This window comes from Ochotona curzoniae, unplaced genomic scaffold (genome assembly GCF_017591425.1).
Source record: "Ochotona curzoniae isolate NIBS_2020 unplaced genomic scaffold, NIBS_Ocur_1.0 contig_1, whole genome shotgun sequence".
In the NCBI taxonomy this organism is placed as follows: Eukaryota; Metazoa; Chordata; class Mammalia; order Lagomorpha; family Ochotonidae; genus Ochotona; species Ochotona curzoniae.
In genome coordinates, this window is record NW_024464918.1 from 23,457,738 (window position 1) to 23,601,916 (window position 144,179).

Here is a 144,179-nt window from a genome sequence, read left to right on the forward strand (position 1 = left end):
GTCTTTGAGATGAATGATTTAGAAACATAAATGTCTGCACAGTTGAAACTGACTTTTGTATCTTGCTTCTTCAGATAGCCTCTTTGCCAGCATGGTGGTCTGTTGTGTGTCTCTTAACATCGTGGATGTTTCTTGCCTGAACTTTTTTTATGTGCCTCGTTTCCTTGATCATGATGTCTCAGCAGAAGTAGAAATCCTCTTGATCAGAGATATCATTGGGAAAGACAGAGGGCATGGCAAAGAATGCAGATGTTCTTGCCAAAGGGATGCAGGTGCTCAACGGGTTGCCTGGGGTGGGGTGAAGGCTAGGGGGCATTGTGAGGAAGCCGTGGCCACTCTGATGGAACACCTGAGAGGAGAATGTTCTGTCATCCTGTGTCATCCTATTCAAATTGAATCTGAGCTGGAGAGGCAGGCCAGACACAGACTGGAGGTCATTTGATGTCTCTTTTTTGTGTGTGTTAGATGCCAAGCTATGCGACATGGGCAGAATCGAATCTGGTTCTGTCAAAAGCAGATGTGCATACCAGGTGGGGTGGGATTCTAGTGCAACCTGCAACAGCCCCCACCCCGCTTCTTCATCCTGGCACATTACTCATTCATACTGCTGATGCAGATAGATTTTTCTTTTTCTTCTTTTTTTCATCTTGTCTTGGAGACCAGACTACAGATATTCCTGTCCTGCTTCTGATGTTCAAGGAATAACATGTGCTCCACAAACTCCACCGAACGGCTTCCATTCCCAGCAGGCTGTTGCTCTCTTCCACATCCTGTTTGGCGCTTGCTCCTCCGAAGAAGGTTCCCAAGGCAGGCTCTGTAAAGGTGAGAAAGTCGCAAATTGATTACATGTGAATACAGCCTAGGAAGAACTTTTAAGTTCCTATAGAGTCTGAAGACTTTTGGGCAGGAATGTGTTTTGTCATTTGCGGGAGAGCTGCTGTGTCCTTCTCATTACTGGTGATGCAGCTTTGGTCTTTTGATTGAGGTAGTTGCCTACCGGGTTTGTACTGTGATGAGTAAGTATCTGGTGAGGAGATATTCTGAAATACGTCAAGCTTTCACTTGCTAGTTTTAACACCCACTGATGACTTTTTGCCTGAACAAGTTATTGCTGTGATGGAAATCAAATATGATGCTTACATTCTGTCATTCCTTCCACACTCGGCAAATAGCACTCTTTTACAAGGAAGAGCTTTTCCTTCTCCATTTATTTGTTTACACTAGTATGGACTCAGAGACTCCTACTTGATTCTATGGGCTAGCATCTATTACTGTCAAAAGCTGATGATCTGAATTGAATAAATATAAGACAAACCCAAATTGAAGGGTATCTTATAAAGTCAATGGGATCACAGTGGCAGTGCAGCAAGTTAAACCTCCAGCTTGTGATCCCAGATATTCCAGATGGAATAATTCACGTTCTGATACAGCTCCTCACCAATGCTCCTGGGACAGCAGGTGAAGCTGGTCTGAGAGACCAGGCCCTATCATGAGGGAGATCCAGTCGGAGTCTGGGTTTCTGGCTTTTCCCAGGTCCAGCCCAAGCCCATGCAGCCATCTGGGATGTGACCCAGCAGAAGGAAGAAATCTTTCTCATTTCTTCTGACTGCAGCTCTTCCTTGCAAATAAATATATATTTATATGTGATCATATATTTATTTGCAAGGATTATACATTTATATATACTTATTTAGAATATTTATATATTTATGTATATATGATCATATGTCATATATATACACATATTTAAAATCAGTGGAATATGTTCTTCAAAATACAAGACTTTGAAAGGAAATGGATCCTGAGAAACTATTCCAGATGAAAGAAAACTGAAGTGATTTCATAAATACATGCAATAAAACTCAACAGAATTCTAGAAAGACTTTTTCTTTTTTAAAGATTTATTTATTTGAAAGGCAGAGCAGAAGGAGACAGACCAACGGAGGAACGGATCTTTTATTTACTGGCTCATCCCTCAAATGACTGCAGTGGCCAGGGATGGTCCAGGCTAAAGGTAGGAGCCTGGAACTCTGACTGGGTCTCCTATACGGGTGGCAAGGACCCAAGTAATTGCACCGTCTTCTGCTGTCTTCTTAGATGCATTAGCAGGGAACTGGATGGGAAGCAGAGCAGCCAGGACTTGAGCTGGTACTTGCATGTGGGATGATGGCTTCACAAATGGGGATCAATCTCTTAAGCCACAACACTGTCCCACCTCCCACTCCGAGGCAAGACTTTGGCCAGTGATTTTCTATAAAGGGAAGTAGTGGGACAGTGGAAGGTACAGTAGGGCAATTGAATAAAGGCCATGGATCAGTAAGTTGTACTATCATTGCTGGTTTATTTGATTGTCTTGTGGTGATGTTAGTTCTTATCTTTAGAAAATGCATCCTGAAAGGTTTAGGGATAACTTAGTGCTTTGTCCTTACCCTAATCTCAAATAACTCAGAAAAACAACATGAACATAATACAGTATTTTGGGAAACTTAATAGAAGGGTTTAATAGAAGGAATTCTTAGTACAATGTTAGCAAACATGTATCTAATCCTGACATTATTTCAAAATTAAGACATGAAAATTCAGGGTTTCCAGAAGCTTTAAAATGTTTTGATTCTTACACCTCACCTGCCACCCTGTGTCCCTGTGTTTGTCATCATTGTCCTCCCTTCTGTCTGTTTCTCCTAGTTGTTTTAGCTTGAGAATACTCATGAGGGAGGTGCAAGCAGACAGCCCCCTGTGGCACTGTGGTCTGAAGGGATGTCGGAGGCAGAGCACCTGCCTGTGGGAAAGGCCAACCTGTCAGGACCTCAGCCACAGCCACTTCGCTTAGCACATCAGTCCTGGTACCAGCAGCTGGGAGAAGGACCCCATCTTGAGACTAGAGGCAAGATTGTCTGAGATGACGGCCTCTGGGTCCCACGGCGGGTACTGGTGGTGGTTTGCTCTTTTAGTTAACCTTTGCCGTTTTATCCCATTTCCAGGCAGGAGTGCAAGGTGGGGAAGCAGTAGGGAAGTAATTGCCCAGATAGGGGTGGCTGGCTGCAGCATGAACCTGACATTCAGGTTGCTCTGATCACGTACAAAGAGCCCTACTCAGAGATGGGGAGCAAGGAAGCAGGTGGTTTGACAGGCATTGAGACTCCCATGGGTAGAGGGAAGTGGCTGGTGTGGTACAGTACTGCATCACAGTTGTTATGACAGCTGTGTTGATGGCCAGGGGTTTTAGGCCTCAGCAAGTAAACATTCTTGGTTTGCTGAGCACTCCGAAGGTCTATTTGAATTAGAAGCAGAAAACCCTGTTGCCCATGGGATAGCTTTTGTGTCCCCTCTTAAATGAGGTGACAAGAGGTAGTAGCCAAGACTGGAGCCGGATGGCTTAGTTCTGGACTCCAAACTCTGTAGACTTATGACTGCCTGTAGCTTATTGATTCTCTCTGGGCCTCAATTTCCTTCCTGGTAGCATGGGCACCGAGACAGTATTTACTCTGTGTAATTGTGATGAGGTTTTCCAATGAGTAAAGCAAGTAAAGCAAATAGAACAGTGTTTGACACTCAGGAGGGTTTTTGGAACGGTTGACTCAAAATTATTATCATAAATCAAGGGACCTCTGGAAGGCTATTTGTTATGCTCCTGCTTCTTTGATCATCACAAACAATGGAAATGCTACAGAGGGAAACATCATTGAGACAGTGGCTCACCACCACAGAAATTACTGGAGATCCTGGGCTTTGAAAGATCGGTTTCCTAAGTCAAAATTTTACATCCTGATCGATTAACTAAGGCTAGTTGTAGCTCAGTGTTTATATGTTGATGTGAGATGGCTTCCATTATTATTTCCATTACATAGATGAGAAAACTGAGATTCAGAAGGGTGAGTTGAATTGTCCCTAGTCGCCCAGCGAGTCACTTCAGGTACAACTTAGGTGTTCCAATTGTATAGCCTGAATTCTAAATTCCTGTACCTAGGGATAGGGGAGAGAAGGAGGGAGTTAGTGAGGGACAGAGTGAGACAGAAAGGGGCAGAGACAAAAAGAGAGAGACTAGCTAGTGGTAATAAGCATTCTCTGAATGAGTGAGTGTGCATGGAAATTCAATAAGTACATCCTGATGATAACAAAGGAGATGACATTTCATGCGTTGCTTTCACAATCCTAAGCAACCACTTTGTTTAAAAATGATGCATAGTCTTTCACTTGCTGCATAGTCATTGCGTTAGAGAGCTGTGAGGTGATTCCCTCAGATCCCCCCAGTCGGGGAGCCCTAGAGCCCGGGCCACGTCCCTTGCTTTGGAGATCGGATTAGGGCTGCCTTTGACCACGCTGCTGGAGGGAGCTACAGGTGTGTTTCCTCTGTGCGCCTCCTGCCTCTTGTCAGTGCACGAGGGTTCACCTGTTCCCCATGTTTTCATGCCATAAATCCTTAGCTTCTGAGATCAGGCACGTTCTGGATGGTATGGCCGTAGATGACAACCCATGCCATAAATCCTTAATGTGTGACCAAACATTTTGATAAGGGGAGGAGTCTGTTTACTGCACCCATCTCATGGGGGTCCCCCTGGGAGTGCTGAGCTTATCCCCACTCTGCCCACCACAGTGTGTGTCCAATCCCTTCTCTACCTGCAGCTCTCACTTCGGATGTTACTTCTCTGGAGAAACCTTCCCCTGCTCACGCCCTCAGCCATTCTTCGCCCTATAGCACGTCATGTGGAAATTCTCCTGGGTGTCCCTTTTCCAAGGACAGAGCTCCTCTGTCTGTATCCCAGTTGCATGAAACAATACCTGGCATCCGACAGCTCTCCATCAACATTTGCTGAATAAAAATGGAATGAATAAATGAAGGAGATGACATTGACCTTCCCCCAGGAAGACAACAGTCTGTGGCTTTAAATGGAGATGGAGTTGAGAAGGACCTTGGTCTGTACCCCATAGGCCACCTAGAGAGTCCAGCAGAGGTTTAGCTAATCAGCATGTGTGTTTTCTGAATTACAAGGCATGCCAGGGACATTTAATTTCTGTTAATTGGCACTGAGGAGGAGGGATTGTTATCAAAATCACTGGCCAGCTGGAAGCAGGTCTGTGTCAGACCTATTAGCAAGCCAGAATGGACATTTCAAAACTGTGTCCACCCTTTGAAACAGCAAATCCCCAGCTGGAATCACCTATGTACTTGCTAGCTACATTTTGTGGTCCCATCTGAGCCTTTAGATTTCAACAGGTGAGGTGGCAAAGTGGTCGCTTTGGAAAAAGACAGATGAGGGTTATGGCATAAAATGCATCTTGAAATGTCGTCTGACCAGTTCAACTATGGTTCTGTTTACCAGCTTGTCTGAGTGGTAAAGAGAGCAAAGGAGAGGGTGTGTAGTGCTTCCACGCCAACCCCACTGTTTCTGAACCGTAACCTAGAGAAGTGATTTATCCCATGAGCTTTACCTGTTTTACACAGCAGACAAGAACACTTAACTCTCAGGGTTGTATGAATGTTAAATGAGAAAATTCATGTGCATGACTATGGTAGCTAACACAACAGTGTTTTCTATGTGTTGTTCACTGTACTGATGACTTTATGCACAAATTTAATCCTCACCAAGCCACACAAGGAAAGCACAGTTACACCTGCTTTTTATAAGTGAGGGAACTAGAATGTGTAGGGGTTCAATGACCTGTCAGTGATGACACCGTGAGAAAATGGCAGAACCTGGATTTGCATTCAAATCACTGCTCTTAATCATCCTGCAGCAGACTGGCTAAGGAGCTGGCATTCGCTCGGTACCTGGCATGTGGCATGTATCTGTGGAGACTCGGTGCCTGTCTGAAGCGTTTCCCCTGCTCACATGCTCTCAAACCCCCATCATGCCTGCAAGCTCCCCCAAGAGTTACCACTTCTGGAGTTCCTCCTGAACACCCACATCCCATTTGTCTCAGTTGATTTTCCCCAAAGCCTTAGACATGTCTAACACTGCTTCCATCTTGCATGCAAGTGAAGAAAGGCTTAGAGAGGTCAGGGAGCACGGAGTGGCAGGCCAAATGTTGAAGCCAGGGTCATGTGACCACAGAGCCTAGGCCCTTTGCTTTCCATGCCATGGCATCCTCAGGGCTACCCAGCTGACTGAGCCTTTTCCCTTGATGAAATGGTTGATACCTGAAATGCTCCTCCCCTTTACTGATTGTTCTCCTCTCCTGTTGGTGCCACACAATCTAGCTTGTTCTGGTGCTTTGTTTCTGAATTGTGCTTGCATCTGCAGCTATTGTTAATAGCTGCTGTTGATGGAATAGTTCTATTCACCCAAGCTGGACTGGCATGATCTCACTTCATATTTCTTTTTGAGACCCTGGGAGGTAGATGTTCTAATCCCCATTTTACAGATGGGAAAACTGAGGTCTGGGGAGGGGGCATGTCTTTTCCAATTTTCTTTAGTTATTTGCCAAAAGAAACATAGCTAGTAAGTAATGAAGCTTGGGAAGAAAATGCCAGGCGGTCTGGTCCACACTCCCACAATTCTGTAATGTCCTGTTGCTTCTGTAGATCCCTCAGTGTCCTCATGCATCAGGAAAGTAGAGGGACAGCAACTCCAGATCCCTGCCGTGTGATGCTGTAAAAGGTAGTCCCCTGTGGGAGACTCCGGTGGAAAGGCCAAAGCAAACTCACCAAGATCTAAAACGTCAAAAAAATTATAAATAGAAGGTGCAGAACAGAATAGTTACAGTGTGGCTCTGATATCTAGAATTAGCCTTCGCCTCAAAACAGTATTCATCACCCCTCCTGATAGATACTTCTGGTCCTTGGCGTGGAAGCTGACATTCTTCTCAGGCTGGGACTAACCCATGTCCTTTATGCAAGGAAGTCTGCTAGTTCCCTTGCCAGACACTGGAAGCATCTCCCAAAGGAATGAGGAGAAGGTGGGGAGAGCAGAATCTTGGTACAGTCCTTCAAAAGCCAATATTTATTTGGATTTCTCTGATCCTCCAGGCTTGTATTATTTCATTTTGTTAAAATTCCTTGGGGCTGGCATTTATAGTACAGCGGATTAAACTACTGCTTATGACACCAGCATCTCATATTAGGGAGCCGGTTTGAGTCTTGGCTGCCCCATGTCTCATCCAGCTCTGTACTAATAAGCCTGAAAAGGCAACAGAAGGGCCCGAGGACTTGGGTCTCAGACACCCACATGAGAGACCAGAATGGAGCTCCTGACTTCCGCCGCTTGTGGAGTGAACCACTGGGTGGACAATCTCTTTGTCTCTCCCTCTCACTGTTACTCTTTATAATCATATATGTATATATATTTAATAAATTTAGATTTATTTTGCTATTTGAGAGGTACAGACAGAAAAGCAGATGAATGTAGAAAGGACTCCAATTCACTGCTTTATGTCCCCATACCTCCAAGCAGCCAGGGCTGAGACAGGCCAAAGACAGGGGTCTCTCCCACGTGACTGGTAACACCCAAGCACTTGAGCCATCACTGTTGCCACACAGGCTCTCCATTGCCAGGAAACTGGAATTGAAAATGGAGCCAAATGTTGAACCCAGGTACTCTGGTATTCAGGAGCCCAAGCGTCACTTTAATCACCCAACCCACTTCAGTCTTGTAACTGTTTCCTTATGTTTTGACACAAGTTTTTCCCCCTATTTGTAGTGCTCTCCTAAATGCAAAGAGCTTTCACAATCCTCCTTGATGGTAAGTGCGATCATTATTTTCATGGGCAGGATATTAGCATGGATCTATCTCCAGGACACGTGTGACCTATAGCAATCACGTCCTGACATTGCAACGGTTTTCATCAAGCTGGTGCGTTACGCTAGCATGGACTCCAAGAGCATTAGCACAAAATGCACACAGTGCACAAAACAGCCACTGCCTTTCATCCCGGGTCTTGGCTGGCATCCTTTTAGTCCTTCCCATGCTCAACTTCTTGTCCATCCAGCAGTGACCCTATTTGCATAATTAGCCTGCATCTGTGGGGTTGTCTTTGACCTTTGGATAAACACCGGTACAGAACACCGGAAGGTGTCAGCTCCCTGAGCCCTCTTGTTCCCCCAGAGGCGATGACAGTGGGGGGGTCATTTTGAAAATCACATCTTCCTTCTTATGGGACACTATCATTTATAGCGAGGACAAGCAAAAGCCAGAAATAATCTCACAAAAACAGAGCGAACCAGGGAATGCAAAATGCTCATGGGTTTTGATGTCAGTGATCCACATTGTGGCTTCGGCTCTTTTTTGAATCGCTTGGCTGTGTCTGGCAGCCCTTGCAGCGGAGGTAGACTTGCCTTCTGCATTTCTGTACATAGAACCTTCATAGTTACCACTTAGACTGTAAGAGCTCACCTTGCTATTCTTTTTTTTTTTTTTTTTCTGGGAGCACCTGACTCTCTGAGTTAAACTTCTCATCCCCATCCCCACCCCACCTCCATCCTGGCTCTCCCAGCAGCACGCACCTCTCTAAACTCAATTCTTTCAGAAGTGTGTTTATAATTGCCATCGAGGAAGAAGGAGGCAGGAGTTAAGCCTAAGCTTTGGTCTTGGACTCTTGGCTTCTAGTCTTAGCTTCCTTGGACAGGCCTCCAGATCTCTGAGCCTCGATTCTAGCCTCTGGGGTGGGATAACAGCAGCACTTCTCTCGCAGCAATGGGAAGAGATGGATAACGTAATGCATGTGGCATGTACAGTGCTTGACACACAGCACACAATAAGCAGTGGCAACTACTGCTGGATGCAGTCAGAGGTGCCATCAATGTTTGGTTTCCATTCCATTTCAAACTAGCTTTGTGATGTGGGATGAGGAATTTGAACATCCAGGGCCTTGGTCTTCTGTAGTCTGGGGACAGAAATAGCTTTCCCCTGCATGGCTCACAAGCTTCCTACGAACATTTACCGATGGCAATAGCAGCAGTGACCTCTCTTTACGTTTCTGAGTTTTAGGAGCTGCTTTTGGTTTCTATAGTCAGCTACCCAGGGATGCCAGGCAAGGCCTAGAGGAGAGCTGCCAAAAGAGTCCTGTTCTTGGAGCATTTGGACATAGTCACAGCTCTTCTTTCCCCATTCAGAAGCAACGAGGTCTTCCCCAAACAGCAATGTTTGGAAGAATTCCCCTAAAACTACCTTCAAGCCTCTCCAAACCTGCCTTGCAGGTACCTCTGAATCTCTTTCCAACAGTAAGAACATGCCTTAGAATCCCAAAGACAGAAGCCAGATGAGAGCTAAAATACCAAGCCAGTGCTATGGCCTAAGGTAGCACTGGCTGCTTTAGTAGTGTTTACCCAGCGCCTCTGTGAGCTGCGCTGAAGATTCCGCAGGGTCCAAGTGTGGGAAAATTACAAGGGGGAAGGATCAGCATGGAATTTACAATAGTGACTGTCAGCAGAATTTGGGAGAAAAGGAAGAAAGGAGTTGGACTGAAAGAGGCACAAAATGGGCGTCAGTTTTTAAAACTTTTCTTTTTAAAGGTTTGTTTTGTTTATTTGCAAGTCAGAGCTACAGAGAGGAGACACAGAGCTCTTCCATTCACTCCCCAAATGGCTGCAATGGTCAGAGCTGGGCCAGGAGCCTTGGAGTATAACCTGTATCTTCCATGTGGGTGGTGAGTGCCCAAACACTTGGGCCATATTCTGCTGCCTTCTCAGGCACATTAGCAGGGAGCTAGTGGAGCTAGTGGACCAGGAGTGGAGCAGCCGGAACCTGAACCAGCACCTGTATGGGATGCTGGAGTTGCAGGCAGAGGCTCTCTGTGCTCTTTGCTTCAGTATTGATGCTTATTACTCTTTTGAAAACTGGATAAGGATAAGTGTTGTGGTAAACAGTGGGAAGCTTATATTCCGTGTCTGAATGCTGTTTTGAGTCTTGGCTGTTCTGCTTTTGATCCAATTTGCTTTTAATGCTTCCTGGGAAAATGGTAGATTTTGGCTCAATTGCTTGGGACCCTGGGACCAGTGTGGGAAACCAGGATGGGATCTGAGATCCTAATTTCAGCCTGTCCCAGCTCTGGCTGTTGTGGGTGTTTGGGGATTCTCTATTTATTGCTCTACCTTTCAAGTAGATAAATAAAATTTACAAAGCTGGATTGTGGTATATGGTTATTGATGATTCCATATAACTACACATTTATATCTGTTCATATGAAACATTTGGTAGTAAAAAAGGAGAAAATAGCACAAAGGAGTCCCAAATCCAGAGAAAAATCAGTAAAAAACAAATGGGGCAGACTGTGTGATATAGTGAGTAAAACTGCTGCCTGAGATGCTGGTATCCCATAAGAGTGCAGGTTCAAGTCCCAGCCTCTCCATTTCTGATCCAGCTCGCTGCTAATATGCTGGAAAAGCAGCAGAGGATGGCCAAACTGCTTGTGCCCCTGTATCCACACGGTAGACCTAGAAGAAACTCCAGGCTCCTAGCTTCAGACCATCCCAGCTCTGGTCTTTGTGGCCATTTGGGGAGTGAACCAGTTGATGGAAGATCTTTTTCTCTTTGTGTCTTCCCCTCTATCTGTGTGTGACTGCCTTTCAAATGAATAAATACATCTTAAAAAGAGAAATATTCCTCAAGGAGGGTTGTATCTATTTTTATCTATTCTGTAAACCACTGCACCCTATTTCGCTCAGAGCCTGATCCACAGTGGTTGATGGGTAAGTACTGAACGATGAATGAATGAATGAATGAATGAATGAATGAAGGGTGGGACCGATCATGCTTCCCCATGCCCCAACCTTGCCCCTGCTGCCTTTGAATTTGAAAGCATCTTTTGGATCTCATCTCTGCTCCTTTCTGTTTGTTAAAGTGTAGATATGTGGGCAGAGGGCCTCCTGGGAACATTTTGTCTTTGTTCTGGTTGAGAACATAATGCTGCCAAACAGACGGCTTGATCATTTAACACTGCTGTATCTCAAGCAAAACGTGCTGGCATGACCTATTCCCAAGGACACCAACCTGCTCTAAGGATGTTTGGAGTTAATTTATCTGGCTTGGTTGTGCCTCCCATACATGTTCCTTAAGGTACTGTCTTTCCTGGTCACCTGAGAGGTTGCTGGGATTACTTTCAGCCTCTTCTTCTAGCCCAAAGGGAAGACTGCGTTCTTATCCTTCAATCTGAGACCACAGGAACATCAGTGGCAGCAGCTGCTGGCTCTGGCCTTGCCCTGGGTCAGCTTGCTAGGCAATGGTTCTCAGCTGGAAAGACTTGAGAGGATCTTGCTAGTCTGCTTTCACAGCTGTTGACTCCTTGAGAAGGCGTGCATAGGTGTGTGGCTGGCCCGAGTGGTCAGAGAGAAAGAGCATGTCTACTTGCTCTTCTAATTCAGACAGGTGATTTCTGTTTGAACTGATGCTAGAGGTGCCACAATGCTCCCAGGTATTGCTATTGGCTAGGAAAGTATTCCCTGAAAGAGTCAGACGAGCAAGTAAGGGCTTGCCCTACCTCCCAGTCAGCTACCGTTCTAGGCCAAGAACACAGCCAAGGTGATTGTCAAAGGCTGGACAGTGGCCAGGATGAGGCTAAGACCCAGATTTGCTAGCCGTGCTCTTAACCTCAGAGTGGCCTCTCCAGGGCTACTCTGTACTGTAGGGCAACAGTTAAGATGTTTAGCAACAAGAGATACTTGCCAATCAAAATAAAATGGGCTTGATTACGAGAGGTTTCAGCTGTGCCCTTGCTCATGCCTTTTAGTTACTGAACAATAGAGTGATGGGGAGAACCTGGGAGAAGGGTCAAGGTGTGGGAGAAGGAGACACCTCAAGAGCTCAGAGTATCTGCTATTGACTCCTGAACAGATCTGTTTCAGTGTGCTACCAATGTACAGCGGCCACATTCCTGCTGAGTGTCAGAGTTGAATGTCAGCTCCGGGCTACACTATGGGACAGGTGGATGAGATCCTCACACTTCACATGCTTCGGAAACCTTTTGGGAGCTTGATTGCCGAACTAGGACTCGGGCCAGGTTCACTGCACTGGCGAGGACTGAGCATCTAGGATCTGCTGACCTCTAAGGATTAAGCTTGGACTGTGGACAGGTTGATGCTGACTCAAGGAGAGATGGAGACCTGCACAAAGCTGCTAGGGGAATGTTGAATTCAGCCACAGCCGTGTGAGTGAAGTCAGTGACGCCACAGCAAAGTGAATGGTGCACATCTGCTTCATTGAAGCCGCCTCGATCCTGCTGCAGCTCCCCAGGGTTGCTGGGGATAGATCCGCTGACTTTGCAGAGACGTGAGAAGCCTGCAAACAGGTACTGAGTCCCTGCACCCCTGTGTCTCACCAGTCCCCGGTGGGGCATTGCTTTACTTTCTTCCTGTTGCAAAGCCTACCTATGGGAGGCATGAAGGGTGGACAAGGTGAGGCTGGTTCCACAGATGGGAAGGAAAGAGACAGGTTCTCAGAGAGAATCCCAGAGTTGCTTGATGGGACCCTTGCTCCACGGTGGTTCTTCAGCCTGTTTGCAGCCTTGGGCCCTTGGTTGTCCCTCTGCTTCCTCTAGTCCAGTGCTACCCTCAGAGCCTTCCCAACAAGCAGGTGCCAGGGTGGGACCAGGGGCACAGCGCAAGCTTTCATAGGGACTACCTGAGTTTTGGCTGAGGCGTGTAGCCCCAGCAGGGTGGAATTCTAGGCCCTGAGGGACAGCCATTCTACTAGGGATATCTGAGCAACTTTGCTAGTTAAAACTTTCTACCTTCGTGAGGTGCTCATCTCCCACGAGCCATTTATGGCTTAGGATATATTGACTTTGAGGCTAAGCCATATGAGGTCTTATTTTTACCACCACGGTCCTGGGAAATTGCAGTGGCCTGTTTTCTTGAAAGCATCCAAGCCTAACAAGTGTCAAATGTTCACTTAATGCTGACATTAAGCAACTCTATACTATTATCTCAGCTAATCCTCACAGTAGCCGAGTGAGGTTGGCACTGTTACCACTCCTGTTTAAGGAAATAAGGTAAGGATCCCAGAGGCTAATTTGTGTGGCATTAGAGGGCCAGAAAACAGTAAATGTGGATTTGAACTTGGTTTGCATGCACTAGATCTTACTGGGTGTTTCATATCTGAAACCAGATTGTACCAAGCATTTGCAACAAAATTGTGCTGTGTTGCTTCCTGGCAGTCTGGAGGCAGTGTGCTGAAGTCAAGAATGGTCTTTTGGTTCATGTGGCACAGTCCTACAGTGGGCTTTGAAGTCAGAGAGCTCGAGTCCACTTCCTGTCTTGGGTAGTATCTGGTGGTTAGCCTCCAAGCCTTGACTTTCTTGGCTCTGGAATGGGGACAGTTACACTTGCTCAATAATATTATGGTTGAAATGATGGGGAAGGCTGTGTCTGTTGTCCTCATTGCTGTGCCTAGCATGCTGGTAGAATAAATGAGTTAAAGGTGCTAGCGAAGTCGGCTTTGACTTGGAGACATCCTTTTCAAACTCTGATAAAAACTCTACATAAATTAGATGTGATGTAGAAAGAAATGAATCTGCTGCTACCCATGAGTGAAGAGGCTGGATGGGCATCAAAGGGTGGGGTGGCAAGTCTTGGATTTATTTACTTTGCTCAGATAGGTTCTCTCAAAGAAAGAGGACGATGGGAAGCCTTTTCAGTGTCATCTGGAAGGCTTGCTTGCTGTCTCCATTACACTCAGCAACCTGTTGTTAGCCAACAAAGTTTAAAAAGGAGCTGGAACCATTGCTACTGAGGTGTATTTCGTTTGCTAATCCTGTCCTTTCTCTGCCACGCTGAGTGTAGACTGCTAAACTCACTCTGAGTGCTTTGTGGGTAAAAAGGCCAAGGTACTCAGATTTTGACAATTCATTCAACGCTTTCCCATAATTGTGACTTTATTCCGTTTTCCATGTGGATTATCCTACTGATATTCATGGGACATGGAGTTGGCCTGGTCAGTTTGGAGGAGTAGAAATGAGCGAGTAATCTTTTAGAAATGCTAGAACAACACGCGTCTGTATTGGCTGTCCCACACCAAAAGTCCGACACATGTGCACTATTCCTCAGCAAGATGATGCTTTTATTAAGGACTAGAAAAGTCTGTGAACAATTCAGTTTGACAAATGTGTGGGTAGGTATGTAAAAAAGATGTGTGTTCCAAATCCCAGCACCTTAACTGTTGAGGGGAAAGACCTAATTAAACTTCGCTGTATTTTTATGAGTCCGCATGCTCTCACTGATGGGCATGCAGTAAATGTTAGATCCCAACAATTAAGTGTAATGAGGATTAATGGGTTGCTTTATAACATGGTCTTGGGTCCCCCGGATGCTTATGTGGCTCTGCCTGGCTGTTTCTGTTCTTGTCCCCTTGGTGCAGTCCTTGTCCTTGTCCTTGCCCTTGTCCTTTGGTTTTGCCCCCATCTCCATTACAGGCCCTGTTTTCTTTTCCCACCTGCCGGGATTGACAAGGTTGTCCCCTCCCAGCCTGCTGCTTTTGCCTTCTTGACTGATGCTTTCTTGAATCCCCTATCTTCCCTCTGATGCTCAGGCCTTTCATAGTTTTTTGTAGTTTTTTTTTCAGTTTCCCTCTTACTTATTTTCTTCTATAACCTTCCTTATCAAGCCTCTTTTATGGCAGCTTCTTCCTTAGGAAGTGCTTTCCCCTGCAGCTTTGGATACTGTTGCCTCATCAGTAAAACAACAGGTATGTCCCTGGTAAGAAGAGGCCAGAGAAAATAATGATGCTGGACAAACAGATCTTAAACTCAAGCCCTAGCCCAGATTGTTTCTAAGCGTGCCCTGTGTGCTAGGGGAAGGGTGAATTCATTGTCTGTAATACCCTCCACAGCCCCTTGCACCTGTAGGAGTCCTGCCTGTTTATTTTGCAGAATGATACATGGGAAAACAGATAGAGAAGTTTGGAGCATGGTTGTTGGTTGATACTTGGTGTGGCCAACCTCTTTTCTGACCTTCTTGTCTAGAGAAACTGGACAAGCTGCCTGTGACAAGTTGCCTGCTTTTAGCTTTAGTTCTTAGAAAGTTCCAGCTATCTACTGTATCCCCAGCCAGGAGATTTTCCTTTGGCGATCAGGATGGTGACTCTGGAGGGAAACAGGGTGATGGTCAGGCCCCGGAAGATGACAGAGGCTGTTCTAATAGGGTGATAAGGTCAAAGTAGCAATGACAACCCTCCTGCCGTGGTCACGCTTCTGGCTGAAATCCCAGTAGGCCGCCACAGCAGCTCTACATAGAGGACAAGGGACAAGAGGCTGCAGAACCAAGTGCTCTCGCTGCTTAGTCTGAGTGCTGAACCTTCTTGAACTAAGTCCTTATGTTTGGAGGGTCAGCTGATCTGCCCTCTCACCAAGGGCAGGAATTCCTGCTGGTACCTTTTCTGTCACAGAGGTGGGAGGATGGGCTGGTAAAAGATGCAGCATAAGGACCATGCCCAAGACCCCAAAGACTGACAGGACACCCCCTGTGGAGGCAGACTGTATTTAAATGCAATTCACCTCTTTGGGGTCTAGGAAAAGGCCACCTGTAGATTTCATTTGCTGGGAAACATGGTCTGCGTGGTTGAGGAAGTGGGCACTGGGGTCACAGCCTTGCCAAATGGTGGCTTTCTCCGGAGGTCTGTCTGTTGGCCTGAGTGGCAGCCGCTTCGATGGGCGAATAGGACGGTCATTTCCGGGCTCGAGGAGGCTGCTTCAAGCTGGGGCCCCTTGAGGGTAGCTGGCTGTTCAGGCTTGCCGGAGGTGGGTTGGGAGGTGTAATGTTTGGTGGGAGGAGGGCTGTAGTTCTGAAATCTCACGGTTTTGACTTGCTGCAAGAGAAAGGACAGCGAAGGAACGCAGGTGAGTTGGGTAGGCAGTGGGGTGGGGGGAAGTGGGCGAGTGTTGTTTCCCATCTGGGACTTGCATGGCACCTTTTCTCCATATGTGTCCCCACTTGAAATGCCACGTTGTGTATTTATTCAGCAAATATTTGTGTCTGGTATGAGTGTCTAGTAAGCATCACATGCTGTGAGGTGCTGTGAATCCAGAGTGAGCAAAGCTGCCCTGACAGTGACTACAAGTGATTGATGGGGGAGAATGCTGGGGACTGTCCAACTCCAGCTGGGGTGGGGAAGTCCAGGGGGCCCTCCTCAAGGAAGAGATACTTAAACTGAGAACTGAGGAATGATGAGCAATTATTCAGGAAACTGGGGAGGAACTGGCCTATGGAGAGAGTAAGACCCTTTCTAGAAAATAAAAATTCATCTCCTCTCTGCCAGCCATGAAGGCTTATCCCAAGTCCTGTGTGTGCATTAAGACCCCCTCCTTTGATTTCATTTAGAGAATTCTCTATTGGCCTTTTAAGTCTTCAGAGCAGTTTGCAGACTGGAAACCAGCTGGCTGAGTGTAGCATACAGAATGCTCAAGGGTTTGTTTTACTTGCCAATGCCTAAAAATTGGGGGTTAACATATGAAAATCAAGGATCTGGCCATGTAGGCCAGTGTCCCATCCTGGCAATGCTGGATGGACAGGAGCCAAGGAATAGACCCTTGCTGAGTGATCATCATCTCTTCTTCCTCTTCCAGCCTGCTGCCTAGAGATGCAGTTCTGTGCTGCCTAAGTGTTTCAGTTAAGCATGGACCAACTACGTGAGCATGGTCCCATAAGCCTGCATGGCTTAGGGAGAGCATCGCTGTCTTACTCTGCATAAATACATGCTCTGGTGTCTGCACAAAGATGAAATCACCTGATGACGTATTTCTCCGAAAGTTCCCCAATTGTTAAGCAATGCATGGCTTCCTGCCTTGGCCAATCCCTGTCTTAGGCCTGAATGAAGTGTTCTGTGACACTGCTGAAGAATGACTATTTTTTCCATAAAGTCAATCCTTGTGTCTCTCACTGAGGATCCACGATTATGCATACATATTCACCCTGCCCATTTCTAGTTAAGGTCTGAGCATTCATTAAGTACTTTAAAAGCTCAAAGAAATGGCAACTGGGGCCTAGAAACCTTTGGTTTGTATATGATATGGACTAAGAATTTCCACATTTGTATAAGTAAGCTAATTTCCAGATGCCTTTTTCTACAGTTTATGGCTTAACAGTATGAGCATGAATTTTTGTATCTGTTCAGGAAATTCATGTATGTCAGCTCAATGGCTTTGGGTGATATTCACTAGAGCCCTGAGCCTCCATCTCCTCATTTTAAAATGAAGAAGAAAATAATGCCAGCATCAGGCATTGTTAGGACTAAACATGGCATGTGAAGTTTTTGGCACAGGGTCTGCCAGGTTGTTATTATTTAGTAAATCCTTATCAAAGAGGAACCCACAGCCCCTGGGTGTTTGTGACTGTGGGATTGTGGTCATGATGCTGGTAGTGGTTTTGTTGGTGATAGTGTTGTTAGTGTGATGATGATAATGGGAGTACTAACAGTGGTGACGGAGGTAACTGTGTGATGGTAGTGATGGTGGTGATGATGGTGGTAGTTGTTGGTGGTAATGGTCCCGCTGCTGGCAGTGGTGGGGCAGGAGCTAGTGGTGTGATGATGGTAATAGTAGTGCTTATGATGGTGGTGATGGTGAAGGTAATCGTGATGTTAGTTATGTTTAATAAACTAAAAGGGGACAATGAGTATCCTCCTTTCCACCATCTCTGCTTCTTCAAGGATATTCAAAGATCTTTGTTCCCAAAAGAGAGCCCTGGGGCCTAGAAGTCTTAGTTGTTTCTTTTATACAATGAATAATTATGTCTCAAACCCTATGTAAGCACTTGATATATCTTTTCATGTAATCTCCACCTCAGTCTTGTGTGTCCATTACTATTCTTAGCCCCATTTAACAAATTAGGCAAAAAAACAGTCTCTGAGGGGTGAAGGGAGCTGGTTGAAGTGGCTCAGGCTGCAAGCAGCTGAGCTGGAATTCAAATCAAGATGTGTCTGATGTGAAAACTATACTTCATGTAATATGCATGGAAAGCATAATGGAGAGTCAGTCATGGGTCTAGGGAGAACGGATGTGTGCATGTGGAGATGCGTGTGAGGGTTCAATTGAGGATGCTGTTTTGATGCTTTTTCCACCAACACTGAAGTCTCTGGGGGCTGGGACATCATGCAGAGTCAGGCGACCGAAACCCCTCCTACCTTCTCGATGCCATTTCTTGAGTTTTCTGGTTTCACCAGGATCGATGGCGGGGCAGATGGCGGGGCGGATGCAGGTGGTTTCGGCAGAGGCTCACTCTTGACGGGGACCTCCTTGCCTTCCATGATGAGGGAGCTAGCTGCTGAGTGAACCCTGCTGTCACTGCCTCTGCTGATGCCCGTGAGGCCAGGCTCCCCGACAGGAGTGGACTTGGGTCCCATCTCTGGCACTGCTGAAGGGGCAGAGGGGACTCCCTGTGGCTGATAGAACTGGAGCTGCTGAGGTTGTACCACCATGGTGGGGCTGCGCCTGAAGGAGCCCACCACAACAGTGGGGACCCCAGACTGAGCAGGCCTCTGTAGGGATCCATCTGGGGGACAAGAGGACAAAGATGTCAGCAGCCGGGCAGCGGACAGAGGTCTGGGCAGGGCTGGCGAAGCAGTGCCCTGGTAGCCCATGAGAGTTCAGTGCTTTCCTAATTTGACTTCAATCACGTTCTCTCGGGATCTTTGAGAGGTGACCTAATTCTATTTTTAGTGCTGTTTGCTGATGCTGGCTGCAAATAACTGGCTAGCTGAATGTTGTGTGGATGGGGGGTGTGGGTATGGCAAGAAGATAATACTGCCTCCTCTCTCTCTTTCTCTCTCTCTCTCTCTCACACACACACACACACATATCCCTATCACTCTTTCAGAGACAGAGTGAAGAAGAGAGACAGCTTTTCAGTAAGAAGCAGAGAGAAAAGAAGCAAAACTCAAGAGAGGAAATGAAAGCCAAAGACAGAAATGGAGAAACATGAGGGCTGGGACAATGAGAGGGAGGAGGGAAAGGGGTGGGCAGGGAGGTTCAGAGCTTCTGCTTGCTGTGGAAAGCTATGATGACAGCTGCAGGCGCGTGCTGATGGCAGAAAGGGAAGACGAGTGGAAGGAGCAGAGAGTAGACATGCTGCACAAACGGGACACCCAGTGGATCATTTGGGAAGTGTATTCCAGTGTTAGGATTGTGTGTCTCATGACACAGGGTCTGCAATCAGATCTCCTCCCCAGGAGCTGGGATGAATATGTCATATCACCACCCCCCACCTCTAATTTGTAAGCTGGTGCTAATGAGAGGTTGTCAGGAGGCTATGGGAAGGATGGCATGCTATGATGTGTATAAGGTGCTGGTACAGTGCCTGGAACATGGTAAGTATCCCTTGCTTGGTCAACTGCTGTCATCATTTCTGGGTCAAGGGCAGCATAGCCTATTCCGAGCTTGATTTGGATCCCTCATGAACTCATCCTTTTGCCTTCTCTTTACCATTGAGATGGATTTCACTTAGCAAAAAGAAACCTTTTCCTTTCCTCAAATTCTCTGGAAGACAGGTGACCGCTGCCCTGCAGGTGACCTGGAGATCCAGGATTTGATTTTGCCCTGGAGGGAGATGCTTCTTGGACACACTGCAGCCCATTTCTCCAAAATGGTCTCCCAGCATGCAGAGAGCCATTGCTGAGGTCCAGGGCTGAGATATTAGTCCTTTCTGATGCTCCAGAGTCATCTGTGCTCAGCGCAGGGGGCCTGAACCAGCCACGTTCTGTACTCTGTGCACTGTGCACTCTCTGCACTGTGACTTTGCTTCGGGCTGGGTGTGAACATAAAGAGCAGTTTACTCTCTAACCACAGTATGCATTCTCAGCTGGCACCAGCAAGCCCACCACCATTTCCACAAAGCTGACCTTTCAGTTTAGACATTTGTTTTTGCACTGACAGCCCTGTGAGGTGTTCATGGTCAGTTCTCCTGTCATTTCTCTTTGCACTGGGGAGAGTCATGGCTGGTTCAGCTTCACCTTGGGAAAAGGTGGAGGAGGAAGCCTCCTTAGGAGGCCACAGCAGCACCAGACAGGCATGTCTTTGAGCTCTGAGGAGTGTGTGAAAAATTGGTTTCATGTCTTACCTATTTATCTTGTGGATTCCTAACTCCCAACACAGTGAATGCTTTCTTATTACAGGTGCTTGCAATGCAAGCCAAGCACCAGACCAATGAAGATTCATGCAAAGGGAGGGATGGAGGGAGTGTATTAAGGAGAGTGTGACAAACGCCAGTGGGAAGAGGTTCTCTGCACTCCTACGTGGTCTAGACTGCGAACATTGTGACTCCCAGGCTCATTCATGGTCTATGTGAACTCTAGATAGGTTTTTTGAGCTATAGTAGCAACGATAATGCTAATGAAACAACACCATCAGAAGAAGCTACTGCTCCTTGAGGGCTTCCCCTGTGCTAGGCACTGCGCCATCAGCCTTTCACAGTATTTGATTAAACCCATGTAGCAATGCGCGGGAAGGGAATGTTGTTTTTAGTTTCGTTTTGCAGATGAAGAAAGCTGAAGACTGAAGGGGTGTGTAAGCTGCCAGAGTGACTGTAGAGGGATATGTTGTAAATTGGAGAGTGATTGGGCAAGCGGAAGAGGGTGCAGCAAGTTGTAGGAGGCAGACAGGTTGGGTAGGAAAAAGGGGCTGGAGTTGTGAGACTGGCAGCCATGCAGATCGTCATAGAAAAACTCCAGGACATGGTGGAGCTATGACATGTTCTTTCTTTTTCTTAATGGTCTATTGTCCCATCTGTTACTCTTCTACAACAGTTAGTCCTCCTGAACTGCCACATCTAAACCTTTATTAAAATTCTAAGAAATTGCAAAGCCCAGTTTATCTCAGTGCATATTGGGTTTGCCTTACTGTCTTGGACAAAGATGTAAAGGTTTATTGTCTCTAGCTGTTCAAGTTGTTAAGAGGTGTAAAAACATGGTGCTTAAGACAAAGGGTCTGTCTGTTGCTGTGGGTGCATTGTGGGTGTCAGAGAGGTGAAGGTCAAAGCAAGCCACCGGATAGTGTAACAACAGGTCTGTGTGTGTTTGTCTTTGGAAGAGGCCTTGGGCTTTGGGGTGAAGGCTGTGAGGGAGACTGGATTTTGTACATTCTGTGCTCTTGCATTGTTACCTAACACTAGGGATCGTCTTTGTTGACAACTCTTAATTTTTATTTTCCACTCACGTCCTGTGCCCTAAAGCTGTCCCTCCTCGCTTCCCTACTTCCCCTGTTTCTCCTGTGGGATTCTATGGAGTGCTGTTTGAGCAGCACAGACTCAGCAAGTACCTTGGCTGCTCTGCTGCAGTGGGAACCGGCCAGGCCGATGAGCCTTGGGTGTGTTCTCAATACCAAGGACACTCGAGACTGTTGTCATCTGTCATTCAGCCTGTATGCAGGGACCCAGGACTACGACTTTGGGGCTGTCTGGCTTCACACAATAAGCCAGCTCATCATTTGGAAATTTGACACCCCCCCACCCTTCCCCTGTAGAGGCCCATGTGTGAAAAGCTCTGTCTGTGCCTGGGGTGGAACCCTCATCACTTATCACTAGGCACATACCTCTTTGCCACCACTTACTCTTTCTCATGCTGCTCCGCCCTTTCCGAAGAGACCCTTGTCCTGAAATCCCTGCGCCTGCTGTGCTCCTTATAGGGCTGACCACAGCGGTGGGCACAAAGACAGACTTGAAGGGTCGGCTCTGCCGGGGGTCACCTTCTGAAACGCTGCCTTGCGAGGGCACAGAAGAGGTGGATAATGTCCATGTGGCGTAGAGACCAGGATTCCGGGAGTCAGGGAAACTAGAGGTCTTGCTGTGTGTTGGACATTGAAAAGCAAAGAAATAGAAAAAGAAAAATGTTAAGAGAAGTACTTTAAGGGGTTGGCATTATGTGATAGTGGGTTTAAGCTGGCACCTGCAGCTCTGGCATCTCATATGGGCACTGGTTTGAATCCCAGTTGCTCTACTTGTGATCCAGCTTTCTGCTAGTGACCTGAGAAAGCAGTGAAGGATGGCCCAAATGCAGGGCCCCCTGCACATCCATGCGGGAGACCTGGCAGCAGTTCCTGGCTCCGCCCTGGCCTAGTCCTAACAATTGTGGCCATCTGGGGGAATGAACCAGTGGATGGAAGATCTCTCTACTTTTTGTTGTCTGCATTTCAAACAAAACAATCTAAAACAAGGAAATCAGCAAACCATAATTTTCCAACCATATCTCAAATGCAATTAATCCTCCCCTTCTTCCACTCATACACACTCTTTTTTTGTCCACTACAGATGTAGGTGGGCCTACATGCCTCCACCCTGGCAAGTGCGCAGGTGTGCTGAGAGCAGAGTGAGGGGCTCACAGTGAGGCCCTGGTAGAGCTAGGGTTGCTTATTGCCATCATTCACTCCTCATACCATGTCCTTTCTGTCCTGCCTTCTGAGCATGAGATCTCAGATGTGCTCGTTTTATCTTGTGGAGGCAATTTCCTGGTCACTCTGAGATGTCCTCACTAGAATCCAAGCTTTGTGGAGGCAGACACATGACTTGCTCTTTTGATGCTCTGTGTTCTGCATGTGCTGTTGATGACTTGATGTTGTATGGCTGCTCTAACACTTTGCAGCACCAATGCTAGTCCTTTTGTCTAATGCATACTAGACACTGTGTGCCCAGCACCAGCCAAGTGCTTTTCCTATTTTATGTTACTTTATCTTCATCACCCTTTTGAGGTGGGTACTTATAATGCCACTGTTTTCTAGGCTAAACTACCGAGTCTTACAGTTGCCACCTAAAGTAGCTACCAGACAGAGTATTTAAACCAGGCTATGCTGGCCCTTTGTTTTTCCCACTGAGCTACCTACATAGTGATCATATTTGGGTATTAGGAAATACTCTTCATTCTGCCCAACACAAAGTGAAACCCTACAAATAAGACCCTAAACCTTCAACCTTGGATTGTGATTTTCAAGAACAGTATTAAGGCTGTATAAAACAACAAACCTTTGGCCGTTGTTCCCAGCCTGCGGTTCCCTGTACTACATGGTGAGTACCTGTCATTCTACATGCTTTTCTTACTGTTTTACCAATCCAACCCCAACATCACATCTCCTACCAAACAGCCCATCAATCACTCTGTCACTCTGTTGATTAAGGAGCCTTTGCTGATTCCCATGGGAGCAGTGAACTCAGCCAAGGTCCTAGCATAGAGATGCCTGTGTTGTTTTTTTCTATCAAAACCTCCAGATATTTCTTTGGATCATCCTTCCTCTTTTGTTCTTTCCATCTTTTGATTAAAAAAGGGGTGGAGAGATGTGCAGTTTAATAATGAGGCAGTCTTGTGTGAAGACAGGTAAAGCCGTTGTAGTACTTCATAGGATTCATGAAAAAAAATGGAACGAAGAGATGTCTATTTGGCACAGAAATTGAAATATAGGGCCAATGTGGTGACATATAGGCTAATCCTTCACTCATGGCCCTGGCCTCCCATATGGGCTCTGGTTTGTGTGCTGGCTGCTCCACTTCTGATCCAGCCCTCTGCTTATGCCCTGGGGAAAGAACTGAGAATGACTCAAGGTGTTGAGCCCCTGGGCTCATGTGGGAGATCCAGAAGAAGCTCCTGGTTTTCAACCAGTTCAACTCTAGCCATAGTGACTGTTTGGGGAGTGAATCACTGGATGGAGGATCTGTTTGTTTCTGTCTCTTCCCCTCTCTCTCTGTAAGTGACTTCAAGTCAAAGAAAAAAATAAATCTTTAAAAATCAATAAAATGTATGCATAGTTTTCTCATGTGTATTTTTCATGAAATTTTCTGAGTCATGTAGTCAGATGCTCTAGGAACGTGCCTGCAGCAAGGGCTCTTCCGTCCTTAGCGGTCCGTCTGCCTCTGGTCCTTGTGCTGGTGCAGTTAGTGAAGAAGAGTGGAAGGCGTGGGTAGTGGAGAAAAATCCCCAGTCCTCCTTTCCCTGGATGGATACAGAGAACTTCCTATCCTTTGAACTGAGGCCTCAGGGTGTTAGATGCCGAAAGAGGATTAGCGGTGGGAAAGACAGGTTATAAAAATAGTTTCCAGTGGTAGCAGTAGCAAGGATAGAATGCAGCTAGTTAGGCCCAAACCAGCCTGATCCTTACGGTCCCTTCTTTGCCTGACTCTAGATTGAGATGGATCTCATTTCTCCGAACCCAACACTGGACTGGAGTCCAGGAACTTGTAAATCGCAACTCCCATGTCTGTTTAACACAGAGCCCCTTTATGTCATTTGGTGAAGGCTCAGCACGTATTTAGTATTTTCTTCCAACATCAAAGTGCTTTGATAACATACATTAGCTAATCCTTGTGACACCCAGATCTGCAGACATTAGGACCCTTTTTTCCAGATGGGGAGCTTGAAAGACACTCTGAGCTTCAGTGAGAATGTTGCTTCTCATTTACTCCACAGTGTAGGTTCCCACAGCCTTTGCTTTATCTGGATTATTAACCCTTAAGAACTTGTCCAGGCTTGTAAGGAACTCAACAAGCAACAGCTCTAGTCTGCTCGCCACTGGCAGTAAACTCCTGCTGAGGAGAAAGTTTGGACCTTGACAGTCTTGACATAGGCTGTGTAGAGTTAATGGCATATGAAGAGAGACCCATTTGTTACTTTTCTCCACCAAAAAGACAGCCATTGTGGGTATATGTGCCACAAAGGCTACAAGAAGGAGCGATATCCTGGATGGTTGGGCAGAAGGGAGTTTGTTGGGAAGACAGGAGGGAGAGGAGAAGGCCCAGGATCCAAGGAGGCTCCAAGAGCTTGGGAAGAGAAGAGCAGAGGATATGGCTGGGACTCTTCTCACGAGAGTGGTCTTCACTCCACCCCCAGCCTCTCTGCACTTGCTCAGGTTTCAGTCATAGAGGAAGTGCAAGATTGGCTGAGCCTGCGGGGATGGAGTTAGCAAGTGAAGGAGGAAGGCAGAAGTGTCTGCCTGCCACCAACAGGACACATCTACCAAGAGACCCAAAAGAATATGGATGCTGTGAAGAAACTGTATGATGGACAGATGGGAACTTAAGAAATGTTTGGTATGACCTGAGCCAGTGAATGCCCTCAGGATCGGAAAAGAGGCATCTTGGGGGCGGAGATTAAGCTGTGGTTAACAGAAGCTGGTCATGTTGGTGTCATTGCTAGCAAGCAGGGCCAGAGCAGGGACTACAGTCTTTGCAGGTAATAGATCACTTGCTGATTCTTAAATCTTAACTTGGTGTTTTCATACATTCTATTCTATGGCTAAATACACTCAGCCGGCATCTGCTGCCTTGGAGTATTGCATAAAAGGGTGCATTATACAACAGGGGACTGGGTGGCAGTGGAGAGCCATTATTGGAAACAGAAAACACTTGGAAGGATAAAAAAAAATCCCAAATACAAAGACTTTAAAAACAAAAGAGGAGTTTGCACATGTAGAACAGTTCACTCTTATATATTCTTACTCGTAACCCTTAATGGTCACAGAAATGGTATATTCTTACACATAACAGAAATGCAGCTCACAAACAGCACTTTTCAACCCTAAGAAACAGGGAGAACTGAGTTTCCCATGATGGAAAAGGAAGTTAAGAACAAGGGCTAGTTTGTGACTGGCATTATGGTTAAGCTACTGCTTCAATTCCTGCAATGCCAGAATCATGTAAGAGTGTAAGTTGGAGTCCCAGGTGCTCTACCTCTGATCCTGCTCTGATTAGCCACTTGCTAATATATCTGGGAAAGTGGTAGAGGGCCCGAGTGATGGGATCCCTGCATGTGAGTAGGAGACTTAGATGGAGCCTAAAGTTCCTTGACATCGACTTGGCCCTGCCATGGCCACTGTGGCTATTTGGGGAGCGAACCGGTATATGAAAGGTCTCTCTCTCTTTCCCTCTCCCCCTCCCCCTTTTCCTATCTACCTTTTCCTCCTCTGTAACTCTGACCTTCAAACAAATAAATCTTAAAAAAAAAAAAAAGAGGAACTAATGTTAGCTTTATCTACATGAACCAGTCTGGCATGATTGCTCACATCCAAGTGGACAGGAACTTTATTTGCGTCAGAGAGATCATCAGAGAGAACACAGCAACACTGAGAAATCACAGACTCTGATCTATCACTTGCAGGAACATACAATGCTCTGACAGGGAGCATAAGTTCCCATACTTAGATGTGTCTCTACATTAGTAGCACTGCAGTACATGGGTGTCTTCAGAGTTCTATGAGCTGGGAGCAAGGGCTCGACTCATTGGGAACTGTGATGCTGACATTCCACCCCAGGTAGGGAGTTGACATGTTCATGACTTGCCCCAGAATGCAGTAGATCTACCCAAGAAAAAAGCCAAAGGGAGAAATCAAAGCAAGGGCCTTGAAATACAAGTATACTTCAAATAGTCTGTGGGAAAATGGGATTGAAAATGTTTCTTTTTCTGCACAAAATTTTGAAATTCATGAAAAGAAGGGATCTTTAAAGGATTCATGGAAAATGTATATAATGAAGGAACTATGCATGGGTTTCCTATTTTTCATTACACAAAGTTTACAAAATAAACTTGTCTTTTAATTTCACCTTTCCTTTTTAAGAGTACCCTACCATAATCCCCCACCACGCTGGAATGGAATTCTATATGTGTTGCTGTTAAAGCGATCACATGTCCTGGTTTCTCTTAGATAGTTTTAGTTCAGTTCACTCCTGGTTTAAAATATGTTAGTTTGATAAAATATATGGTCCGTCTTTATACTAATGGTTCTTTGAAAACCAGGAGTTTGGGCTAAGGTGCAATGTCTAAGCAAACGCCCTACCTGAGAATTCAAGTTGGAGTCTATGGAAGGAGATTCTCGTGAGACCAGATGGGTTCTCTTGCTTCTGTCGCTTCTAGACCTTTCTCTACCTTCTGCAGTACTTCCCAGTTTTGCCCCAGATTGTCAGACTCTAGCTCCCACCACCCCTCCTGACTGTAGTTACCATTTACACACTGGGTCACTCTTCTCATTCCTTGAAGGTTTTAGTTTCTGATAAGTCTATGGATATAACTGATCTTAATAGAAGTGATCTCATCTCTGGGTTTTAAACATCATGTCAAGTTCAGAGCTCTCTCTCAAATGCTGCACCTGTGTGCTTGGATAGTCATGAACTTCTCGACCTAACGACTAAGAGGAATCTCCGACTGACCTGTGGCACCCTCAGCTTTTACTTCCCCTCATACCTCATATGTTCCCCTCTTCTCGGGTCTTTCATAGTCACCATTTCAGTAAAAGGTAGCTCTGTCATTTAGATACTCAAAACAAATCTTGGACTCACCTTGATTTCTCTATTCTTTCCTGTTGTATCTAACCGCAGGCTGTGTCAGAACCTAACACATTCTACCACCATCATAGTTCAGTTCACTGTCACTTCTTCCAAAGATCATTACAATATCCTCTTAACTAGCTTCTCTGTTTCCACCTTTTCTTCCCTAGTTTATGGCTTACACTCAGCCCAACAACTAGAGTAATTCTGGTTAAACTTAAGTTGGATCATGTCACTGTTTAGTGCAAAACTGTCAATCTCATTATGATCTGGGAACATTGGGTAGGATCTGCCCTCAATCCTCTTGATTCTGACGTCATGTATGAATCTCCACTTCATTTGCTATAATCCAAATCTACTGGCCTTCAAGTCAGACACATTCCTACACCAGGGCCTTCACATCGCAGTTCCTTTGCCCTGGGGACAACATTTCCCTCAAGACACTATGTGATTCTTTCTGGATTCTTGGTAATGCCACAGATGACCAGTGTATCTAAAACGTTAACCACTCCATCCAGATTCTATCACCCCTGTCTGATTTTTCTTCCTAGTCCATATCCTTAACACACCATATAGATTACATGAGGCTACTTTACAAAGTTTGTGGAAAACATCATTAAAAAGTGTACTTTGGTATAAAAATTTAATCTTTGCATGTGAGTGGTCTTCAAAAAAAATCATAAAGTACATGAGAAAACTATTTGTGAATTTTTGCATCAAAATATACTGTTCTTAAAAATTTATCTGAAAGGCAGAATTGCAGCGAGTAACAAGCATCTTTCATCTATTGGCACATTCCCCAAAAGCCTGCAATAGCAGGGGCTGGGCCAGGCTGAAGTTTCCAGGAGCCAGGAACACCATTTGGGCCTTCCAAATATGTAACAGGAACTTATGCATGTGGGCCATCCTTTCTACTTTCCCACACGCATTATCAAGGAGCTAGACTGGAAGGTGTAGTAGCTGGGACTTCACTCTGATAAGGGATGCCACTGTGCCAAGACACCCACCCCGATATAAACTTGTCTTTAAATTCCAAGGTTCCATGGAAAGTTTTGAAGTACACCTGTTTATATCTGTACTTCCTGCCATGTGAGGAAATCTTTCTCCACCACTGTGATTCTGTAAGAAACCAGATTCCTAGAAAGGGACTCTACCACCTCACCAGCCATTCTGGCTGGAGATACCTATGGGTTAGAAAATGCAGCGTTTTGTGGAACCCAAACCTTCTGAGCTGTATCTTCGGATACACCCCATTGCCCCTTTCTACAACAGATCTCCTTCCCACTCCACAGGGTCTGTTCCAATGCCTCTCACCCCTGTCTACTTACAGATGAAAAAAAACCCAGTTTCTTAATCATTTCCCAAATTATTTCATTTGTGGTCTCCTTACCATCCTTGCTGCCCTCCTCCGGACACAGTGCCCTGCCTTAATGAGGGGCCCCCAGCGTGGGCGTGTCACAGTCCCTCTCCTTGGAGTTGTGACCCTGGGGTATGTCATAAAGGTAGCTTTTGATGTGTGTTGTAATGGCTCCACTGCCTTGTGGCTCTCCCTGGGCTGATGGGGGTGGATGTGGGTGTGTAGGGTGGCAGGGTAAGCTATGGGTCTTGGAAATTGAATGTCTGTACCACTGACTGAGAGGTGTTGGGAAAAGCTATGAAGGAGGAGAAACTGCAGGTAGCTAGTATTTGATTTTCAGATAAAGGTTGGAGTTCATGGGAACTTTGCTTCTTGGTCTGGCCTCCTGAAAAGTTTGTTTGGTGGTCCAGTGAGGTCACATTTCCCATTGGGCCACTAGACAATGTCAGTGATGTGAAGTTGATTTCTGGGATCTGTGTAGGAGAAAAATCTCTTTCTTGAGTAAATGGCTTAATTATGTCATGTTTCCTTATCTGTAAAGTACTATCTACTATGTAGTAATCTTGGGCAAAGCCAATGAGTTAAAAGACACGACATGCTTACAAACTGTGAAGAACTTGAGAAGAGCAACCCCTTCTGCTACATTTTCTTGACTGGGAAGTGCTGGGGTCAAAGCTGCTGAAAGGGCCATGAGTCCTCCATCAGTTCTACCCCACATGGCTCCTGGCTCAGCATGATCCAACCTCCAGGGCCTGACACAAGCGGAGACACACCTGAAAATAGGAATGACGTAATGGTTGGGGAAGATGCCCACTCGCCCGGTGACCAAGGAGATGCCCCTCAGCCAGCCGTCCTGGTACTTCCCCAGGACCCTGACACCTTCTCCCTTCTGCAGGTCCAGCTCTTCAGGTCCGTGGGCCGAGTATGAGTGCATGGCTACAAACCTGGGGGGAACGAAAGAAGCTAGTGAGGGAAGAAGTGAAGATGCCTGGCAGGAGGAGGTAGACTCTCTGAGCCCAGCAACCCAGTGGTCAGCGACAAAAGCCTGTGCAAAATGGAAGCTTTGTCATGTAGGGCTTGTAACAGTGAAGAATCTGGTTGAAAGAGCAACGGGGGCAGCTAAGGCAGCCACTCCCTATCTTGTTGACCTCCCGTCCACTCCTTGCAGCCAGCCCGACTCAGGTGCAAATCACAAATGTAGGCCACCATGGAAACTCCCAACTAGGAAGAAGCAGAGGCAGGGTTGGGTGTCAGTCCTAGAAAGGATGGCTTTTCTCAGGCTGTTTTTTTTTTTTTTTTTTTTTTTGTCTGTGGCCAGTAAGGTTCAGGGAAAAGCGAAGTCAGCAGAGAACCTTCTGAACCTTCTCTCATGCACTCTCCTGAGAGAGGGACAGGTTGGACGCCCAGGAGTGGCCTAAGCAGCTTGCTCACTACAAGCAATGAAAAGGACATTGAGAAGCAGGAGGCAGCGTAAATTATTATTATTATTATTTTTTTTTTTTTTTGCTGGTGGGGATGTGGGAGGTTGGAGACACACAATGGAATCCGGCTTCACAGTAGCTGGAGCAGAATGGGCTTGCAACATTGCATAAATGTTCTTGGGTTAGCACAGAGCCCTAACTGGACTTATTCTGAATTCTACACCCTGGCATCGGGCAGGTAGGGCCCGGGTCTGCCAGGGTGAAAATAAAAGGGAATAGTGAGGATCTCTATGTGCCTAAAGATATAATGAAATATGCCACTTAAGCTTGCCTTATTGAGAGGTCCCCAGTGCCCGGCCCTCAGGTTAGACATTAGCAGATCCTTCAGCTTGCTAATTGAATGACTCAGTACCAGGCTAGTACTCTCATCTACATGTTCTGTTCTTTCTTACCTAAAACACTGTATTTTTTTTTTCTGATTACTAAAGCAACATCTATTTATGGCCTGGAATTTTGAATGTAAAGGCTGACAATAGAGATCATTCAGCCCTGATCTCCCAGAGATGAAGCAGCTTGAAATTTCCCAGTGTCTTTCTACTTTTGTAAAATGATGAGCTACACTTGTGTGGCCTGCTAATGTGTGTGTTTGTGTGTGTGTGTGTGAGAGAGAGAGAGAGAGAGAGAGAGAGAGAGAGAGAGAGAGAGAGAGAGAGAGAGAGTTAGCATGATTTCTTCCAGTAGAAAAGGAAGGGGAGTTGTCGCCTTGTGCCAGATGGTGTGGTAACGAGGAGGCTCAATGGCATGAGATTGGCAAGGCAGAGCCCTATGCCAGGATGTTGGGGGAAGGGCTGAGTTTTTACTCACAGGTTGGCTGGGAGGTGTTGCTGGGAGCCAGGTTGACCGACCACGGCTGGGGAATGCCCCGGGGAGCCAGGCGTGGACTGGTAAGTGCTGACCTGCACAGACAGACAAAAAAAGACAAGCACAACCAGTGAATGGCACAAGTCAGGCCCATAGTAAGCAGGACTGCTGCAGAAAGGCCTGATACAGCTGAAAATCAAGAGCCACACCCAGCACCACCCACCATGCATCTTCTCTGTGGTGTGTGGCTATGGTCAGAACAGGGCAGTGACAGACTGATGCGTGTCCTGCTGGGGGAGAGTGCCAGAGCTGTGTTCCTACAGGCTGCTTAGGAAGAGCTGTCCAATTTGCAGTCAACAGGGCATTGTTGGTTGGAATGTAAAATGATATAGCTCCTTTGGAAAATAGTCTGCAATTCCTCTAATGATTTGGCACAGGATTTATATAAGATCTAGTAGTTGGATCTATAGTACTCGAATCTATAGTATATACATCAGGAGAATGCAGATGCACATATACACAAAAACTTACAGATGAACATTGACAATGGTGCTATTAATAGCAAAAGGTATAAACAACCCAAATGCCTATCAGCCTATGAATGAATAAAAATCTGGGATATCCTGTACAATGGGATATTATTACCCAGCCATAAGAAGAATGAAATGTTGATATATACAAAAAATCTGATGAACCTTCCATACATTTTACTAAATGAAAGAAACCAGACATAAAACATTATACACTGTTTGATTTTGTTTATGTGAATTGTCTAGAATTGGTTAACACTAGACACAGAAAGAAAATCAGTAGTTGCCATGGTTGAGGGGACAGAGGAATATGGGGATGATATGGCTTTGTTTTGGAACTGATAATTGTCAGAAAATTCCAGTTACAGCTACGTTTACCTGCGTACAAACTAAAACCCATAGAATTGTACCCCTTTGGTGGGTAGATTGTATGGTAGGTGAATTATATCTCAATAAAGCTCTTAAAAATCATTCTAGAATCACCCATCCAAGGTATTATATTTCATTAAGTGTTCTGAGTTAGTAATCAAATGTCATTACCCTGGTTCCTGCAAACAGACATGAAAAGGAGCGGGCTTAGGGCTGAGCTGTACCTTCCTTGAGATTGGGCAGAGTAACCCCTTCTGAACTCAGGAGATGTGCCTGGGAAGCACCTTGTTACACACAACTTATCTTACATTTGGGGAGGCTGCTGTGCTGCTGCTGAGCAGGACCAGTTTCATTTACCAGTCTCCATTTTCCAGTGTTGCTTAAATAAAAAGCACTTCTATGCATAAACACCATTAATCACTTAGGGCACAGCGAAGTGCTGGCATGAAAAGCCAGCTCCCCATGATACCAGACTCTGTCTTTTTACTTCTCTGCACCTTCATTCGGGAAGGGGGGGTGGTCTTTTCTCCCCTGACCCGGGCCAGAACAGAGGTTGGTGGGCTTGTGGTGGAGCCATTTCTAATATGGAATGGGTTTTTAGGCTTTCTTTTTTGATGTATTCTGGAGGAAAAGAGAAGGGAGAACATGCAAACCAGGAGGAAAGAGGCAAAGAAGAGCAGATGGAAGACGACCCTGAGCACAGGTGGAGTCAAACAGGAAAGATGGTCCGGAGTGACAGCAGGAGAAAGGAGAGAGGAGAGAGACACACCCACCCAGGAAATGGGCAAAGGACACCACAAAATCGGCTACACAGAATAGCCAGAAAACACAGGGAAAACACAAGTCCCCATGAGATGCTACCATACATCTCGGAAAATGGCAAAAGTCAAAAACACTACCCATACCACATGTTGGAGAGACTGTGGAGCAACTGGAGTTCTGATACACCTGTGGTTGGGATACAAGATGCTTCAACTACGTTGGAAAGCAGGTTGATGAATTCTTTTGAACAAATATGTAGCACATAACAGTCCAAGAAAACTAGAACCATATGGCCATACAATGACTTGTATGTGGATGTTTGTAGCAACTGTATTCAGTCTTAAGACTGGAAAATGCCAGCCAATTGGCAAGGCAGTACATGGTGATACGACCACAGTGGAATACTCCTCAGGAATGCATGCAATGATAAGAATGAATTTCAATAATATCATCTATAGTAAGTAGACACAAAAGACTATGTACTTTTTACAAGATCATTTATATAAAACTGAACCCTTCCCCAAATCCAAAACTATGGTGGTGTCAAAACAGAGTAAGGATTGCCAAGAACTTGGATGGGGAGAGGATTAACTGCAAAGGGACACAAGAAAACTTTCTGAGGTGGTGTAAATGTCCTCTGACCTGATTTTTAACAGCAAGTACATTCTGTATCTATCTGCCAGGTCAGTGAATCGAATACTTAAAATGGTTAACCTTTATTGTATGTAATTAAACCGCAATAAGTTGTTAAGCAAACAAATGTTATTGCACATCACTTAATTGTCAGGAAACATCCAAATGGAATCCGCTCCAATTTTGGAATGGGTCAGGGAAGGACATGCAAATGGCTCAGCTCAACAGTCGGATTTTCATGGCAAGGAAGCCAGTCAAAAAAGAGACAAACTGGAAGTGCGGGCCTCCAGGCCAGAGAACCAATAAGGAGAAGACAGAATGGATGAAGGCGTGATGAATGACTGGGGAGCAAGGAAAAGAGCAAGCTAAAGACAGAGAGGAAAGAAACTGGGTGGGAAGGAGGGCAGACCAAACGAGACAGGGAAAGCCCCACCCAGTAAATGAGGACACCAGAGGTGGCGAACGTCCGAGGAGGCAAGTTGGCTCCTGTCACTGGATAGGAAACAAGAGGCCCAGCCTTGCTAAGGGCACGGGCCTAGTCAGTGTCCCCTTCCCTGGGGGCCGAGTGTGACCTCAGGTGCCTGCGCCACTGGAGGCTGATGCAGCTGTGCTAAGGTCTGTCCGAGATGGACGCTTCCTGGCACAGGGCTTGGGGTGCTGAGTAAGAACAGGGAGTGGGTTTGGGTGTGAGTCTGGGGTGGAGGTGAGCATTTCTGCTAAAATCTAAACACATTTCCCCCTCCCTTTTGAAGGAAATGACTCATTTGAAATAAGTCTTTATCAGCCACTAAAGAAACCACAGTGGTGTAGTCTCTGGGTGTTTGCCAGGTCTTCAGGTGGTAGAGAAGGAAGTGGGAATGTAGCCTGGTGCAGTTTGCAAAGTTCTGGCAGTTGCTGTTGCTTTTGCCAGCAGTCCCGTCTCGGGAATCTCGGGAGGGGCCCTCTGACCCCGGTACTCAGGCCTGTGGCTTCATCATTTCTCAAAACCAGGGCAGTACTGCTATTGCTCACTCATAGAGTTGTTAGGGGTAAGATAATCTATTTAAATGATTTCACACAGGGCCTGGCCCATTCTAAGTGTCCAGTAAACCTCACTGATTTTGATCTGCTGGTAGATGAATTTCTCTGCCGGGAATTTCTCCATCAGAGGGTGCATGGGGCAGTCCTGTGTGGTGTCAGACTAGGGGCAGGACGCACAAATGCAGTGGGAATGACACAACCTAGGGTCTGCAGCAGGCCTGCTTCTCTCTTCTAGAGGAAAGTCCCCCTGGCTTTCTGGAATGTAAGTTTACTCTTTGTTTCCTAACCCATGCTGTGGCACTGGGCTACGTGTTGCCTCTGGGGACTTGGTGGACATGGGAGGAGGGTGGTTCTCTACTTTGATACTGCCAGGAGCTGAGAAAGGCCTGGATCCCACAGAGTGCTCCCTCAGGGGTGCCAGAATTCCAGAGACAATAAGGTATTTTATGGTGGCTTCTGCATCCACTGATACAGGTTCATCTGCAGTGGATCATCTGACTTACCAAGTTAAAAGCTCCCTCAACTACTGCCTAGAGCGTATAAAAGCCTTCAGTCACACTGAGTAATTGCAACATGTGGACTGTGTTGGGGTCTCGTCACTGTACGAGGCACTGGAGTTAGTGCATTAAGCAAGACACAGCACTGTACGAAGCACTGGAGTTAGTGCATTAAGCAAGACACAGCACGCCCCATTCCCCGTGTTTGTACCAGGAAGGCAGTTAAACCTGTAATTATGTAAGCACAGGGGTGTGGAAGCTCAAGATGCCTGGGGAGCCCCAAGGAGAGGTTTGTAGGGATCTCCATGGGCTGTTTCACTCTCACTTGCTATAAAGGCAATGTTCATTTATATAGAGGCACCATTGTCATTACACCCAATTCACTCAGAAGATACAATTTCCTGGAGGAGGCCAGCACCTGGGGGTCAGGCTGACACCAGGAACAAGAACCTGAAGCTCAAAGCCTTTTCTGGAGAATAGCAAACTTGTGGATTGCATTGTGGCCACCAGGGGCAGATATACCCAGCCGGCCAACTTGACCATTCTGTTGTTTGTGCATTCATGGCTAGGAGGGTCACGGTCTCTGTCAGGCATCCTCTGTGATACAGATTAAGTCCAAGGACAGGTGGAATCTGACCCAGAAGAGATGAGTGCCACCAGCACTGTAACTGCTGCTGCCCAACCGCTTGGTCCTTCTCCACCTATGTCCATCTCAGAGCCAGCCTCACCTGCAAGTCCTGGGTATTTGTCCTGCAAGCCAAAATACTACCTGATGTGGTTGGCAGGTCCCTCTTAAAATAAAAAAAAATAGAATCTCCATGATGGGTAGAGTCCGCAGATTCACTCATGCTCGAATCCTCACGGAGGCCTAACACATCCTCTGTGACCTGGCTGCTGTCTGCTGCTCTCCTCCTTCACTGTCCCCCACAGCCTTTTATTTTCAAGTTAGTTTTAATCTATTTCTTTGAGAGGCAGAAAGAGAGAGATCCCATTAGCTCGTTCACTCCCCCATATGCCTGCAACAGGCGGGACTGATCTGCACTGAAGCCAGGAGCCTTGAGCTCAATCCAGGACTCCCACTTGAGTCATCAGTGCTTTCTGCCCAGGTCTGCCAGGACGCAGAGGAGCCGGTGGAACTGCAAGTGGACCCCGGCACTCGAGGGATGGGTCGGGGGATGTATTAACCGCTCACTTCTTGGCCTGTGAGTAGGCCACTCTGGCTACTTCAGTTGCCCAGACCTTCTCATGGTTTCCTACCTCTTCTTTTTTGTTGCTGTTAAATCTTCACATTATGGGTCCATGAAACATACAAGTATGTATGTCATTTTATGTGACACTTTAAGAATAGTATGATATGGGATACACACCACTCAACTTCAGAAACAGAATCAAAAGCAGCCATTGGCTGCTGCCCTCCTAGGCTCTGCCTGTCTTCCACCATCACATCTCCCAACTCCCAGAGGCAGCACTGCCCTGAAATCTGTGTAAATCATCACAGAGCTTTACTAACTAGTATATCCCACCTTGGCATACCTTCCTAAACAATGTTACTGAGTTTTGCCTGTCTTTGAGCATTTCTGAGCAGACATAACACTGTGTATCTTCTGTGACTGGCATCTTTCACTTGGCAATAAGCTTCTGTGTGAATGTGTGGCTAATTTTTGTTGCAGCGTCAGATTTCGTTGCATGAATACACTACTGTGCAGGCATTCTATTATGTGTTATCTGGGCAGTTTTCAGTGTGGGGCCGTTCTGACCAGCCTTGTACATGTCCCTGGTGTATCTGCTGGGAGTTTCTCCAGGATATGCCTAACAGTGGGATTGATGGACCACAGGGAAAGAGCCTGTGCTGCTTTATTAGGTAGACTGTTTCCCATCATAACATTGTAACTATGTACTCTTGCACCTGCAGCAAATGACAGTCCCTGCTGCCCCACTGTCTTACCTGCATATGGTAGTACATGGCTTTTCAATACTGGTCTGTCTAGTGGGTGTGAAATGCTGCCTTATTGTGGTTTAACAATTATTTTCTTTGAATGGCAAAGAGCCTGAGCTTCTTAAGTGTTCACGGGCCATTCTTGCTGAATGAGATGCTCTTCGTGCCCTGGGTCCTCCCCCGTTCCCCCTCTTCAGGTTGTTTATTTACTTTTCTAAAGTTAAGAGGTTCTAATAGTTTTTGGATATGAGTTATTTGTGTGGTATCTGCGGTGTGTTTTGAAGAAATAAATTCTTGTACATTTTAAAATACATTTCCTTATGGTTCACACTTTAAAAAGAATCTTGAATAAATAAAAGATCCTCCCTCCAACAAGGTCACACCGATATACTTCTATATTGTCTTCTAAGAGCTTTATAGTTTTGCCTTTCACATTTAAGTCTTTAATCCGCCTGGAATTGATTTTTGACAAGGGGGGAATCCAATTTCATCTTGTTCCACATGGATACCCAATTAGTCCAGTGCCGTAGTTCATCCTCTCCATCTGATCTTCAAAGCCTGCTCTGCCATAAAACAGGCTTCTGCACAGTGACTGTTTCTGGGATGTCCAGAATGTTCAATAGAATTTCTGTGCTCGGTTCATACCATCTGAATGACTATAGCTTTAAAATGAAATTGGGTGTCTGAACAGGTAAGTCTCGCTTTCACCCCAGCCAGATTTCATCATCTTTGTTAGAAGGATCTCAGCGCATGACTTTCTGTTCTTCCATTTGAAATTTGAGAGTCACCTTCTGAGTTCCATAAGAGTGAACAAATACTCATGGTTGGAATTCATGGATAAATCTGGGCAGATTCAGCATCTTTATGGTAGCGAGTCTTCCAAGAACATGGTAGAAATCTTCATGTATTTTAGGTGTTTAATGTCCAAAATAGTCAGAGAAGGAAACTCAGACAAGGAGGAAGGCTTGTTTTAGCTTGTAGTCTGGACGTTTACTGCCCGAGAACAGGAGGCCCTGCCTCTGTGGGCATCTGATGGCGGAGGGAGGAAGCAGCGAGAAGGCACAAAGAGCACAAACTCTTCCCCTACCTGCTGTGTGACCTCTCCTGATGCAGCCATTGTGAGTCCACCATGGAGCTCCATGCTGGCAGCCTAGTCCAAAGGATTCAGCTTCAGGCACCCAAGCTGAATCAGGCCTCTTCCCTAATCTATGTTTGGGGCATAACATACCATAGCATAGGCTTATAAATGTATATATTAACGTAACCCCTTAACATAAGCTTTGCAGTTTATATGTATACATGAGTTTGGGAAGCCAAATCCTATTCAAATCATAACAATAGCTTTCGATGGGACCTGGTGCCATAGCCTAGCAGCTGAAGTCCTCACCTTACATGGGATTCCATATGGGTGCTGGTGCTAGTCCTGGCAGCCCCACTTCCCATCCAGCTCCCTGTTTGTGGCCTGGGAAAGCAGTCAAGGCAAGCCTAAACTTTTGGGACCCTGCACAGGGATGGGAGACTCTGAGGAGGCTCTTGGCTCCTGCATTCTGATCAGCTCAGCTTCAGCCATTGCGTCCGCTTGAGGAGTGAATCAGTGGATGGAAGGTTTTCATCTCTGTCTGTCCTCCTTTCTGTATATCTGACTATGCAATAAAATTAAAAAAAAATTTTCAGTAAAGTTTTAACATTTTCTAGATGAAGGTCTTGCATACCTTTTCTTGGATTTATTTCTAGTGATTCAAATTTTTCTAGCTGCTGCTTTAAATTGCATCTTTAAAAAATGTATTTCATTTTTGATGTATAGAAATACAACTGACTTTCTTACATCGATATACATTTGGTAATCTTCATGAGCTTATATTTATCCCAACACATTTTTTTCTAGATTCTTTTGAGTTCTTTGTATAGACAAAAAAATAAAGATGGCCAATTCTGTGGCTTCCTTTTCAATGCTATACCTTCTGCTGCTTTGTCCTGTCTTATTGGGATGCCCCAGTGTGGCACTGAGCAGAGACATGATCCTGGGCATCCTATTGTTTTTTCCAACCTGAAGGGGAAAGGCTTCATTCAGCATTTCATCATTAAGGGGATGATGTTTGCTGCAGATTTTAGAGGAATTTCACTAATCATGCCAAGGAAGTTTGCTTCTTTCCTAGTGCGATAAATTTTCATAAAAATGTATAAAGGATGAATTTTATCATTTTTTCTATGCCTATTGAATATGTCACCTAATTTTCTCTTTTGTTAATATGATACATTATATGAATTAATTGTCTAATGTTAAACTAAGCCTCCAATCTTAGCAAAAATCCAACTTGGCCCTGATGTATTCTATTTCCATCCATTCCTGGGTTTAGCTGTGCACTTCAGGATCTTTGCATCTGTGTTGATGAGTGAGGTGAAACTTCACTTGGCCAGAGATGTCTGTTTCTGCCTTCGAATATGCTGGCCTCATGACAGGAACTGGGGAATGTTTTCTCATCACCCAGCCTTTAGAATAGGTTTGTATAGAAGTTCTAGTATCCTTTTTTTTTTTTTTTTGAAATGTGAAGTAATGTGTTTTTCAATCTATGTGGGTCTCAGATTTTTTTTTTTGAGGGAAGATTTTGAACCACAGAGTACATTTCTCTAATGGTTATTATAGTATTATGAAGGATTATTGAGAGTTGTTGAACTCAGAAATGGTGTCTTTGATGTTTTTTCTATAGGCATTTTTTGTTGAAGATAAACCGAGAGGTGAACTTTTTGAGCTTCTGGGAGGAACATGGGGTAGCCAGGGATATGGGAGCATGGACTTGGGGGCTGTCTGGCATGCACGGGGGTTTTGGCAGTGTAACTGTCTCTGAGCCTCGGTTTCCTCATGCACTAAAGGGGCAATAACAGATACGATGGAGACTCTTGTGAGGATTCAGTCACAACATGAATACAAAGTAATGTCTGGCCCATATAAATTGCTCAAGAAATGGTTCCTGCTGTTCTTGCTATGAGATGGGAGACATGCAAGGCTGCTGTAGGGGGAAGAGGTGGGTGACCAGAGCTTCTCAGAATGAAGAAGGAAGGAGCCATTCTCTAGGGCACAAAGGCCAGTCGCCAAAGCCACAATTCCCTGTGAAGAAGAGTCAGCGGGGGGCTGTGTGTCCCTGTGTGTGGACATGGTTTTAGCAAACTTCCCTTCCCGACACCAGATTGGACTGTCGATTGCCCACGCATGCAGAGGCTTTCAGGGAGAAGAGAGGCCTGGCACTTTTCTGAAGCTGTGCTTTGTATTGGCTTCCTGGGAAAAAGCAGAGATATGATCTACACTGCAGATCATAAACACAAAATCCTCTCCCTTTAAGTTGGGTCCTTTGCTGGGGCTCAAATGCTCCTCCTGCCACTCCCTCCGCCCCTTTCAACCTCATACTTACTGCCTTCACAGCAGGAATTGGGTGTCAAGGCAGTGGCTGGGCTGGTGGTAGTGGTGCTAGTGGTGGCTGTGTTAATGTTTCATGAAATGCCAGGGTACACCAGAACCCTAATTATAATCCTGGGCTTCCTAGTCTGAATGAGCTGTTTGAAGAAGTAACTGCTTGGCCATAATTATAATTGAGCCCCTCACTGGCCTTCATTAAATGTTACAGAAACTCAAACTTCCTTGTAACTTTGCTTTAGGATCCTGAAAGTTATTTATTCATTTCCTAAGTGCCAAGCCAGGTCTGTGCCAGGTCTGGGGGACCAGTCGCAAAGCCAATGGTCTCATGAACACAGTAGATTCTGTGTCGATATGCCTTTCATCCTAAATCGGGACCATTTTTTTTTCCAACAAAAGCATCCCAGAGCTGGGCAGTCTCTGTACATCTAGAAATTTCCACTTCCATGCTGATAGACTGAATGAATTTCAGTCTTTGGAAAGTGGCCTTTATGGCGGAGACTGGTGGTGAAAGGTTGTTCCTGTACTAAGGAAATTGGACCCGCAGGGAGAGCAGGATGGGAACAGGCCAAAAGCAGTCTAGAGACAGCAGAGCCTTGAGAACAAGGGCTCTGCATTCAGCTTGCACAGATGGTGGAGTCCAGCTTTGCTCTTCTTTTGCTGTGAAACCATGAGCAGATCATGGACTTGCATTGAGAAGGAAGGAATTCCTCATTTTGGCACATCCTTGGGTCACATAGATGTTTCTTATGAGTATCTGCAGCTTTGACAGTGAAATACCAAAGCATTCCATCAGTGTTTGGTTCAGTGTCCCAGCGGACTCAGTGGTCCATCTGGGATGGAAGTAAAAAAAGTGTCCATCTTCCAGTGGTCACTTCTGCTGGTGTTAGTGAGGGACATTTTGGGGGCACTCATAATTCCTATTCTTTACTTCTGTTTGATACCCTTTAGCTCAGCTTTCTCCCTAGCCAAAAATTTCCCACAAAACAAGGGTGTCATTCTCTCAGTGACACCAGAGAGTGCTCAGGGACTGATGGTCCTGAGTGTAACATCAAAAGTAAGCTTTGGGGATGTCTGGTCCCCTCCAGATGACAGCTCTGGGTGTTTGAGCTCCCAGTGAGGCAATGTGAAGATGAAAAGAGGTGGCTGAGGAAGCACAGTTGTAATTTCACTGAGATAAGATGGGAAAACCAAAACAGATAGCCATAACCACAACCACCCAAAGCACTAAGTCTACAGAATCCTTGCTAGGGGCCACACATGCCTAAGCACTTGATTATCATATGTCATCATCACGTCAAGCCACAGGACTAAAAGACTATCATCATCATCATCAAGCTAAGAGCATGCCATATTAATTTGCCCAAGGCTACACAGCCAGGGGATAAGCTGAACTAGGATTCAAACAAACCTGAGCAGTGATATCAGAAGCAGCCCCCTTATCCCTCTCTGGAGCATGCAAGGCAGCTTGGGCATGTGGAGGCAGGATCAGGTGGTGCTGCAGGAAGGATGGAGGGAAAGATTTGAGGAGTGTGGGACCCTCAGACAAGAGTCTTCTTCATTTTTGGTGATGAATCTGCAGGGCTGCTGGACCAGGAAACATTTACCAAGTTTTTGCTAAGCCTGTGGAGAGATCTGGGAGGCTTTTCCCAGTCTTTTCTCTATGGGGTTTTTATGGGCACCCTTAAATGGACCACCTGAGGCACAGGATGTGACACTGGGCTGTGGCTCTGAGGGAGAGGACACATTAGGCTCGAGGGCCATTGGCCCAAACTGAGACAACTTTTTTTTTTTACCCTGGTCCCAGCCCCAGTTAAAGGACCAGCCCTCTTATACTCGTCAATTTTTAAAGAATTGTAGTCAGGGAGGAAATGGCTGTGGAAAATCATCGAAGGCTTTGGCAACAGAGTCCAGTTCAGGTCCAGAGCTGACAAGAGGGGATCATGTCCTGGTGGCTGCTTTCCTTGTCTTTCTTTCCAGATCTGTTTCATTTGTTTTAATCCCATCTTTGCTGAGCTTCCTGTGTGTCTGGCTGTGTCCTCACAGAGCTTAGAGTGAGTGAAGGAAGAAGCCAAACAGCACACAGAGTTATAAACAGGGAAAAAGGCGAATAAAATAAGTGCTACAAAAGAAACAGAATAACAAGGGGACCAACGTAGATAGGATGTTTGGATTCCATGCCTTCCTACTCAACTGGTATGATTGTGCCTATGAGGTTGATTCAGTACTAACACATTGGACATCCCTTGCCCTTGGATGGTGTGTCTTGGTGCAGTGCTCAGCTTTTGGCCCAGGTCCTATTCACCTGCAACTGGGGACACCAGGGAAGAGCACACTCTCAGTTCATGGGAGGTGGCAGACTGGTACAGCTGCCAGGCCTTACGCCCAGGGGTACAGGTGGTTCTGCCTTTCCAACAGGGCATGAAAGCACCAAAGCCGGGGCACACCCTCAGCAAGGGAGGGTATCGATTAAGCCTCAAATCCCCAGGGCTGGCGGGTCTTGTGCAAGCGGGGCCAAATGATGAGATCAGCAGAGATGGGCACTGACGCATTTGCTCCAATTTATGTGGTACCTGCTGAGACCCCAGACCCTTCATTCACTTGTCACTCACCCACCCCGGCGATCCTTCCCATCCTTCATTTACTTATGTGATTATTTCTTTATCCAGTCCTCATTCGTACAAGAATTCTGTATACAGTCAATCACATCTTTCACCAAATCTTGCTATACCTTAGTTTTTACATGAATTTATTTGTCAGTCCTTTGTTTAGGTTTATTGACATACCAAGGTACACAGACATCAGTGAGGACTCACTTAGTTCCTCATTCACACAGCCAGCTAATATGTTCACCAAATACCTCTCCACACCAGGCTCAGGGATACTAGTTACCCAGCAATATAGGGTCTGAGGTTAATTCTGAAACAAAGTGGGAAGGGACAGGAGCGCCCCCGCCCCCGGAAGCCTACACAGGTCAGCTGTGAGGAATCAGATGGTGCCTTTCCATGCATCCAGCACAGCATCCTCCCCATAGGGCAGAAAGTGAACAGGTGCACATGTTTCCCCAAAGGCACTGGGAACCTCAGAAGATGCGAGACCCTAGGGTGTTTGGATCTTAAAGGAAGAAGACAGCGATTTAGTTCAGAGGTCTCTACAGTAATTTGGTGAAGGGCCAGACAGTAAGGATTTTAGGCTTTGCATATTGGTTCTGTCACAACTCCCCAGCTCTGCCACTGTAGCAGGAAAGTATAGATAACATGGCAAGAATGGAAGCCAGTGCACCTTTAGACACTGAAAATGGGATCTCATATGATTTCCACTTGTTATAGAGTGTTATTCTTGTGATTTTTTTCCTCCACCTATGAAAACGATTCTTAACTTGATAGCCATATTAAGACAGGCAGTGGGCTGTTTTATGGCCCCTAGGTCATAGTTTGCCAATTACAACTCCCAAAATGGAAGGGCAGTGGATAATTTCAGGCGCCTACAGCACAAACAGTTTGGGGTGGGTAGACTGGATACGGGTGAGTGTGTTCATTATCCAATTTTCTTTATCCAGTCCTCAGTCTTACAAGAATTCTTTATACAGTCATTCACGTCTTTCACCAAATCTCTGCTTACATAGAGAGATGAGGGCCCAGCAAGGGTCAAATTCCAGGTGCAGAGAATAAACTTTGAAAAGCAAGGACCTCACCAGTGTCCTGGTTACTTGACACAAGGTCATCAAAGTAGCAAATGTTCTGTGCCCCTCAGTGCAAGTCTGGTTCAAATCTGTGTGTAGGGCTTGTTCCTTAGTGCACACCCAAGGTCTGGCACATGATAGGGACTCTTATTTGAGCGAATAGACAACTGGCATGTAGCAGGTATATCATGTTTGTGACCGGAGTGTGAAGGCAGTGAGACTTGCTTAGTCACCATCATGCAGGCCATGTCAGAGGTGCTGGGGAAGAGTACAGGAGCCCAGCTGGGCAGCTGGAGCTGAGTTCAGTGAATGCAGACAATTGTTCCCGCTTTTGACTTTGCCCTCTCTGTCCTCCGAGGTGCCCTGTGCGAAGTGTGAGAAAGCTGGGCCTTCTGAGTTCAGGCATCTTGGAGTCAGACAAGCTGGCATTTGTGACATTCTTTGCATATGCTAAGTAGGTTTTATTGCACATCTAGTTGTGAAATTTTCCACCAGAGCTTGGCTGCTTAGGGATGGGAAATAGGAGTCCAATAAAGAAAATGGCCCATTTCCTTGGCATTTTCTTTCTTTTTGTTTTTTAAGAAAGTGTTGCTCACCAAAAATAAGATTACTGGGGCATTAGCAAAGGGCTTTGATAGAGGCTCATGTCTTGCTTTTCCAGGAAGACAATGGGAGAACATAGCCCTTTGATGTCCTCTGTAGAAACTTTCACTTAGGGAGAAGGCCTGATTTTCAGCTTGTGAGTGGAAGAGGCATGCAGCACAGTGGCTGCACCCTGAACTCAGCATAGTCTCCTGAGGATGCCAAGTAGGAGGACACAGAATCACCGAATCAGCTTTACAGGTCTGTGTGGGGATGGTAAATACATAAAATATGTGTCCTTATTTCCTACTTCAGGGTACATGATAGACATTGCTAATCAATCCCATCATTGCTTCCTACTGACCCTGTTTGCTGTCCCATAATACACAGTTTCTATGGATGACTGAGTTAGCCTGGGAGTTGCCCATTACTGCTGCCTTGGGTAGGGAAAGAGGCTGGGTAGGGATAACCATCAGATCTGGATTCTGATCCAAACCCTGATGTGTACTTGCTGAGTAACTTGGAGCTAATAACTTAGCTTCTCTGGACCTCAATTCCTCTGTCTAACATGGCAATGGTAACATCTGTTAAGGTGGAGTGTATGCAAGATGCAGGTTTATGGTCGAATGAGTCCCCTTTGCCTTCAAGTTGAGCAGCAGAGGCAGGTAAACCTGTTTCAGCAGTCTGCTCCGTGCAGATACATGTCCCTTCAGCTTCTCCAGCCCAGGGCATGTTAATCTCTGCTCGCACATATCCAGCAACAGGTGCTGGCAACACATGCTGTCCTGCTGATGGAAAAGTTTCGTGCTTCTAAACCCTTACATTCTTGTGTGTGCTTGGGAAGACTGTTCTACTGTGACTGTTCAGAAGGGGTAACTGTGTACCCAGGCCCTAGCTCCGTGGCCAATCACCTGTACTTGGTATAGGCCACACATTGGCAGTTCACAGGAGAGGCGATGTTGACCCCAGGGAACACTTGGCAAGGTCAGGAGGCATGTCTTATTGCTGTGGTGGGTGCCGGGATCTGCAGGCATCTGGTGGGATAAGGCCAAGGGTGCTGCTGGCATCTTCACGGTGTACCTGGCAGCCTTGCTATGGAGAACTCTCTGGCCTCCCATGTCCTCAGGTGCTGAGTTTGAAAGGCCCTTCCGTGTGGGAATGCCCTAACCACTGACCTAACAGCAGGATATAGAAGATGCTGTGAAGCTTCTTCCCTTTTGAAGATGATGAAAGTGAGGTCTGGCAAGGCTGATCCTCATGCTCAAGGCCACTGGACCATTAAGGTCCATGCAGTGTCCTGTGTCCAGGCTTCTCTCAGGCCGCGGCTGTGTGCGCTCTTCTCATTTGCCTGCCATTATATTTTGTTTTGCTTCTGTGTTTCTCCTTCTCACTGCCTTTCTCCTCCTTTTACTCCTCCTTCTTTCCCTCCTCCTCCTTCTTCTCCTCCTTATTCTCTCTCTCTCTCTCTCTCTCTGTGCATGCATGTATATTGCAGGCTCCCATGGCCCTGGCTGTGAGTGCCCCCTGTCCCTGGCTACTTCCTTATCCATGTTAAATGTATGAGGTGCAGGCAGGCCTGCTCCATCTTTCACCGAGGCAGGGCCGAGTGTCATCTGTGGCTCTACCTCCCAGCATTAATTGGACAGAATGATGATGTCAAGTTTAACCTCTCATTGGAGAAATGCTGAAGCAAGGAGCGAGACCAGGTTAATGACCAAAGCTCTTTCAGTCACCGGAAATCAGAGGACCTCAGGGAGCTCAGGCAGGGCTGTGGATGGGAGGGCCGCAGCTGTCACTGTGTCTAGGAGTGCAGGTGCAGCCCGTAGGACTTCTGGGTGAAGGACACTTGGCTGCACCCACAGGACCTCAGCTTGCCTCCCTTTCTTACCTGTCTGACTTGGGATTTTTCTTACCCTTCATGTCTCCACCTGCAGATTGCTTCCTCCAGGCAGGCTCCTATGATTCCCAGACTACTAGGACTCTCCACCACATGCTCCCTTCACAGTCCATCCTTGTGCCGCATGACGCTTGTCATCTTGTCATCAAGTATTTGTAACATGTTGTTTAGTACTTGCATTCCCTGCCAGGTGTGAGGTTCCACAGTTCATGTGTCTTACTCCCTGTGTGACCTGTGCTCACTCAGTGCCTGGTGCATGTCACACACACATGAACCTGTTCACAGACAGGCTGTGGGGGGCTCTGCAGCTAGGGCTCACTGTAGGCTCTGGGTGCACAGCAGGTGAGGCTAGCACTCACACAAAAAGCTGAAAGGTACGTATCAGAAACAGTGGGCAGACAGCCAGCTCCACCTTTATCCCCACCTCCTTGGACCAAAGTCCTTGTCTCTTCACTTGTGCAGTTGCCCCAGAGGTGCACCTGGCAGCTCTGCCACATGCAAGGCCAAAGTCATACTCCTTCTTTTCTTGCGGAGTTGTCACTGCTCATCTGGGGAAGTGAAGGGGCTTTGGGAAGCCTCTGCATTCCACGGCAGGTCCCGGCAGGTCAGCGCTCCAAGTTCTGTGGCTGATGAGTCTCATTCCTGGGGAGGCCTGTTGGCACAGGTAGGGCATGGAGCAGGGAGGCCAGAGGATGGTTACAGCTTCCTGGCTTGACCCAATCGTAATAACTGAGAGAAGATTTATGGAGCCATTTACCGCTGCTAAACCCAAGGCCATTATCTCAGGTACACGCATTGCCTCGTTTTAGCCTCACAGCAGTCTCATTTTGCAGATATAAAAACTGAGCTTCAGGGAGATTAAGTACTTTGCCCCAAGGTTATTCTGTTTATTGTTGAAGCAATGTCAGTCCCTCCTCAGATCTAGCTGACCCCCAGAACCTATAGTTTTTGCAAAGCTCTGTGCTAAAAAGCTCTCTGCCTTAGAGAGTTGCCTTACATGGCACCTGCTGGGGTGAAGAAAACTTTGCAAAAGTCCGAAAGATGACAGGACTGTGGTGTGTGCACAGCCGGAAGATGGGAGGGCTTCTAACCATAACCTTGATCACAGGACAACTCCCCATCGGGGTTGTCTATCTTCAGAAAGTGCTGTTGACTCTACCGCTTTCCCTAGCGGAGCAGAGAACAGGGAGCAGCAGGCAGAACGTCTTGTCCGGAGCTTCACAGTTAAATGATGAAGCAAACCCTCGCTGCTGTCACCTTGGGACAGTGTGGCTCAGGGCTAGGAATTCATGCACAATGTGGATTGTTAGTTCTGTTCTAAATGGAAATTAATTTATTTAGTTCTACAGCTGTAACCTTGAGTCTCTTCAAAAAGTTCCTTTTGCTGCTAAAAAGTTCCTTTTCTCACATATGAAATAAATTTACTACCTCCTTACCCATGCCATATTTGTTAGTTGTTATGAACAATACAACACAGGAAAAAATTCAGATTATTGGAGTTATCTGGATTATAAAAAACAGTTAGCTCATTTCCTGCTGTAAATCAGGGATTCTCTTTAGCCTCACAAAAGATGACCTATTCTAGAAGCTCTCTTTAGAGAGAAGAAAGGGGGAAAGTGACTAACCAGATAATAACCAAAGAGCTTACTGGATGATTGCTAATCCTTGCAAAGAATCCTGCACGGAAGAATTTATCCTGTTTCGAAGACGGGGACACTGAGGCTTTATGGGGCACACATTTAGTTCAGTGTCAATTAGTCATTAGACACAGGCCATAACAAGAAGCTCACTCAAAATCTTTTGGGGTTAGTACTATGGTGTAGTACGTTAAGCCTCTCTGTGTGGGTCAGCACTCTACATGGGCATTGGTTCAAGTCCTTGCTGTTCCGTTTGCAATTCAGCTTGCTGCTGATGGCCTGTGAAAGCAGGGAAGGACGGCACACGTCATTGAACCCTTGCACCCATGTGGGATACTTGGAAGGAACTCCAGGCTTCAGACTGGTGGCTTCAGATTGACCACACCTCAGCTGTTGCAGCCATTTTGAGGAGTGAACCAGAAGATGGAAGATCATTCTCTATTGCTCTGTCTCTCCTCTGTATTTCTGCCTTTCAAATAGAAATAGCAATAATAAAAATAAAAAAAAAATTTTAAAACCTTTGTAATTACACTAAGATTCCTTCCCTCTATAGGAAAAATAAACAAAATAAAAAATAAAGCAGTAAACATTTCCCACAGCATAGCACTTTCAGAATTTAGGTGTTTTTTTTTTAAATGCTAGCTAAATGCTAATTATTTGTATTTTATTTGAAAGGATAGGGGAAGACAGAGACCTTCCATCCACTGGTTCACTCCCTAAATGCCTACAACAGTCACTTGTACCAGGCTATGACCAGGAATCTAGAACTCTCTCTAGTTTTGTCATGTTGGATGACAGGACCCTAAGATCTTGAGCCATCACCTGCTGACTTCCAGGAGGCCAGACCACTGCTCAGGAGTTGAATTATTTGGGCTATAAGCATCTCAAGTGGTGATTTATGCTGCTAGGCCAGATGCCTACCCCTCAGAACTTAACTGTTTTAACAGTCTTAGTAAAAGAGATTTCTTGTATGTCCCCAAATTCTTTATATTTTGATTTCTGTTCCTTCTTTCTGTTGAGCACAGGAACAGAAAACTAATGCTGCAAACCCAAGCTTGGCAAAACAAATTCACCCCCCATCCTCCCATAGCAGCCCGAGGAGACCTTTCTGCTCCACACTGAACAAACCCAGGCTCCTTTCCTTCTGGTGTCAGTCCAAGTGTAGGAACCAGAGCTCAGGAAGGGCCAGGGAATGAGCGTGTGGCAGAGAGGCCAGGCTGAGGCCAGCCCGAGGGCAGTGATAAGGGTATAAACAAGGAGACTGGCACAGGCAGGCAGGAAAGTTTGGTCCAGCTGGCAGTGACCAGTGGAAAAAGGAATATTAGTTCAGTGATGGCAAACATGCCAGACAGGAGGGTGGTGCTAAATGAGCTCTGTCTTTGAGCTAGGCAAATGCTCATGAACAAACATGAGAGGGAAGGAGGCAAAGTCAGAGAGAGGGGTAGAGAGAGAGAAAGAGAGAGAACTATAGCTATGGACATGAGCTTTGGACTCCTCCGGGCGTGATGTGCAGGTGTGGGGCTCCCGCTGAGACAGTTTTGACAGAGTGCACAATGCAGAGTCTTACACATGACGAACTCTCAGAAAAGAGTGAATATTTTGGAAGGTTTGCAGCTTAAACAACTAGGAGAAATTTTAAATATAAACTGTTAACTTTTAGCCATCCCAAATAAAATAATGCTCAAACCCTTAGGTGAAAGGCCAACGGGAAACTTTACAATGGGTTGGGCAGGCTGATAACGTCTCAGTCTGAATTTTAATGTAAAAAGGGAAGCAATCATGCAAGATAATAAAATAGAGGAAAGAACAGGCTTTTCAATAAATGGTGCTGGGACAATTGCATATCAGCACCAAGACCCATGGCACACAACAGATACAAACATGTAACATCAACCTAAATGTTTATGCCAAAACCATCAACTAAAAACTCTAAAAAGAAAAACGTAGATGTTTAAATGTGGATCAAGCAGTGTTTTTTTTTTTTTTTAAGGTATGAGAAAGCACAAGCACCAAAGAAATGAATAAATAGATTGGACATGATAATAAAAAAGTTTATATTTCAAAGTTTACCATAAAGAAAATGAAATGTCAGCCTACAGAATAGAGGGAAAATTTTGTAAGCCATATACCTCATAAAGGACTTGTTTTGAGAATACAGAATTCTTGAAAGTCAGTAATAAGAAGACAAATAACCCAATTTAAAAATGGGCAAAGGGTAAGAATAGCTCTCTAAAGAGCACATGCCCATTAAGCATGTGAACAGATGTTCAGTATTACCAGGCATCAGGGAAATGCAAATCAAGACCACTATGAGATGCCACTTCACATTCCGTAAGAGGACTAAAATAGAAAAGATAATAGAACGGCTGTTGGTGAAGATACGGACAAATTGGAACAAACAGACTATTGGTGGGAGTATAGAATGGCGTGGTCAGTTTGGAAGATACTTGACAAATTCTCAAACAGTCAGGCATAGAGTTACTTATATGATCTGGTAATTATGCTCCTAGACATATATTCAAATGAAAATATGTTTACACAAAAATTTGTATACACATGTTTGTGGCAACATTATTGATGATAGGCAGTAAGCATACAAACAGCCCTAACAGTCATCCTCTGATAAATGGACAAACAAAATGTGGCTAATTTACAAACGGGAATATTATTTGACCATAAACATGGGTGGAGCACTGATAAATGTAAAACAATGGATGAAATCTTGAAACATTCTACTAAGTGAATGAAGCCAGCCATAAAGGACCAAAACCTACATGCTGCTGTTCATATAACATGTCCAGATCGAGCGAATCTGGACAAGCAGAAAATAGATCAGTAGTTGCTTATGTCGGGTTAGAGGAAAGAGAAGGTTCAGGGAGTAACCACCAAGAGGGTAGAGGGTTCCTTTTGGGATTAATGATGATGTTTAAAATTGATGATGATAATATAGTTTAATGCTGTCAGTAGACCAAGACTAAGTAAGTTGTGTACTTACACACACACACACACACACAAAAATAGAAACAAAAGCAAAAAATAAATACTTAGTACTGTCTGTGAAGTTGACCCAGGGTCTTGTTACTAGGTTATTGAGGGTATATAAGAGAGAGGAATGTGTTAATATTGCAAAGATAAAACTGACAATATTCAGAGTGTGAAAAATGGAATAGAACAAAGGACTTATTTTAAGACATATATACATGGCAAAGACCAAGAGAATGAGCCAGAGTATGAGCCAGATAAGGAAGGAGGAGGAAGAGAGAGAGAGGAGAATTACAAGGAAGAAAATAAATGTATTGGGCATATCAACACAGTATAAGGTGTTTTTACATCTTTCGGATCGTGTTTGAACAAATCAACTGTAAAATATTTTGTAAGGCAAATACTAAAAGTTGAACACTGCATATTAAATGCTTGGAAGAAAAATGTTTATTTTAGGCCCCGAGTGGTACCTAATGGCTAAAGTCCTCGCCTTGCATGTGCCAGGATTCAGAAGAGGTACAGTTTCCATCTGGTTAAACTGCGTTTCCAGGTGGCTTTGTGATTGGTCTTTGTCCAGGGAGCTCTGGCAGGATCGGAGAATGGGGTCTTCTAGCCCTCTCTTTCAGACACCTGCCAGCGAACCTTCTCTGAGGCAATAACTGATCATTTCATAAAATCAGTTTGTGTGTGCCTCACCCAGTTCTTCAAAACTGAACAGATGTCTTTCAAACACATATTGGGCCTCCATAGTAGAACTTTGGGGCAGAAAATGATGCCATGAAACAGAGTGGTGTTGGGGACAGGTGTCCATTTAATGGGGCCTCTTCTCTGGAGACATTAGCCTCTGGAGAAGGATTAGAGAAGAACCTCAAGCATAAGTTTGCTCTCAGAGATTGCTGTGAGGAGAAAAATTAGTAAGTGAAACTGTCTACCATGGCAGTCCAAATACCATCTAGTTGCATGGGGAGACCTCTGTGAAAGGTGAAAACGGCACCCTGGGAAGACCTGACTTGGAACAGTTCAAGCACATTCACCATGCTTGACATGTGGGGCTAGCAAGACCCAGCAAGACCTCAGGATTCTGCCCCTGTATAGGACAGCTCATCCTGTTCGAGCCAGGAGAGGTGCTCAGGCTTGCCACTGTGGTCTCAGCATGGACTGGAAGAGGGAGGGGAGGAAATGATTGCTTACACGGACTTAAGTGAGCTACCTTTCCTCTCTCTGGGTAATCAGAAACAAAACTGGCTTTAGCAACTCGGTATCAACATGAGTAAGAGATCATTCCTGCCCTTAAGATAATTAGAGGCTGGCATTGTGGTTTAGCTGGTTAAACGGTTACCTAACAACGTCCACATCCCATATGGGCACCAGTTTGAGTCCTGGCTGGCTCCTTCACTTTTAATCCAGATTCCTGTTAATGTGCCTGGAAAAGCAGGTGAATATGGCCCAAGTGCTTGGGTTCCTGTACCCACAAGGGAGACTTGGAGGAAGCTCCTGGCTTCGGCCTAGATCCACCCAGGCTGTGGCTACCATTTGAGGGATTGAACCAGCAGTTGGAAGATTCCCTCCCCCCACTCCAATTTTAATATATGTGTTGCCAAACTGAGCATTCTGTTTCTCTCTCTACCTCTGCCTTTCAAATAAAATTTTAAAAGTTTTCAGTCTATCAAACATGGTGGTAAAATATACTTGAGACATTTAAACTACTAAGGTGTTATGTTCAGACATAGATGGTATAACACAGGCATAATCCATATGCTGTGAACACAAGAGAGAAACATGAATTCTGCATGACAGATAGGGGCAGGGGGCCTCCTTGAGGAAGAGGTGTCCACACAGGGCGTTGGGGTATGACTTGGAATGCAACAGGTGTATGTGCGAAACATAAATTCAGCATTTATCCAATAAGCATTTGTTGACTACCTGGAATAGCACAGGCATTGTGTTGGATACAGGGACACAGAGTCAGGAGGTTGCCTAGTATATGTCATGTTGAGGAATGTTGAGTAGAACCACTACAACTTTTGTATGTGTGCATGTGTTTCTGTGCAGATATGTGGCTGGGGAACTAGAAGGTGGATTGTAGCCATATCATAGTGTCTCTAGTGTGCCATATGAAGAATTCATTTAGGGCAGAAAGCACAGGTCTACCATCAGACCCTAGAAGCTTTGAGACTTCGGGTGACTTACCTGATCTTCCTATCTCAGTTTTCCCATTTGGAAAAATAGGCCTACCCAAGCCTATTCTGAACAGTTGGACAGTCAACATTTATAGATCATCTCTTATAGTTTCTGGCTTTCAGGGGCCACTGAATGAACAGCAGGTGTCACTGCTTCTGAGGACTGATGGGGATGCATGGAGGTTTGGGGAAGAGGATAGCTGAAAGGATTTAAGTTATGGAGGTTGTGCTGGGAAGCCTGGATGGGAGGAAAGCATGGGTAATGGGCATGGGTTCTGGGAGGCCTGCCAAGGGGCTGCAACAGTAGTCTAAACAGGAAATGTGGATTAAGACCAAAGCAATGGGAGCAGAGAGAAAGCAGCAGTCACTATTTGGGTGGCAAGAGGAGCCTGCTGACTTGCTCCATGTAGGATGCACAGGAGAAAGTCTGGCCACTGTAGGTGAATTCCACCCCTTGATCTGTGATAGAGGAGGGGGGCTAGAGTGTGGTGATGGGGGCATGCAAGGAGAAAGAGGGTGTGTTGAGGAGCAGAGGCACTTGGGAAGCATACAGTTACAGAAAAGGTGGCCACATTGTTGTGTGCACCTCTTCCTAAGCCAGACCTGGTGTTTTCAGAATCACTAGAGCAGGTCTTAGAGCCATCGTGGAAGGACTTCTTTCCAAGTCCACATCCAGAGCAGCTGACTGTCTCCTTCCAAAGTGTTTCCTCTCAGGGCCCACCCACAGATAACCTCCAGGACTTTTCTAAGGGACCACTGACGTGGTTTCTGACCTCTTCGCTTACCCTCTGCCTCTAGAGTTTTGCACAGAAACCTCTGAGCTTCTGTTCTATCCCCAAATTGTTTCCATCTCAGGTCACTTCCTGGTGTTCTACCCACACAGGTCAGGTATTCTCCCAGAGGTGGAAAGACACACCAACAAACAGACATCACAATTCTCTGCTCCAGCTCCCCTTTATGAGAAGGGACTCGTCAATATTTAAGACTTGGGGGACAATCGGGACTTATCTTTGCCATAGGAAAGCAGAATGCAGTGAGTTCAGATTTTTTTTTAAATCAGCACCCACCATCCATCTTGTTGATGGGGCTCTGGACAAGCTTTATATCTTCCCTAAAAGGATTTTCCTGGACTTTATATTTTACAGTCTCAGAAGGACTTTCCATATCCAGATAGCCCTCAAGTAGGGCACATGTAGCTGATCTTCACAAATGACCCTTCTCTGCTTCGTTATCAGTACACACAAGCTCTGGTCATATATGTGTTTACATGGGATCAGTATTTCCTTCTCTTTTTTAAAAAAATTAAACCACTTTTAATTGGTATATAAAAATTGTACATATTTATAGCATACCATGTGATTTAAACAAATTTACTTGTGTTAACTTATTTGAAGTGGAAAGAGAGAGCGAGTACAGAGATAGAGGAAGATTTTCCATCTGGTTCGCTCCCCAAATGCTTGTAACAGCCATGCTAGGGCAGGAAGCCAGGAGATTGGAACTCAGTCCAGGTCTCCCGTGGGGGTGACAGAGACCCCAGCTCCTTGGGCCATCACAGAGCACATAGGGTGTGCACTGGTAGGGAACTGGAGTATGAGGCAGAGTTGGGCCTTGGACCCAGGCAATCCCATATGGGATGAGGGCTTCCCAAGCAGGGTCTCAGCTGCTGCACCAATGAAATGCCCATCCTCCAGGTGACTGTTCTAAAAAGGGTTTACTTCGTTATTTAAAAGGCTGAGTGACAGAGAGAAGGAGACACAAAGAGAATCAGACAAGCAAAACTGGCATCCCCATCGGCCAATTTACCTCCCAAATGAACTTCCCAAGGGGCTGCAACCAGCATCCAGAGCTGCCATGTAGGAGTCGGGTGCCAAACACCTGACCCATCTCCTGCTGCTTTGCCAGGCACATGGGCAGGGAGCTGGATTATCAGTGGAGCCACCAGGACTCTCGAGTCAGCACACCACTGTGGGACGCTGGCATCACAAGCTGTGACTTAACACACTATGCCACAATGCCTGGCCTCCACCTCCATGTGATGTTTTGAGATATGTATACTTTGCATAATGTTCAAATCAGGATAAGCATGTACTTCCTCAAACATTAATTATTTCTTTACGGAGAAAGAATCCAAAACTCTTGTGTTTGAATTATATGAACATATCTGGTACCTCGTCATCCTCTGTAGCCACTCTCCCATGTAATGGAATACCAGAAGGGCCTGTGTTTTATAACAGTATTAGCGTCATAGTTTTTGCCATAGCCACACTCCTGTACCTTCATTGACCTACTGTTCTTTAAACATGAAAAAAAAATTCTTTAAAATTTGAACAAAATGTTAACAAAATTGCATACGTTTCTGCTACAGAAAACTGGCATCGCTTGTAAGATGGAAAGTTACCGGCAAAGAATATAACAAAATATACAGTGCTATTCCGTTCAGAGATGGGCAAGAGACTGCAGAGATGTGGGAGTGATGCCTGGCTCATTCTTCCTTATAGACGGAGATTGGTGAGGGATAAGCAGGCGTCAACACAGCAAACCAGCAGCATCCTGGTATCGTCAGGGGCTTGTGAACGTTAGAGAGGGCAAGTCTTTCTCAGTGCACAGTCCTGCATCATGCATTTCTGAGGCTTTTGACCACCTAGGTCAGTGGGGGTGGCCTCCTTCCACTTGAGGAAGCTGTAACTCCACTGTAGTTGGTCATTTGTTTTTTTCTGTCTCTGATAAGTGGAGAGGCTCTTGAGGCCAACAGCTTCCTCTTGGTGCTTCAGCATCATACACAGTGCTTGAATGTAGCTGCTATTACCAAAGGGATAAGGTAGTAGCTAGTGATGGGAGTCTGTCTCAGGTACAAACGATGTTGCTAAGAGGAAGGTGGGGAAGAGAATACAGGGAAGCCTGGGCCTTGAAAGGAGCTTGGTGGAGATAACCACGGCAGGAAGGCTGTAGGCTTTGGACTACCTCCAGCGGCACAAAGAGGTTGCTAGATGTATACTTTGTTGACACTGTGGTAGGGCCAAGATCCTGTGTTCCAGAATGACACCTCCAGGATCATCTCTGACTCCCAATTATGTGAACTTAACCAAATCATTTTTCTTGAGGGACTATACTTACCTCCCTTAAAAAGGGAGGTACACACTTTTAGGATGGCAGCCACATTTTTAGGATGGCAGCCACATCTCAAGAGACTAGACAAAAAAGGTTTTGCTATCAGAAGATACCATGTGTGTGTGTGTGTGTGTGTGCGTGCACGCATGTCCACCTATATCACCAGTTCTGATCAAGTTTGAAATTACTATGACTGTTCTTGTGATTTTTTGGCAGTAGAATTCCCAATCCTCGCCATGGTTACTCGCACTCTGTAAACACTCAGTACGTATTTTTTGCTTGAAAGGGTGGCACTGACCTACAATCCTTCTATAAGGAAGCTGAATCCTCTGCTTGTCTTGCCTTGGTCTAAGCTCTCACTATTTGCCTTGAAGTTCTTTGGGTATTGAAGATTTATTCCTTGGTTCATTGAGCTTCTGTTAGGGTCTAGACCCCATGGATAGTCCTGCAGTGGGCAAGATGGGAGGAGTTTGGTCAACTAGACCCAGTCACAGCTTCCAAGGATGTTAGAGAAGCAAGAACATGTGTTATTTGTTCACTTTGTGCTTATCTTTGGGTGAGGTTTGTAGATGGAGGCATTTTCTCGTGTTTTGACAACACCTGTACACACAGGCAGCAATACTTTGATCCAGTCATTTGAGCTGGGAAAAGACGTTCGAAGCTATACAGTGGTTTCCTGGGAACTGGATATACAAATGCCATATGTTAGAGTTCTCACTGTTTGTGACAACTAGGAAGCAATAATACTTGCCTCTAATCCTCCTAGGATGCTCTTGCTAGGGCCCAGCCTTTCTGTAGATGAGATCAATGATCAGGAATGAGAGAGCTAGGAAAGCACATGGAAAACAACTCTTGGCTAAATCTCCCAGAAAGGCAACTGACAGCAGAGCAAGCTGGCTTATTTTTACTGAGTGTGGGCTGCACTTTATATATCTGTTATCTATATATAAAGAATGGCTGCAAAAAAACTCTGACTCTGGCATAATTGTGAGTCACCAGACCCCATCATGAGAGAGAGAGAGAGAGAGAGAGAGAGAGAGAGAGAGAGAAAAGAGAGAGAGAACAAGAACTTTGGGCACAAAGCATGTTTGTGCTTGTTAAAATGTGCTTGGAATGTGTGTAGGACAGTTTGTGCTTTTTATATCAGGAAAGTGTATATGGAGGAGGAAGAGTGTGTGTGTGTGTGTGTGTGTGTGTGTGTGTGTGTGTGTGTGTGTGTGTGTGAGCAGTGCAGGTGGTGCCCTGAATCACATGAGCAGTGATCTCTCAGACACCCAGGCGATGTCTTGGTTATGAAGTGTTGTTGGAAGTGATTGTTTCCAGACCAGCAGACAGGTCTTTGAGGAGCCCTTGACTTTCTCCTTCCTCCTTGTCTTGTTAAAAATGGATTAGAGTCCAATTAAGCCACTTAATCCCAAGGTAGAAATTCATGTTTAAAAACAAGATTTATAGCGTCAAAAAAAAAAAAAAAACCCCACAGCAGTGCAAGTTGAGGTTTATTCTTTCAAGTTGGCACCTGCACAGTTCCGAAGAGTGTTTTCAACTGAATACCCAACATGCAGTTCTCCCTAATAACTTTGCCTCAGACCTCCACTCCTTCCTCTTGTAAAGTACCCTTCACCCAGAATAGGCACATGCTGTTCCAAGGACTCCAGCTTCTCCGTGACCACAAGTGCCGTGTGCTTTCTCTCTCTTCAACTGGCAACCCAGTGACTGAGGCTAATAATAGTAATACTTTTATGAACTGACACATATCGGGTGCTTCATACGGGCTGGGCATCCCCGTGCTAAGCACTTTTCTCATCAGATGCTGTGTCTGGCTTTATGCGGGGGTGGGTGCCACATGTAGTCATCCAGAGCCTTCCCCTGGATGTAATGGCCTGCCATTGCCATCTCGGCATTCTTAAATGTTTTTAGGCAGCGGACTTGCATTTGTTCTTTTGTGCTGGGCCCCCAGCTTGCATCACTAATCGTGACGACATTGAATAGAGTCGTCATTTCTCTTTGTTTCTTTTGCTCCTTGCATGCACTGCTCAATTCCTTCTCTAAGGACAAATGGTAATGCAAAACTGTCTGCAAAATGGTCATGGTCTCCTGGAAGGGAAGTTCTCTATGGGGTAGGAGTCCAGCTTGGAGGGCTTGGAGGGTTAAGGTGCACAAACGGGACCCCTCACCCCATCAGCCACTTCTGGCTGGTTGGGGTGGGGGGCGTGGCCTAGCCTGGCTGCTTTGGGATGGGAAGCATGTAGTACTTATCTCTGTGAGGAATCAGACAAGTTGTTCAACTCCTTTAAAGGCCTCAGTTTCCCCATCTATAAAATGAGGGTCACAGTAGATAAACCCAACTGCTCATTCAAAGATATAATAAAGTCATATATACACACACAGCTCTGATGCGCAATGCACGTGACATTAGTTTTCATTAATGTTTGATGGATGCCCAGCAAATACTACATATCCAGTTTTGCTTGTGACACAGTGCACATCACTTGCCTACCTGCAAGGCACTCTTATTCCTCTTATTCCAGCAGCTGATCTCCTACCTGTCCCATAGAGCCGGGAGTGAAGTCCACCTTCTCCAAGTGCTGGGTGGTCACAGAGGGGTTGCTGGAGCTGATAAGCACTGGGGTGCTGATCTCTACCATCTGGCGCCCAGGTGGGGAATGGACCATCCGGTTGAGAGTATTCAAGGCTGTCGTGATGGAGAACTGCCCAGGCCCCTTCCTCCTGGACCCTGGTCCCCTGCGGAGAGTGGGTGTGCTGGTTGGTTTGCCTCTGAAGGATGAGGACACCAGCGACAGGCTTTTGTTGCGCGATGACTGGTGGCCTTTGCTCTTCTCCAGCAGGTGCCTTGCAGTGAGGTTTGGCTGAAAAGACAAAAGGGTGGTGGAGAGGTGAGTGTCTGCCGTATGCTGTGAGTAGCTGAGTCCCCACCTGCCCTGACGCTTTGGTGGTCCCTGAACACCACTCTGAGTTGGGCACTCCCCTTCCTAGGGCTCCGGCAGGCTACCTGTTTCCCACCCCACACCATCATTTCCCCCATTGGTCTATTCTCCATCTGGCAGCAGGGGCTGAATCTACGCTATTCTCTCTTGTGCCACAGAGTGGAGGCACAGTGAGCATTTGTGGACTGTGAATACATGTGGCTGTTTGGGGAGTGAGCCAGCGGATGGAAGATCTCTGTCTTTTTCTCTCTCTGTAACTCTGCTTTTCAAGTAAATTTAAAATGTAAAAATAAATTTCCCAAGAAGAAGGTGATAATTGACATGAGGGTAAGGAGAGCGTGACAGGCAGGGACTGTAAGCCAGGGGTAAGGTCCTGAAGGGGGAAAGTGCTTAGATGGAAAAAAAAAAAAAGAAAGAAAACAGCAACCAAGAAACAAAGGTGGGAACAGGGCAGGTGATCAGAATGTCAAAAAAGAGAAAGACATGAAGTTAGGCAGGGTTTAGATCCCCGAGGACTCAGGGACTCTTCTCTAGCTTATGAGGAAATATTTGGTAGCATTTACATAGAGGAGTGATCTGATACAATATCTGCTTTTAAAAGGTCATCTCATAGTTTGGTAGTTTCTTAGCATTTGATCAGAAATCCTAGATAATTATGAAATGAAGACTACACTCAGAAATGTAATTACTTATAGAAGCTTCCTCCGCAGCCGCCACCAAACAGAAACATCTGGTGTGTTTCAGTTGGCGAGCCGATGAAGAAATTTTGATATACCTCTACTGGAGAATACTACTCAGCAGTGAAAAGGGATGAACTATTGATACACAAAACAGCACAGTGAAAATCCCAACTGCATTGCATGAAATGAAAGAAGCCACATCTTGGCTTCTATTCGTGTAGTTTCATCTGTGTGATTTTCTGGACAAAGAAAACCTCAGGGAGAGCAAACAGATTAATTTCTAGGGGTTGGGAGTCTAACTGGAAAGGAGCAGTGTGAGGATTTTGTGGGGAGCTTGGTGGCTATTTGGTATCTCGACTGTAGTACAGGTATAGAGTTGTATGTGTTTGTCACAACTTGTAAAACCAGACACCCAAAAGAATAAATATCACTAAAGATAAATTTCAAAAAAATTTAAAAAGCTCATTTGGCTGTTCCTCAGACTTGTGACTGTAGAACTAGGGACATCAGTTAGGAACTCATCGGAGTTGTTTAGGTCAGCTCTGATGACAGCCTGGCAAGGAGCAGTGCCTTCTGTTCCCCGCTGCACCTGTCCTGCAGCTGTGCGTCCAACAAGAGGATGACAGGCTTTGAATTGGATGAGAAGGCTCTTCATGGCCCCTTAATTATCACAAAATAAGTTATTTATTTATTTATTTTGGTTTTTACCTAACTGTTCAGTCTCCAGGTGAGCTCTGCTGTCATATTTTCAATCAGCAACATGCACAAAGGGCCCCCAAGGGGTTGTTTCTGCCCTGTCCTCTGCCAGCATGATGAATAGCTTCTTTGGAGAAGGGACTGCTGGTCTCTTAGATTTGCATTCTTTTGAAACAATTAGCCATGAGGTTCGCTGGGCTGGGTTAGGCTCAGATAACCCAGGCAGGCCTTATTGGAGACGTTCTGACAAGAACAGGCATAAACCCAGCGCTTGTTGGACCACCTTTTCATGCAGGTGCAACTCAGTAAATCAAGTGATACATTAAGAGGAAAAATTCTTGCGTATGCCAAAAAGCCACGTCACTCTTGTAAGAAAGCATTCCTAAATTCCAATTGCTTTGCATGGCAGTGGTAATTCACAGCTTATTTAAAGAGTTCTCAGCAAGCGCTAGCCTTAATGAAATGACTGAAGTCAAAATGTAAGTGCTGCTTTCAAAAGCTCAATTCAGATTTTAAGTAATTTTTGAAAACCAGGTTCCCAGATTAGAGCAACCACTTGATTATCTCCTTCCCCTCTCCTAGCAATTAGGAGAACAAATGAAGCAATGGCTAGTTTGATGGGGGTTGAGGGTTCTTGTAATCACTCACTTTGGAGGTGAGGAGTTAGGGAGAGTATACAAATGAGTAAACATTAAATGCGGTTTTGAAAAAATGGGTCTCAGAAAAGGGTAATAAAATGAGTGGGTGCCTTTCCCTACCGTGGCTACTCTGTAGATGCATGCCAGTGCAGAGGAGCGTGAAAATGTTTAAGCATCTCCTGTGGGTCCCACTGCATGTTAACTGCAGCCAACCTCTGTCCTGGGTGACTTAACCATTGCTTCCCTAGCATTGTAACTGAGCTTCCTCAGCAAACTTTACTTAACCTCGCAAATGGCAAATGAGTCCACCACTTCCCTAATCAGAAGGTGCTCTCTGCATTCTCTCCTCTGCAATCCCTAAGTCCTGTGGATTTGACCTCTTTTATTTTCAATGTTTATTTTATTTATTAGAAAGGCTTAGCTACACAGAGAGTGGTCTTCCATCTGCTGGTTTATTCCAAATGGCCATAGCAGCTGGGGCTGGGCCAGGTCGAAACCAGGAGCCACAAGCTTCCTGTGGGTCTCCTTCATGGAGTGCAGGGTCCCACGAACTTAGGCCATCTTCCACTGCTTCCCCAGGTTCATTAGTAGGAAGCTAGATCAAAAGTGGAGCAGCGGTGACTTGAGGCTGGCGTCCATGTAGGATGTTGGCATCGCAGACAGCACTGTACCCTGTCAGGCCACAGTGCTGGATTTGGATTTTACCTTCCGAAAGGTACTTGAACCTGTCTACTTGCTTCCAGTTTACTGGTCTAAGCTACAGTCACTTCCTAATTGAGCCAGACTTCATAGCTGGTCTTTCTCATTTTCCTTTTTTTTTTTTTTCCTCTTGCCCTGTCTAAATTATCCTGTTTTGCAGTGAGAACAGGATTTATAAAACCAATCACGATCAAGTCATTATCTCACTTAGAACCCTCCAGTAGCTTCTACTGAATTGGGAACAAATCAGCTTTTTATGGCATGGTAAGAACAACATATAGAAATACTTGGCGTGTTTCTATATATTTCTCTGAGGACTTCAAGTTAAGTGAGGCCATATATGTGACTGTCTCAAGTCAGTGGGATCTGCGTGGGAATGACATGTATCACTTATGGGCTAAGGCATGTTATTGCCAGTACACGACTCATTCATTTATTCTTCCACTAAGAAAGGCCATGTGTTCTTAGTGGTGCAGTGACAAGATGGTCCAGCATTACTAGTTTGGGTTTCTGGGTGACCACGTGGGTAGAGCCTCTCGTTCTGCTGTACTGGACATGGAAATACCACTTTCTTTCACTCTGTATAATTGATCTCACTTACAATACCTCAGTAGTGTCCAACCTTATAGTCTGTGGCGCTAGAAACTGTATTTGTTTTATATCTTTGGAACTCATCACAGGACCAAACACAGCAGACATTCCATGAAAAAGTATCTGAATGATATGTTTTAAGAGAGGGTCACATTGAATGGTCTCCTCCCTGTATTATTTTCCTCATAACTCTGACCACCTTCCAAATACATTTTCATTCATTCACTTGCTCAGACATCTTTTAAAAAAGGAACACCTACTCTGTGTTACCCTAGCGTGGGAATTGTGACTGACACACCGTCTGGTATTCAGACAGGAAAGAGACCACTGAGGCTCCAACCACTTTCTGACATTTTACCAAGAATGTCAATTTTTATCTGAGCCTTAGAACAGATTGAGAGAATTGGATAGGAATTCCTGGAAAGGGTCCCAGCGAATGAAAAAGCATTAGGAATGGCATGTTGTTTAGGGGAGGTGCTGAGAAGACCAGCCTCTCTGGGTCTCTCTCTTATCGCCCCTTTGTGCAGCTCGGCATTGATTGAGCAGAAGGGCTACAGAGACCCCTGAGAGCTGGACGGTGCTCTGGGCGCACCATTCATTTTATAACCGGCTTTGGCTCCTGTGAATGATAGCATTGATCTCTTTCTCCCAATTCTGCCTCTATTCTGTTTTCATGTTCCCTCTCCCGCAGGGCAGAGAACACACCTTCCACTTCCCTCATAGCTCTCTACCATTCACTTTTAAAGGCTTTATGCATGCTAAGCACCTAATAAATGCAGTCAAACAATGAAGCCTCTGGTTTAAATTTGTAATGATTTGCTGCCTGCTAGGCTAAGGTACAGAGCTAATGATGGTGAGGGCTGACAGTTTATAATACTACTCTGGAGAAATAGAGAGCCTAGTAGGATTTCTTCGAAAAAAGCAAGTAAACAAATCGCAAAACAAATATATACTCGTATGATGCAGAAAATGCAAATTGGTTGAATTAAAAAAATGGACCGTCAGCATCTAGTGATCTGTCAAAATTTGGTGTGTATCTCATGCTTTATCCGTTTATAAACACACATGCACATGTATAGTTAGCCTCATTTAGATCAACTTATTATTTTTATTGGCTAGAAAACACATATAAGATTTGCCCTATTAATCCTTTTTAAGGTAACAGTTCACTATTGCTAAGTTCAGTGACGTTGTTAAGAAACAGATTTTTATAACTTCTTTTTCATAAAGTGGAACTTCATATTCACGAATGTTTTCTCACCTGACAATAAATCATTGATTTTTCTATAATACCAAATACTCCACAATACAAATATTGTTCTCTAACAGTGTTTGCAGTGGGTATAGTCTTTTCCATCACCATAGTTTTTGAAAATCAAATCCTAATTTTTTTTTCTCAGGATGACTTCTTATTTTTCACCATTAGACACAATACCATGGTGAATATTTTTGCATCTCTTGCACATATGTGTTTGCATATTTGTTGAATTTGAAGATGTGGAGCTGCTGAGCCCTAGGAGGTGTATGTTTCTGAGATTGTTGATACAAATTTGCATTTCCATGTGAAAAGATCTCATCAGTTTGCACAACTGTCAGCCGTATGGCAAGGGCCTATTTCCTCACACTTGCCAAAATCAGAAATTACTGCGTATGGTATAGTCTTAGGATACTTTAACTTAGGTAGGTCTAAAACAAGCCTCATAAAACATACAGTTTGCCATCAGGTGTCCTGGGGAGTCGGGTCACCTGACTCCCCTGCTTGGGTCAGCTGCAGATTGGAGATCCACGTACCTCCACAAACAGGATAGGGAAGATGCCCACTTTATCTCCCAGCTTGCCTTCAGCCCAGTTCTCATCCACTCGGCTGATCACAGTGATGATGTCGTCCTGGAACGGAAAGTCTCCCGGTCAGCATTTCCTCTCAGTTTTCAGGTCACAAAAGCTTTCCATAGCGGTCAGATTGGAGTCCCACATGACATAAGGTGCATGCTTGTGGCTCTTGCATGATTTACTGAACAACACTTCCTGCTAAACTGAACTCTCTCTGTAAAGGGCTGAATGCAGGTCCCCAAGACAATAAGGGGCATAGAAATAATTTGGAATATCAATGACATCCAACAGAAAAGCTTGGATATATTTCTTGTTTTCAATCACTTGCAGTGCCCAAGGTTTTCATTGAAGTTAATCTGTAACCAAAAAGCATAGAGTCTGGCATTGAATGGCGGTAGATTAAGCTTCATGCTACAGCAGCATCCCACGTGGGTGTTGGTTCAAGTCCCAGGTGCTCCATTTCTGGTTCACCTCCTGATAATGTACCTAGAAAAGCGGCAACCGATGGTCCCAGTACTTGGGCTGCTGGCCCCCTGTGAGAAGCCCAGATGAAGCTCCTGGCTGCTGGCTTTTGCTTAGTACAGTCCCAGCTGTTGCAGCCATCTGGGGAATGAACCATTGGATGGAAGATCTCTCTCTGCCTATATCCTTTTTGTAATTTTGCCTTTCAAATAAATATAAACAAGTCTTAAATCAAGGATAAATTATGTGCCTGTTTTGAAAGCTTTTTAGAATCTATTCAATTTTTACTGTATCAAAAAGTAGCTTTTACTTAAATTTTTCTTTTTACTGAAGGTTTTATGTAGATGTGCAGAAATACTGTTTAAAAGATTTTAAAAGAATTTTATTTAATTTTATCTGAGTTGCAGAGAGAGAAGGAGAGACAGAAAGATGTTCTGTCCGCTGGTTCACTGTCCAAATGACCAGCAGTGGCTGGAGCTGGGCCTGTTCAAGGCCGGGGATGAGGAGTTTCCTCCCAGTTTGCCACTAAATGCTGGGCTCAAGTACTTGAGTACCACAAATACCAAGTGCTTGGGCCATCCTCTGATGCTTCCTCAGGCTGTTAGCAGGGAGTGGGATCAGAGGTGGAGCAGCTGGGACTCGAACTGGCACCCATAAGGAATGCTGTCATTGCAGGTAGAAGTTTAGCTCCCTAAGCCATGGTTTGGCTCCCAAAATGTTTGAAAATACAAATAAGCAAAGCAAGAGAAATTTTCTGCAACATTAGAGATACAACTACTGTTAATAGCTAAGTTGATACATGACCCAGATTCTTCTATATGAAGATAAGACATATAAACATGCTTCTTTCAAAAAAACTTTACAAAAGCACGCATGTGCATGGTGAAGAGCAAGCATTTAGGTGTAATGCTTGAGCAATTTTAAAATCTGCATATATCAATCCAGAATGTTTCTTTCTTCTGTTTTTTAAGCTTTATTTTTATTGGAAAGGCAGATTTACAGAGATGAGGTGAGACAGAGGGAAAGCTCTTCCGTCTCTGGCTCACTTTCCAAATGTCCACAACAGCCTAGAAGTGAGCTGATCTGAAGCCATTAGTCAGAGCCTCTTCCAGGTCTCCCACATGAGTGCAGAGTCCCAAGGCCTTAGGCCATCCTCTACTGCTTTCCCAGGCTATAAGCAGCAAGCTAGAGGGGAAGTGGAGCAGCCAGGACATGGACTGGTGCCTGTATGGGTCCTGGCTGTGGCAGGTGGAGGATTAGCTAATGGAGCCACTACAGTGGGCTTAAACACATTCCTCACACACAGAAGGCTCCCCTGTGCCCTCTTCTTCAGCTATGGAAACCCACTCTTTGCACTTTCAGAGCTGGAAAAGATTTATCTTGTTAGGCGTCCCTTTGAGCAAGGTCTACAGGACACACTGGGTTTTTTAGTTTTTTTCATACATCAGGAATACCCTTCATTTCCGTACAGGTTCATCAGTCTAAGCCCATGAACCAATTCACTGAAGATCTCTCAATCTGCTTGGGCATCTGTTCACGCACATCTAGATGTCCTCATTGCGCACTGCCACTGCACATCTGTAAGCTTTTCATCAGTGCTAGTCCCTCCTGTCAGTCCACTTCGAACACTGAGTGGACAGGAGCAGGGTTTGTTGTGGTCATCTCTGTTGTCCTGGCACTTAACAAAGCAGTTCCCCTTAGGCTGTGTTAGTAAATGTTTCTGGGATATATGCATGCGTAAGTGAATGCATGAATGTGTGAATAAATGGCACAGCTTAGTGAGACAACACTAAGAAAAGAGCAGCGGTGAGAGAGGAACTCTTGAGTTTAACTTGCATGTGTTTGATTCATGAAGGGAAGGCCATGAAATTTCCTAGTGTATTCTCAGCCATCCCTAGCCCTCCAGAATGGACCCAGCCCTCACTTGCTTTTTTGCCACAATTTATCAATTCTGTATCTGCTTTCTGTGCTGGATAATTGGCTCCTCAAAGACAGGCAGTGGGCCCAGCGCAGTAGCCTAGTGGTTAAATCCTCACCTTGCATCTGCCAGGATCTTATATGGGCTTGTGTCCTGGCAGCCCTGTTTTCCATCCAGCTCCCTGCTTGTGGCCTGGGAAAGCAGTGGAGGACGACCCAAAGCCTTGGGACCTTGCATCCGCGTGGGAGACCCGGAGTTTGGTTTCTGGCTTGGCTCCAGGCTCCTGGCTTCCTGCTAATGCAGATCTTGGGCAGCGATGAGGTTCCTGCCACCCAGACAGAGACCTTGACTCTGGTCCTGGTTCTTGCTTCAGCCCCTCCAGTTCTAGAAGGTGTCAGGACTATGAACCAGGACATGGAGCTCTGTCTCCTCTCTCCACCTCTCAGAATACGTAAGGTGAATATGTGTGGAAATGAACTGACCTTCCTTTCCATGTCATCTAAGCACAAACTTCCCTTAGGAGTCTCTCTCTCTCTCTCTCTCTCTCTCTCTGAAGTGCTAAGTCAGCAATAAAACTATTCTTTCAAAATCTGGAAGAGGCTGAGGTTATATAGTTACGGAAAATCTGAGGTAAATCTCATTTCTGGTAGTGGTTTAATAAAAAGATTCTGCAAAATGAAAGACTTCCTGAGCAGTGGTGCTGCCGTTTTTAGTACTCAAATTTCATCTACTCATCACAAGTACTAAAGAATGAAACAGTTTCCACTTTAATGCTAAAGAGAGTCAGGGGCCCGGTGTGATAGCTCATTTGGCTAAACTTCCTCATGCAAGTGCTGGGATTTCATATGGGCACCAGTTTGTATCCAGGCTGCTCCACTTCCCTTCCAGCTCCCTGCTCAATGGCCTGACAAATCAGTGGAAGATGGTCCAAAGCCCTGGGATTCTGCATCCACATGGGAGACGTAGAAAAAACTCTTGGCTTCTGGCTGCAGATCAGCTCAGCTCTGGCCGTTGTAGCCATTTGGAGAGTGAACCAGTGGGTGGAAGATCTTTCTCTCCTTCTCTCTGCAAATCTGCCTTTCCAATAAAAATAAAGAAATCTTTTTTAAAAAAGATTATTTATGCATAAGAAGTCTGATCATCCCATCGTGTTAGCTTGAAGTGTTTAAAATGCTATGGTAATAACAAAGCAGGATGCTGTAGATGAGTAGAAGTAACTGACTGCAATGAAGTCATCAAACATGCCCATACCAGTCATGTGGCAAAAGCGGTAGGAGCTGTGGTTTTGAATAGCAGGTTATTCAAATATGTCTTTATTTTCTGTCCACATATCTCCTATTGCTGTGTGAGGACACTAACAGTGGCTTGTTAACGTTCAGTCCCCACTGTCTGCAAGGAATAAGTGCTCTGAAGTGACCGTAGAATGAACGAATGGATGATTTTTTTTGTAATTGCAGTAGAAAGCCTTAAGAATTTCTAGGAAACTCTTACTACATTTTTCTAGAGATTTTTACTTCTATGTATAGTTTGAAATATATACATGTTATAAACATGTAGTCCTGTGTGCTCCCTAATGACTTCATTGGTCACCCCGTCTCTTACCTTGAGGAAGGTCAGGCAGTCTTGGTTCTCGCTCTTGCCCTTGGTTCGTAGATCAAAGTTGTAAAGGGCCCTGCAGAGCGGTGGAGGCTGGGGCAGCTGCTTGATGACTTCCACAGCGCTGGCTGGGAAGATCCCACTGGCCCCGCCGATCTCCCCCTGCAGCCAGTTCTCGTCGAGCTGTCTGCGGAGAAGGATGACGTCTCCCTTGGTGAAGCTCAGGTCGCCAGGACTCTGTCCTCTGTAGCTGCACAAGGCTTTTGCTCGAGGTACCTGCAGCGACACAAGGCAGTGATTGGCTTAGAGACTAGGGGAGCAGGTCTGCTGTTCATGACTCATGTGCAAGCACTGCCGATGTGCTGTGTATGAATTGATGGTACATGCAGGCACCATCTCTTTTAAGCTAGCCAGCACCTTTTAAATGTGGACAAGAATTGTATTTATTGAATCTTTACTTTGAAGGGAGAGAGAAAAAGTGAACACACACATGCATGCACACACTTCCATTTGCTGGTTCATGAACGCAACATAGATGGATGCTGGGCCAGGCTGAATCCAAAAGTCTGGGAATGGCGGAGAGCCAACCAACCACTTAAGCCAACAATCATTGCCTCTGGGGTAAACATGAAGGTGAAGTTGGAGTACGAAATGGGAGCTGGAACGTAACATGGACACTCTAGTAATGGGACGTGAGAGTCCCAACAGACGACTTAGTTTCTATACCACATGCCCACCTTGGAGGTAGGCATTCATTATCCCCTGTTTATAAAATAGGATGACTGAGACAGAATGGTTCAATAACATGTGTAAGGTGGCACACCTGGAAAATGGCAGATAAGGGCAATGGGAAAAGGAGACCTTTCAGTATACCTGATCCTAGAACCTTGGCCTGTTTTTTTTTTCTTTTTTTAAGAATTAGTATTTTACAATTAGGTTTAATTTTAATTTTTAAGCACTTTCGATATGATTTGTAGGTATAGTTTTTTTTTTAAAGATTTATTTTATTTTTATTGGAAAGTTAGATATACAGAGAGGAGGAATGACAGAGAGGAAGATCTTTAATCTGCTGATTCACTCCCCATGTGGCCACCATGGCCAGAGTGGAGCCCATCTGAAGCCAGGAGCCTGAAACCTCTTCTGGGTCACCCATTTGCATGCAGAGTCCCAAGATTTCGGCCGCCCTTGACTGCCTTGTCAGGCCATAAGCAGGGAGCTGGAAGGCAAGTGGGGCTGCTGGGATTGGAACCAATGCCCATATGGGATCCCAGTGCGCACAAGGCAAGGACTTTAATCACTAGGCTGTCATGCCAGGTCATTTAGGTACAATTCTAAGAAAATAACAATATTCCCTTCTTTCCCTTCTATCTTTCTCCATTTTGTTTTTTTCCCCAGCTTTTGAGATAACATATTTGAAATTTACATTGTAGTACAATGGCCTAACACTTTGCTGAATAAAAAGTGTAGCAAGTAAAAAGAGTTAACAAGAAGACTTTTGTGAGAATATAGACAATGGCTATAAAGTTTCACAAACTGTATTTGCAGCGATACTGACTTGGGTATTTTTTTTTTCTTTAGTTTTTAGCTGCCACATATAAGGGAGAACATGAGGTACTTGTCTTTCTGCATAGATCCTTGTAACTAATGACTGTGATGTGGTCTGGGCTTTGGGCTTAATTCCACCACTCTGAGCTTGAATGAGTTGGTGACTCTCTGTAAATCCCGATTTTGAGTTCTGGCTGAACCTCTTTCCAGTGGTGGGGCCATGGTCATGTGTTAAATGGGGTATTGCTAGGATGCTGACTTCACTGGTTGTTGTGAGGATAAAGAGTATCCACAGTGTTTATTTAACGTCTTGCCTAGCAGAGAATGTGTTCAATAGCTGGCATCCGTTCTCATCATTGCTTCGTAATGCAAGGCTACCGGTACTGGTTCTTGCTACTCCTCAGTGTTGGTAGAAAGAAAACAAAGTGTTAGAAGAGAGAGTGATGCAACTTAATTGGTCTTCTGCCTTCTCCAGAAATCGTAAATCTCATGAGTGTCTGGATCATTAGGAAGCTCAACCGAGACAAAGAAACAATTAGTCAGAAACCAATCATCAGGTTTTTTTTTTTTAAATCAGTGTATAAATCATCATTTGTCAAATCAGCTGCTTGTCTAAATAATTATTTCAGTCAAATTCATTATATTTTTTCAAAACGAAACTGGTTCTTGCACACGGAAATGGCCTCATCCTGGCCTTGCTTTACATTGACATGGTAAACCCAAACTTTCAATAACTTCAGGTGAATAGAAAGCCCTTTCGTCACTTGGAGTCCTATCTTATTTTCTGCTTTTCTGGCAGTGGGGTGAAGCTGTCCCCTCTCGCAGTGGCACTCTTAAGGCTCATTCGTGAAGCAGTAATTGAAACCACTGGAGATCTTCAGACTCTACACTAGCGATGGGTAAGGGAAATTCCAGGCAGGCAGCTTGGGGTGGAGACAGGATCGACCGCCCCTTTTCTGACGGGCTGCACAGCTGTGGACACAGTAGGGAAGGCTTGGAGACTAGAAAAACCACAGAATACAAGCTCAGCCCCAGGAAACTGCTGTACAAACGAGCAAAGACATGTGTTCTAGACAGATTAACACGAAAGTAAGTAGGGTTTGGTTGAATACATTAGGATACATCCATACAATGAAAACCTCAGTGCTCATTAAATTTGATGGTGCTGCTCTGTAATTAATAGCGCCAAATGTTACTCGTAGTGTTAAGTATAATAGGAGAAGATGAAATAGTTTTGTAGGCTACATTTTTCCCTTATGAATGCACTCACAGAAACACACGTAATTTTTAACCTGGGAAATTGAGAGCCGTAACTCAACATGAAGAATGATTGTTTCTAAGTATGAAGATATTTGAGTATTGAAAAAAAATTTTTCCCCTTAAATATTTGTCATGGGGGGGGTCATTTTTACTTTTTTTTTAAGATATATTTTTTGAAAAAATTTTTGCCACATTGACTGCATACGCAGACTTTTCATTCTCCTTTCCTTTACCCTGCTTTGTGGAAGGCAGACAGAAACGGCAGGGCTCTGGCTGCCATCATCCAGAATAACGAGGCAGAGCACTGCATGCAGATAGGGAGGGAAAAGGCCTGGGCTGCACAGCCGTCCCTGCCACCCTGCACGGACAAGTCCACCCCCAGACTGTTTTCTGAAACCGAAACACACTTCCACTTTGCTGAACGTATTATTCTTTTGGAGTTACTTAAAGAAAAGGGAACAAAGGAAGAATGAAAATATAAAGAAGAATGTAAATACCTTTGGCTTTTCACCATAAGAATCCTATGATCAGGGCCCGGTGCGAGGGCCTTGTGGCTAAAAGTCCTCACCTTGAGCACACTGGGATCCCATATGGGTGCTGGTTCTAATCCCGACACCTCCACTTCCCATCCAGCTCCCTGCTTGTGGCCTGGGAAAGCAGTTGAGGACAGCCCAAAGCCTCCAGACCCTGCACCTTTGTGGGAGATCCGGAAGAAGCTCCAGGCTCCTGGCTTCGGATCAGCACAACATCGGCCGTTGTGCTCACTTGGGGAGTGAATCATTGGACGGAAGATCTTCCTCTCTGTCTCTCCTTTCTGTATATATCTGACTTGCGATAAAAACAAATAAATCTTTAAAATCCTATCAGTAGCTAATCTTCACTAAGCACTTTCCTATGTGCTGTGTGAAGTACATTTTACTGAATTCTCACAGCGACCTTGTGTTATTTCTAACATAGTGGTGTGGTTAGAAAAGCGAGAATCAAAGAAGTTGAAAGTTGCTCAAATCCACCAAAAGCTGGGTGATGAGTGTAAGATGTGACTTCAGGTCCACCTGCCAAGCCCACACTCTTAACCAGTATTTCCCAAAAGAAAATCTGTGGTGTCCCTATACCAGAATCTTGGGAGATATTCAGGTACAGACTCTTGAGCCCTGTCCATAGACTATTTCTTTGATCAGCATCTCTTGGAGCAGGATTCACATAGCTGCATCTTCATTAAGCAGTTTCATTAGCCAAGTTTGATGCTACTGATCTGGCTTTATCTTATCCTACTGCAAATGGGGACAAAAGAGTTTTGAAAATTGTCAATCTGCTTTCTTTTTTTTTTTTTTTTCCTTTCTGGAAGATATTTCCAGTCCAAGTGGTTCACATATTGCAGTGATTACTAGGAGAGGACATCCATCTATAATTACATAGAACGTGTAGGCGGCTTTGAAAATGGCTGTGCCTTGAAATGCCGGCCATTCCCATCTTTTCTTCATAATAAGTAAATATTGTAGAAGTGACTTACTAATTCTATTTTTTACTTGAAGACTCTCTTGGGCTTTCTCTTCCTTTTGGATAATCCCTCCCCTGGAACTCTGGTTTCTGCAGCTCTGGTGTTAAAGACATGGGCTCTCGCAGTGTGAAGTGGGATAGAGGGAGTCGGGCACAGAGGGGGTGCTGTGACAGGGAGGAAGGGAGGCAGCAAGTTCAAGGCTCTGAGAAGGGAACAGAATTGACATTTACTCAGATTCTGGCAGTGATTTTTTCTGCATTATTGCCCTACTGCACTTTTTAATGGGATTTCTCATTCCTAGTATCTGAGCATCCTAGGAAGTAGGTAGTGTCACCCTATTTTATCGATGAGGAAATATCTGTTCTGACATGGTAAATGTTACCAGACCAGGTCACACAGCCAAGTGCATGGCAGGTGCAGGACTGACTGAGGCTCATTCGACCATGAAGCCCTGGTGTTTCTGCCACTCTCATTATCTTCTGGCAGGTTCTATCTTCTGGTAGGTTCCAACTTCATAAAACTCATCTGGGGGCTTTGTTTTGGTAATCAAGTTTGGAAAAACTGAATGTGGCGTGCTTGCTCTCGGCTATTTTAGCACGAATTACTGAACTCAGGGCCCACATTTAAAAGTTAAGCACTGGAAGAGATCCAGCTGGTCGATTCTATGCAGTCCTCCACATATCTAGCAAAAACAAGTCCTGGTTCCGCCTCAGGTTTTACCCATTGTATTGTCAGCAACAGCTTTATCATCAACAATTCCTTTCTGTCTCAACAGGAGCAGGGGGGAGGGTGTCAAGGTTAATAGTCAGGTCATTTTCAAATTATTTTTCCTAGCATCTTTCACAAAGGCAGATATTCCAACTCAATGTTTATGTGTGCTGCCCAAACTTTGCTTTTCTGGGATTCAAAGAACTGACAACTTGTATGCTCTAGTAATATGACTAGTTCTATTTTTTCTCCAAAGAGCCTGGAAACATCAAGGCCCATGGTGCTGATGGAGGAGTGATGCATAGAGTCCAGAACCAATGAAGCCAGGACCCAGAGAGACATGGGCGATTTTATGTCATTGCTTTGCCAGATGCTCCCTTCTCTAAGGAACATACTGGCTCATCTTCCTCTACATCCTGGCATGCCATTCACTCTGCTCATATCACACATGGGGCTATGTGGCCTGGGCTGGTCATGAGAGCCCTTCAGTCCTTCTGGCATAGTGATTGGTGCACGGCAGGTGTGTGCCCCACTCAGGGCCAATCGGTATTTTGATATTTAGGTGCTGAGAAAGAGTCTTACTTTGGAATCATGAGCCTTGAACTATCACTAGAGCAGAATCTAGATGTGATATTGAACTATAGGGTCTGGGACATTGCTGCACCAGCAAGCGTAGCCTCCTGAAAGAGGCTTTGGTGGGCAGAAGAAATAGAGATTTAGTGTGATCGTTGCTTTAGTCGGCTCTCTGTTGCATAACCAGATACAACAGCGGATGATGCGACTCATGGCTCTGGAAATCCCAGTGCACGGTGCTGGCATCTATTTGGCGTCAATGAGGCTCTTCTGGCTCGGTCATGGCGTGGCATAGGATATCCCACAGCAAGATAGAGCAAGCAAGCCAGGGAGAGCTTGATTTTTATAAAGAAACTACACCCACCGCAACCCATTAATCCACTAATCCATTAATCTGTCCTTGAGGGCAGAACCCTCATGACCCAATCACCTCTTAAAAGTCCCACCTGGCTCCACCTCTTAAAACTTCACAATGGGGATTACATTTCAGCATGGGTTTTGATGGGGACAGTCTAGCCATAGCAACAGGTAACCATTCTGCCAGGGCTTTGACAGTAAAATCTGAAGGGTTCAATCCAGCTGGGCCTGAAAGATTCAGTGAAATGAGATCAACCCCCTCCACACCTCTATCTACTATATATTGCTTAAACTATTAGAAGTTATTTTTGGATTCTTGAAACAGGACAGGACTTAATGAAGACATATTCACATCCCAGAAACAACAAAACCTCCTAACAACCAAATATCCACACAGCGGGGAGGTGCAGCTGCCAGTCTGGTTGAGTTGATTTTCAGTTTAAATAAATGAAGGGAGGCATGCATTGGCAGTTGATTAAGAAAAGGAGTCCACATGCAGTGGAACCGCCACAGTGCAGACATGAGATCACGACCTGTTGCTGTGGAAAGAATGGGCCTGGTTCTCTCTGCTCCCGGCACCACCTGAGACTGGAATCCACATGTGGACATGAGCTAACTGCTGATGTATGCTGGTCCTAACAGCATACATGACTGGGGAGTAAAGCCAGGAACAAAACCCATCCCCATCTCAGATTCCAGTTATCACTCACCGGCCATGAATTCGTCGCTGCTGGGGAGTTCAGGATGGATGTCTAAGCAGCTTTTTTTTTTTTTTAAATTGTTAGTACTTTCCATGATGCAATTTTGTAGGTATAGAGGTTCCCTTCTGCCCTCTCACTTTCTCTCTTTTCCCCTCCTGCCATTACAGTAATATCATCCTTTAGTAACCGTTCAAGTTTTAACATTCTGCTACTTAAGTGTATTAGGGCATTGTAGGTATAGGCAATGGTAGAAAACCTAGTATCAAGTTGTCAAGGTGTATTTAACAGTTTTATTGGGAAGCCTGCTTTTGTTCTAAGTACCTTTGTATCTATCTGTGAGCCCTTATGCAAGTAGGCATTTAATAAATGCTTGACGAGTGAATGAATCAACAAACATCCATAAATTGCTATTCTTTGGACGAAGAGGATGCATGCAAGGTTTAAAAGTTTTGATAATAATTATTTAAAAACAGATCTACTGGCATGAACTGGGCAAAAAAGGGACTTTTTGGAATAGTTTTCCAACCTTCTGTCATTTAAAAAATTTGGTATTATAGGTACAGACACACAAAGGGTTCTGTTCTCATATAGGCTCAGGAAATACTGAAGTAATAATACAAATCACGTAGCATTTTCACCTGGAACACTTTGCAGAACATGCTTTGGGGATGCTGTGCAAGGTGAATGTGACTTTCTTTACATATAATTTACAGCATTGGTTAAGCAAGGCATCAACAAATTGTTCTATATCATCATTTCCTACTGGCTGCTTAACCCACGGCCTCCTTCACCTGTGGCCCTAGCCCCTTTCGGGCTGTTTGTTGGGGGCAGTGGAGTGTGTCTTAGAAAGTGTTGATTTGCCCTGGTGTGTATTTCCCCTTTCTGGTCACTAGGGAGACCCCTACCCTCCCATGCTCAGACAACAGGAAAATCAGATCCAGTTGGTCTTAGCAAATCCCAAACCAGCCATTGTCTGGGTGCTTAGAATCTTTAGAGGGCACCCAGCCCTGCCATCTTCTCAGAGATTCTGCAAATTTCTGATTCTAAGCATGCAGATTTGAGACATTAGGAGACATTTCATAGGAGTTTCCTTATATTGCAGAGAATTTATTTGTGCAGGGGAGGTACTGAGGTGCAATGCTGACACACACTCTGGCTTTTGCAACTTGGATCAAATCATGTAGTCTCCCCGACCCTTAGATTGCATCATCTGTAAATTGGGGCTAATGCTAAAACTTCCCTATGCTCAGCATAGCCAAGCTGCTGTGAGTTATCCCACACAGGCACATTCCAACAGGAGGTTTGGCTCTTACCCCAGGACGTAACCTTCCCACCCTTGAGATACCCTGCCTGACTTGGGGGACATTGTTGACCAGAGCATCTTGGGTCATGACAGGGTCGAAGTTGACAATACAATATAGTGTGGGTCCACTGGGACAAGCAGAAGCAGCTTGGCCTCTGGAGTGGCTAGAGACTAGGATAGCCATGAAGAGGGCCAGTCATGCTTATGGAACTAATCCTGTAAAACACCTGGAGACCAGGTCTCGGGGGGCTTCTGTGCGTGGCAATAAGGAGTCTTGCAACATGGCTAGGAGAAATAATGCTGTCTGCTGGACTCCACGGGAAGAAGGACGAGACTCCACATCCTGGACTCTGCCCTCTGTCCCTTTTGCCAGTGCTGCTTTCAATCTGTGTCATCTTTCACTGGAATAAACCATTACCTTGAGGTTTTTCTCCCCCCAGTTGTTGTTGAGTTATGGAAGTTCTAACAAGTCACTGAATCTGAGTGGTCTTAGGACCCCTGAACATACTACCTTGGGGATTTGCTGAGATCACGAATGATATGGGCCACAGGAATACTTAGTAGAATGCCTTGCAAATAATAAATGCCCCACAAGTAAAGATACTTAGAGGTCTTACCCAAGGGAAGAGAGATAGTAGGCCTGCTGTTATAGCTTGGGGCTGCCTTCCGCAGCTCTCTTCATTATTCTTTTTGGTACCTTTTAGTGTTTTTATTTATTTTATTGCAAAGTCAGATATAGATAGGAAAGACAGAGAAGAAGATCTTCCATCTGCTGGTTCACTTTTCAAGTGACCGCAATGGACGATCTGAAGCTAGGAGCCTAGAGCCTCTTCCAAGTCTCCCACATGGGTACAGGCACCCAAGACTTTAGGCTGTCCTCGACTGCTTTCCCAGGTGACAAGCAAGAAGCTGGGTTCAAAGTGGGGCTGCTGTGATTAGAACCATCACCCATATGGGATCCTAACATGTGTGAAACAAGCACTTTGGCCACTAGGCTACTGTGCTGGGCCCACACCTATATTTTTAAAGATTTTATTTTTTTATTTTACATTTTATTTCAAAGGCAGATTTACAGAAAGATAGAGAAATGTTCTATTTGGTGGTTCACTCCCCAGATGGTTGCAATAGCCAGATCTGAAGCAGCTGAAGCCAGGAGCCAGTTTCTTCCAGGTCCCCCATGTGAGTACAGGGGCCCAACAAATTGAGCCATCTTCCATTGCTTTCCCAGGTCATATTCAGGGAGCTGAACTAGAAGTGGAACAGCTGGGACTTGAACCAGCAGCCATATGGGATGTCAGTGCCACAGGTGGAGGCCTATTCTAGAATGCCATGGCATCACTGGCCCCTTGACAAATATTGTGTGTGTGTGTGTGTGTGTGTGTGTGTGTGTGTGTGTACACCAACTATGCAAGGCATATACAAGAATTTCGCCAAGCTTACGCTCTAGTTGGGGAAAGAAAAAATTTATAAACACATAAATTTACAGTGATCAGTTGGAATGAATGCTATGTAGGAACAGAATAAGGAGAGGAGAGGCTATGAAAGATGGGAAGGAAACCCATTTAAGGGAGACACACAATATCAACATGCCTGTGGCTGCATCTAAAATTCTGCCCTGTTATATGGCTTCAGTGCCTCTCTCTGTTTCTCTCCCCTCAGTCTTGTCTCTTAGACCTCTGAGTACTCAGGGGGTATCACAGTTCTCTCCTTTCCTTACGTATTTTCTGTCCGTTTAAATCAGTAGACATGGCATTACTTCCTTCTCCCTTGAAGCACCCAGGATACAGGGCTGCATTGTGGTACAGTGTGGCACAGCGATCGCTTGGCACACCTGCATTCCACATCAGAGTTCCTGGTTCCAACTTTAGTTACTCTGCTTCCAATCGAGCCTCCTCTTCATGTGTCCCAAGGCAGCAGATGATGGCTCAAGTACCAGGACCCCTGCCTCCCTTGCAGGAGACCTGGATGTAGCTTTGGGGTCGTGGCTTGGTCTAGTTTTGTTTGCTTTGGTCTCAGCTGTGGTGGGCATTTGGAAAGTAAACCAGCAGATTTGATCAATCTCTTCCTCCCTCCTCCCCCCTGCCCACCGTTATTCTGCCTTTCAAGTAGGTGAACATAAATAAATGGGCATTAAACATAGTCACCCTGGTTATGAAAGGCTGTTCTCCCTGATCTATCCTCCTTCCTTCATGGGGCCCTGGGGTTCTGGAATAGGAAAAGGTTGAATGAAACGGGCATCTGTGTCATATTGGCAGAGGAAGAGCCACTTCCCAGCAGTGCCTTCTTAAAAGTTGCATTTCAAACAGTTTGCTTCAAGGTCTCCCTCCTTTAAGACTTGCATCTGTGTGTCTGTATGTGCATGTTTCTACTTAAGTTGGTGGCACCAGAGGAAAAAGTAAGCTTGCCTTTGTGCTTGCTGGAGGCACCAAGCCCTGAGAAGCTAGAATTCTTCCCTCTCCGGGGCTGGAGTTGTACTCTAGCAGGTAAAGCTGCTGCTTGCCAGCATCCCACCAGTTCATGTCTTGGCTGCTCTGCTTCAGATCCTTCTCCCTGCAAATGACCTGGGGGAGCAGTGGAAGGTGACACAAGTGGTTGGGCCACTGCCACACACATGCGAACACACAGAGGCTCCTGACTCCTGGGTTGGCCTAACCCACTGCTGGCTGTTGCAGCCATCTGGAGAGTGAATTAGCAGATGAAAGATCTTTCTTCTGTCTCTCCCTTTCTCTGTAACTCTTTGCAAATCAATCAATCCATCCATCTTAAGAAGCAAAACTCTTCACTTTCCATTCTGTTGTCCTTGGAGACAAGATGTTTCACAAGCCGGATTTTGTGTAAATCTGCCATTTGCCTCTTTCAAATAAAAATTCAGAGTATTCCTTTTATTTATACCAAATGGAAAAGATATGACCTTGGAGGAGAAGTAGCCTGCCTGCCTACAGAGTTGGATTCGCTGGAAGGGGAGGGTAGCTGTATAACAGAGAGATGCACCTGTCCCTCTGGGTATTGGGTCATTTCTGTTAGTAGACAGGCCAAATTTAGGAAAGTCTTTGAGAAATGAAAGTCATCGCTGACAGTTAGCTATCAAAGTACCCAGCAGTTCTTTGCGATCTTTTTTTTTTTTTCATTCTGAAACAGAGATAATAGTGTCCCTTCAAAAAGGAGACCTTGCAGAATAGTTTGACAGTTTTTTTTTTCTCTAAGGCCATATCCAGATAGGTGCCAGTTTCTTTGGTATTGTCCTCTGTGTCCTCTACATCTTTGTTCAGAAAGTCTTTCCTTGGGTGGGCATTTGGCCTACGGGTGACATCTTTGGTTGGGATACTCATATTCCAAATGAGAGTGCCTGGGTTGGAGTTCTGGCTCCACTCTGTTTTTTTTAAAGATTTTTTTTTTATTACAAAGTCAGATATACAGAGAGGAGGAAAGACAGAGAGAAAGATCTTCCGTCCGATGATTTACTCCCCAAGTGACTGCAATGGCCAGTGCTGTGCCGATCCGAAGCCAGGAGCCAGGAACTTCCTCCAGGTCTTCCACATGGGTGTAGTGTCCCAAGACTTTAGGCTGTCCTTGAGTGCCTTCCCAGGCCACAAACAGGGAGCTGGATGGGAAGTGGAGGTGTCGGGATTAGAACCGGCGCCCATATGGGATCCCGGCGTGTTCAGGACAAGGACTTTTAGCTGCTAGGCCACGCCGCCGGGCCTCTGTTGGTGGTAATCTTGTGGGAACCTGTTGGATGTTAGGTCTGAGGGACACATGGACCTGTTTTAACCTGCACAATGCCATACTCAATATTATTTTCCTGTGGGACTAGCTCAGTGCACTGAGTTCAGTGAGTTCTCGCCAAGCTCAGCATATGCACAGCTCACTGTTGTCCCCTGCAGTCTTAAATTCTTTCCCACACTGTGAGAAATGGCACCTGACATGCCACTACTAGAGTTCTTGATCTGCTGGCCATCAGGTCTGAGGGTTACCTACACATGTCTTGGGTGGAACCTTTAGGATGCCACGCTGTTGCAATTCACCGAGTCAGAAATGAGTTCACTCCCAGCTCAGTGTATGCTCAGTCCTTTCTCTTGCCATTTCCTTTTTTAACAAAATGGCACCCGATTCAGCTCTAGAGGGGTGGACTGGGCTGTGAAATCCACCCTGTCCCCACACTGCCTATCTGGGATCTGCCGCTCTGTCACTGCTCCTGGTCTAATCAAACAGACCAGCAGGAGGGGCAGTTCTTTGTCTGGGTTCACCTCCCGAGGTCCCAGTGAAAGTCCCTTCCCACCTTGTTGCTGGTGGAGTTCTGGCTGCAGGTGGAGTTCAGATTGCTGTTTGCTGAATACTGCTGGGCTATTAGTCACTGCATCACCACACCATTGTTTTCACTGCTTTCTTGTGTCTGTCAGTCTCCAGGTACCCCTCTGCTATTGTTCTGTCCTGTCCTATCTCCTGGAATGTACCCTCTCTGCTTCATACTGGTTAATGTCTCTCCATCTGTTTAAATGTGTCCTTACCCTGTTCTGCCATGTTGGCTCTCCCCAAGATGGGAACTCTTTCTGGCTGGCTCATTCTGTTTACTGTGTATCTTTCAAATAAATAATAAAGGTTGCACACACACACAAAGGGGGAGCCAGCCAATGGCTCTACTGCCTAATCCTCCAAGTGCAGCACTGCATATCTGCTCCAGTTTGTGTCCCAGTTGTTCTGTTTCCCATCCAGCTACCTGCTTGTGGCCATCCTCTGCACCCTGCACCCATGTTAAGAAAGAAAAGACCCCTTTTCCAAGACTGGGTTGGGTCTCCCTCTATGCACCTACTTCCCCCATCATAGCTCTGTTTGAGATTGCTGGTTAAGTTTTCTGTGCACCAGACAGCAAGTTCCATAACTCCATGCTCTGTGATTTATTCTTCCTCATACCCCTATGCCATCCACTCATTCCCTCAACAAAAATGTCCTGTGCATCTACAACAAACAAGAGAGGCAATCTTTCCTCTTTATGGGATTTACATTCTAGCAGTAACAAGTAAGCACCATTTATTTGTTAAACACATAAATGAATAAACATTAATAAAAACCATGCCACTTAAACTCAACTCCAAGCTTTGACATTTTGTCAGCCTTGCTCCTAATACCAAGCTACAACATACACAATTCATTATTTCCCCCAAGTTAGGGAATATCCAAGCACACTAGCCACAGATAAATATAGCATTTTTCTTGGCCATCTTTTAAAAAGGCCCAATTATTTTAACCGTGCTTTGAGTTAGGTTTGTATTTATCTAGGTGTCTCCCTTTCTTTCTCTCAAAGAGATAAATAAAACAACAACAAAACCCGCCTAAGATGAATGGAAAGCTTTTTCTGTGTCTGTCTCTACGGGGTCACTCTTTTTGAGTTCTTGCACCCAATGCTTCCTGGATTGTGATACTTTTTGCTCTTTATTGCAATTATAATTATTTCCTTACTAGCACCTGCCTTGGAATCTCTGGCTTGTGGAAACTCTTTTCTTTCCTACATGCCCTTTGCACCAAGTGTGTAATCTCCATTGCAGGCAATGATGATGAGTGACAAAAATGCCAGCTGGGAGCTCCTGGAAAGGGAGCAAGACAGAGCAAGGAGCTATCGTTTTCTGCCTACCCACAATACTGAAATCCAATTTATCACCTTGCCACAAGAGTCAAAGAAAGCAGTTCTCAGCAGCTGTTGAACAGAGGGACTTCCAGCTCTTTCCCATGAGCTGCTGGTGTCATCGACACTCCTGGGATATGCCAGGGAATGGGTTGGCATGCAAGAAGAATTCTCTTGTTCTTGTCCCTAAGGCTGACTTTGGGTGGCCCTGTCCAAATGGCAGAGAAAAACACTCAACAATCATACCAAACTCTATTTGGTTTTGTGCCCTGGGTAGATATTCCTTATTATCTGCTGCCCAGAGTTATTACTCTTCTGGCCATTTTTGCCCTCTCGCAGTGTGCTAATAAAATATCGCACCCTCCCGCTCCCCACTGTTTTGTTTGTTTTTGAGGTTCTGGATTGTAACATTTGCCAGTTTCCATGGTCTTCATCCTTCTGCCTTGCTACCAGGGTGATATCATGGAATTGGACCTTGGGAGAGCTGTTCGCGGAAGCTGGTTCCAGTGCCCCACTCCAAACTTCCTATGGGAGTCAATGTTCTCTCTTGATTAGCATCACTGACTTTCCATTACTGGGATTTTAGGCTGATTTGCAAAGTGCGTTTGCACCTGCTATGTCATGGGTTCTAACTACGACACAGTGTGGCATTATTTGCTTCTAGGTGGAGGAGGAAAGTGAGGCATGGGGAGATACAAGTTGGCTCAGCTCTCACAAAGCTATGGTTTACTCTGTTTTAATCATTTCTCTCTTTTCTTGCCATTCTCCTCGCATATTGCCACACTGAAGCTGAACCAAACATCTTTTTGTATTACCAGTGCCCCATGTGGTCTCACCTCTTAAGTTCTTCCAGAATTCTTTGTACACTCCACCTCCTCCCTTTCCTGCTTTGCCCTTTTGGTCTCAGCTTGAATACCACAGCCCTCAAGGGTCATGTCACAGGGATTTCTCACATGGTTCATGAAACATTCTAGTATTCTCAACATAGTATTTGTCAAATAATGTTGAAGTGGCTTGTTCATTGATCTGCTTCCTCCCCCAGACTGTCAACTTTTTGAGAGCAGGAAAGTTTGTGTCTAGCTCACCATTGATCCTAATGCCTAGCTTGGTGCCTGGCCCAAGAGCTACCTTTTATTTTCATCAATTAGTTTAAAAGGTAGAATAAAAGAAGGGGGAAAACACACACACACACACACACACACACACACACACACACACACACACACACACACACAAACGAGAGAAGAGAAGAGACGAGATGAGACGAGACGAGACAAGATTTTTATCCACTGGTTCACTTCCTACATAGTTGCAAAAGCCAGGGTTGGTCTAGGCCAAAGCCAATAGCCAGACATTCTATATTTAAATCTCCATTCTGGGTGGTAAGAACCAACACATGCTTCCTCCCCAGTGTATTAGCAGAAATATGGACCAGAAGTAAAGTAACCAGAACTTGCGCAAAGCAGTCTTAATATGGGATATGGTTGTCCAAAGTGAAGCCTTAGCCCATTGTGCCACAACACCTGTTCCCAGCAGTATTTTGCGGAATAAACCTATGAATGATAGTGTGCCGGTTCCAGATTTTACACACTATTTTTAAACCACTATTCCAAATATCAATTTTTTTTTCAGATTGGTTGAGGTTTGGTCAAGGACTGGGCAAGCACCTGCTAGAGGGTACAGTCAGCCAAGCCAGACCTCTCCAGTGGCTAGCTGCATGTTCGCCCCCACTGAATCCTGACATAGGAACACAGAGCAGGGTGAGAAAGCTGTGTGCTGTGAAGTGTGCTCATTGCACACACGCCAGAGCACAGACACTAGAGACACCTGTACCCTGAGGAGATGATGGGTGCTTAGGGAGATACAGGAATCAGCAGATTTTACAGCTCCTGCAGGACCGAACCTTCTAGACCAGCACCAGTGCCCACAGTTCCCCTCTGAGGAGGCAGGAAGGTCAGGGTAGCTCTCACACAGGGAAGCTGCTGGCCCTTCGCTTTGACAGATTCAGATACACCAGAAGCCTTGACTATGAATATCTCATCATCTTCCTTAAAGTTTAGCAGGTGCTGCCACATAAACCAGATAGGAGTAGCCTGGCTCATCTTAGTAACTGCCTGGAAAAAGCAATGGAAGATGGCCTAAGTGCTTAGGGCCCTGCCACCCATGTGGGAAAAAAAGCATATGAAGCTCCTGGCTTCAGTCTGGTTCAGCCATGGTTGTTGTGGCCACTTCTGGGGTAAACCAGAGAATGAAAGGTGTTTCTCCCTGTGTTTCTCCTTTTTCTGTAACTCTTTTGAGTAAATAGATCAACAAATCTTTAAATAAATAGGATGATTATCTTTTAAAGGTGCCAACCGTAGTGTTGACATATGCTAGAGTGGCACATGTAGGCTTTGCTTCAATTTAGCCCAGTAAGTGAAAAAAGTGAATCAAGTATAGATGAACTGTGATTAGCCTTATCGTGATAATTACTGAAGCTGCATGATGGTTAATATTTTTTTTCTCCATTTTTGGGGAGTTTAGAAGTTCTCATAATAAAAATTTTCAAACAAATCAGAAAACTCAGTGTTGGTTAGGGGTGGGGCAAATAGACATCTACCTTCTTGAATGCTGACTACCAAATTTCACACAGAGAAGTGACTTGGGTACAACTCTGAGTTCTCTGTAACTCAGGAATCCCAACGTTAGGAAATTGTTCTGTGAACACTAAAGACTACATACGAGACTGCAGGACCATGTGTAACAGCAAAGAACTGGAAATAGATTCTGGTTACATGGATGACAGTACATTCCACTACTGTGGTATGCTAAACAGATTGAGAGACAATGAGACACACATAGAAACTCCATATGCATGTGCGTGTAAATATATACACATACAATGTACGAGAGTACTTCAAAGATTGTCGGTAACAGATGAACAGTTCAGAAATCTGCGCAGTTTTTCATGATGTGCATTTACTGTGGACATGATAAAGATCCCTTATATAGCAGTGTGTACACACAGAGAAAGCCTGGAAAAACACAGACTTAATTAATCTGGGGAGGGCGGGTGTTTGCAGCTGTTAAAATGAATCTGAGTTGCAGTGCTCACTGTGGTTGCCAGCAACATGTGTTGCCATGAAAAACCAACTGGCAGTTTGCTCATACACAAAATGGGAGGAATAATAGTACCTAATTTATGGTTATGGGAGTCGAGGGAGACACGTGCATTAAGTGCCTGGCAGATTCAAACATCCAGTAAACATCTGCCATCATTGTTCTCTCACGTCCACCTTCCAACAACCCCTCTGAGGTAAATATTATTAGACATCCATTTGGCAGATGAGGACATTGAGTCTTAGAGGTAACCAAGGCAGCTTCTGCAGGTCTAGGACAGTGAATTGATATTTTTTTTTTTTGTGACTTTGATGAGGTGACTGACACATGTTGATAGTTTAAATGTGACCAAGCTAGGAGCATTTATGACATGAGAATGAGCAAACACTACAGTTCTCCCAGAGAGCCACTTGTTGAGCGTTTCCCAGCACAATATCGTTTGGAGGATTTAAGTCACTTGTTTGAAGCCCTCTGATTGGAAGGTTCCAGAGCCTGATTCTGCCCAGGTCCAAAGGTCCTGGTTGAGTACGGTAAACATGCCTTACATGAATAAATATCTCTAAATGATGCCTACCTCACGGATGAAGCCCTTCACCATCATGGCCCTTGATCAGTGATTCTCACGTGTCAGGGTGCATCAATCAGAATTAGCCAGCCCACAGATGACTGGGCTGCACCTGCAGAGTTTCTTAGGCAGTAGATCCGAGATGGGACCCAAGAATCTACATTTCTATCCCGTTTCCAGGAAACACTGGTTCTGCTGACCTGGGTGCTACCCTTCTGATACAAAGTCCTGAGCTTCATGCTGTCACTTGGAGGCCTGGATCTGTTAGCTCCTTGCTGAGAAGGGTTAAGGTCTAGGTGCTGAGTTTTGTCCAGGAAGGCCACTTGGCCGTCTGCACAAAAGAAAAACAGTAGCCAGATCTTGGTGCCTTTCTCACCAGTTGGCCCCCCTTAAGCTCTGGCGGGGATCCCAGGAGCCAGAGCCTCTCCTGGTACATAGCAGAAGGCAAATGAAAAAAGAAACATTTCAAAGTCTATCTTTAAAGCCTGGCACAAAGCTGCCCTATAATTACCCGAGGTGATCTAGTTACAACTTCTCTCATATGGATGCAGGTTCATTACAAGGCTGCTCACACCATCCTCCAGAATTTAGTTAATGAATTTAGAGGGTATTTTTCTGACCCCACCCTCCTCTTTTAACTACTCCCTCTCCCTCCTAAATATTACACAAAACAAAACCAGGAAGGAAAATAAAGTAAATCCTGGGTTAGTGTTCCTAATCAGAACACGTTTATTTATTGACAGGCTCTGCTTTCACAAGCACAACTTCACCAGGCTAGTTTTCTGACTTGAATCGCTTACATTTTGCAGAACCTCTGGGGACACAGCAGGAAGACCTGGAATTGTCTCAGTACATACAGATTCTTGTGGTGGATACCACTTGCACAGAGCTCTGGAGAAGCCCACCTTGGTTGTTGGTTCTCCCAAGCTCACACAGACTTAACTTGTTCTCGGCAGCCATGCTCCATGAATACACCCATCCATCGTCATAGGAGGAAATAGATCAGGACAAGAGATTTCGGTGACTATTTTTCTAGTCTCAGTTTCAGGAGGTGGGAAACATACCCGTGGCTTAAAATGGACTGGAAGCTCATAACATTTAGACTTGTTTCGACTCAGTCTGGAAATGTGATTTTAGAAATATCATAAATGTGAATTCTCATGGACAGTTGGAATCCTGGTTTCTTGAGAATAGGCACTAAATCTTCTGTCTCTTTATAGCTCTACATTTATGAGCATATAATTAGTGTTAAATGAGCATCACAAATGATTATGAATGGCGGATGGTTACTGCGAAAAGAACAGGGCTTTTGAGTGAGTGTGATTGGAATTCAAATCACAGCTACATCTCCTCTACCCTGTGTGACCTTAAGCTAGTCAATCCCATCATCTGGAGAGGGCCGATCAACGGAAGTTGCTGAGTACTTATGTGTACCGACCCTGCTCTAAATACCAGGGCCATGTTAGGCAAGGAGAATTTCTGCCCTCAAGGTGTATGTGGCAGCAACAGAGCATGCCCCCAAGGGGCTTCTCAGGATGACTACTACCATGCATCCATTACTTGGTGTCTGCCATCCATAATGTTTATTGAACAAGTGCTACTATGTCCTGGTGTTGGACTTCAGCTAAGCTGTGCAGCAATCCATGGGCTAGGACCCTTCACTATGCTCAGTTTACAGATAGGGAACATGAGGCATGCAGGTATGTGCCTAAACCCCACAGGTCATAAATGGCCAAGCGAGGCATTGTAGCAGCTGGGACGCCATGTAATGTCTCCTGTTTCCTTGGATTCTCTGCTGTCCTGTCTGAAGTCTGAATGCAACACGAGTCTGTTACTTGTTTTGACTCTAGCAGGGGTTGACAGGAAACCACAAAATAATTGATTTTACTCATCTCTGTCTGTGTAGGGGGACTAGAAATATACAGAAGGAACTGGCTGGGGGCTTTGTTGAGTCATTGTGCAGGCAGCTGGGATGGGGGCTGGAACTAGCTGACCAGTTTGCCCAGGACTGTTTGCGAGAGGGATCTGGTTTCTGAATATTGTTCTGCCCGCATGTTGGCTGCAAATCACCTTGTGTCTGGTAGGGGGCTGTCTAGGGTGTTGGCAGCTGCTCCTTTAAGACGAGAAACTGGCCAACTAAGAGGTGTCTGGGGTGTGCCGTGCTCAGCCATCATTCTGAGAGCAGGTGCTGAGAAATGCTGGCTTCTCAGGGTAGATGCTGAGCAGCACTTTTGGAGCCATCTCGTTAAAGTGCCTATTGGGAAACAGAGCTCCAGTGTCAGCTGGGAAGGACACCGTGCCCAGGAATAGAACAGGACATTGCAAATGAGCTGTGAAAAACAAACCCAGGCCCTGGTCTAGCCGCTTGGGTCCAGATGTGCTCCCACCAAAGTTTGGCAGAGCATGCCTGTGAAATGCTTCCTGGTGAGCCAGATGCCTGGAAGATTCTGAACACAGCTTGGTTGTGGGTGTTTGGCTCTGAACTCGGAAAGGCTCAGGTGGGCAAGAAAAGGAAGCAGGGAGCATGACACTCAGCTTTGATCCCACTGGCTTCAGTTTGGGGCTATACATTTTTTTAACTGGGTGGTTCCAGTATGTTGCAGACCTGCAGGTTGCATTATGGATGGCCAACTCTGAGAAACAAACCTGTGTAAGCTCTGTTTGTTCTCACTTCTTTGTTCTATTTTGTCCTCCCTTCCCTTGTTGTTCTTAATCTGTGGCATCCATACTGGAGAACATGTATGAATCTACTTTTTCCTTTCTTTCTGGTCACCGTGGGCCACTTGCTTCACTCCTTTGAACCCTCCATCTCTGGTAAGACAGTCATAATAGTAACATCTGTCATTCTGGAGTTGAGAGGAAGAAGACGGGGTAAAATACACATGAAGGCAGTTGTCACAGCATCTTGCAAGTACTACAGGGTTAATAAGTGTTATTTATACATAGAAGTATTTTCCTCTTCCTCATTTTTCTTCCCTGTCTCTTCTCTATCTATTTATGGCAAGCAGACTCTGACATGGCTCTCAAGAGCTCTACCAAGCCAAAGGTATTGATGCTTTTGTGTAATTCCTGCACCTTATCTGTTCATGGGACCTGTGACTCGTTTCTAAGTAGTGGGATACAGCAAGGATGAGGAGATACCACTACGGATAATACTTCCTGTTATGAGAGGCTGCATGTTGCTGTAGGCCTCTTGCTAAGTCTCTACTTGAAGAACTAAGTGGCCAAGTTAGGAGGTCCACAGGGCAATGGGATGTGAACCAGTGTCGATATGGGCTGCTGGCATCATGTGGCTTAACCTGCTGCACCACAATGCTTAACCTGTGTCAGCTCAGAACTTTTTAGCAGTCTCCCCACTGCTTTCAGGATAAAGTCTTGAACATTTAAGGAGGCCTAGAAGCCACTGCCAACTTACTCAGTTTCATGGATTGTCCATCTCCCCCGATTTCTCAATTCTGTCCTGCTTCCAAGTACTTGTGCATGCTGTTCCTGTGTTCTGAAACTTCTGCTGCTTCAGGTGGCTCATGTCACTCATCTCACCAGTCATGGTTGAGGTCATTCACTGCAAATAGCCTTCCCTGACTCCCATGCACAGGTCTGATGTGTCTCCATGGAACCCTTTACATCCTCAATCACAGCCTTCATCATGTTGCATTTTAATTGTATGTTTACAAACTTGGATCACCCCTCTAGACCACAGTTCCTTAAGGGCAGCATTCAAACTTTGGTTGCTCGCATACCATTTGGTCCTGCCCTGTGTCTGGCACCATGAATACAGAGGCAGATAGGACAAAGTCCAGCTCCTGTGAAGCTCAGACTAGGATCAAGCTACCCAGTCCATCCCAGCACCACTTGATTCTGCTTACTCTCAAAATCCTTTCAGCAAAAGGAACCTGGGACAGACCATTGCAGCTGAAGATAATGTAAGCAGTTCTGACTGTGTTCACGCCCTTAGTGGGTGTGCTACTCTGGTGGGATCTCAGAGCATTTCCTGTCCTCTTCTCTTCCTGCAATTAAGACCACGGCCTTTCTTTCTTCTTTAAAGACATTGATATCCAAGGTTTATTTGATTTTTCATATGAGTTGATGTTAAAGCACTCAAGATGACCAGACAGTGAGTAGTACAGAAGGACCGAAGTCTGAATCTATATCCCAAGACACATACTCCTTGAAGAAAAGAAGAGCTGGATTCAAATCCCAGCTTTCCCACTTTCAGGCGGCTGACTGTGACCCTGGGGATGAGGACATCAACCTCATACAGTTGCCATAGGACTAAATGAGATAGTCCAGCTATGCTGTTCAGAACATGGTAAATGCCCAAACGCTGTTAGGCATTACCTTCTTAGGTAGCTCCTATAACTAGAATAGGCAGTTCCAAGGGCTAGATCCAGGGGAAGGAAGAGAGGCAGACGAGTGTTTATTGGCCTGTTGCTTCATTTAATTACAAGCCAATAAATGCAGCAAGGCAACTCTTGTGGGCAGGGAGTTTTCAAGCCCAACGGCTCTGTTTGTAGATAGAACAAAGATGGTTGCTTGCAGGGGGAGATTCAGATGCAGCCTTGCAAGTTAATAGTCACAGGTGGCTTTGGGCTGCATTCCTAAGTTCTTGCTGGAGAAAGTAATGTCTTGGCCAGAACACAACCAGTTGAATGTGCAGGAAGCCTCAAGGAGAGACTAGTTAGACACAGTAGGCCTTGGAACAAGGTGCTCATTAGTATTTCTTAGGATCTGAAAATGACTCAATATTTCATAAAGAGATTGCTTCTCCCTTCTATTCAATTGCTGTAAGAATAATGTGGAAACTAAATTGCATTTGTAACCATGTCAGTGAAAATTACATGCTCATAAATTATCAACACCTCTTCTGATACATGTCAAGTCTATAACAATCATTGCCTTCTTAAAAAAAAAACAAAAAACTCACAGCTCTGAACTCATCTAGTTTCCAGTTGCTTGGGAACAGAAAGAATCTTTTCTTTTCCTGAGAGTAAGATAGAATTCAGTAAGGAAGAGAAGAGCATGTCGCTCTGTGGCCAAAGCATTAGTTTGGGTGCACATATGTCAAACACCAGCTCCAGCCCTGCCTTGGAGCAGCAGGCCGCTGATCTTCCTGAGCCTCTTTCCTGACTTCTAAAATGAGATGCTAATGGTTGATCCATCAGAATGTTTTGTGCGGATTAAATGAATTAATGTACTTCAAGCCAAAGTGAGTGAGAGCTTGGTTATTATTAGACATGATCATGAATAGACAATATAAACAGCTTTACTTTGTATTTGAATCTCTTGTTTCTTGGGAAAGTCCAGAATTTTCCAGTGAAACGAGTAGGAGGGGATAAGTCAGAATTCTGTCAGACTGCTCTGTGATGTTCAAGGCTACCTCATGATCGAGGTCACCTGCAATACTAGAAACCACATGCCACATGTTAGAGTGCCTGCTAACCACTCCCATTGCCATTTACTGCCATTCCTTGCCAACTCATAGCTTGCGTTTCCTTTTTCTGTGCTGTTCTTTGCCCTTTCACCTTTGTGGTTGCTGCCTTAAACCTCTCTCAGGCAGAGAATCTGGGGCAGTTGGAATGTGCCTTTGGCGCTCAGTGACTCAGGGGACGCTGGGGTCTGCTTATTGGATATCTTTGTTTCTTGGTCTACAATGGATATCTTTGTTTCTTGGATCCCCGTTGCCCTTCTAGTCCTGCATGGTACACTTGGTGAGGTTTTCATCTCATTTTTCCATAAATAAACCTATGTTTCTAGCGAAACTGTACCTTCTGCCTTCTCACCACCTCGATGAGTCTAGCTCACACTATACATTTTTAATACACATTTGCTGACTTCTTGTTGGCTTGGCATGAGCATGCATATATTTCTACACCTTTGGTCATGAACACCCTTGGTAGCAAGTAAGTTCTAGCCTGGAAATGTTATCTGGTGCAATCAGAGAAGCAAATCAGCTATCTATATTTTTGTGCTATCAGTTTGTTTAAAAATGTATGTTAAAAATTTTTAAAAGTAATTTGCATCCTCCATATAAGAAATCTAGATGTTTTACAGTACCGGAAAAAGAAACTATAAATTTCTCTTTTGTCTTTTTTAAATCTATTCTCTGATCAAGACAACTTGTATCTACAGTTTGATGTATCTGCTTCTAAACTGCTCTGCCCAATATGTCAGCCACTAGCTACATGTGGATATTGAGCACTTCAAATATGGCTAACCTGAGTTAGAATGTGTTGTCAATAATAAATATACACTGGATTTTAAAGATTTAATATACATAAAGAATGCAACATATTTTATTAGTAGTGTTTTACATGGATTACCTGTTGAAATCTTAATATGATTTTAATAAGCAAAAATATTATTAAAATTAGCATCATGTGCCTTTTTAAAATTTAAAGTTACATGAATCACATTATATTTTTGTATGGATAATGTTCTGGATATTTTTTGGATACACATGCATACACATGTATATATGATATCTCAAAATTAATGGAAAATGAAGTTACTTAGGGTGTTCAACATAGTGGTTAAGATGCCTCTTGGGACTCCTGCACATGTACACATATTTTATATGTGTGTGTGTATGTATGTGTGTATAGAATATATATGTATATGTCGTGGTACGTGGGTTTGAGTCCTGGCTGTACTTCCAATTCCAGCTTCTTGCCAACGTACACACTGCAGGTGATGGCCAAGAGCAGAGATCCCTGCAGCTCGCATGAGAGACCAATCGAGTTCCCAGCTTCATCCCTGCCTGTCTTGCTGACACTGGGGAGTGAAGAGCAGATGGGAGTGCTCTTTGTCCCTCTACCTTTTAAAACTAAATACATATTTATACAGATTATTTTGACATAGAACTTTTGAAATTAGTGCATATTTTTCATTTCTATATTTCCATGAGTGTCCTTGGTAGGACACTCATAAACAAATCCACATATGCTCATAAACACACACACATATATAATTCATAACAAAAATATATATTCTACCTCTCATTTTCTTCATTTAGCTGTACTATGTGGGCATGTTTTCATGTTCTGTGAGAGCTACCTCATTTTTAAAGCGACTGTAAACCTGTGTGGATAGATCATGGTTTAATTAAGTCCCTCTTGATGTGTTTTTGGATTGTTTCCAGTGTTTTGTTTCAGACACAATGTAGCACTGTTTGAGCATCTGTGCACAAACACTAGTAAGTGCTTCATGATGTTTCACACACAAGCTTATTGCAGCAGCAAGGACATGCATATTGAATTCTGGTAGATTAGGTCAAGCGCTTAACATCTGGGGGGCTTGGTCCCTCTTGAGAGTCTGATGAACTCTGTGGGCTCCTCTGGGAAACTGCACTTGGCTGTCCATATGGCTTCTCACAGTGCCAGCAATTCCATGAAAGTGCTTCAGGCAAAGTTAAGACATCTTTCCTAGAGAAAGGATTCACCACATAGGTAGATTCCGCTGGTTGCCTAGAAAAGAGATAGTCCCCAAATGATGGTCATGCTTGCATTCCCTGGAGGTGAGACAGACCTGGGTTCAAACCCCATGCTGCCATTTCACCATCCCTGGAAGCTCAAGAACATCCCTAAGCTCACCCAGTCACTTTCCCTTCTCCACGAAGAAGTAGTGCTGCCCACAGCAGGTCTCACGTGTGGCAGGTAATAAATGAATACCACTGTCTTTTTGGTGTTGTGTGTGGAAGTTTTTTTTTTTTTTTGCCTTGAATCTGTTTCACTGATAGAGTTAACAGATTGCTTTCAGTGCTGAACTAATGATCAAAGGCCCACTTGGACAGGACTGGATAAATGGGCAAGTCCCATTGCTGTTGGAGTTGGCTTAAACATCTGGAGCCTTGCCTTTATATGCAGCCATTGTTGAAGCAGTTGCTTAAACAGGAGCCTTAAATAGGATTCTACTCACACTAAGACTTCCAATTGGATGGTTTTCACTTCTAGGATAAGAGCAAAAAACAACCAACAACAAAACAACAAAATCCTTCTTACTCATTTGAGGGGGTCTTTAAGTCAGAGAAGGTCAGTGGGATAGAGAAACAGGTTCTTGGGTAAGTAGTTCTCACTGTCCAGAAAATAATGGAAACAGTGACTGTTGACAGTGAACCTTTGTGGAGCGTTGCTGCTGTGTCCAGCCCCGTTACACACTCCTCACTCACACTGTCCCCCTTAATTTCTTCATTGTATAGGATACCGGTATTCCAGATTCTGCTTTACAGTTGAGGAAACTGGGTCTCCAGGATAGATTTCACATGTGGGTATGTTGCCTTTCTTTGTCTCCGCTGCCACCAAGTTTTCCTGGCTACATTCTTCTGATGGATCTCTACATTTTTTGCTTTGTTCTCATCCAAGCCTTCTCACTGAGGCAGCCACAGTGATGTTCAGAAAATATAAATTGTATCACACACGCTGTTCCTGTTTAAAACCTTCCTGTGGCTCCCCACAGCCTTAACATCCAGTGGGTCGCTGCTTACATGGCTTCTGTTTATATGGCCTGAGGTCAGGCCCTCTCCAAGGGGCTCCCTTCCTGTACGCATTCTGCTGCTTGTTTTGCCTCAAATACATCTGCTCGACTCTGTTTCTCTCTCCCAATGTATCCTTCATGATCTCAAAAAATAGTTTTTTGAAACTCATATCCTTGTTTGAATTCCTTTCTCCTCAAATAAGGTCCAAAATATTTCTCTCAAGTAGGCCAGAGCTTTTCAAGACTTCTTATTACAAACCACATGTTAAATTTATATATCTGTTTGTGCTTTATTCCTTAATATTTCTCTGGTGGCACTTCATGTTCCCTCATAGTAGAAATGACAACTGCATTTTTCCCTCACTGCATATTCATGGCTTAGTGGCCTGTCTGGCAGATGGTGGCTGATAAATATTTGTTGAAAGGAAGAATGAGACTTATATGAGGCCAAGTGGACACTAATTCTCTTGTTTTTGTTGTTGTTTTGTTTTGTTTTCTCAATTTCAAAAACCCCACAATGCCCAATCTAAATGCTCTCTCCACAAAAGATACTTTTAAAAAAATGAATGCAATTGAGTTTTCTGTTTTTCTTTTTTCTCCTCTTAGTTCAGGAGAAAATTGTGACCATCCTAAGTGCAAGACGGTGAAGACTCTAGACACAGTGGTGTTGGTTCCCAGAGTTTAGAGATGATCTCTGGGACCAGTGTTGTGGTACAACAGATTAAGCTCACACCTGCAACGCCAGCAGTTCTGGTTTGAAACTCGTTGCTCCTTTTCCTATGCATTTCCCTAATAATGTACCCAAGGAAGCATCAGAAGATGACCCAAGTTCTTGGGCAACCCATCACCCACATGAGAGACCCAGATGGAGTTCCAGCTCGTGGGTTTGTCCTGGCTCAGTTGTAGCCATTACAGCCATTTGAGGAGTGAACCAGTGGTTGGAAGATATCTCTCCACCCCCAACCCATGTGTCTCTCTCATATTGTCTTGTAAATTGCAAATCAATACAATAAGACTTTTTTGTTTTAAATCACCAAATTCTAACATGGTGTGTCACTGGACTATTTCCCTAGGATTATTGTAGGCCCAGACGCCAGATGAACTTGAAGCACTCTGCACTTGATAGCCAGCTACACAGTCAGACAGGGCGCAAGGAGTAGGCCCATTGACACACCAAAGCAGTGCATTTCTAAAAGCAAAACTAAATAATTACAACTGGTGTCTGAAATGCAATTGTTCTAGCTTTTGTGTTTTTTGAATAGGTTTGTCAGAAAGAACAAAAAGCAATAAAATGAGCCTGCCACTTTATTATTCTCAGAACACACAAGAAAATGTCTCTCACCAATGAAGCTTGCTTCCTGAGCACCAGAGGCGGCTTGCGTTTCACTTAAGGCTTCACAGCTGGGATAGGCACAGGGCAGGACCCTACCTTCTGCTTACCTCTCAATTTTGCTGTAACTATAACTTGATTACAACCAAAGTTTATCGCCTTTCTGTTCATGTGGAGATGCAGCAATTAAAAAATTAAAACAACAGAAGGAAATTTCAAGAAGCCAAAATGTTAATGGTGGAGAACTGGGGTTCTAGAAGGTTTGTGGATTTCATCTGATCCACTTTTGTGTCTTCAACAGTCATGGAAAACCATTTACAAATGAAAGTGAGAGGCATTGGGAGTCTAAGCAGCCTGATGTGGTAACAACTTTATTGTACCAAAACAAACACCCTTGTGCAATATGTAAATATATTGTGATCCATCTGTTCTGAACATCGCAATGACACCTCCCACTATAAAATCTAGGAGCACTAATTCAGCTGACTTTCATGTCTTCATTCTTCAGAATTCTTACTGGGACAAGGGGAAACTTTAAGAAAAGATGCATACCTATGTCTATAAGGTCCTTCATTTGTTCATTCATTCATAGATCCATTATTTGGTGTAAGCCATTTTTTTTAAAAGGACAGTTTTGAATAATACAGTCATTGTCTTTAAGAAGCAAAAATCAATATAAAAGATGCATGTTGCATGGGAGGAAACGGTCCAAAGACAGTCTTCCCTTTTCTTCCTATTCTGGTTCTCTTACTCTTTTTCATTCATTTCTGCTTTTAATAAAGATAATTATTTGAAATCCAGAATAACAGAAAGGGAAGGAAAGAGATCAACCTTCCATACACAGATTCATTCCCCAGATGGCCACGATGGTCAGGCCACACTGAAGCCAGGAGCTTCTTCCAGGTCTACCACATGGGTAGCAGGGACGAAACATTTGGGCCATCTTCTCTTGCTTTTCCCAGGCTGTTAGCAGGGAGCTACGTTGGAAGTGGACGAATTGGGGCAAAAATCAGCACCTGCTGTTTAAGTGATAACTTTAACCACTGCACAACACTTTTCATTTGGAGGTAGTTGGTGGCAGGGAAACATAGGGCAAAACAATGCATCTGTAAGACACAGAATGGCAAGACCAGATAGGTGCCAGGTGACTCGTGCTACAGAAACTGAAGGGGAGGGAAGAAGACTGTCTCTGACAGGTACCAGCTATGAAGATTTTCTGAACAGGCAGCAATTGGAACAGAGCCTTAAAACTGTAGGCAATGTTTTAATAGACTGATTTTTGCGGATTAGTGAAATTGGACTGAACGTTGGAGGGTTACGGGAAATAAGGAACTGGGAAGAACTTTGAATTTTGGCTTCGTTCTGCTTTTACCCTCCATGTGTAAAATGTTAATGAGCTCAGCCATGTACCAAGGCTTTAAATGCATTTGGAGATATTGTGTGCACAGGAGCCTCTCCTTTTGTGAACCCTCCCATTTTTTATTCCATACTAATTCTGCTCCGTCTGTGTGGTGCCAGGGAGTGGACTCTGCCCAGCCCTCTGACTTCAAAGTGCCCACGCGACCTGGCCTAGCCCAATCAGAGTCCTCCGTAGAGCCTATGCTCAGCAATTGCTCAGAGCCAGGGTCAGCTAATTGGCATCTCCTTGGCAGAGCTGTCATGGAAGACACCCTCAATTTCTCTAAGATTAAGAGCTTAAAGAGTGGGATCATCCTTGGCTGCCAGCATCTTGTTCCTGCAGATAACCTGCTCGGGGGTGAAGCAGCGGTAGGCGGAGCTGAGATGCCAGATGAGTGTGAGTGTGCAGATCCTGTCACAGCTCAGGTCCATGCTTCACATCCCCACGGCATAATCTCCCTGCTATCCATCTTTTTTTCCCCAGTTCAAGAATAAATTTTTCAAATTACACCCTGAGAAGGTTCTCACATCCAGAGTAAATAAACTGTGCTGACACACATTTTTCTGGATAACTTGATTGGATCAGTCTTAATAAAAATCAACACTTCAGGCATCGGCTACCTCAGTGAAAATGATGAAACCCTGTGGTTAGAGAGCATGGCAGAGTAAGTGCTAAGACTTCCATTCTTTTAGATCAAAGCTACTATTGTTCTTTGGCCCACTATTCCCCATGATTATGTCCTTCATTCCAAAGAATCCTGAAGCTGTTCCTGCTGGGCACCCAGAAGTTTGTCTATGCAATGTCTTCACTCATTCCTGTAAAGGTTCCTTTCTGCTCATTCGGCCTTCCCATGGCTCCCCAGACCAGAAGCAGTGGTAATTAGAGAAGAGCTCAACAATGTAATCCCTAGGAAATCAGAACATTCCAATGAGTCACCACATTCTTACTTCTATCAGCAAGGAAGACAGACTGCTCTAAGTGACAGCTAACATGACCCCTCTGGACTTTTCCCCCACTACCAACTCTTTGGAATTGACATGATGAAAAAAAAAAAAATTAGAGATGGATGTGGGAATGCAGCAGTGACTGCTAAAAAACTCCCCGTATCTTCAAGAATGCTATCAATTCGCCCTCTTTATTTTGTCTCCACAGACAACTGTGAAAGTCAAGGCTGGATGGTGTTTCCTGTAGGAGTATGTGTTAGCAAAACTAATTTCAGCATTTGTGTAAAACATTTCATCAGTGTCTTGCTGCTTTCAAATACCATACTACCTGGGAAGGCTCTCCTACCTGCTTTTCCAGTGCGATCAAGAATTGTCTTTGCCAGCTGCCTTGCCTGTTGGGTTTTTTTCTGATTCCAATTTTGATCCTGCTAATGTATCTCTAAGTGCCAATAGTAATTTTACATCCTGTTAATATTCTACTGCAGTAAGAATCTCATTTTCTACTGCAATAGACTTTACTAGTAAAAATGCCTGGTTTCAGGGCCAGTGCAATGGCTCAGCTCCATGTGCCAGGATCCCACATGGGCACCGGTTCGTGTCATGCCAGCCCTGTTTCCCATCCAGTTCCCTGCTTGTGACATATGAAAACAGTCTAGGACGACCCAAATCCTTGGGCCCCTGGAAACCCAGAGGAAGCTCCTGGATCCTGGCTTTGGATTGGTCTTAGAAGCAGCCTTTGGAGGCTCAATGTGGGCATTAACTGTGAGGCCATGTACACACTTATTGCTTGTTAGACCAAATTATCACTGAGTGCCAGAGGCCTAAAAGGGCACTAAGCAGGCCACGTTGCAAACATTGCACATGACCTGGATGTGTTTGTGTTTCCAGTGGGATTCTTCATGCTGAATCTGTTCGGAGGTCTATGATTCAAGCCCAGTAGGCTGGGCAAGATAATGATCTGGGCAAGAAGCAAGTAGTTGGGTCAAAACGCAAAGCGATTCATCTAAGAGGAACCTGGGAGCATGGCTCTTACATCCATGCACTGGCAAACTTGGTAAGTCCCTTTGCCCCGCAAGGCTCACAGCTGGTATTTGTATCATGAGGCATTGGATCTGGTATTTATATGGCCCTTTCTGCTTGCAGCACCTGTGTTTTATAATTCCGTATAAAGTGGTGTTTCACATTAAAGCCTGCAATGATCCTGGTTGAGGAATGCCCTTGGTGATGAGACCTGGTTCAGATCAAGCCAGAGTTATAGAAAGAATAGATGAGTTCCCCTGGGAAATATGTCTGAGTCCTCGGAGTCAAGCCTGGGGAACCAATTCCCAGGAATGCATGCCTGACTTCACCCGCATCTGCTCCCAGCTGGAGGCCCCTGGAGAGGTGGGTTCAGTCTTACAAGATCCATTCCAGCTTAGGAACACTTGAAGCAGGTGTGATGACTTTATTGAGGAAGAGTTCTAAGGCCATAAGAGGCTCCAAGAGTTCTAGTTTCAGTTGCCAGGGAGAGAGTTGATTTCAAGTCCAAGTTTTTTTTTTTTTTTCAGATTTTATTTATCTATTTGAATGGGAGAGACTGGGAAGAAATAAGACAGAGAGGGAGAGAGATTCACTACTTATATTTCTTTAGAGTCCTTTAGCACTTTAATACAACTCAGCTTCATTGCCAACTGCCAACACCACATTTTTTTTATAAGCTGCTTCTTGACCTGCTGCTTCTTTGCCCCTGAGGCAGCTCTTTAATCAGTGATTGAGAAGTATGGGACAGAAAGATCTCAGTTCCCTCACTTCTTAGCTGGTATAATTCTGAGGTCTGAAGTTGACATTGTTTCCCCACTGTGGTATCTGGCTTCATGACCTATCTCTGTTGATCAATCTTTCTGTCCTTTTATGATGTCCCCACTCCTCTTCCAGTGTCTGTAAATTTTCTAAATAATCCATAAGCCCTCAATCCTCATCTCAGGGTCTGCTTCTGGGGAAACCTAACTGTGGTCAGTCATGGACATTTTGGCAGGTGTTCCTTTTATGGAACCCAGCAGAATAAGCATCCTGTGTCTATCTTGCTCATGGTTGCGTTCTAATGAGTCCTCAGTATAGATTTATGCAATGATGGAGTATTAGTGGTTATTACTATTGGAACGCAGAATTTCTTCCTTTCACAGAGCTTTAGTTTATACCAGTTGTCTAATGTGAACCTACATAATGTAAAATGTGCTCTCTGAAACCTAGCAAGATTTTTTTTCCCTCTGTACTGCTTTCAAAGTTGGCATTTCTCATCTCTGGTAAGGTGTTATTTTAGTGAGTTTTGTTATGGCCAGGAGCTCTTTGCAGGGAAGGACTCCCAGGAGAGATTCCCCGGGAGCATGGCAATTCCTCTTGGAATGACACCCCCAACACATGGTGACACTTCAGAGGTACTTTATGGGGCTCAACTCCATTATGCTTCTTTGTGGCCGATTTAAACAAGAAGTAACCAGACCCTGGATCAAGTGTCTTAAAGAGACTAGAGTGGATACCTGTACAGAGAATAACATTACTAGTAGTAAAAAGAACAATGATTAATATGTGCTTTGTGCATTTATAGTCTGAGTGTGTTAGCTAATCTTCAGAATCAGTGTGTAGGGTGGCTTGTACGTTATCCCCATTCTCAATGAAAATACTGCATCTCAGGTAGCTTAACTGACCTACCCAATGGCACAGAGCTAACAAGAGGCAGAACTGGGATTTGAACCTGGCCTTGATGAATTCACTGATGTCCCCATCTCACTGGTTAGCTTAGGAATACTTACAAGACAGATCATTGAGTGACCTCAGTGAAGTATGTTAGCCTTGAGAATCTAAGATTGAGAAAAAAAAAAAAAAAAGATACTTCTCTCGAGAATTGCCCTCAAAGAGTCATGGACTCCCATGGAAGAGCAGGCAAAGGTATTTTGTGTGGGTCAATTTCGGGATGATTTTTCAAGTGTCCTGCCCAGAGGTAGCGATCTGAACGCACCAATTGTTTACATCTCTCCCTGGGAAGGTAAAGGTGGCTGGTGTATAAAATCCTTAAGGTCTCTGTCAGATGTGAGATGCTAGAATATAGGGGAATTAAAACAGTCCATCAGTCTCCGCACACATGGTTGTTACTATATGCTTTTGGAGTGCCAAGACTTATACTAGTAATGTGACTTGAGAGGAATTTGCTAAGGTCGTGTTCTAAGTAAAAAAATAGGCATCAAATATAACTCTTCATGTAGGGAAGCATGGCTACCGTGCTGCAAGGTGGATCAGTGTAATGCGATGGTCACTGTGCTGCAAGGTGGATCAGTGTAATGCGATGGTCACAAACACATGAGTTTGGAGTCAGTCTGTGGGGGATCAACTTTGGGCAGACTAGCAGTTCTGCTTTGTGACTCACTTTCCTTTTCTGCATCTTTTCTTAAAAACAGAAATGCGGGGGTGAGCATTGTGCCACAGTGGGTCAAGCTGCTACTTGGGACACCTGTAATCTCAACTCTGCAGGCATGCCTGATTTGAATCCTGGTTATTCTGTTTCTAATGTTACTTTTCTGCTAATGAGCTTGAGAAAGCATCCGATTATGGATCAAATACTTGAGTCCCCGCCACCCAAACAAGAGACCGGGATGGGCTTTCTGGTTCTGGGTTGCAGCCTAGCTCATCTCTGGCTGTGGCAGGCATTTGGGGAGTGAAGCAGCTGATGAAAGATTCTCTCCCTCGCCTTCTTTCCCATTTTCCCTCATTCTCTCCCTCTCTGTAAATCCTGCCTTTCAATAAACAAATATTTAAATAACATAAATACCAATATGAAGAGGAGACTTTTTAAGTGAGGTGCTGAGATCCTGAGACTCAAGGAATTTGGGACTTTCTTCCTAGACATAGTTATTCCTGAGATTATAAAGAACTCAGCCACATTCTATATTATGTGTTCAGGTTCCAGCTAAAATAGGCTTAGAAGGCAAATTTCACAAACTTTAGTAGTCTCTCTTTACCCCTGCCACACCCTTGCCTAACATGGATCATTTTGCCATATCTAGAGGATGATTCCCAAACATTGTCTAAATTGACCCAGGCACCTTTTCTGCTTTTTCCCTTGTCTATGCTCCTCTTTTCTCTTCTCTCAATTTCTCCCCCTCTCTTATCTCTTTCTCTGTTTACCTAGGTTCATTATGATACTTCATCTTAACTTTTTTGTTTTGCTCTGCTTTCGTTTTTTTAAAGGAAAGAGTTGTGTAGACAGGGGGAAATGGAGAGGGAGAGAGTGACAGAGAGAGAGAAAATGGTATCTTCCAGCTACTGATTCACCAGATGCCCCCAGTGGCCACGGCTAAGCTAGGCTGAAACCAGGAGACAGAAATTTTGTCCTTATCTCTCACATGGCCCATATGCTGCTGCTTTCCCCAGGCCATTAGCAGGACACTGAGTTGAAAGTAGAGCAGCTGGGAGACACCATAAGGGATGCTGGTGTCAGAGTGGTGGCTTTAGCTGTAATGCTGCAGTGTCAGTCTCTCTAGTTCTCTGATGAAGCAGTACCCAATTTAGACATAGCGTAGCAGTTGTGTGCAGTTGGGTTTGCCCATGCAGCCTATCAGCAACTTTGGAGCGGTGATGCTAGGGCCAGTGGGAACAGCCAGAGAGGGCAAGCAGTGCTGGGCTCCTCGGGGCCCTGCAAGAACACCAGGTTGATCTTGGTCATGCAGCCCAATCTGGTCAGATCCCAGCTTTGGGATTCAGCCAAGGATCCCCTGTTCCAGAAAGCACTACCAGGTGGCTGATGGCACAGGTCTCACTGCGGCCTTCAAGTGGTTCTGTCTCTTTCTTGTAGTTTCCTCACCATTAACACAGGAAAATCTCTGAACCTCCAGGAGTTAGTTGGGAAGATTAAAGTAAATCATATTTACTTCGTATAGTGTCTGGCCTGTGTGACAGTTGGGAGTCAAAAAGGTGATTAACAACTATACCACCTCCTCTCTGGCTGCTTTATTCCCTGGTCTCTCCCTCTTTGCCCAAGAAATCAGAACAAGCAGTGCATGTGGCCAAGCCGGCCTGGGGAGGGCAGCTGCCACACGGGAAGGGACACTCAGGAGCTGTCTCCAGCCACACAGTGGCAACTCCTAGTTGCTCCAAAACTCCAGAAACCAAGTCAGCACGAGGAAATGCATCCAACTGAGAATTATTGTCCTTTCTAATAAAAAAGGAGAAATGGAGGCAACAGGAAATGTATTTTTTCTATTAAAATGCAGTTTATGTACCTTGAACTCTTCCTTTAATCTCTTAAAAGGCAGGGAACACTGCTGCTTGCTCCCATTCTCTCTCCTCCCATTCCTCTACCTTTTACATGTGGGACTGCTGGCCCTCCCTCATCTCTGCATCTTAAGGAGAAAGGTAGAAGCAAGATCTTCTCTGCCATGTCTCCAGTTCTGGGCTCGGCCAGTCAGCCGCATTGCCTTGGCAACCAATTAGAACACTTGAGTGTGCACAACAAGGTCATCCTTAATTCTGTAAAAAACCAGGGCAACCTGCCCAGAAGGCTTTGGTGTATCAGTCAGCTGGTGCTCTCCTTGGTATCTCGCTCCATTCTGGTTTGACTTCTTTGTTCACCTCCCAATTACCTCTGAAAATGCTGCAAGCTCCTACATGCCATTCCGAACGCACCTGGCCTTCGCTCAAGGAACGCCCAAAGTCAACAAGGCGGGCGCTGGATGAGATTCTGTGGACAAAATGATTGGGACCTGTCCTGTCCTGTAGCCCCAAGGGAAGGGAGCAAGAGTGCCTGAGCCACAAGGCCAGTGGCATGTAACTGCAGTTTCCTGCAATGCAAACACCAGCATTGCGTGCTCTGTAGTTTGTGTTTAGTGAATACTGACTGCATGTCTTATATGGTGCCAGGTACAGAACAGGCCACCTCCTTACCCATGGAGCTCACAGCCTAGCAGCAAAGTGATGTGAGCGGACAGTATTGTGGAGGTTGAGACAGCCCTGGGCACCCAGCAAACCTCGGGCTGGCTCCTGTGGTCATGGAGGCTGCACTGAGACCAGAGGAGGGGTTGCAACCAGTGAGATACCAGTAGTTTCCGGATCCAGCACCCTTTCTCATCCTGGCAGTGGCAGATGCTCTCAAGTCAGGTGGTCTGCTTTAAGTGCCCAGGGATTATTTACCTGATTTCTCCAGTTTGCAGGCAAGAGTTTTTAGATTAGCTTTTCAGGGAAGGGTAACAGTGAATAATTAGTGAAAAGTGCAATTTCAGAAGCCTGTGGCCTTGGAACTATGAGGCTGGAACTCACCACCCATGCCAGGAGTGTCTGCTGTGCCTGGAGGTTGGGGCCCCGGTCACAATGTCTGTAGCTTTCCTGACTCTTCCCACAAATGCAGGTATGTTTATCTATCTATCTGTCTATCTATCTATCTGTCTATCTATCTATCTGTCTATCTATCTATCTATCTATCTATCTATCTATCTATCTATCTATCTATCTATCTATCGGAGAGGCAGAGTTACACAGAGACAGATCTTCCATCTGTTGTTCACACCCCAGGGCCTAAAACAGCCAGAACTGAACAAATGTGAGGCCAGAAGCCAGGAGCTTCTTCTGGATCTCCCACATGGAAGCAAGGGTCCCAGGACTGTCTTCTACTGCTTTCCCATGCTGTGAGCAGGAAGCTGGATCACAAGCAGAGCAGCCAGGACTTGCACTGGCCCCCGTCAGAGATGCTGGTGCTGCAGGCAGAAGCTTATTTTACTATGTCACAGTGCTGGCCCTGATGTTAAATGTTGACTTGTGATCATATTCTCCTATTTTGTTTTCTTAATATTAACAGGTATTGAACACAAGCCTTCTACACATAGTAGCAGCCGCCATGGCTGAGATGCTGAGGAGAGAGGAGCCTGTTCCAGTGAATGGTATACAGTTCTGCTGCTGGCGTCGGCCAGTCGGTCATCTGTGTTCTCCCAACAATTTGTGAGCTCTTTCAGGCTTACTAACTGCTTTCTAATGAGCAGCTCAGGGGGCCATCTCTGCCAGAAGAGCAAGGCTTCCATGAGGACAAGGATCACAGCCCATTGACTCTGTTCTCCACTCAGGACAAAGGTCTCACCCATCAGAGGCTGACCATCACCAAGTTTAGCCTGTGTCAGACCCTATGTTAAATAAGAACTTTATTAAAACTATTTTGATTTCTTCCCTAACTATGATCATTGTTATCTCCCGGCCTACAGCACAGGGAAAGAGTGGTCTCTGTGTAGCAGGTGTGCTGGCACATTAAAAGATAAACTCATGGGCCCAGCACAGTAGCCTAGTGACTTAAGTCCTTACCTTGAACGTGCTGGAATCTCATATGGGCTCCAGTTCTAATCCTAGCGGTCCTGTTTCCCATCCAACTCCCTGCTTGTGGCCTGGGAAAGCAGTTGAGGATGGCCCAAAGCCTTGGAACCCTGCACTCACATGGGAGACCCGGAAAAGGCTCTGGGCTCTTGAATTGGTTCGATCAGCTTAGCTCTGACCGTTGCGGACACTTGGGGAGTGAACCAGTGGATAAAAGATCTTTGTCTCAGTAAGTCTGACTTTCCCATGGAAATCAATAATTCTTAAAAAACAAACAAAAAGGTAAACCCGTGGGAGTGAATAGAAGCAGCTCCTCAGCCTTTGTGTGAGCAGTCTTGATACCAGGCCCTGTTGTAGGTACTTCCTCTATATTATCTTCCTCAGTCCACCTGGGAGGGGGAACAGAACCATTTCCGAGTGACACCCATGAAGCTCAGAGTTGCAAAGTACCCTACCCAGGAGCACCCAGCCAATACTCATGTATGGAGAGGCTTTCTTCTGCATAACATGGTGTTCCCTACACATCTCATTGCAAGTGTAAGTTCAGAAGAAGCAGAAAATCGGAAATATTTCTTTAAAAATTGTTTACTTGAAAGATAGAATTACTCATGCAAACATGCAGAGAGAGGGGAGAGACAGAGAGAGTCATTTTCCTTCTGTTGCAGACAGCTGCAGCAACCAGGAAAGGGCCAGGCCGAAGCCAGGAGCTGGGAGCTTCTGCCCAGTCTCCTTTATGGGTGCATGGGTTCCAGGACTTGAGGCATCCTCCACTGCTTTAGCAGGCCGTTAACAGGAAGCTAGCTTGGAAGTGGATCCTCTAGGACTCGAACTGGCATACATATGGAATGCCAAGGTCATAGGCAGTAGCTTAATTTGTTATGGGCTGGCCCCAGAAAAAATTTTTTTTTGAAAATTTTATTTTTTTTATTTGAATGGCATAGTTCATGAGGCAGGGGGACAAACAGAGAGACCCTCTATCAGCTGGTTCATCCCCTGAAATGGTCAAGTAGCTAAGGCCTGGGTTAAGCTGAAGCTATGCTCCAGGGACTTCTTCCAGGTCTCCAGTGTGGGCATGGGGCCCCAAGTACTTGGACTGTTTTCCCAGGTGCATTGGCATATGCCCACAAGGGGTGCCAACATTGCAGGCAGTAATGTTCTGTGCCGTAAATGCCATTTTAAAAATGACATCTGCTCCTCTTACTAGAACACACAGATGCACACATGCTCAATACACACATGGAACTATGGAGAGGAGAAAAAGGAACTATTGTTTAATGGGTAGAGTTTCAATATGGGAGGGCATGATAAGAGCTGGGAGATGTTTGGTGATGACGGTTGTATACCAGTGTGAATTTACTTAATGTCACTGAGTTGTGTACTTAGAAAATAGCAGATCCATAATTCATCTGATCAATAATGCAGTTATGGAGAAATTACAACATTTGGGATTTAGTGACACAAGAGGTTCAGGGGTCAATTTCCTGCCTTCTTATAGTAAGGACCCAGTCAGTGCAGCTCGTAGCTCAGAGGCAAATTCCAGACTCTTCTTTTATTAGTCATTGGTGTCAGTTAGCTCATCCAGTATTTCTCCCAAGGTCAGAGGGGCCCATGTATGCTGGGGTGCCTGGCGCAGGAGGTCAGTCCCTGAGTGTGTGGCATGTCCTGTCATCCTAGGGCTAGCCATCCACGCAAGAGCTAAATGATTTCACTTCTGGTCTGCTATGCTCTCTAGAGAGTGAGGTCTGTCACCCAAATAGCAGTTAATAAGGTGATTCATGTCAAGAATATTTTCATCGCCACCTGACTTAACGCCTCATAGAGTGTGCTGCTCATTCCCCACATAGCTCAGTAATGGCTTCAGTCCTGCAGGCTTCGTTTCAGTCCCCGGAGGAGTTATCTTGTGGTTCCATGATGTCTACCACGGTAATGAACGGCTTTGTGTATTTACTCTCCCATTCAAAACCTATTTGGGGCCTCCTACTAACAGCCAGGCTGTTGGCTGGGTACTCTGTGCGTGGTATGAAGAGGTCAGACAACTACCTGTTATTTCATATGTTGGCACAAAAGACTGGAGAAGTGACAGAGAACTCAGACAGACCGTGCTACCCCTGGAGTCCTGAGGTCAAGTCCCGTAAGGGGGTGATTGGGGAGACAGAACCTGGCCCCCAGCAGCTATACAGGGACACTGGCTTTTGAGCTAAGGCTTCTGGAGCAGTGCAGCCCTGGCGGCTGAAACCCCAGGGCGCTGCTCACGTTGAGTAGGCTTGTGTTTCCTTGTGTGCGTCTCAGTGCTCATTTCGAATTCTTTGGCCGATGTTCCCATGTGTTCGTGTTATCAGGTGACCTGATCATTTCAATGGAGAAAGAATGGCTCTGAGGGCTAGGGATGTGGAAACGGCACCTCAGTTATCCAAGGAGGTCAACTATCTGCTGGGAGGGACACACCTGGCTTGGTTGCATGGACTGCCACCCAATGGCATGACACCAACCTGGCATGATGGCCATGGCAGAGACTTCATTACCCAGAGCGGCTCCTTACGGGCCTTCCTGCTGGTGTCGCCTTACCCTGATAAGACGCCAGGTGCCCCTTCTCCAGCTGCTCCCCACTCACCATGCTCCAATTTCCATTCTAATTCACACCAGTGCCCCAGCCTGCCTTTCCCAGCACCTACACCCGCAGAAGAGAGCCCTGCCTTTTCACTCCTTCACCACTCCCTTCCTAACCCTTGAAACACCAGTTGTCCTAGCCACAGGAAGTTGCCTTTTCTGTTCCCTAGGCTTGGTTTCTCTCAAACGTAAGCACCACCCAATCTGACATTCCTTGAGCCTGACATTTCTTCATAGCCTACAGTACAAGGCTAGCTTTGTGGCACAGTGTGGGGCTAAATCATCCTTTCAGATGCTGGCACCCCATATCAGAGTGTTGATTCAAGTCCTAGCTACTAGGCAGCTGGTCTAGCTCCATGCTAACAGGCCCAGGAAAGCAGTGAAAAAATGCACAAGTACTTGGGGCCCTGCACCACTATGGGAAACCTGAATGGAGTTACTGGGTCCTGGCCTTGCCTGGCCCAGTACTAGCCTTTGAAGCCATCTAGGGAGTGAACCAGCATATGGAAACCTCTCTGTCCATCCGCCTGTCTTTTTCTCGCTGTGTCAGTCTGCCTTTCAAGTAAATAAAAAATCTCAAAAACAACCACACAGCTTTAGTGGGTTATAATTCACTCACAAAAGACATAGCTATTTTAAGTGTCCACTTTGAGTTTTTGAAAAGCTTATGTATATCATAAAACATTCCCATTATTCCCCTCCCACAATCACTATGGTTTGTTTTTTTCATCTTTTCTAGAATTTTACATAAATGGAATAAGACTAAGACAACATGTATTCTTGGGTGAGACACTTTTTTTTTTTTTAGCATCTTAGCATTTTTTAAATTGCGTGAGTTTTATGGTGAACATCTAACATGGTGGTATCTCTAGTTTCCATTAACAGCTACAGTAACCAGGCAATATCATCTTCTAATGGATAATATATTAAAACCAATAGCCTTCCCTCAAACACACACACACACACATGTCTATATACTGCATATTTATACACATGCAAACTGAATAGATGGATTACCAATCAGTCTGCATTTTTTTTCCATCAGACAGTAAGCACAGGGAAGGTGACACTCTTTGCAGTGTGGGTTGCTACAGTGCCTATAGCTGGCAACTAGTAGGAACTAGATAGATACTGCAGAGGAAGGTGAGAGTGAATTTCAAATAGTTTTCTAAGAATATCTTTTGCCTTATGACTAAGCACATTAAGTCTGAGACAGTATTGCCCAAATTTGATTCCATAGGCAATTAATGTTCCGAAGGTGCTAATAGATGAGAAGAGAGCAGGGGCCTGTGTCAGAGAAAGTTGGTGAGAGTTTCTTTACTGTAATCACCCATGTCACAACTCATTAGTATGCTGAAAGTTCTGAAGTGTCCTGCAGCGAAGGAAGAAATGCCTAGCTTTTGTCTCTAATTCAGATTTGACCTTGAAGCTGGGCAGAACTTCCACTCAGGGCTTGTGGAATCCACCTTGTGAAAGGCCACTCGAAGGCGTGAGCAGGAATAAAGCAGATGAGAAAGAAAGACGAAAGAGTGTCTGGAATTATCTTTGAGTCGCTGCCAGTGACACCCACAGTGATGTCATGATAGCTGGAATGGGCTGGATGAGGCTGCTATTCACAAGTCCGGGGCTGAACAAGCACTTCTCTCTCTTCAAAAGCTCTCTATTATGTGGCGGGATATATGGGTAGACACATATTTCATTTGCTTCTCCTAAAAGCAAATGAAAACAGCACCAAAATATGTGCTGGCTAATCCCTTGGGTGACATGTTCCCAGTGCGGGTGGTGGATAATTGAGGTTGAGTAAGGAGGACTTCATACCCCACCCATGTGCCTCAGCACAGGTCATTCACGGGGAACAAGCAGTTGTGTTTGCCTACTGTTTGGCCAAACCCCTTTAACTGATGAGATAACCGCAGCAGGTGACAAACGAGCTCCTCAAGATAAGGAAGAGTCCACTTGCAAGAAGGGTGGTCAGGTCTTTCTTAGAAGTAGCATTGACCCAGTACAAATAGAGATGAAATGAAATCTGAGTGGTACAGGTGAAACCAGGCAGATAAGCTCAATAGGACAAATGTCATATATTCTCTTTGATATAAGCCAATCTTCATGCAAAAATATAATATAAATAGATATATAAGTAAAAATGTACACATATATGTTCACCTGGAGGAACTGCATATGGAGACTAGAATACCAAGAATTGAAGAGACATTGCAGTATGCATCTCTACTCCCAAAGAAAAGATGGACTCCCAATGAAACTGTTCAATACATCTTGACAATAGGATGCTGGATGTTCTACCATTGTCTGTGCTTACAATGCCATGATACACTTAAATAGCAGAATGATGGACTTGTGACTGTTGTTGAAGCGCTATGCTAATGTAATACTTTAGGAGAAACAATGGGGAGGAGTGGGAAAGGCAAGAAAGGGAGGGAAAATTCCTGAGCCTAAGGAACTGTATCATGAAAAACAAAAAGGAAGCCAGGTAGAGACTGAAAAATGTATAAGAGCTCCCTTGCTTTCCATCAATATTATTTTTAATTACAACATTTCCTTTTTAATCTACTTGAGATGCAGAGTGGCACAGATGAGTGTGAACATGTGCATGTGAAGGAGAGAGAATGTGTGCACATGATAGCACACCCTTCCATACACTGGTTCACTCCCTACTTGCCTGTAACAGCCAAGGCTGGGCCAGGCTGAAGCCAGTTGTCAGGAACTCCATTTAGACATCCAAGTGGGGTAGCAGGAACAGAATTGCCAAGCCCACATCTGCTGCCTTTAAGGATGCAGTGGTAGGAAGAGAGATTGAAAATGAAGCAGTCAGGACTTAGCTGACACTTCAAAATGGGATATGGGTGTCTTATGCAGCAACTTAAGCCAACCTACCACAATGTCCATCCCAATACTATTCTATAAATTAACTTACGAGGGTTAGTGTTGTGGTATTGTGGATTAAGCTGTTCCTTTTGACACCAGCATCCCTCGTGAGCCTCAGATTGAGTCCTGGCTGTTCTACATCCAATCCAGCTCCTTGCTACTGGAAAGCAGCCAAAAATGGCCCAAGTGCCACCTGCCTGGGAGATGCAAAGGGAATTGCAAATTTGCAGCATCAAGTAGGCCCAGCCCTAGCCATTGAGGTCATTTGGGTAGTGAATCAGTGAATGAAAACTCGCTTGCTATGTCTCTCTCTTTCTGTAACTCTGTCTTAACAAATAAATAAGTCTTCTAAAAATGATCATACAGTAAAATTGACTTGTTTCCCTCTTAGAACATGTTTCTGTAAATTTCTCCATGTCCGTTGATTCACTGAACCATCGTCTCTGTCAGGATGAGAGCACCATTATCTCCCGTGAAGCTCTTCAGGCCAATCCTAGGCAGCCACATCCTCTCCCACCCCGTGATCCCAGCATCCCCTCAGTCTGTGGGTGTTTTGAGAACCCTCTTCCTTTCTGCTCATCCTGTAGGTCCCTTTTTTTTTGCATGCCTGTGTGTGCACAGATACCCCCAAGGCCAGCAGCCTTCTCCTCCAAGATGACTGTTAATGTTTAGTAGCACTTGTAACATCCCAGGCACATTGGCTAAGTTCTGTACATACATTATCTCATTTACCTTACAATCTATGTACGTCATTATGGTACAAATAAGGAAACTGAGGACTATGGTAGTCCAACACCTTGCCTAAGGCTTCATAGCTGCCAAATGACTGAGTCCCAGCACACACCATACAATACACAGCAAAGGGAAGGGGATAATTAGGAAAGGGGAGCAGAAGGAGGCTGGGGGAAGTGCCAATTTGGGGGCTTATGGTTTTTTAACAGCATCTGCACATGGTGGCAGTCAGGGAACCATCTGTAATTCCTAACTTCTCAACCGCAGTCTCCCTTTATGTCTCCCTCCACCTGCTGTATTTAGCCCTGCTGTCCCAGGTGGGACCTGCCTGCTGTTTTCAGGGGCCTGGATGATTCTAATCCTCTTCCGAGTTTAGCATAACCACTATCTACATCACAGCTGGGGCACAGAATGCAGGCTCAGGGACCTAGGAAGGGGCTGCCTCTGGTTTCTGCCCCACCCCAACTCCCTGATGTGCATTTCCGACCTCATTTTTCAGCCCCTCACTGGCTTACAACACCTGCTGAAAATGTTTCTAGGACAAAGTCACCTGGTCTGGGGACTGGAGGTGGCAGGTATGTCCTCACTGATATGGGGCAAGGAAGACAGAAATGTGTGTGATTGGTTTGAAGCTTAGCAATGAAAGGAGAAAGTCCTGCCCTGCAAGACCGGGGTGGAAGCATTTGTGTTGGGGAATAGAGTGAGAGGCAGAGAGAAAGAACAAATAGAGTAGTTAATGAAACATTGACGGTGTTGAACAAGCGCAGCAGGTTCTCCTCTGGATGATTTTCCTAAGAACTTGGTATTTGAGGAAGTAGAATTATTAGGGAGTTTTCTCATAGAACTGACTCAGAGGAGTTGACATGGCAACTCAACTGGCTCATCCTCTGCAAGCACCTGCATCGTCTCATATGGGTGCCAGTTCTAGTCTTGGATGCTCCACTTCCCTTCCAGCTCCCTGCTTGTGGCCTGGGGAAGCAGAAGACAATGAATGGCCCAAAGCCTTGGGACCCTGCACCCATGTGGGAGACCTGGAAGAAGCTCCTTAGCTTCTGATTAGCTTAGCTTTGTCCATTGTGGCCACTTGGGGAGTAAACCAGAGGATGGAAGAGCTTCCTGTCTCTCCTTCTCTCTGCCTGTCCTTCTCTCGCTAAATCTTTCTTTCCAGTAAAAATAAATAAATAAATAATAAATCTTTAAAAAAAAAAAAAAAGCTGACTCAGAGGTTCTGAAGGGTGCTGAAAGGGAGGAGCAGAACCAGCACATGCTGGGAAGAATCCCAGCACATTTGAGTCATGGCCATGGATCAGTTGAGGCAAGAAATCACACCAGCCAGAAATCAGAAAAGCTAAGGACCATCTTCAAATGGTCCTCGAGTAAGAAGGGGGTAAAAGAGGACGGACAATTTAGAGTAGAAAGTGTTGAGTCACTCCAAGAGCAATCACTGCTAACATTTATTGAGCACTTAACAGAAGCTGTTCAGTGTGCTAATTAATGTGAATCACCTCACTTATTTCTCCCAACAACCATCTGAGGTGGGTATTCCTGTTATCACCACTTTGCAGATGGAGAGGTTGAGGCTCTGTGGTTTTAAGTGACTTAACCGAACTACTGAGAGGGGGCAGGATCAGGATCTGAATTCTGACATCTCTCAGACCCAAGCCTACACATTCTGAATGTCTCCACTTCATGGCCCATCCTAATTCAAAAACATTGTTAGTAAAGTGTAATGAGATGAGGCAGAAGAGAGCTCCTCCGTGCAGGAAGTCCCATTCTTTTCAAAAGCTTGGCTTGACTATTTTTTTCAGAATGGAAAAAAAGACCTGTAAGATTTGATTTATACCACCAGAGACTTTCCAGGAGTCAGCTAGTTTGAAACAATTGCACATGGTAAAAACTTACAGTTGTTTCTCAAGTTTTCCTTTTACACAATCAGCTTGGGAGGATTTTAAATGTGTAGGCACAATGGGCTAGTTTTTCTGTCTTGGGCTGGCACCGTGAGGTGTGACTGTGGGTTCCACCCTAACATGTTGGCTGGCACAAGACACTTTAGGCCTCTTGGTGCCAACAAAGGAGCTTGATGAGCTTGTTTTCTTTCTTTCTTTCTTTCTTTCTTTCTTCCTTCCTTCCTTCCTTCCTTCCTTCCTTCCTTCCTTCCTTCCTTCCTTCCTTCCTTTCTTTCTTTCTTTCTTTCTTTCTTTCTTTCTTTCTTTCTTTCTTTCTTTCTTTCTTTCTTTCTGTCTGTCTTTCTTTCTTTCTTTCTTTCTTTCTTTCTTTCTTTCTTTCTTTTTAAAAGGAGTCTGGATGAGCCGACTTTGGGCTTAAAAGTCCCATGAACAGAAGTTAAACAAACTCTTTCCAAGTGTCAGGTTATCGGTGAATCCTCTGCAAGAGGTGTTTTACAAAATGCTACCCTGTGGACAACAGGTGATTTATGCCCTCTTAGGGGAGTACTTTACACATAGTTTTACCCTGGCGTGGACTCATCATGGAATCAAGTACAATAATAATAATACCTGCTACACTCTCCTTCAAGGGCTGTAACTCCTGTGTTTTATAGAATGCCTCATGCATGGCAGGGCACAATAAACAGTCAATAATAATGTTTACTACGATCATGATCTTGCAAATGCCTTTCATCTAAGGTTCTCAAAGTGCTTTGCAAACACTAATTAGTTACATCTCATCATGGCTCTCAGTTTTTACAATATATTTCCCCATTTTACAGAATTTTAAATTGAGACCCAACAGACTTCAGGGGCCTGCCCAAAGTCATGCCGCAAGTTGACATCAGTGCTAATGATGAGGCTTTGCTTTTGCCTCGCTGATGTTTTCCAAGGCCCTGTGAGGATCTGCAAAGGTTGTTTTCACATTATCCTGGAGCGGGTAGACTCCGAGTGTTATGAGCTGTTGACTAGATCGGGTAGACCAAGGCAGAGGGGACAAGTAACTTGGAGGATTTTGATGATTATTACAACAGAGTGTGATAGCCAGGAAATCCTCAACTCTCATTTGAGCAATGTACAGCTGTTCTCAGCCACTCAGCCATTGTGGACAGAAGTGGCAGGCTGTAGGACGACAGCCACATGGACATACAGAGAGGTGAAAGGGCAGTGGGGAAGAGATCCAGCAAGAAAGGAAAGCTCGGCACATGAAGGAAATGGAGACTGTGGGAGAGGTGGTGGGCTCTGCTCTGTAGCAGAGCACTCGTCCTGTCTCGGGCACAGCTCAGACGCAAGAGTCCTTCTGTGTTTCAGAAAAGATGTGGCCAGAGCAGCTCAGATGATAAGCCCAGACGTGTCACTAGCACCTCAGTCTGATGTTACACATCCCTTGGAAGTGTTCCAAGGATACCCAATATCTTAATGGCTCTCTCTTACATATGAGCGGCCTTCATATTGATTCCATGCTCCAAATGGGCCCTGGAACTTCTCTTTGGTTTAAAATCTTGGTAGCCATGGATGCATCTCCTAGCATTTTCTTAGCAACACGGTCACATAGAAATAAAAGATGAAAATCTGAGCAGAAATGTTGAAGGCCAGTAAGGGGCTTGCTTGCTCCCAGTCTGGTAACATTTTCTGAGTGAGTGACAATACTGAGAGGCAAGTCAGACTTGTGCAGAGCTGGGGAAGAGAGAGGTTGTTGGGTGTTAGGAATTCATGGGGGATTTGTTACCCCCGAGATGGAGCCCTTTTCTCTATAAACAAGGCATATTTGAGTCAAGTCTGCAGCTCCACGCCCACTCCACCTTTTCCAAGCCTGTGCAGTCTGATTGATGGCCAACCCAGGGCTCACGGAGATACTCAAAGAGGCTGGCCAAGCCCATGTCTGGAATGTGTTCACACGCACAAGCATAGCAGCCAGAAAAAGTCTGCAGGGACCTGCTTCTTCCCGCTCTTCTCTTCCAAAGTTCACAGGCGCCTCCACCCCCAGGGTGGCTTAAAGGTGCAGGGACTCCAGGAGAGGCGAACTCTTAAAGGATTTCAGCAAATTGTCCCGAATACACATCACAAGCCTCTGCTCCTTGAAGGGATGGGGGGTTCCTGAGCTGGACCCTCACACCCATCTACTTCTGCGTTTCACAACAGGGACTCCCCTGTCAAGCTTGCTCTGGTTAAGACTTGTAGAACTGAAACAGAGTCACTCAGGCCATCCTGGCTTTCTATGTCCACTCGGACATACCCGCCCCAGTGGGGACAAATCATTCCTGCCGGGGCCTTGCCCTTTCCACACAACATCCCACCGCAAGGACAGGGCACACGTCTTCAAGGCATACACACACAGGGGCACCCACATCTTCCGGACATTAAAGTCAATGCTAAGGGATCTCCCAAGCAGCTCAGCCAGGCCTGTTTCACTGCAGCCCCGATGTGTACGTGTTGCACATGTTACTTGCTTTGTAAAGTGAAACACATGTACAGGTGTCCTATACACAACGGTTGTATTTCACGGTCCAACTATTAACTGCGGTTAATCACTCCACCCACAGAGAAGCTTTTCCCCTGCACAAGCTCAAGGATCAAGTACCTTGACAGCTTCAAACAGATCACAAACGAGCGTTTTCGTAATTGCTTTTTATGATGGGGAGGAGGGTGAGAAGATGCATTTGGATCAAATTAAAGCAAAACCTCAGAAAGCAATAAGGAATGGGTTTTATTTTTCCTCTTTTTCCCACCCCTCACACGTTCCCCATGCCCTTAGAACAGAAGCGAAAGACAAAACATACACTCTACCAGGTTTTCCTTGCCCGTGACCTTCAGAACAAGCAGAAAGCAGAACCTAGGAGATGCCGTCAACAGTTCAAAGCAAAAGACGGAGCTCAATTAAACAATCTCAGGATTCCACTGCCTTTTCCATAAAAGCAATCATTGCCTACAGAAACTTAGCACGGGGTAAATGTTCACTCCAAGAAAAAGATTCCTGCTTCTAGCATGCATGGCACAGTCTGACAGTGGGTGATGCAAACAAATGAGAACTTCCTTACCCCTTCCATGTGCAGTCTGACCCCAGGCACCAACTGGAACGGGCTAGCCGGCAGACCTCTGGAGTTGCTCCTGCTTTTCCTGCCGTCCTGGAGGGTCAGCAGGCTGGGCCTGCGGAAGGAGCTCCCTCTCCGGGGGCTCTGCCCAGAGCGCACGCCATCCAGGAGGCGCACGAGCAGCAGGTTGGCTGGCAGCGCCTCGATGCTGCAGAACACCAGAGTCCTGCACTCGGGGCAGCGCAGCTCTTTGCGCGCCTTGAGAATCCTCTGTAGACATGGCTTGCAGAAGGTGTGCTGGCAAGGGAGGACCTTGGCTGTGACATCGAGCTTCTCAAAGCACACGGGGCACTCCAGAAGATCGAGCAAGGTCAGGTCATCCATTTTACTTTCAAACTCCCGACCTGTGGTGGAGGAGCAGGGTCCACATGGTAGGGTCGGCTGAGCCCAGGTTGGCCCAGCTGCAGAGGCTGTCTGGAACGTCAGGATTTCTCCTGTTGGAAGGAGAACGGGAGAGAGGAAAACAATATGACTGCTCGCAGAGGTCTAGCCACCTACAAGGAGGCAGAGCCTCACCAGGCAGTTCGCAAGCACTTTGTTCCGGCACCCAAGTTCCAAATGACTCATTCTGATTCAGTGTGAGCAGGTGTAAGCTCCAGCTCCCCGCCTGCTGCAAGGATCAGAGGGAACGATTGGGCACAGCCTGTTCATGGCTTCCCCGTGGAGCCCAAATTGGTCTCATGAAGTGGTCACTCACACACACGCACACACACGCACACACACGCACACACGTGAGCGCACACACACGCACAGGTAGCTTCTGTGTAGCTTTCTTTGCCTCCCGTTTTTCCCCTCCATTCATGCTTGCATCACACACAGATAAGTTTAGGCAGGGAGGTTTTCCTGAATCTCACCGGGACGTGGAATCATTTCCTTTCTGATACAGCCTCACCACCCCCACCCCAATTTCCTTCTAGTAAAGTATAGAAGCCATTTCTACTAAAACTCCATTTGCAAAATTTGTTTCACCTTAACCACAGGGCAGGGTACTTGAAAGTCTCTCCTCTTCTCTCTCTTTCTGCTTCCCTTGAGGTCTTAGCCTCAGAGCCTGTTGAGCTACTCAGCTCCTAATGGAGTAGAGAGAAGTGTGGTTGTGGCTGCAGTCTGTGAAAACCGAGGCAGAGGTGGCCAGGCAGGTAGGGGTGTGTGGGCTGCAGGGTGTGTATCGGGGGAGAGGGGGTGCCTAGAAATAGTCCTTGATCAAAAAAAAAAAAAGTCTTCCTTTCCGACGTCGTCTTTGAAGAAGTCTCCAGTGTACAGGGTCTCGGGGGCACACGGGAGGGCACGTTTGGTCGTCTTGCCAGTGGCCCCAGCAGTCCACAGGCAGGTGTGACACAGGGAGGGGGGAGGCAGCAGGGATTGTAGCGCGGGGAGGAGGACGAGAGAGAGAGAGAGAGAGAGAGAGAGAGAGAGAGAGAGAGAGAGAGAGAGAGACTGTGCCGCTTCAGCTGGCGGCTCGGGACTTCTCCTGGGAGGGGTCAGCGTGGCGGACGGGCGCCAGGGAAGGCGAGGGGGACCACTCACCTGGCGCTGGGAACCCTGGCTGGACTCTGCTCCTGGGGCGCAGGGACGCGCTCCGACCAACCAACCAACCCAGTGACTTCCTTCTAGCCCGCTGGCTGCGGCTGCAGTCACAGCTTTGAAAACTTTAACAACTCAGAGTCTTACTCACTTCAAGGGATCGTCTTACCCGGCCCTGTTAACGCTTTCACCGCCAGGCAGCTGCCTTACCTGCAGCACCACCCTCCTGTGAGTTGACGCTGTTTTGGGGGGAAAAAAAAAAGCCAAGTCCTTAAGACCACATGTTCACAGAGTTTGTATTTTCATCTTGCGTGTTTTCTATCCAGGAAGTCAAAACCTGCCCAATGAGAAACGTGTCAAAGGTGAATGTTTCTGAGCCCTTTTTGAGGATTTCCCAAGAAGGACAAATATCAGACATGGCCATGAAAACAAGGACAAGCTGGGCACCTGGGGAAGGCAGCTCTTGACAAGTGCCCTGCAGGTTGGATCCTCCTGCCTGCCTGCCACAGTGCCAACATCCCATATGGCCACAGGTTGGTGTCTTGGCTGCTCTGCTTCCTATCCGGTTCCCTGATAAATGTTCTTGGAAACTCAGCAGAGCACGGCCCAGGTATTTCCCGTAGGAGACCTGAATGGAGTTCTTGCTCCTTGCTTCTGCCTTGTACAGCCTCAGCCACTGAGGCTGTGTGATGAATAAACCAGCAGATGGAAGATCTCTCTCTCTCTCTTTGTTTTTCCCCTTTGAAGTTCATTATCACACCTTTCAATTTCTGGGCTCTTGATCCTGTGCCTGTGGGAGCCCTTACAGGCTGAGGTGGTTTCCTGACCCTTATTCTGTTTCCCAGCAGGCAAAGCTGAGCCATTCTCTGTGGGCCACCTACAGTTCCCTCACCCTTAGCAAGGCCATCCCTGAGCTGGGACTCCTGCTGCAAGGTTAGCAATTTCCTCTCCCTCCCCTCTCTTTCTCTTACACTTGCTGTATCTCCCTTGTACACCCATGCCTGTGCCTTCTCACACACACACACATACACACACGGATTCTCATGCACATCATCTTAATCACAGTAAACGTATGGAGCTTCTGCTGTGTGCCACAAATCAATGACTGCTAAAGTTTTTACTAGATGAGCTGGAGGCAGACGTTTGGCATAATAGTTAGCCTGCACGTGGGAACCCACGTCCTGTAGTATAGAGCCTGAGTTCAAGTCCCAGCTCTGCTTCTAATCCAGCTTCCTGCTCTGTGCACCCTCAGAGGCAATCGTCGATGGTTCCCATGTAGGAGACCTACAGTGAGTTTCTAGCTGCCCCATTTCTGGCATTTGGGAAGTTAGTGGGATGAGAAATTCTCTTTCTCTCTGGCAAACAAACAAGCATACAAGTAAAGTGACTAATGGTTAATTTAAAAAACTGGTTTCTCACTAAATCTTCCCAATAACCCCCATGGAGGTAACTGCTACAGCTTTCTCAGGATTAAGAAACTAGTGATCCAAAGCAAGGTCCACCTAATACTGCCACCATTACCTTACCTGCACCATGACCAAGGTATATCCAATGCCATGCTAGTGTGTTGCATACCAAAACGATCAGTTGTTACATTATGAAGTTATATACATGCCGTTAATATGCCATGTGTCTCTCTGTATGAATACACAACATATATCAGCATATACATCAGCTGATGCAATGATCAGCACAAGACCACAGGAAGTCAGAACAGGAGGTTGGGTTCCTTTGCGCATCCCTCTCTATGTCTACTCAGTCTCTGGCCCTTCCTATCGCTACAGAGTATCTGGTCTCAAACAACCTTGACTCTTCTTTCATACCTGAATAAATAAGATCAAGACAACTCAGCCCCAGGAAGGCAGCCTAGACGCACTGGGGGATGAGTTCCAAGTTGGTTTGGTAATTCAGCCTGATACAACTGCACTGGTCATGTTTTAGACACTGTTGGAGGCTAGAGAAAACTTGGAATGAACTAGAAAAGCAGTCCTTTGGCATCTCTCAGACCATGCCTTGCTGGTGGTCCACAATGCCACCCACAAGCAAGGCTCCTGTTGAGCAGAAATTTTCTTTTGAAGCTTTCAAAGAAGAGGAAGAGTTTTAAATGAGGATTTTGTCCCAGCTTACCCAAATGCTACCTTGGCATCAAATCAGATGAATATTTAGTCTTTGACAACAAACAAAGAGGTGAGCTCTGTGTATCTTGCCAGACCCAGGACCACCTCGTTCCCCACTGTTCCCACCCAATCAGTCCTGCGGTTTGTATGCTAAAATGGAAATCACAGGCTGTGCTCTTTGTTAATATTATGATAATGAGATTCTGCTGATCGTATTTGTAGTATATCTTGATTTTGTTTAAAAAAATTGATGATATTATTCCCCTCATTAAAACACTCAAGTAGGTTCCCAGTGACTTGAAGATAAAACCCCAATCCTTTTACTGACCTGTTAGGTCTTACGCAATCCATCTTATGCTCGCCTCTCTTGTCTTCACTCATATGCACACCTCCTCTCACCCACCCTAATTTTCTGCCATAGAATATTTCGTTCATGTTCTTCTTGCAGCCTCTAACATACTTCCTAGTTTCTAACTTCCTCCTCCCTTTGCCCTTTTAAAAAATTATCCATTTATTCACTTTATTTGAGAGGCAGAGAGGGGAAGAGGGAGAGAGAAAGAGATTGTACTTGTTCGCTGGCTCACTCCCTAAATATCTACAGTGAAGGAAATTAAGCCAAGTCAAAGCTAGGAGCTGGAAAGTCAATCAGGTCTCCCACAGGGTGGCAAGGTGGCAGGGTGGTTACTTGTGCTATCACAGCTGCCTCCCCAGGGGCACATTATCAGGAAGCTGGAGTTGGAGGTGGAGCCAGGGCTTGAACTCAAGTGTTCTGATAAGAGAGATCCGGCCTCCTAACCAGCAACTTAACCCCAGACCAAATTCCCTCCCTTTGCGTTATATACTCTGTCTTTCAAATCTGATCTTAAATACTACTTTCTCAGAGAAGTTTTCCTTCATGCTCACAGGTAGAAGTTCTTTCATATTATTCTTTTCCATAATAGTTATTATAATTCAGGAATTATGTTATAATGTTTGATTTAATGCTGATTCTCCCAACAGACTATAAAGCCCAAGACAGATAGAATGTGTCTTGCTATGTTCTAGTTCCCATATCTGACATAGTAACTGGCTTGGGGTTAATGCTCAGTAGACATCTATTGAATGAATGAAGAACAAAGGGTTTCTCTTTCTCTCTCGTGCCCTTTCCTTCTCAAACTATCTCTGGTTGGAAAGTGAACCAGTAGATGGGAGCTCTCAGTCTTAGTGTTTCTGTCTTTACTTCTTTTAAAAAAAAAAATCCCAGAGCTCTAAAAGTGCTGTCAGCCAGTTAATCCCCAGTGGATCCAGTGCCCCAGCAAAGAAAAGGGCCACGATTGATCCTTTCCCTAACTGGGTTCTCCTGCTCCTTTCTGATGCAATCTGCACATGTTTTGAACAGGATACAAGCTTAATTCTCATTAAACTCAAAGCAAGTCTGTGCAAAAGCTGACAATTTGCCTAAGCCATTGGGTAACCACAGTTTGCACTTTTGATCATGCAGATGGGAAAATTGCAAAACTCCGTGCTTCCCCCATGCTTTTATGGGTCCTAGGTGTCTCTTGGGAGGTAGGACTTCTAGGATTGCACAAAAGGCAGAAGCAGCCGATGTTCTCTTCTTCTTTTTGCTTTTAAGAATCAGAATTGTTTTTCTGTAACTGTAAATAACATTTGTCAGGTAGATTACACTCATCGGGAGCCCTGTGATGATGATAATCATGTATTAATTTTACACATTACATGTCATTCATTCATACGTCCTTGCAAGTTGTTTTTTTCTTGCACAGAATCTATGTCCCATGATGTGGGAACCATGTCTGTGTTGGTCACTTTGGTCTGATATCAGTGAGTGCTTCATAAATATTTGCTGAGGCTTGAAGATGACTCATTTGTGTTTTGAATTCTTGCTGAATTCCTGAGGAGAAGGCTTGGGACTTGCAATCTGAAGACAGGCTTCACAAACAGATCAGCCACTAACAATCCCGTGACCCTGTGTGCTCAGTGGCTTTCAACCCCATCCTCAAGAATGCAATCACTAATATGTGATCAGACTTCTTATAAAGGAACCAGTTTGAGAATCACCGTTGGTAGCACCTGGCATAGAAGGGGGCTCCAAAAATATTGGCTGATAGCATCTGTTTTTATTTTTGTCTCTGCTATCATTAATCTCCTGTGATTGTTTCTAGCTTATTATAGTGGTCTGTGCTATCGTATTAGGTAAGAATGGGACCCGGAGCAAGTTACTAAAGCCCTCTGTGTTTGGTTTTCTCATCTGTACAAAGGAGCTGGTAATAACAGCACTCACCCACTGCCCCCATAGACCATTGTGAGCATGCACTGAGAGGATGCTTGTAAAATGCTTTCTGGAGTGTGACACTGAGTAAGTGCTTGGTAAAGGTCAGCTTTTATCCCCTTCCCAGCCCTGTCATTATCCATCACATGGCATCTAAAGGACAGTTTAAAGCTGAGACCAACTCTTGGCTTCTTTTTTGGAGGCACATATTTATTCTGATTTGGCTGTTGCAACTCATAGAATGGCTCTCTGGGGGGCTTGTGTGGTCTTGGGCATTGCTACACTTTGTAAAAATTTCAGAAAGCGTAGAATTGGACATGTTGCCAGAATAAATTAAAAAATTAACATGATTTTGTACCAGATTCTGTGAAAGAACCATAACCTTGTTATTATTCCTATTTTACAAATGAAGAAATGGGCTTATGCAGTGGCATAACAGACTGATAGTCAGCCTGAAAGTGCTGGCATCCCATGCAGGTGTCAGTTCATGTCCTGGCCACACCACTTCTGATCCAGCTCTCTGCTTATGGCCTGGGAATGACTCAAGTACTTGGAATCCTGTACCCATATATGAGGCAGGGAAGAAACTCTTGGCTCCTGTCTTTTGATTGGCTCAGCTCCAGTTACTGAGGCCATTTGGGAAGTGAACCAGCAGATAGTCAAAATTATATGATTTGTTTTCATGCTCTATTTGCAAATTAACTTTCCAACTAGAATTATATTTGTCCCACTGGGTCCGGCTCTACATACCACTGTTGTGGCAGTAAGCTGGGTTGGCAGAGGTGTGTTTGCTGAAGAGCAGGGCTCAACTGGAGGGCAGTGAATCTCTCCATGCCCCACTCCAACTTTCACTGGCCTCCTGGCCTCCTGGCCTGCTGGCCTCCTGGCCTTCTGCTTAGACCTAACCATGCCTTGAATTCCAACTGAACATCAGCATTTTTGAGATTCTTCATCCAAGTTTTAAATATGCATTCCCTTTACTCCACAGTTCTACATATAGACATTAATCCAAGAGAAATGCTCACCATTGTGTATGTGCAAGGCATTCATGGTTACATTATTTTTAGTGGGAAACAAGTGGAACAAACCTAAAAAATCCATCAGGAGAGGACTGGTTACAGACATCATCACGGAGTCTTCCAGATATACTAACATGGTGTAAGTGAATTAAGAGGACCAAGAGTATTGCTCCTGAACACTCACAGTATTTTAGGTTTTTAAATGGATATACATCAGTGATTGCAGACTCAACTGCGTAGAGGCCAGACTGATTCTGCAAATAGACCAGGTGTGGACTGTGACAACTTGGAGACCATACCCGTTTTAATCAACTGGCACTACTTGTCTTCCATTCATTGTGGCTCATAGAGTAGCAGATCTTAGGCTTTTCAGGGAAAGTTGGAATTCATGTGACTGCATGCTGCTTTGTGATGGTCTGTTTATTTCTTCATTAATTTCATCTTGACTGTTATTCTGGAGCAACTATATATTTTAGAAACACATCCTATATGGTAAAGTGTGGGTTGGATTTGTCTAGCAGGTTTATTGCCCTTTAGCACTTAAAACAGTCTTGGTTGGGCCCTGCATGGTAACCTAGTGGTTAAAGTCCTTGCCTTACATGTGCTGGGATCCCATATGGGCACCAGTTTTAATCCCAGCAGCCCTGCTTCCCATCCAGCTCCCTGCTTGTGGCCTGGGAAAGCAGTCAAAGATGGCCCAAAGCCTTGGGACCCTGCACCCACGTGGGAGACCTGGAAGAGCTCCTGGTTCCTGGCTTCAGATCAGCTCAGCTCCAGCTATTGTGGCCTCTTGGGAAGTAAATCAGTGAATGGAAGATCTTCCTCTCTGTCTCTCCTTGTCTCTGTATATCTGACTTTCCAATAAAAATAAAAATAAATCATTTTTAAAAAGTACTGTTGGTAGTGGGTGTCTCTGGAGAAGTCATCTTAAGGGTCTGTAGCAGGATGCAACTTCCACTCTTTATGCACAACTTCATGTTGAGGTTTCTGCAAAGCATGCTCTTGTATAACTGAAGTACCTCCACAAACACATGTTGCTGACTTACCTGGCCTTATATTAGGAACATCTAAACCAAACTGAATTTTCAGACTATTCCAAACTGGAACACCCTCGGGGGACTGTCCTCACTTTGGTTTTGTTGCCAGAACTTTTGAGTTTGATGACCACTCCTGTGCTTGTTTATCTTGACAGTGATAATGAGCCCATCTAGAAAATGTGCTGGCTTTGGATTTCTGGAGTCTCCAGTTGCTTCTGCCTTGGTCAGCCATTTGAATCTCTGGGGTACAAGCACCTTGAGAGAGTATTGGGCGACAACCATCACAGCCCTCATTTTCTTAGTGCACCCAGGCCTGTGGAGAAAATGAACATCTAGGTAGCCATTGTTTCTTCTTTCATTCAGTTGTTGAATCATGTAATTACTACGCTCCTCGCTCTGTGCTAGGCCTCAGTGACACTTTGATACTTCCTGTAATTCCAGCTTTAGCTGAGATACAGAAATAAACAGACCACCATGGATCCCTGTGGAAAGTGTTGTGATGCAAGTCAATGCATAATGCCTTCCAAGTTCCCAGGGATGGTCAGAGAAGGCTTACTGGAAGAGACAGCACCTGGGCTGGATCTTAAGGAATGAATAGGAAAAGTTAGGCAGGTGAAGACATGGAGAGGGGATTCCCAACAGGTGGAAAGACACAAAGGGTGGCACAGCAGGTTATAAGCTGCCATTTATGATATAGCATCCTGTATCAGAGCCCCAGTTCAAGTCCCAGCTTCTGATCCAGCTCCCTGCTGATGTATCCTTATAAGTCATGCCACCCCCAGGGGAGACCCAAAGGAAGTTCCAGACTGCTGACTTGAGCCTGGCCCAGCTCTGATTGTTATGACCATTTGGGAATCAAACCAGTAGCTGAAAGATCTCTCTGTCTCTTTCTCTTTCCACCACTCTGTCTTTCAAATCAATAAAACAAATTCTTAAAACCATTCAGAGGTAAGCAGTAGGGTGCTCTGGGACCTTCTGTGCTCCGCCCAACCTGGGAGCTTGCCAGGGTCTGGCTATAGTATGGGCAACCACCTGATGATCACAGAGATACTCGACAGAGCAGGTGGGCTGCCCCCAGCTCTTTCCTAGCAGCCACTGTGAGCCAGGGACAAGTTTTAAACTAGGTAGTGACAGGGATTCCCCTTAGACTTGGAGACTAATACATTTATGTCAATAAATATTTTTACTCAAAGTTTTGACATTGTGTCTCCTTACATCTATGATCCCAGGGAGGGAAATATGATGTCTTTAAAAGAAATAGCATCCTCCTTTTAAAAAAAAAGAATCAAATGATGGCTGGGAAACATATCTGCATTTTTGCAGCTTCTTGTGATGCCTGATTTTAGAGACAGCTCATACCCAGCCAGCAAGTTAATCAAGACATCGATCTGGAAGGTGGCTGGAAAATCCCTAGCTAGTTTCAAGGGCATATGTCTTCTGTGTGGGGAGTGAGTTACAGGCATCTACAACATTATGCTAATCCTCACTGAATATTACTAAGGTGCCAACTGGCATTACATCCCATTTGGGCATCATTACCTACCAAGATCCTTGCTTCCCCAGAAAGGTAGGGGAATACTCAATGGGAGGGGAATGAACACGTCCAGCTTGGTAGGAACTTGTCCTTGCCTCTCACAGTGGAAAAGGAAAATTCAATGTTTTTGTTTTGTTTAGAGGGAATGTGTGAGTGGAGGGAGGAGCAGATTAGGGTGACTGGTGAGGCTCTGCAAGTCCCACAGTTACTGGGGAGGTGGGTTTTCAGTCCTGGCACAGGGTCATGTCCATTTGCTACTGTTTATGGGTTCATCCTTGGCTCCTGGTCTCTTTGCCACAAAGACTTGTGCACCTGCTGGAGGTGTAAATGTGCCCCAGGAGGCTCTGAGGATTCAAAAGACAGACTAAGCAGGACTTCTACCCTGCCATTTCCTGGGCTGTGAGGGCTTGGGAAAGCTGCTTACCCTCTCTGGTTTTGGAGTGAGTGCTTCACAGGAGTGGAGTGAGAATTAAATGAGATGAAGTAAGTATGTACCACATCTTTGTGTGTTTGGATTGCTGTAACACGTGGACTGAGTTATCAACAGTAGAAATACATTGCAGCTTTGGAGTCTGGGTAGTCCCAGCTAAGGGGTCGGCAGATTTGGTGTCTGGGGAAAGTCTCCTGTCTTGTTCACCAATAGTGGCTTTTTTATTGTGTTCTCCCCTAGCAGAAAGGCTGAGGGCTAATTCTCTTGTTTTTTAATTTATTTAACTTAAAGGCAGTGTTACAGATAGATTCTCCATCAGCTAGTTCATTCCTAAAATGACTGTGATGGTTGGAACTGGACCAGGAGCTTCTTCTGGGTCTCACATAGATGCAGAAGCCCAAGCACTTGGGCCATTCTCTGCTGCTTTGCAAAGCATGATAGCAGGGAGCTGGATGGGAAGTAGAGAAGCCAGAACTTGAACCCCCACCTGCATGGGCTGTGGGTGCTGCAGAGAGCGGCTTTAAGTACTGTTCCACAGTGCTGGCGCCTCCAGTTTCCTTTGTAAAGACAGTGATCTTACTAATGAGGCCTCTGTCCACTAATGGAATCTCTCTGAATTCCACCTGCTTAGAGGTTAGGATTTCAACAGAAGAATTTAAGAACATAAACCCTCAGACAACAGCAAATGGTGTTGAGCCCAGAACTGGTCTTTGAAATGTGTTTTGTTTCTTCTCTGACCCTGACCTGGTGTTGCCCTTCGTTGGTTTTCCTAGGACTAGCCACTTGTCTCTGTGACAATCATACTTAGTTTTCAGTGGTAGGAAAAGTTGAAGCTTGCCTTTCAATCCTGGTGTTACCATTCTCTTTGGACAAGTCACTCCATGTGCAGAGAATTAGGTTTCAAATGGGTTAATTCTTGTACCTTCTTGCTTCCTTTGACTTTAGAGTAAGAAAGGTAGGGTTTCTCAAACCTTAAAATGCATTAGAATCCTGTGAAGAGCTTGTTAAAACACAGAATGCTGGGGAAAGCTTGTGGCATAGCAGCTGGGACCACTGTTTGTGTCGCTGCTCCTCCACTTCTGATTCAGCACCCTGCTAATGGCCTAGGAAAAACCACAAAAGATGGCCCAAGTACTTGGGCCCTTGCCACTCATGTGGAAAGTGCAACTGAAGTTCCTGGCTCCTGGTTTCAGCCTGGGCCCAATCCTGGCTGCTGAGGAAATCTGAGGAGTAAACCAGCAGATGGAAAATTCTCTCTCCTTCTCTCTCTCCCTCTCTCTCTGTCTCTTTGCCTCTCTCTCATCCAATCTCTCTAACTCTGACTTTCAAATAACTAAGTAAACAACAAAAAAGCAGCTCCCCACCCTTCAGATTTCTGGATCTCTGATTCCCAGGATTTCTGACTTAGTGGGGCCTGGGAATATGGATTTACCATCCATTTTGCAATCCAGTGAGAATGGATCCAGACACCCCGGAAACCTTAGGTAGGTGTAAGCTACTATCACACTGTATGTGGTAGAGCCGGATCAATCATGTAGACCCTGTCCTTTGTCTCTAATCCTAATTTCGGGGTCTTTATTTGATCCATGACAATTGCTCAATTTACAATCAATGCAGAATGAATGTAAGTAGGAAGGGGAGGGATCCTGAAGTTGTGGCTGTCAAGGATGCTTCAGTGACCTGGATGGAAACGTCCCCGTGGAGGTTTTTTAGCTTTCCTCCTTGAGGTGTGCCTGGATTAAAAATGTTATTTCTGGAACATTTTCCTATGGCACAGAAGCCAGCCACAAGGTGAGGATGTTTTGGGAAAAGATTGGGGAAAATGACAGGAGAATTCCGCAGGCCAGAGTCATCCTCGGTGAGTTTTCAAACACTCCACTCCCCTCCGGGCTCACAGGTGGCTCTCTGCACCATGGAAATCAGAGGCGCCGGCTCTTCCCTCTGCAAGGTGGATGGCAACAAGGGCCAAGGTGACACTTCTGTCACCTAATGAGCAGTTGGAACTACTGATCTAAAATTAACAGCCTCTCCTCCTCTCTGCCTTCCACCCACCCAACACCTAAACCCTTCTTCGTCATTGTTTCTCAGAGCAGTCAAGCTGCAAGAAATGATTCCCGAATATGCAAACTCTCATACGCAGCTAGAGTGGATAAGGTTAGGACTTGGGGTCAAAGGTCTAGGTCATGCAGTCAGAGGTGGGCCCAACTCTTGACCTGCAAATGATCGTCAGGTGGACAGTAACAGTGCCTATTTCCAAGGGTTCTCCTGAGTGTTAACCAGATATGTCTGTCAAGGTTCAAGAAATGATAGCTGTTAGAACCGTGGGGAGATTCTTTGGGACTCACTCCTGCACAGCCTTCTGTGAGCTGTTACCATTCTAGAATTATTCAGCATTGCTCAAATGGTTTGCGGAGCTGACGTCTGCACTCCCTTGATGCATTTACATGGATGTGGCTTTGGACTTGGAGAAGGCAGAGGCTTTAGTGCAGGGCCTAGCGGGGAGAAATGGGGTGGAGAGATGGGAAGGTACGAGGGGAGGATTCTTGCTCCCTGGGACACAGAGCTTAGAGCCACATCTGAAGGATCTGTTCTCCCAATGTGTGCTCAAGCCAAGATGGCAGAAGCAGTGCTGAGTTGGGGAAAGGCTTACACAAGGCATGTTACACTCGAATGCAGTGAGAACAGAGGGAAACCTGAGTCTGTCTGTCCTCTCTGGGATCTGAGTCCCAGGAGATGCCATCCCAGGCAAGGAAACAATGTTTGGAGGGAGGTCACAGCAGCCTGAGGTGATGACAAGATAACTTCGTGTGGGATGGGCCGCAGTTACACAGGTGATGGGGAGGGGTGAAGCTTGCTTCACAATGCTGGGCCCCTGGGGTGCACGCAGGAACTGGTAGTTATCACCAACTGTAACTGACACTGTGACCTTCCCCCTGCCTGCAGGACTGAGCCATCTCTGCTGCAGGCAGCCATGGTCATGGAAACTCCCAGCCTCTCCTTCCATGAAGCTCTCTAAAGATGGCCAAGGTAGGATGTTTGTTCAGTCCAGCCCAAATCCATTTCCTCATCAGAACCATGAACTATTTCTTCAGAGAGGACATTGTGGTAGCCCATGGCTGGCTTCTTTGAACACTCCACTTGGACTCAGAAGACCAGGCAGGGTTCATGGACCAGCTGTTTTACCCAAGAGCTCTGGGGCCACAGGCTAATCATTTAACTGCCTCATCAGAAAGGTGGGGACAAGATTTCCTGCCCTACCATCAGATAATAAGTACAGAGATGTTTTGTAAACTACGAAGTTCTGCTCAGGAAACTTAGGAGAGGGGTTTTGGCATGACTGATAATGAGGCGCCCTGGGGATACTGGCATCCCAACAAGGATGTGCCCTATCTTGATATAATGAAGACTAATGAGCGAGCTCAGGCACTGGAGAAGAGAGGGCTGGGAGATGATTTGGGATACCCCTGGAGCTGGGCTGTGGGATGCGAGCACAATAATCCCATACGTGTCCTTGGGTCAACCCTGAGGAGACCTGGCTGCCTGCCTGCCTTTATCACGATTGCCTTCCAGGCTGTGAACACCAGTATCAAGCAGCCTGTTCCCTTTCTGGGCTGTGCAGGCCCCAAGGACATGACCCTGACACTCAGTAGTTACCCTGGCCAGTCCACAGCAGCATGAGGCCACGACCGAGGAGCTAGGAAGATGTGTGAGCTCCCAGGAGCCCTGATCTTGTCCACATTTTGCCCACTCCTTCTTCTCACACTCTTCACTTCCTGCCACGTCCTCACAGGGACCTGCAGCGCTGGGGAGACTGAGGAAGGCGTGTTGACATTCTCCATCTAAAAAAAATTAAAAAGTCAGGGAAGCCCAAGAAAGAACAGTCAGAATTGCTTTCTTTCGTGAGCTGTTGGTGCCTGGGGAATCAACTTTGGGTAGGACAAGAGGCTTGCAAATTGATGGGAGTAGCAGGGAGGGAGTCACGGACGAATTCTGTGGGAAATCTGTCTGTCTTGTCCGTAACAATTACTGCTCAGTGTCTTCAGAGGAGCTGTGGATTTGGGAGGCTTCCTTCCCTGGAAAATAACTGCTTTTTCCAGAACAGTGGGGATCTCACAAAATTCACCTGCTGTGGCTCCCATTGTAGTTAGAGCTGAAATCCGGTGATTTGTGTGTTTTCTGAATCCTGCGGTGACTTTTGGGAAGTACTTCTTTGCCTTCTTTTGTAAGGATTTGTTGATTTGAAAGGCAAAGTGACAGAAACAGAGAGATCTTTCAAGAACTGGCTGATGCAGCAGTCAGCAGCCAGGGCTGGGCCAGGCAAAAGCCAGAAACCAGTAACTCCATTCAGATCTTTCATATGGATGGCTAGGTCCCTGGACAAGTATACGTTGGTGAAAAAATCCACTCAAGGACGCTTAGGCCATCTTCTGCTGGTTTCCCAGGCAGCAGGTGCATTGGCAGAATTCTGGATGGGAAGTGAAGCTCGTATGGGGGAATGCCAGCATGACAGTGGGGCAGCTTAAACCTGCTGCGGCACAGTCTCAGCTTCTGGGGTTTCAGCTGGTTTGCTTCCATGACCTCTTTGGCTGGTAACAACAAAGATGATGGTAACAGTGGTAATGACGTTGATGGCAATGGTGCCCTTTCTCCTGTGGCTTCTTCTACCTAGCCCCAGACATGCTGTGCTGCTTTTTTTTTCACTCCAGGATGGATGGTAATTCCCACCCCATTTCATAGATGAGACAACACTGTGGTTCGGAGGAGTTCAGTGACTTCCCCATGCATACAATAAGTCACCTTGATTTGAATCCAGATCTGAGAGCTGTGTCCGTGGCCTTCTCACCCCCTCTTTCCTCCTCTCCCCTCAGCTGCCTCCTCCGAAAACTGTAAGGTTGGGTCATTGAGATTACCCAAATCTGCCCGACAAAGCAGTTCAATTCAAGCCTTTCAAAATATGAATTGTCCTCCACGAGAATAAAGTCTGCACCTTCCCCTTCAGCCTGTTAACAGGTCCCGAGTGAAGCAATGCTCCCCCAGCACTTCCCCAGCCGGAAGAGTGTCTGTAGGATTCTCTTTGTCCAGCATGCTCTGGCTTCCTGGGGCTTTGTTACACCTCCTCTAATGACGCAGCCCAGGCTGGAGGGTTCTGCTCACCTCCACGGCTCATCCAGGAGACACATGCACAGTGCACAGCCAGCTTATCATTTCACTTCTCTGCTTTTTCTCTCCCCCCATCCCACCCCCACCATCTTCCGCCTCTTCACCTCCCGCACGGCTGCACACAGCTCTGCGCATCTTCTGCATCTCTGTGAATAGGCTCGTCTTTTTTTTCTCCCACCCCCTCCATGATGACTCTCTGTCAATCAGGCATGTACTGTGGGCACTTCCCGTGGGTGGCCCAGCATTTCTAACTAGTTGTGTATCTGAACATCTCTCATGTGTTAATTCTGTCCCAGGCACATGCTTGAGAACTTGGAACAGATGATCTCACAGGCTATCTTGTGACAAGCCCATTGTACAGATGAGGAAACTGAGGAACAAGATGCTCAAGGACACAGAACCCTCTAGTGTCGAGATCCCAGAGCCTACCTTCTTATTTATGTATTTATGAGGCAGAGAGACAGAGAGCTTCCAGCGGCTGATTCACTCCCATCCCCTAAGTTCCCCTGAAGGCTAGGGTGGGGCTGGGCAAAGCTAGGAGGCAGAAACTTCATCCAGGTATCTCAGGCAGGTGGCAGAGGCCCAACAATTTGAGCCATCACCTGCTGACTCACCAGGTACATACTAACAGCTTGAGTCAGGAGGAAAGCTGGAACCTGAACTCAGGGCTCAAGCCCAGGTACTCCGAGGTTGGATGTGGGGCCCCCAATCCGTAGCTTTTCACTGCCAGGCCAAAAACCTACCCTAGAGCCTGCCTTTTTTTAAAAAAAAAAATCAAGATTCACTGGCTTGAGGATGTTATGGAAACTTAGGTGACCGTTGGAGAATATTGTGGGTCATCTCTGGCTTCTGAAGCTCTCAGCCCCGGGGCCTCTGGGTTAAGGTAGACAATAACCTAGAGAAAGGTTAATCGACACAGCAGCAGAAACTGCTGGCATTTACAGAACATGCACAGACTCTTTTAAAATGAGTGAAAATGACCGTTTTCTTCCTGCTGGGAGGACCCAGAATGGCCCAGGGGGAAATGGCTGTTGGAAGTAGCCTCCACTATTCACCCTCTGCAAGAGCTCCTCCAGGGCTTCTGTGTGTCCCCGACTGTCTTCATCACGGCTGTAGGGAGACAGCCCATGGGTCGGAAATTTCCAACTTTTCAGAGTAAAAACGCCAATCCTGTAAATTCTGATTCAGGAATGAGAAGGCCCTTAGCAATATTCTTTTTTTAAAGTGTTTATTATTTAAATCTGAGCGGCAGAATGACAGAAAAAGAGACAGACAGACACAGAGAGCGAGCTCTTCCATCTCGTCCTTTGTATCTCAAGTAACTGGGCCAGCCAGGAGCCTGGAGCCCCATTTGGGTGTCTCACATGGGTGGCAGGGGCCCAGGGCCTTGAACCACCATCCCTTGTGCTGCTCCCCTGGATGCATGAACAGGAAGCTGGGTGGGAAGCAGGGTACCACACACTCTAATGTGGGCTGCTGCGCCACAAGCCCTGCCCTGTCCTGCCCTGGGCATTTTCAGTGATTCTAACACCACTCCCCTACATCGCTGTCAGAAGGGAACTACTGCTCTTTGGGTGGTAGCACGAGGTGAAGGAAGCCAAGTTTGCCAGTTTGGCCAGTGGCCTGACTGCAGTGGACAGGGTCGCCCAGAAGCTTGAAAGCACAGCTGTGTCGCCAGCAGCCTCGCGCCACTCGATGGCAGCTGCCTTCTGCCTCTTGTTCTGTGAATAGTGAGGCAGCGATCTGCTTGTGGATCTTCAAGAGGATCAAGATTTTTCCCACTTGTTCAAAGATTTCTGGATTTAGACCAACTAAAATGACCAAGAAAGAAACGGGAAATAGATTACTGCAGGAAAGGCAGGATGTAACAATTGCTGCTTGATTTGGTGTAGATGAAGCCAAAATCACCCCAAAACTTACTTCCTCTGATTACATCTCTCTTTCTCTCTCTCTCTCTCTTTCCTAAGAAGGGGAGTGGCTGCTTCTATCCCAGATATGATCTTCTATGCAATACTCCCTAATCATGCTGCTGTTGTCGCCAATGCAGAGATGTCAGCACCATCAGGTTCATAACAAATCTCCCTCTGCAACTGGTTATTCGGTTTCCTCTGTCCGTAACATGCACCTGAAACTAGAACCCACCCATCAGCACTACAGGGCTCAGAACCATGTATCTCTTAAACGTTTCATGTTGACACATGAAAGGTGCTCAGAACATGTTTGTTGATTTATGATCAAAATTCAGTGCACAGACTTTCTTTAATGATTGTTCCTCACTAATAAAATTCCGTGGGAGAGACCAGTATGAGTCTGTATAAAATTTGGCTATTCTCAGGCGAAATGAGGAAATTTATGCAAATGCATGAAGCTTTTCATAAACTCAAATGTATTAAAAATCAAAGCCCCTGTTCTGGAACTTTCCCTTTTGAATGTGGGGATACTACAACCAATTTTCTTTTAGAGGTGGTAGTTCTGGATGTGGTGACACTCACTAAGCCGGCTCGCTGCGTGCGTTGCTTTGGGCGGGTCTCCTCTCTTGGCCGAGGGATAGAGGTAGTCCCGAGGGAGTCTTTATGGGCATCTGGGACATTGGTTAAGACATCACGGTGGTTGGATCTGCACCTTTTACATGGCAACGGCCCCAGAGGAGGGTGAATGTGGGGACTCATGTCCAGTGTGTCTCGGCTGCTGGTCAGTTCCTCCCCTGTTTTCCTCTGCTGTCGGTTTCCTTACACCTCTTGGCAACTGTGTGTAGAATGCACTTTTCTTTCGTTTGCACTTTCGTTTCAGCCCCTCACACTCTCTTTTTCCATGGTAGTCTTGAGTCAGGGCTATTTCCAAACTACAAACTCAACAGCCACAGCTGCAGCTGTATTGGGAACCTGCTATAAGGGAGGAAATTGTGAAAAGAATTGTGCATCCAATTGTGAAAAGAATATGTGGTGCAGAGTTAGACCCAACTACTCCAAAACTAATGGGTGATGAATGTTTATTAATTAATCATGGTAATTGGTACACAGTGTATAAGTATGTCAAACCATCACACTGTATCCCTTGAATGCATATGTGAATGGTATTTGACAGCTTTAACTGCCCATAGCTTCACTTCCTTGTCTGCAAAATGGGGTGTGTGGCTGTTGATGGGCCATGTTGTGCGCACATATGCAGGTGGGCACACAGCTCACATGACTGAGCTTATTGTTTTTTTTAAAGATTTATTTATTTTTATTGGAAAGGCAGATGTACAGAGAGGAGAAGAGACAGAGAGAAAAATCTGTCCGATGATTCACTCCCCAAGTGACTGCAACGCTGGTGCTGTGCCAGTCCGAAACCAGGAGCCTGGAACCTCATCTGGGTCTCCCATGCAGGTGCAGGATCCCAAGGCTTTGGGCCGTCCTCGACTGCTTTCCCAGGCCACAAGCAGGGAGCTGGATGGGAAGTGAAGCTGCCAGGATTAGAACCGGTGCCAATGTGGGATCCTGGCATGTTCAAGGGGAGGACCTTAACCGCTACACTATTGCGCTGGGCCCAAGCCTATTGTTTTGATCCTAGCTTCAGTTCACCTATTTTGTCTAAAGTAGGCCTCCTCCATTGGTCTCCGCTCTCTGTGAGCTTTCCTTATAACACTTAATGTATCTTTTGTGTTTCTTCTCACCATGTTGAAGATGGGAAGTATGGCTATATGTCACCACTGAAGAGTGGATAATATAGAGCTGTGATATGATCGTATCATTGGTAGTTACAGTATTTTAGTGGGTAAATTATTAGACAGAAAATAAAGCAGCCTCTACTGCAAGATTCTCTTTCTTTGATTCATGGAAAGGTAATGTAAATTTTCAAAGCACAAGCTGTGGTCTGTGTCCAGGAAGTTTGCATCTTCCAGTGAGAGGTGGCGTGGGTTTCATCAGTTGTCAATGAATGATCAGTCCCTGAGCTTGAGAAGATAAAGTCTCTTGGCAGTCTCTTCCATTCGAGCCTGCTCATGGAGTTATGGCTTATTGCAGTAATGAATTCAGTTAGTATTTTCCATCTGGAGGTCTACTGTTAAAACAAACTTGACAGATAGTCATGCAGGTACAACAGGGTGGGAACAAAATGAGCTCTACTGTACGTACAGCAGGAGTCCCACTATTGCAGCCGTGGCATGAGGGTTAGAGAGAATGAGAGCAACAGGAGTCGCATGAAGTTTCACAGGTGAGCCCCTGGCTCAGGGGGTGGAGAATGTCCCGTGGGATCAGCCTATCCTCTTACTGCTCTAAGCGAATGGAGCAGTGGAAGTGTGCATGCTGGGGGAAGGAACAAGAGCAGGAACTTCATCTCAACCTCTCAGATGCTTGCTGGTGCGTCTAAGGCAGAACAATTGAAATGGATTTATAGAAGTCAAACGAGGTCACAGAAAGCTCAGGCAGGATGAGAGAAAGCTATTGTCAGCAAGTTCTTTCCTTTGGGGAGTACCTGCCGTTGCTGGGCACTTTTCTAGGTCCTGGGGATTGAGGGATGGAGAAACCAGATTTAAGTCTTGGCCTTAAGGAGCTTATATCCTGATGGGAGCAAGATAGAAACAAAGCCAGATGAGCTGGGTGATGAGTAACTTCTGTAATCAATGTAAAATAGCATGACTATATGGGCAGCGACACTGCTGGAGGAGTAAAGACTTCTTAAGGTTGATGATCAGGAAAAACAACCCTGATTGGGACACGGGAGCAGTGACTGGGTGTCTGTAGGCAACTGCACGAAGATGGAGGCTGAGATCTGAGAAGTAGGATGGACGGGCCTGTAATGAAGTTTACACTGGGAGAAAATAGGAAGATCAATCACTTAATCCTTTCTGAATACTGAAATACAAGCAGCGGCCACTTCCATGTTCCTTACCAATCACTAGCCATGCTTGTTGTTTACCAGAAAGATGGCCTTGCACCAATTATTCAGTCATTCTAATTTGATAGCTGGAACTTGATAGTGATAATGACTGCACACCTCATAGCCTTGTGATGAGAATAACACACGATAGCAATAAATGCTAATCCTTACTAAGAGCTCAGGCCATGCTGGGCACTCTGCTAGGTACTCCCCATGTAGGAGGCCATGTCAGCTCCACGTACCTCCCTACAGGCAGGTAAGAACCATTGTTAGCCACATTTGTACGGCCACTGGCAGTTGAGGAGCAGAAGTGGGGTGTGAACCCAGATCCTGCTCTTGCAAAGCTCTCAGCCTTCTCACCACATCTTGTATGTGTAGACCAGGGCCTGACAAGCCTTGCCTGAATATCCTGAGTACATCACCACACCCGTGAGTGACCTGAGCACCTGTGTGATGGACCGTGACCCTCAGAAGGCATTGATTTGCCAGAGAATCAGAGCCAGAAGCCAGGTCTCCAGAGTCCAGCTAGCCTGGTCTTTCCCCTCCCATGCACTCTCCTGTGGAGTTTTTACTTATTATCCTCCCTGTTTCAGCCATGGTGATCCTAGTAGATTGGCATTGGTGCCTGTACCACTTCAGGTCAAAGTTCCCTGGTGGTTTTCTATTTTTCAAGTGAAAGTTAAATACCTGCTGTTAGCATTTGCACCTCATCTCTTCTGATCCTTTCTCTACCTGCTGTGCCTTAGCCACACTGGCCCCTCGCTGCTTCCCAGCCCACCTGACAGAATCCTGTCTGAGGGACACATGTCTCCATTTGTCTGTGGAACTTTGCTACCTTCATGGAAGGGTCGCTTGTCAATGTCCAGCCCCTGAAATAGTCCTTGCTTAATCACTCTTGATGCAGTCATAAATGCATCCTAGCCTGTAATTCTAGCTCCTTCCTCTGCTTCCTTTGGTTTCCCGTAAGTCAGTAACACTATCTGACATGCTATATGAAGGGACTCCAATCTGTTGAAAAGTGGAGATGCAAGATAAGTTTATTTTTGGGCTGGTGCAAGTGCCGGGATTGCATACAGGTGCCAATTCGTGTCCCAGCTGCTGGTGCACTTCTGATCCAGGTTTCTGTTTATTGCCTGGCAAAGCAGTGGAGGATGGCCCAAATCAAACCCTTGGATCCCTGCACTCATGTGGGAGACCTGGAAGAAGTTCCTGGCTCCTGGCTTTGATCCAGCATTGCTTTGACCACTGTGCCCATTTGGAGAATGAACCAGCATGTAGAAGAACTCTGTTTTTTCTTCTTTTCTTTGTTTTTCTTTTCCTTCCTTCCTTCCTTCCTTCCTTCCTTCCTTCCTTCCTTCCTTCCTTCCTTTCTTAAAGCTTCATTTATTTTTATTGGAAAGGCAGATCAGATCTTATGGAGAGAAGGCGAGAGAAAAATTTTCCACCTACTGGTTCACTCTCCAGATGGCTGCAAAAGCCAGAGCTGAGCTGATCCAAAGTCAGGAGCCAGGAGCTTTTTCTGGGGCTCCTGCATGGCTGCAGGGTCTCAAGGCTTTGGGCCATTTCCGACTGTTTTCCCAGGTCACAAGCAGGGAGCATGATGAGAAGTGGAGCAGCCGGGGCATGAACTGACACCCATATGGGATTCTGGCTCTTGTAAGGAGATAATTTAACCATTGAGCCATTGCACTGGGCCACTCCCCCTCTCTTTTTCTAATTCTTTCAAGTAAAATAAATCTTTTAGATGATAAGTTTCTTTTAGTATAAAACAATTTAAAATTCACACATAATTTTTTTCATCATGTATATTTTCCATGAACTTTTTGAGGACCCCTCTTATCTCCTCTCATGTATTTGACTTCTGGGTTCTGGTTACTATCCGCCTCTGGCCATTCCCCACTAGGATGTCAGCGCCAGGAGTTTCTGTGGGTTCTTTGCTCTATTTCCATGGTCCAGACACTAATCGGCAGTGAATCGGCCCTTAAACATACTTATTAGCTGAATGATTAGCACTGCTAAGGGAGTAACACAGTGCCTGATTACATATATAGTCAGCAATCATTCCATTAGGAAAAGAAGACCAATTCCAACAAGGAGGAGATGTGACACTACTGGATTCAGGGAAAAACGAATCCCAGGATCTCACATGAAACCATCCGCCACTGACTGCTCTGGTCTGTTAGCTCTCCAGTCTCTCCTGTTCGCCTCATTCCCACGCAGGAGTTTGTTGTCACCACCAACTTCAGGCTGACAGATTCCAGACAGGCAGCAACAGTAGGAGACAAAAGTACTTCTTTTCTAACACTTTCACTTAATGTCCTGGGAAAGCATCTCCTTGGCCTTGGCCCATGCCTTGACCAATCACCGTAATCTAAAGGGTCAGATGTTCCCTGATTGGCGCGGAGTGGAGTGAGAGTCTAGGGGTATGAGGCTCATCAGGACCCCATGAAATGAGAGCGAGGGAGGGTGTTCACGCAAAGGGAGGTACAGGTGCCACTACCAGATTAATCCCACATGGCCACCAGAGCAGTCTTCAAAAGCCTCTGTTCTAATCTGGTTGCCGGGATGTGTCAGAACATTTAACACCTCCCCATTCAAAAACATCGATGCCCAACTCTAACATTGAAGGTTCGTCGTAAGGTATACCCAAGCTGCTCCACAGTTTTCTCTCAGCATGCCTCTCACATTCTCTTTGCTTCAGAACTATTGACTGTGTGCTATTTTTGGATTGCCACTTGCTTATCCATTTGTCCATCCATGCATAAGTAGCAGTTTATAAGATCATATTATGAAGTTCTCAACCTTTGTTCACTGAGAGCTCTCTTGAACACGTTCTGGCTCCTTTATGTTCACAAGGGGCCCCAGGCTTGTGTTACTTATGTTCTGACCTATTTTCTTTACTGGGGTCTGAATTCTTTGAGGTCTGAAATCATCTACTGCAGTGTAGCCAGACACTTTTGTTGAACATGCACTGCATGTCTTACGAATGTGAAATGAATGAATAAACTGACTTGATAGAAACTTCGAGTTTCTCCTTCTGTACTGATACTGTAATATGTCTATCTGTTTAGCACATTTGGCTTATGCAATCTTTTTGGCCCTTATAAGTCTGAACAAGATATTATCTCTGTTTTAGGGATGAAGGAATGATAAGTTAGGGGCATTCTTGGACTCCTAACAATTAGTGGTAAAGATAAGAGTTGAATTCAAATTCAATATTGACCATTGGTCACAGGTTTGGGACAAGCTACAGAAGCTCAGACCAGCTTGAGCACAAAGAAGACTCACTGGCGGCCCCCAAAGAACCACATTCTGGGGATTCACTGCCTCGTGTGTCTCAGTCAGTGACGCTGAGCTGGGCGTGGGACTTGCCTTCACCAACAGGACTTGAGCTAACATGATGAGATGAGGTTGATGAGTGGCTTGTGCAGTGGGACTTGTCTACCTGAAATACGTTTGGATGCCCTATCAAAGCCCCAGGAGTTGAACTCACATGGAGAGCCCAGGTGAGGAAGAGCCTGCTCCCCTCCACAGTTCCTCCAGAGTCTTCAGCTGCTAACAACACCCATGGCCAGTATGTCAGCGACTTCCTGGATGTTTGATAAACCATCTGGATGGCAAGTATAGCAGCTGCAGAACCAGGAGGCAGTGGTGAGTCCACAAGAGAATGCTGGTTTGGGGCCCGGTGGCGTGGCCTAGCTGCTAACGTCCTTGCCTTGAACGTGCCCTGGGATCCCATATGGGTGCCGGTTCTAATCCTGGCAGCTCCACTTCCCATCCAGCTCCCTGCTTGTGGTCTGGGAAAGCAGTTGAGGACGGCCCAAAGCCTTGGGACCCTGTACCCGTGTGGGAGACCCAGAAGAGGTTCCTGGCTCCTGGCTTCGGATCGGCATCGCATAGCATAGCATCGGCCGTTGGGGAGTGAATCATCGGAAGGAAGATTTTTCTCTCTGTCTTTCCTCCTCTCTGTATATTTGACTTTCCAATAAATAAATAAATCTTTTTAAAAATATATCTTTAAAAACAGAGAACTATGAGCGAAGGAGATAGATATATGGTTATCATCCAACATTGTCAAGGTTTAGGGCAACCTAATGCTCTATGAAGGTACCAGAAACCTTAAACAAGTCCTTGATTTATTCTGCAGAGTCCAGAGTCCTCCAGTGTGGTGAGGGCCATGGAGCCTTCTGCCTCCAGGACTACAGGAGCCAATGGAGGAGACTTTGTTTTCAAGATTTACTTATTTTTATTGGAAAGGCAAATTCACAAAGCGAAGGAGAGACAAAGAGAAAAATCTTCCATCCATTGGTTTACTCCCCAAGTGACTGTAACAAGTGGAACTGAGCCAATCTGAATCCAGAAGCCAGGAGCTTCTTCTGGGTCTCCCACATGGGTTCCAAGGCTTTGGGCCATCCTCTGCTGCTTTCCCAGCCTAAGGGAGCTGGATGGGAAGTAGAGTGGCTGGGGCACAAACCAACACCCATACAGGATCCTGGCACTTAAAAGTGGAGGATGAGTTGAGCCAATGTACCGGGCTCAGAGATGACTTTGCACAAGACATAAGGGCTTATGTGGGACTGACAACGAGACATTTCCAGACAGCGCTGTGTAGGCCCGAGGGCCAGTCTGTGTCCTCAAGGGGTCAGGATGGCAGTCACCACAACAAAGGGTCAGAAGCCAAAACGTCCAGCTCAAAGTTTCTTTTTACAGGTACTAACATTAAGGCACAGGGAAGATCATTTCTAGGGCAAAGATCCCACCTGTCCTTAGGTGAGAACCCAGGTGCAGCATGGTGGAAGTTCTCGGCAGTGGCATGAGCGGGTGTGTGTGTGTGTGTGGTGGGGTAGGCAGGGGAGGCTCTGGTGTAAGTGATACACTCTTCTGGCTCTGTCTCGGAGCTGCGTCCACTCGCCCAAGCTTTCTGGGTCACACTAACTCGGCTCCTGTCGCTCTGGCACCGCGACCTTTGCCAGCTCGCGGAGCGTGAGCCCAGCAGAGCCATGGCACGTTCGTAGGGAGGAGCATTCACAAACAACACCAGAGACCTGCGGCCGTGTGCGGTGCTCTGCCTGCTGTGATGTGTGGCCCTTCAGACAATGAAATGCAATTTTTGTGACATTTGCCAGAACATTCTGTTCCCTCGGGCCAAGAAGAAAAAAAAAAAGGCGGGGGAAGGAGGTGCTTTCGCTGTGTGAGTGATGGCTACACATCTGTTCCAGGGGAAAGTCAATTGCGGCCTCTGACAAAACAAGAAGAGTGGGTAGGAGGCCAAGTCGTCATTTCCTCCGTGTCCATCCTGCCTTCCTGCACATGCTCTCTGAGGGGCAGCAGTGAGAGGCTCATTCTGAGAGCGAATTCAGAGAGTCTTTACTGAGACCGGGGCTTTCAGGGGTGTTGTAACAGATGCCCAGAGAGGGCCGGAGACAGGTGCTAGTCACACAGCAAACTTAGGAGTTGAGAATCCAATCCTTTGCCCACAGCCCTAAACTCTTTTGGGGGCTTTAGAGGCAGCCCGTGGAGGCAAGAGGGAGTGGGAAGGCAATGAGTTTAAGAAGAAACAGCCTCGGAGCCCAGCGTGGTAGCCTAGTAGCTGAAGTCCTCACCTTGCATGCACCAGGATCCCATATGGGCATTGGTTCATGTCCTGGCTGCTCCACTTTCCATCTAGCTCCCTGCTTGTGACCTTAGAAAGCAGTAGAGGATGGCCCAAAGCCTTGGGACCTTGCACCTATGTGGGAGACCCAGAAGCTCCTGGCTCCTGCCTTTGGATTGGCTCAGCTTCGGCTGTTGCGGCCACTTGGGGAATGAATCAGTAGATTGGGGAATCTTTCTCTCTGTCCCTCCTTTCTCTAAATCTTGCTTTCCACTAAAAATAAATCTTTAAAAACAAAACAAAAAGAGCTTCCAAAAAACCCATGTATTTGTATCTGCACACACATGTACATGCATGTGCAAAATTTTGTGTGTGGGGAGCATACTCTGTGCTTACAGACATTGTGGAATTTTTAGGGAGAGTCCCGGAGGTCTTGCATTCTGGTCTTTGTGCCTCTAATTTTCCAGTTTATCTTGGAAAAGATGTGTTCATATATGACGTGTGTGTTCTTATGTAGCTGATGTAAATGCTGCACAAGATTCAGTCTGTGTGTACAAGCTTCAGCACATTGTTCTTTTTGGAGCCAGGAAATGGGTCAGGGCATCCTCCATGACTGTCCACCTGTCCCTCACTTCTCCGGATGCTCCAGTGTTTCGTTGCTCCAAGGCGAGCTTCTTGAGAGAAGGGCTGTAGCTGTTCGGATCGCTGCTCTAGCCCAGTATTCTTGCGCGGAGCTTTGCGCTTAGTAGGTGCAAAGTACGTATTTGTTTAAGTGAAGCAGCTCTTTACTGTCCTCCGTCGTCAGGGCCCAGTGTGATGCAGCCGCAGTTCACGGTCTTTCCTGTAGGTGGCAGTCTCCCCTGGTTTGTCGATGTGTTACTGCTGACGCTGCACCTGCTTTCATTGCACATATTTTGCAGTCCCCCTTCATGGCTCTGAAATGACGTTAATAGATTGCACTGCTGTGTATAAATGTATGCTCAAGAACCAGCACAACACCCTCGCCCCGATATAGAGACAAAAGGAAAGCAGTGGATAATAAATAACTGTATACAAGTAGGACAGATTTCAGTCTCTTTTGTGTACCAAGATAAACTTATTTTTAAATTCAATTTTCCATAAATTTTTTGAGATATTTTTGATTAATAACAAACGCTTGGGGGCGATTTTCTTAGATGGTATCATGAGATAGTTGAATGCTTTGTGACAAGATACCGACCAGGGCTGTCTGATTTGGCTACAGTATTTGAATCAGTGAAATAATTTTCCTAAATGGTTCTCAACTCCTGTTCACACTCTGAACAAAGCAAAGTATCACCTGATGTGCATTTCCAGATTCCCAAAAAGTCTATCAAAGCTCACCTCTCCTTCTGAATAACTAGGGTGAACAAAGGTCAATGCTAGGTTCCCACACTGACAAGCAAGTGTTTCATCTAGGCCCAAGTCTGAACTGGAGGATACGCGTGTGTCACGGAGGACTGGCATTTGTGTTGTGGGATGCGCAGCATCCATGCCTGGGATGTTTGCACAGATCTCCGCGATGCCCTCTAGGGGGCACTAGCCACCTCATTAAAAACTTCACCAACAGCCACAGGTCTTGAAACATCGCCAGTGTGACTACAGACCTAAAACAAGCCAATCCTGAAATGACAGGTATTATTATTTTTTAATATATAAGGCAACATTTATGCAAAATACAGAATGAGTAGATATATGTATTTTCATACATTATGTCATGAATATTTTTCTTACATTGGATGACTTGGGGAAAAGATAAAATTGGGGTTATATTGTTTTAAGTAAATAGTATTCAAATTAATGTCCCCCGTTTCTTTTTTTTTTTAATATGGCTCTTGGAAAATTAAAAATTAGGTACATGGCTTACATTGTGTTCTGTTGGAGAGTGTTGGGATATCCTGGGTAGGAGAGCACTTTCTAACCTCTGAAAAGATCTCTTATGTTTAATGGGAATGTGGTGTAAGCTAGAAACCAGAGAGAAGTTAGAAAGAATTGGTCTCTTATTCTCTAGCAGGATTAACCTGGGACTCCAGTGCAGGACTCTTTGAGTAGAAGCATAAGACCAGATGATGATTCTTTTGTAATGAGACCCCCAGTTTTGGCCCGTGGGTCCTGGCGGGGCTGGCGTTTTTCCTACTGCACTCACCTGCTGCTGGGTCGTTTGGAAGTGCAGCTTGACTTTGAGACGTGGGAGTTCTGGCCCCGGAGACAAAGTCTCGTGCCAGCTCTGCTCAAGGCAACCCGGAAGAAGCCCTACAAAGGAGAAAGAAGATCTTCTCTCGCTGCTCGCTGGCTATGGACAGATAACGGCAGGTGGCTGAGGTTCAATGCCAAGCCCATGCTAGCGCCAGAGGTGCAGCTTAGAGGAATCAGAGGCAGCCTCCTAGCCACGCTCACTGTGTTCCTACGGCTATTATGGGTTTACAAGATGAGACTGGTCAGAATCTTTGTCCTATATTTAAGGAGCTAGCTGTTTTTGTCCCAGTAGAAGCTTTCATGGTCAGAAGCAGGAACTCGCGGGGAGACCTGGGTTAGAGGAAAGCCTTACGTTTCCCGGCTTTGAGGGGTCCAGGGTCTGTGACCTCACTTGTTTGCACT

The 144,179-nt window shown here is 45.5% G+C and overlaps 1 protein-coding gene across 1 annotated transcript; it reads right to left on the minus strand.

Annotated features, from left to right (window-relative positions):
• Window positions 1-13,785: 13,785 nt before the first annotated feature.
• Window positions 13,786-116,451, minus strand: SH3RF2 (SH3 domain containing ring finger 2). Its single transcript, XM_040999284.1, has 9 exons — window positions 115,970-116,451; window positions 68,076-68,345; window positions 64,055-64,150; window positions 58,558-58,881; window positions 30,794-30,885; window positions 29,282-29,452; window positions 21,463-21,695; window positions 18,045-18,412; window positions 13,786-15,731 (listed from the first exon to the last, which is right to left on the minus strand). Exons 1-9 carry the CDS (start codon window positions 116,345-116,347, stop codon window positions 15,456-15,458), a joined length of 2,208 nt encoding a protein of 735 aa, XP_040855218.1. The 5' UTR covers window positions 116,348-116,451; the 3' UTR covers window positions 13,786-15,455.
• Window positions 116,452-144,179: the final 27,728 nt, after the last annotated feature.

What these genes read in the sequence shown, in the direction of transcription:
- SH3RF2 (XM_040999284.1), bottom strand. Translation starts at nt 116,347, where the DNA reads ATGGATGACCTGACCTTGCTCGATCTTCTGGAGTGCCCCGTGTGCTTT. An exon ending in CTCCCGGCTCTATGGGACAG is followed by an intron (nt 30,886 to 58,557) that starts GTAGGAGATCAG and finishes CTGTCTGTGCAG; the next exon opens with GTCAGCACTTACCAGTCCAC. An exon ending in GCGGAGCAGCATGAGAAAGA is followed by an intron (nt 18,413 to 21,462) that starts GTAAGTGGTGGC and finishes CTTGTCCCCCAG; the next exon opens with ATGGATCCCTACAGAGGCCT.